This window comes from Coenobita brevimanus, chromosome 55 (assembly GCF_032717465.1).
Source record: "Coenobita brevimanus isolate Jiangsu-jjx chromosome 55, ASM3271746v2, whole genome shotgun sequence".
Taxonomy (NCBI): Eukaryota; Metazoa; Arthropoda; class Malacostraca; order Decapoda; family Coenobitidae; genus Coenobita; species Coenobita brevimanus.
Genome location: NC_137008.1, coordinates 62,888,780 through 63,016,239, shown reverse-complemented (window position 1 = coordinate 63,016,239; position 127,460 = coordinate 62,888,780). Strand labels below are relative to the sequence as shown.

The 127,460-nt window shown below is 40.2% G+C and overlaps 1 protein-coding gene across 1 annotated transcript; it reads right to left on the bottom strand.

Annotated features, from left to right (window-relative positions):
• Window positions 1-10,355: 10,355 nt before the first annotated feature.
• Window positions 10,356-83,349, bottom strand: fab1 (1-phosphatidylinositol 3-phosphate 5-kinase fab1). The gene is made up of 33 exons (XM_080273757.1): window positions 83,232-83,349; window positions 81,060-81,199; window positions 79,212-79,373; window positions 78,433-78,622; window positions 76,663-76,927; window positions 75,165-75,404; window positions 74,157-74,380; window positions 73,698-73,857; window positions 71,288-71,471; window positions 69,244-69,347; window positions 67,446-67,607; window positions 65,949-66,150; window positions 64,135-64,239; window positions 60,157-61,339; window positions 58,932-59,112; window positions 56,283-56,529; window positions 55,845-56,020; window positions 53,266-53,380; window positions 51,898-52,044; window positions 49,453-49,608; window positions 48,504-48,663; window positions 47,089-47,230; window positions 45,653-45,723; window positions 36,512-36,637; window positions 26,722-26,859; window positions 25,771-25,979; window positions 24,246-24,427; window positions 20,687-20,861; window positions 19,000-19,141; window positions 17,810-17,941; window positions 15,413-15,570; window positions 11,632-11,833; window positions 10,356-10,617 (listed from the first exon to the last, which is right to left on the bottom strand). The coding sequence occupies exons 1-33, from the start codon at window positions 83,347-83,349 to the stop codon at window positions 10,421-10,423; spliced, it is 6,495 nt and encodes a 2,164-aa protein (XP_080129883.1). The 3' UTR covers window positions 10,356-10,420.
• Between the last annotated feature and the right edge of the window lie 44,111 nt (window positions 83,350-127,460).

Sequence of the window (127,460 nt, the reverse complement as noted above, 5' to 3'; positions counted from 1 at the left end):
AAGGCAGCACTGCTCATCTGAGATGAATGGTACTTTGTCCTGTTTTTGATATTTTTCAGCACAGCGCTGCAGCAGGCAGCAGATCAGTTACATACTAGTATATTGTTTGGCTACCAGAGTAGGTCAGGACGGAATGAAGGGAGTTCACTATATCGTATTGCTTACTAAAGATCCCTTAACAGCTTATGTTGGGTTACATCTCCTTATGTGGGATGTAATAATTTTATTTTCAAGCATTATAGCTGATAACCAGGGTAATATGAAGATAGAGGAAATTAACCTACATACAGCATTGCTGAAAAGTGGTAGAAGCTTACAGTGATGAATATAACTGAAAGAGTATAAAACCTGCTCTGAGAGAACCATGAGTTACAGGATTAATATGTATGTAGTTGTTGGATTTAGAATTCACTTGTTTTCAAACTGATTCAAGCCAAAGATTTTGTTGATTTTTTCAATACTGTATTTGTGACTCTGTTATGCTTTGTTGTTACAACTCAATGGATTTCTGTGATTATTGTTATGGATACATTGTCTATTGATTTGAGCTTGTAGGCTGTTTAATTATGGTCATGGTCTACTGAGTGTACTTAACTTTCTGACCTCTGTAACACTTGGAACGTTAAGTTATGTGCGTGACTCTTTACTTAAGTCTTCTAAGTCTTGTCAAATGGTTGTAGACTTGGCCTTCTAGTCAGAACTGCTGCCAAAGTATTAATATTTAAATTATTGAAATAGATGCCTGGCACTGTTGTGATCAGTACTATACTGAGCAGAAGTCTTTGGTGCTATCTTGCATAAATATCCACTATACTGTACTGATTATACTGTAAATTAATGATTTCACGGATATTTTACACAGATGATATTAAATATTCATGGAGTCAATCTGAATCAAAATTCTTCAGTCATAGTAGCATACCAGGTTTCAAGTAACTCAGTGAGATAATAAATATGCTCAACAGGTATTGTGCCTATCAAAAGAAGTTTGTTATACCCTACGCTGTAAATAACTGATTGTGAGATGAGGAATTAAGGTTTCTTTTTATAACACAGCTCAGGATTGTAGTTGTGAATGATTACCTAAGCAAAGCAAACTCAACAAAGGATGATGTTTTAATAATCTTTATCAAGATCATACAATAAGTTATTAAAATTTACTTAATACAGTAATGTAAATAAACATCGTCGTTTGTTAGGCTGGGGATATTAAGCATCCTAGTTTTTTTCCTATGAAAGAATCTAGCAATGCTGAAATAGTACCTGGTGACAGTTTTAGACTTTTAAGATTTGGCAGATTTCACAGAAGAAATGAATTGCAGATTAAGGTACTTTTCTATCACTAATGTTTAAATATCCTACAGTATAACCTTTGATGAAAGCCTGTTAGGTGCAGTAAAGGTCCTTTTATCTAACCTTATATTTTTCAGTTACTACAGTTATCTATGATTTGCTCAAAGAAGTTTTAGTTATATTTTATCCATATAACCGTTTAATAAATACTCAGAGAGAATCATCTGTAAAGGTGATAAAATAAATTCCTGAACCCTCATCCAAGCTCTTGTTCAAATCCTTCATCTAGTTCCAGTTTACTTTCCTGTATATACTGAATGTGATTCCCTCACTTCATTCATAATCTGCCTCTTATTTTCATACCACTGAACTTTTAATCATGCATCCATGAGCCAATCTTCTATAGTTGTGAATCCATTCATCCAATCACTGCTATAATATAATTTTGCTATTCATGCTAGCACCATATTGCTTCATTCAGTTAAGAGGAGACGTCTTATGGTGAACGGGTTAATGGAGTTGGTTCTAACATCATCACCTGACATCTCCCTTTGGCTAAATAAATAAATTAGTCTAGCAATGACAACAGTATTCAAAGAAGAAAAAAAAAAAAGAAAATGTAGTCACCTTCAGTTTTTCCATAGTCAGACATAACATTAGATGGGAATGATATGGTATTAACTTTTTATAATGACCGCTAATTCCAGTGCCCTGCTGGTTGGTTAGAAGGACTTTTATTGTATCTGACCTATGAAAATATGGGGGGGAGGGGGATGTTTAAAATTGTTTGTCTTCCCAGTTTTTCACCTTTTGTGAATGAAGCCGCTACCAAAATAAATTAGTACTGTAAGGTTTTGCTCATAACTGTCTGATATTTAACATATAATCAAGATGCAGTACAGTGTAAAAACAGTCCTGAAACAACTCTTGCCCCTCTTGAATGTATTGGTTATCATACACTAATATTCATTCTATTACTGCAAATTAAATTCAGTTTCTTCAAGATTACAGGGACAGCCCTCTTACAAAGTATCTTATGAGCCAGCAAAAGCCTTCAATTTTTTTTTCTTCTTCTTAATTTAATCTTTATTCTTTTTTTCTGTTCATTAATTTACTTCATACAGATAAATAAAACTTATATTAAAGATAAAATAAGTAAATGCAAATGAACCAACTGAATTTTGCTGAAAGATGAGAAATATATCATGGCCTGCATTCATCAGGACTTTTACTGTCAATTGTTTTATATTTTACTGCACTGCCATATCTATGGTAACAGTTTGGTCTCATCACTTAGTGGTCAGATTAACCCTTTCTGTCTGATGCTAACTTTCAGTTTTATTTTTACTACCTCCAGACACTTTAATTCAACTTCTGTTTTAAAAATGAAGGTGTTTGAGTTCCATCTACCCCTTCACTACAGATGTTCTCCCCAAAGCTGAATAAGACTGTCATGAAGTAGCAGGAATAAATCAGTAAAACATGTCACCAGAACTGAAGGGGTTAAGCATTTTATTTTACTTACTTTACTGAAAATTAACTTGTCATTGGAGCAGTTTAACTTCAGATACACGTGCATAATGCTGATTACATAAAGTACAAGTAAACTTTCCTTTGGCTTACTTTACCCTTGTTTAATCAGTTATCTGGTCTTAATTTATCACTGGTCAGATCTGCCCATGTGACAAAGCCAGAATTATTGTACTTTATCTTTTATTTACATTTGAAACGTTTGAGCCAAGCTTTATCTACTGTCTCTGGAATTCAAAACAAAATTTAGGAATTAATGTTCTGAGGCTATGCTAACTACTCATTCGTAATTTTCTTTTATATTAATGTCAAAGAATTCCAGAGATGACACAAGAAAAAGCTTACATTTTATGGCAACCTCTTTCTATTTTAACATGTTTACACCAACCATTCCCTTAATGCCTTCAATTACCTCCTACTATTATGTACTTTTTCATACCAATAAATAATGTAATTGTGTTATCTTTTATTATCCACATACAGTACACTTCTAATGCTAAATAAATGTATGCATTATTAATCATGCTACATATACAGATATTAAGTGCTTTGGTACAGCTTATCACAGCAAACTAAAATATAATACAGTATACAGCTTAACTCTACTTACCCATACAAATATCTTTCAAAGATTCTGAGATAGCTTGAACTCTGATTAAAAGAAAAAAAAAAAAAAATCAACATTGTTTTTGTTTCTTTTATGGCCTGGTTCATCCTGCCTTTTGGTCAGAATTAGTAACATGAATGCCAGAAAAAAAAATTTATACATCAACTCTCATCACTAGTCTAATGTGCTGTACAAACAAACACATAGTTAAGTTACCTGAAACAAACTGGGGGCAAATGGTGACAGATGGGTACTGTTATGTCAACAATCAGAGTTCTATTCCAAACTGATCCCTTAATTGATGTGGGGACATAAGACATTCTTCAAGACAACCAATCAAATACTGTATCATGTATGAGTCTACGAGATTACCTTACTACAGTATATCATTACGAGATTAACTTATTATACCTAACATCTGGCCTGCTCTAGAGAATAGAAGAAAAAACTTTAAAGCCTTGGATTGGTAAAGGTGTTGGTAATACTGTTGCAAGAGGCAGTACCAAAAAAACCTGGGAAGAGGTCACAGAGTGCAACCTCAGGAAAAAGGAACTGAATAGGGAGACTGCCAGAGACAGCCACCACCAGGTGGCCAAGGCCAATGCATGCAAGCATGGTGGAGCCTTTATAAACGATATCAATGAAAGTGAACAAATCAGTAATGACTACAAAAGGTATGAAATTATTACTAACACATGGTGTGTGGGATTATATAGTCTGTTCGAGTATATAAAGACATCATCATCGTCATCGAACCTCCTTTCCCACCCTAGGGCAGGTGAGGAGATGCAACATCCAGACAGTTTGCACAGTCCAATGGGCCATGCTTCGATTCACTCATCATTCAAGTCCCCGGAATCCTGGCTCTATCTGATATGTCAAAAACATTCACCACATTTTGTAGCTTCACATAAATGTATCTGATAGAGTCAGTCCGGATGCTGTCATGTTAAAATGGGATGCCAAATCACTGATCATGCACTTTTTCTCACAACATTCATCCAGCTAGCTCGATCTCGTCAGTCCCCTAGCCTCACCGACTTCTATATCTCTCTTCTCACACACTCATTCACAATATCCTTCCACTTTCTCCTTGGCCTACCTCGCCTCCTCCCTCCTTCAAATTCGCTCTGATATATCTTTTTCACCACTCTATTATTATCCATTCTCTCCACATGACCATACCATCGCAGTTCACTCTCTTCGATTCTGGTGTCCACAGACTTCCTCACTCCACATCTTTCATGACTCACATTATTTCATATCCTATCCACTCTCTGTACTCCACATATATAATGACATCCCTAATAAATAACCTGTTATTATAAATCAGTCATGCATACAAACATCCTACAGGCAGTATATCATTATCTTCTTAATCCAACAACATATGCCCACAAAGGACTTTTTAAAAAAATCATGTGCTGTATATCAGTAGTGCAAAAACCTGGCATGAAAAAAAAAAAAATCTATAATGGCAGCTACATACAGTACTGTATACTTGGAGCTAGAAAACAAGATTATACATATACAGTACTGTAAGTAGCCAAACTAGAGAGTAAGTAATCCTGTACATCAGAAACTGGTGTACTGTATTTCTGAAAACATATGTATCCATGCCATTTTTACATATTCCACAAAGAACTGAAATAAGAGTATACAGTATTTTATCACCAACTTAAACTCCAAGATTCTTCTCCCTGGGATCTGTTCAGCAGAATGGCTGACAATCACCTCCAGGCATCTTTAACATTACATGCTTCTCTCACTTTCTCAGGTATCCATCCTCCTTTCCATTCTCTCTCTCTCTCTCTCTCTAATATAGTATTTCTCTTTTCACATCACATCTAACCTTCCTCCCCTAACAATTTCACAGCCTTTCTTTGGCATTATGTAAATTCTCTGAACAAATTCACATCAGGTGAATGTATCTTTCTTCATTCACTCAGCAATACCACAGTTGACTCCTATGGCCTTTTCTTCCACTTTAAAGTTCTAACAAATTTCACTACTGCCTAACCCATCTAAGCTGCCTATGCCTACAGTTAATTAGAGGAAACACATCCACAGCCTGAGACCAAGAAGTTCCCATCCCCTCAAAACCTAGGTTTCACTTCCATATGAGTGATGACAGCAGCACATATTCATGAAAAGATCTTTTCACATCTACTTGCTATGCTTCCCTCCAAAATACTGTACTGCCAAATTCACCAACCACTTTTCTACCCAGAGGTGGTTGCTGTTTTACCTCACACTTCATTTTACTATGTTTGGGGGAGTGGGGGGGCAGGAAGTTCCCATGTACATAAAACTAACACATGTTCTGTATCTCCCTAAGCATTTCAACTCTTAGCTGAACTCTGCAACTCATTCTGTTTTCTCACTCCAACTGCTTCTAAGTGCAATCTTACAGGCATCATGCAATGCCATAAGCAATGTGGGGGTATAGGCAAGACTATTCAGTCCATACACATTAGGCAAAAATGGCCAATCACTAACCCCAGAGCAACATTAGACGAGTAGCAAACCTCAACCATCCCTTGCATTTAAACTTTTACAGGCCATATCTGGTTGAAGTGACAACCAACTAGGCCACCAGAAATCCATTTGTTGGTTATATGATTACTGTCTATGGCAGAAAAATTTTATCACATTCTTTTAAGTATCACATTCTTTTAAATAACACTATTAATACTTTTACTTGCACTCACTTTCAATTTCCTTACTGTCCATACCCTTAACTTTCAATCAGATTTTTCATTTCCTGCAAGCAACATTACATTACTAACACAGGCAATTTCATGTTCACATGCTCTCTTAAATTCTAGATTAGCTCCTATGTCCATTGTCCTCATTTGTGACTCCTCAACTGTTTCAACTATATTCCAACTAAACAACCACGCAAACATATATCATCCATCTAATTTTTTTCTCTTTATGCAAGAAAGAAGGAACCAAACCCCAGAAGCCTGCAAAATTGTTCCCTCCAAGAAAATACAAAAATAATACAACAGAGCCAAATTCAAGATCCGTTCATTTCGAGATGCCTGGACGCACTGCACTTGAAGGGCTGGAGATCATAGGCAGTAGGAAATACTTTACAGACAGAGGGAGACAGTTCCAGAGTTGACGTGCTTAATACATGAAGGACTGGGAGTAACTGTTAGCTCTTGCATTAGAGAGTTGGACAGAAAAGAGATGAGAGTTTGTTGCTAGACGGGTGCTATGCGCCCGCCGTAGGGATGCAAGCAGACAGTTCAGAGGAGCAATGACCTCTGAAATAGCAATAAAAAAGAGATAAAGGTGCAACAGTGCAACAAAGTGACACAGGTTGAAGGGGGCCAGTAAGAGGAAGGGAGGTAATGAGACGAAAAGCCTTTGATGCCACCTTGTTGAGACGAACTGTATGTGAGGAGCCTCCCCACACATGAGAGTTGTACTCTACATTGGGGCAAATAAAACCCGTGTATAAAGTCTACACCTATGCATGAGTAAAGAAGACACAGAGTCGGATTAGTACAACTAATCTCTTTGAAGAACATTTTATAAGAGAGGTAATATGATCTTTCCCTAAATAAATCCAGAGACAGAAACCCAGACTATGTTTACGTGTCTTGTTAAACTGCTCCACCTTCATGAAAACATTATTATCCTCATAAAATTATTTAATTGTGCCCAACATCCTTCCTACACACTGAAAATAAAAAAATGAAACATTTATGCTACACTGAATTTTTGTTGCTGAACAAAAATTAGTCTACAGTACAGTCTTGGAGATGCTAAACAGCCAGCAACAATTAATCAGAAGTTTTGCTTCAGTATATGGTAACTGCACAACACAACAAATGTCATCCATGTGGGAATTAACTTTCTGATTCCTCCACGTATCTTACCATTATATATCTCTTGTTCCATGCATTATTTAAAATCTGCAGTGGTTTCAACTCTGTAAAATTTTTAACAGAAGCCTGGAACATTAGTCATTACATAAGACACATTTCTAATAAGATATTTATACACCATCCAGCTGTAATACAGCCATAATATTTTTTTAAAATTGAAAGGCAGTATTCTCTGTATATATATATATAGATCAGACCTATTCACTTCATGGTCATTACACCCAATACTGGAGCAGCTTCCCCTGGACACTACCCAAGGGTTCTATCCCAGCAACAATACAAGGCCAAGCCACTACCAGGCAACTTGCAGACAAATTTTACAGTAATTTTTCTTAATAAAACAAGTTCTCATTATATGCCAGGGACATAGCTTTTTTTTCTTTTAAAATAAATAGATAATGTTTTGAAGAGATGGGTACCAGGTAAATCAAATTTATACACAGCAATGGAAAGTTAATGGGCAACCTTTTTGTACTATAATTTACTGTGGACTTAATTACAAAAGAGCATGAAAGAAAAGCCTCAGCTGTGCAATAATAACTGCACCATAATAGTGGGCATCTCAGCTTGGATTCTGATTGTACAGTAAAAGCTCACTATAATGGACTAATTGGGGCTCAAGCCATTCTCAAACAAGCAAAATTCTGGGAAAAGCGGCATCCGGACTTCCCCCTGCTAACTCAGACTTTTTCCAATATATCAGACATTAGTCCAGATCGCACCAATGGTTTTTAAACTGTTTTCACTACCACTCCAGCACTGTACTGTATTATACATTTACTACAATAACCAAATGGTAAAATATATGGTAATACTGTACTGTACTGTACACTAATAAACATGTCTTTTATTTACCTTATTGTTGTGAACATATCTGAAGTGGTCTGGCAGTCCAGACTGCATCTGGCTTTATCAGACTTTTTCAGAAGAATTTAGTCTGGTAGCTCCTCGATTCCGATAAAAGCGAATTCCGGTCTACTGAAGTCCATTATATCGAGATTTTACTGTGTTTACTTGTAGCTGAGTTGCCTTATAGTGACAACAGTATAATTAGTCTTATTTAGCTTGCAGCTAAACAATCTTTTGGTTATATCTCATCTCATGTACTGGCACAGTATATCAAAAGTGCAAACCACCTGAATAACTGATCAGCATTTCTGTACACTACAGTACAATCACCTCTTGGATCAATGTATGTCAAATGGCATTTGGACTTACTGACAACACATCAGTAATACTAAAAGTAATTAAAATATACCAGTACCTGTAACTTACACACACAACTTTCCAGTACAGCAAAAAAAAAAAATAATAATTAAAAAAAAAAAAAAAAAAAAATCTACTGTACACCACCAACAATCTGAGGAAATGCAATGTATTTCTCAACTATAATGCAGCATATGGAAAAAATGCTAAGATCTGTACAGCAGCATAATAAAAATTCTTTAAAAACTTACCATATATGCAGCACTATTTCCATGCACGTACACATTACTTTCTTTCAAAGTAACCAGTAAGTAAAAATGCTAATTTCTGAGAGCTAAAGTTTGGTGGATATCGCTGTATCACCACAGTACCAAACAAAACAAAGACTATACTATTAGCAACACTTCCCAAACTACATATTTCTCCATTCTCCAGTAACAGTAAAGGCAATGCTGTTAATGCTTTCACTACTGACATTACTACGAAGGCACCAACCCTACACTGATGGGAATGTTTAAGAATATGGTGGAAAGGTGAAATAGAAAAGCCTTGTAAGAAAAGCACACACAGACTTCCTTGCCATGAGAGTAGATGGAATAATGGATGAAAACTGAATAGGTAGGCTACATGCTGAGGAATATTTTAGTTGCATGAAGACAAGAATAGTGACCTTACATCACAGACAACACTCTGAGCTGAATTACAAGATAAAACATTCAATACATTATTTGTACCACAACATTCCTAGATGTGTTCAACTGTACGACATACTAGCATACATAGTAATGCACCCTATGGTTATGAACTATTTTACATATGAATAATTATGCTTTCAGAGTTATGCTTCATTGATGTTATACAGTACCATTTCTCCTGAGAGAAAAACTAAAATTCACTTCATATCACGTTCACATCTAAAATCCAATCCTATGTTGCCCCATGAGGAGTGTAAGAGCCATGGGCTAGGCAAGTTGGTCCTGACGTTTACGATGAGAGTGACCAGTCTCACTCATCCCTGAGTGGCATTACGTGAGCAATAAACTCCAACCACCCCTTGGATATAAACTTGCACCAGCTCAATCCGACTGGAGCGCCTTAATTACTCACTAAACCACCAGGCGCCATAATCTGGTTATATGGTTACCACCTAGCAAAGTAAATGGTTTCCTGGTGTACAGGAAACCAATTGGCTTGTTACTCAGTGTAGAGTCACCCATTGGCAAAACAAAGAGGAAAGAACGAAGGAAAAATATCTAAAAACAACTATTAAAAACTCTGAATACTGTACATCATTATGCAGGCTGTTTCAGCTCTGCAAACTCAGCTCATCAATCTGTATCAGAAGTTATGGTGATGGAATGAAGCTAATGATGGACAAAATAATGATATAGATGTTCCTAACTAAGTGCCTTGTGATGTTATGAGAGAGCATCAAATGTAATAAAAGAGCACTGTATTTACTGTACATATGCTGGACTTCTCCATTATTATTTTTCTCAGCTGAAAAGTTAAAGAAAGTGAGTAAATATCAGACATTATGCAGACAAGATGAGATCAAAGAACCTGGATTTATCATACAGAGCATTACAAGTAAACTATAGTAATAAGTACATTTTCCTTTTCATTATCTTATTTATATAAGAAATACTGAGTTTGTGCAAAATTCAATATCAATATCTTAGCTTCAAAAACTCTCAAAACAGTTGTGCAATAAACTAAAATACACTATTATAATAAAAAGCATACCCACATGGACCCTAAGGAAGAAAATCTACCCCTCGCATTAATAATATCTGACATTTCCACACCAGACATCTAAACTAATATACCATGTATCACAAATGGAACCTGAATTGCTTCTACTGATCCATACCTGTTATTTCTATGGATCAACCCCCAGTCCAAGACCAGTCCATCTGTCTGGGGTAAGGAGGAAGTAGCGATCCATGGCATGACAGAAACGGGTGCGATACACCTCCGGGGACACTACTGTGGGCAGTTTCCCAGCACCACCACCCAACACACTCCCTTTGATGATTGTTTCCAGTTTCTTGTCCCAAGTGAAGGTCCGAATGTAGTCTGTAAGGGATATATCAGTATTATCCTAAATTACACTGTACAACCACAATACATGTTACATTTATGAAGCACACTTTATTTCATACATACATTCTGAAAGGTGGTATTCCATGCCTGCATGAGTCATGTTTTTCAACCAGCCTTCAAAGCTAACCTTGGGTTCACTTCTCAGGACATCATCCTACATATTCCTTGGTCTATCCACAGGGGCTCTTCCTTTCATGTTTATGCCTATACTTCACTATAGTAGTCCCATACATTTTCCCCACATCTCTAAACTACCACAGCCTACCCAAGTGCATCACCTCATGAACATTCTCAATGCCTAAGCATCCACTTAAAATCTTCACATGCTTTCTGTTCACTGTAGTTTACAAATTTGTCTCACCACTTTAATTTTAGGATCTTCAAATTTAAAAACAATTCCCACTTAAAGTGCATGTTTCACTAATATACAGTATCACAGTTTGCATACATAAAGCAGGTAGGGTTCCCTTTTACAAAGAGTTAGAGTCCCTTCATAGCCATTATGGAACAGCACTTCAGCATGCACTTCTAACTCTTGTAAGTGAGCTAGCCTTTATATCGAACCCTGTGCTAAGAGGTGGTTTGTAAGTGATAAAGCAGCAGCCCTGCACTCTGAATGATTTTGCACTGGACAGTGAAGATAATAATGTAAATGCACATTATAAAATCATCTTAGCAATATCTACTGCGCTCTCTACATACTGGGTGGAGAAAACCTAAGGAACAGTTTCTAAGCTCGGAGGAATCAAAGAACAAAGTTTCATTTACAATCTCTCCATTCACCCTATTAGCAGAGCTACCCAAATTCTTGCAATTCATGTGTGTGCTGTGTCATGACGTTACTTTTTTCTCCCTATTTTACATGAACCACCCCCAGGAAGAGAAAACATTAATAATTAGAAAATTCATTATATATATATATATATATATATAATGAAGACCATAAAAAAAAAATTACAACTAGCTAACCAGCCACACAATACTCACCGATTATTCCAATCACTAATTCATTAGCTGCACTGTCAATGCCAACGAGAAGAGAGTAGTCCATGATGAACTGCTGGGAAAGGAAGACTGTATCAGCGGCAATGGCCCGATTAAGCACAGTCTTGCTGTGGGGACGCACATACAGTGGTGATGAGCATGCCATACGCAGCAGGTTCTCATCCAGAAGTACCAAGTCAGATTCCTAGAATGGTGAGAGATCACATTAATTATTGAACCACACTACCACAGCAGCATACTGACATGTCTATTTAGTCTCCTTACACAATGATGTGAATTTATTACTTTTTTACCTCTTATAATTTAGATATTCTCATATGCAACAAAGAAAAACAACCTGAAATTACACTTACAGAAGGTAAAGAATTCCCAGCCATAAAACAACAACCAGTCACAACAGGTCTATCAGTAAATGACTATAGTATTCTAAATTACAACACCACTGCATATCCCGTCCTTTCATTACTCCACTAGCAATGACCTAAATAGTAATGAAATAATGAGGTATTCTGCACTTGCGTGTTTATCTCCTTATTGCTGAACTTGTATCTCAAAAAAGTATATGAAATGGAAATATCAAAGTTAAAAACCACTTAGCAAACAGAAGAATCACTTTAATCTGGCATCTGATATTTTGGAATTTTCTCTATTTCACTTACATTTTACTGAACCATTATAATGAAAAGAAATGTTTGACCTCTGATGCTGAATCACGCAGAGGAAAAAAAAAAGAAGTAAGAATTACTTTTCAGACGACGAAAACAAGGCTTTTCCGGGAATGGAAAAAGGGTGGTAACAAAGAGGAATACTTGGCTGCCAAGCATAGGGCTAGAAATGAGGTTTAAAGGCAAAGTCTGAGTCTCACAGACTTTTACTTGAAAACCTAAATAGTGTGAAAAGGAAGAATATGATATTTAAGGTTGCACATCAGATAAAGAAGGAAAATATGAATATCATACATAGGCAGTTTGTGAAGAATTACTAAGGAAGGTAGTGGTAAATAATGGGGATATTAAAGATGCATGGAGAGAGCATTACAACTGCTTGTTGAGTGAGGAGTTTGACTGGGACAGGGAAGGTTTGGAGCCAGCATATCCAGTGTTTGGCCCTTGGCCTTTGACTGACGCTGATACTGTGAGCAGGGCAGTAGGCAGGATGCAGGTGGGGAAGGCAGCAGCTGTGCCTGAGCTGACTGCTGAAATGATGAAAGCCTCAGGAGACACAGGAGAGGGGTTGGTCACTGATGAGATAAATGCGATTATATATGAAAGTGTTGTCCCAGATGACAGGCTGAAGAGTGTAACTGTAAATGTATACAAGGAAAAGGGTGATGCCCCGGGAAGAGGAAATTACGAAGGCATAAATCTTTAGTGGTAAGTGGGGACACCCATCATCCACTCACTCAGTGTAGTGCCGCTCTTGGGTGTCTGCCCTTTCCTCTCTTCCTTCTTCCTTCCTTCCTTGTCTGGTTTTACTCCCTTCATTCTTTTCTCTTCCTTCTGCCTATGGGTGACTTTACACTCTCTCTTCTTTGTTTTGTTCATTCTTTCCTCTTCCTTCTGCTTAGGGATTAATCTACACTGAGTGACAAGCCAAATGGTTTCCTGTACACCAGGAAACCATTTACTATGCTAGGTGGTAACCATATAACCAAATTATGGCACCTGGTGGTTTAGTGGGCAATTAAAGCACTCCAATTGAATTGAGCCTATGCAGGTTTATATCCAAGGGATGGTTGGGGTTTGCTGCTCATTTGATGCCATTCGGGGATAAGTGTGGCTGGTCACTCTCATCTTAAATGTCAGGAGCAACATGCCTAGCCCCGGACTCCTATGCTCCTCATGGGGCAACACAGGATTAGATGATGGATGGATGGATGAATAAAGCTTTTGGACCAGATAATAAAGGTTAAGGAGTGAGTTCTAGAAGGTGTGATTAGAGAAAGAGTAAATATTGAATGGATGCAGTTTGGGTTTATACCAAGCAAAGGGACCACTGATGCCATATTCATTGTTCAACAGCTTCAGGAAAAACATATAGGAAAGAAAATGGAACTGTTCTTTGTTTTTGTTGATTTGGAGAAGGCCTCTGACAGAGTCCCTAGAGAGGTGGTGAAGTGGACAATGAGAAACCTTGGCATCGAGGAGTGGCTGGTTAGGGTGGTTATGGCTATGTATGTGGGTGCCTGCACCCAGGTAAGGATGAATGGAGATTTCAGTGATGAGTCTGGTGTGTATCAGGGGTAGGTCTTGAGCCCCTTGTTGTTATCAAGGTACTGGAGGCCCTCTCACATGACTTCAGAAATGGGCTCCCATGGGAGATGATGTAGGCTGATGATTTGCTGTTGATTGCAGAGAATGAAAGGGAGGCTGAGGAAAGATTTATGAAGTGGAGAAATGGTATGGGGCACAAGGGCTTGAGACTGCATGCAGATAAAGCAAAAGTGATGGTCTCTAGGGCTGTTGGCAGTACTGTCAAAGAAGAGGGAGAGTGGCCATGTGCAATCTGCCACAAGGGGGTGGGAAGTACTTACATCTTGTGCAGTGTTTGTGATACGTGGCTGCATAAGAGATGTAGTGGTATTAAAGGTAGACTGCGAGATGATGCTGATTTCATGTGTGCAGTGTGTGAGGGAGGGCAGGTGGAGACTGTCGGGCATGAAAGGACTGAACTTGCTGGTGAGTCTCTTGAGTGTGTGGAAGAGTTTTGTTATCTGGGAGACATGTTATGTGCTGGAGGCGGGGCTGGAGACAGCTCTGTGGCTAGAGTGAGTGGTTGGAAGTTCAGGGAGTTGTTGCCTCTCCTGATATTGAGAGGGTTCTCCCTCCATGCTAAGGCATCTTTGTATGAAACATGTGTTAGGAGTGTAATGTTATATGGTGGTGAGACCTGGGCAGTAAAGGATGAGGATATTTGTAGGCTCAAACAAACAGAAATGACAGCGATTAGGTGGCTGTGCAGTGTGTCCCTGAGTACGAGGCCTGGGGGGGCTAGGTAGGATGGGACTGGAGAGAATGGGTGTTGTGATAAGAGGTAGACTGAGGTGGTTTGGACATGTAGAGAGGATGGGGGATGATAATTGGGTGCAGAAAGAGAGAAGTATTAATGTTAGGGGTAGGGTTGTGAGAGGCAGATCTAAAAAGACCTGGGATGAGGTCATTATGTGTGACCTCAAGGATAATGGACTAAATAGGGAGGTTGCTAGTGATCAAGCAGCATGGACAGCCCCCATGAGGTGACCAAGGCCAATGCATGCAGGCATGCTGGAGCCTTCAAAAACAAAACAAAATGAAACAAGGAGGGGAAAAAAAAGTAAGCACTGCTTTTCAGAAGGGCTTAATTATAATCAAACATGATACCATTCAGTGAATTGACAAATAAGAAAATAACAGACAATGGAACATCCTTCATGGAAATACATGACTTTAGGCTGATTTAACTGGTGAGGAACTGCTTAAAGTGCTGATGCAATGATACTGTCTTCAGACAAGAGTACACTGTAAGGCTTAGCACAAAGCTGATATTCCATTAAATCCTATTTAGCTCTGAACAAACATCTGAACCACTTGTACAAAAATAAAAGGTGGGTTAAGTACGCTTGTGACTTTAGCATTTCCTGCATATTCATTATGCAGATTTTACAAGGAAGATTCTGAATATCAGATAATTCTGCCACTATTTATTTTGGAAAAAACGCTACAATCATGCAGAATTACTGAAGCTCAATTGTACTGAATTTCATCTTTATGTCCATAGACTATACCTCTTTTCCTGATGTATTCACAAGTCTGTTTCTAATTGATCCCTTCAGGTCAAACTTGTGAGTGATGTTTCGTTGGTAAAACAAATTCTCCATGACCAAAACATCCATACGCTGTGCCTTATTGGTTGTGGTATTCTTGTATCCTATTCTGTAAACACCTGTAAAAAAAATACAACCGTAATAATATTTACCTTCAAGGAACATATTATTGCTACATAACATCTTGAGTAGCTTACAGTGCATATAATATTAGCCTTCTAGTATGTTACACATTTAAGGCTAAAGCAATGAAATCTGATCATTGATAATAAAATATCATATTACAGTACTGTACTATTAAAATAATAATTTAGCTCCTTCACTCTGATAATCCGTTTATATTTTATTCTTGCTACTTTCAGATGAATATACAGCTGACCCTCAAATTTGCAGACTAATAGGGGGAAGACCAATTCATTTCTGAAAAAAGTGTGTTCCTGTAAAATATATACGCACTTTAACAAAAATAGCACCCACTCACCTTGAAAGTTGATTAACTACGGTATGTACGACAGTGATGTGGTATTTCTAGATTTCCTATCGGAATGAAGCGCTGACAGGATCCTTTATTGTTTTCTATTGATTAGCGAATATAGTTTATTTATTTTTTTTATGTTTTAAAAATGTTGGTAAAATACTGTAGGAAGTTCCATTATTGTACGTAATACTGCGTATCATATTTTAAGGAATGTGAAGTGGCAATTTAATTGCCGAGTGATAATTTACTAACTTGTATCATAATTTAATGGATGTCTCCTGTGTGATTTATATAAAGATTTGTTATAAGATCGCACCTACCTTCACTATCGCATGGTCATGTGACGACTGGGCCATGATTAATGAACGCTCAACGAACGACACTGTTTTGATGCAAAATTTACATCCATCCATCCATCCATCATCCAATCCTACGTTGCCCCACGAGAAGCATAGGATCCCAGGGCTAGGCAAGTTGGTCCTGACATTAAAGATGAGAGTGACCAGCCTCACTCATCCCTGAGTGGCATTATGTAAGCAATAAACCCCAATCACCCCTTAGACATAAACCTTCACCAGCTCAATCCGACTGGAGCGCCATAATTACCCACTAAACCATCAGGGGCCATAATTTGGTTATATGGGTACCACCCAGGATAGTAAATGGTTTCCTAGTGTACAGGAAACCATTCAGCCTGTCACTCAAAGTAGAGTCACCCACAGGCAGAAGGAAGAGGAAAGTATGAAGGAAAGAAAGACAGAAGAGGGAGCGTAAAGTCACCCTTAGGCTGAGGGATGAGGAAAGAATGAAGTAAAGAAAGACAGAAAAGGAAGGAAGGAATAGAGGGAGGAGAGGAAAGGGCAAACACCTGAGAGCAGCACTACATCGAATGAGTTGATTGTGTGTGCCCCCACTTACCACAAATTTACTTAAGCACATTTTACTTTGCACGCTGTTGGGCAGAATGTAATCATTACGGAGTCTGAGGGATGAAGCCCCCCAGTTAGGTTTCAGTTCTTCTAGTAGGCTTCCATTGCTCTATGGTTTTAAACTGTAAATATGTGAGTTTGTTTTGGTGTACTGATGTCACGTCCAGTCAGTGGGATTGGCAGCAAACACATTATCAGGAACATTCAGGCGACTTTCTGTAATATCGCTAAGTAGGTATACTGTATTTTGCTTGCTCTCCAATATTTTTTGACTGAAAATCAAATGTTAATCACCAGAGATGTATCTGGTACTAAAACTATTTTCCTTGAGAAAGTAAAGTAAGTCTGTAAGAAAACAGCTTGAATCCCTGCATCATTGTCATTTTTATTTACTCTCCATACTCCTCACATACATGCCACTGATGAGCCATTTTTGAGTTTGTGAATCAGCACCAACTTCTGAGTTACACTGAGGTTCACCTTTTTTTGTGTGTGTTTTTCAGGTTTGGGAGGCATGGTGACACGAACTGTCGATCTGGTACTGATGAGCCAGAAAAAGTGACTGGCAGCACGCTAATGGCCACACAGCGGATGCTTTGCAAAGCAGCATACACTCTTGCCATATTGTCTGTTGGTCCACAGGGGTAATGGACCTACGGACGATGTCTGTTAAATCTGAAGTCCATTGTTTTGGGGTCCACAAAGTTTAGGGTCATCTGTATTTAGCTTATGAGAGATTTTCAAACAGAAGATATTAGATATAGCCCACTTGAACTCCTTCACTATCAGAAGTCTTTCCTCATTTGCGTAAGATCATCTGAAGGTAACATGAATAAAACAATAAACTAAGTCACCAGGTTCTAGGGTATAATAACCTATACTGCAGGAAAACAGAGTAATTGTATTACTAATAAGAAATCTCTGAGCACTGCAGTTATCACAGTAACTTACCCACAATTCTGGTCAAGACAGTTGGCTGCTGTTCCTTTTCACAGTTCATGATATATTGAACATAGGCTGGGCCAAAATCCAGAAAAGAACTCATTTCAAAGCGGGACATCTCTTTCAAGATAAAACGATCATCTGAAAAGTTCAGTTCCGAGTATTATGTATATATCTGCATCTTCAAATATACTGTATATTACAACCTACATTTCAATTTTCAAGTTTACTCTGTTTCATTCATTCATCATTCAATCCTTTACTGGCCCAACAAGATCCTAATCATAGGAGTCCAAAGCTATGATGATCAATCTGGCTACATGCAGCAAATGACATATGAGCACCATTATGTGAGCAGTACTGTAAGTTCCAACCACTTCTTGGACTGAAAACCTACTGGGCTACATACAGCTGGAGCACTTAATCCAATAGACCAACATAAGTTTCTTGTTGCTGTGATCTCGAAACTCCCTCAAACTGACCAAATGTAGAAATTGCCCTATTTTATGACCTTCTACATATTGTTTCCCCCAGCTCCTGAATTCCTGTAGAAAAACTACCCTACCTTCATCAACATTATCAAAAATCTATTTCCTACAGAAAAATAGTAAAACCTCAATATAATGGACTTCAATAGACCAGAATTCACTTTTAACGGAATCGAGGAGCTACTGGACTAAATTCCTATACTGTACTGTATATCGGAAAAAGTCCGATAAAGCAAGAAACAGTCCGGACTGCCTGACCACTTCAGCTATGTTCATCACAATAAGGTAAATAAAAGACATGTTTATCGGTGTACAGTACAGTATTATTATATACAGATATTAGACCATTTGATTAATGTAGTGATGTACAGTAGTACAGTACCACAATGGTAGTCAAAACAGTTTAAAAACCGTTCGTGTGATCCGGACTAATGTCTGATATATTAGAAAAAGTCCGGGTTAGCACAGGAAAGTCAGGATGTTGCTTTTATTGGAATTTTGCATTTTCTGGAATGGCTTGGGCCTCAATTAGTCCGTTATAGTGAGGTCTTACTGTATAAGTAAAATTCAGAAACAGGAAAAGGCATACATACAGGCAAATGTACTAGCAACTGTATGTTACTAAATCAGTCATGTATCCATTCACTCACCATTCATAATCTGAATTATCTGATATGAAAACTGATATCACATTATGCATTAAATACTCACCACGTGATTTACAAAATACAGATCCAGACTTCCCACCCCGAGCCTCCCACAGAATACAACGTGACAGAGAACGTATGTACATTTCTTCTCCATAAGGAAATATCATCTTCCGCAGCTGTCGAAAGTGTTCAGCAAAAAATATCTGGAAACAGTTCATAAAAATTCTTAGACACAAAAATATGAAAAATGACTGCAAATTAAAGGTCAGCACTAAATATATCATCACCATCTAATCCTGTGTTGCCTCATGAGGAGCATAGAAGCCCAGGGCTAGGCAAGTCGGTCCAGACATTTATGATGACAGTGACCAGCCTCACTCATCCCTGAGTGGCATTACGTGTGCAACGCTAACCACCCCACGGATATAAACCTGTACAGGCTCAATTCAACTGAAGAGCCTCAGTCACCCACTAAACCACCAAGCGCCATAATCTCGTTATATGGTTACCACTCAGCGTAGTACAAATGGTTTCCTGGTGTACGGGAAACCATTTGGCTTGTCACTCAGTGTAAAGCCACCCTCTTCTTTCTGCCTATGGGTGATACCAGGAAACCATTTACAATGCTGGGTGGTAACCATATAACCAGATAATGGTAAAAAAAAAAAAAAAAAGTGAATGGGGATGATGTATCATTCATATCTGCAAAGAATACTGAAAGCAGAGTGATACTGCATATGCCAAAGAATTAGTGTTTTTGTGATGGGGGATCTGAATAGAAGAGTGGTACTGGTTCTATAAACAACATACATGTACTATGCAGAGCAAAAGTTCACCAACAATCACCTGCCAGCATTGTGTCCTGTTTTCCATTTTCTCATTACCCCCTGAACACTGGCAAGTATCTTTCTTTTGCACAATTTTGTTTTGCGCTTCATATATCATAAAAAATTTCCATATAGCAACTTTAAAACCCACATCCAAAAGGAAAGTGTCTGTGAACTCTTAATTGTGAGTGTACCAGTAATGGATTTTCCTGAAGTGCCAGGGAAACTAATAACAGACTGAGAGAAATACACTGAGGGAAAGTTATGGATGTACGTCATGTGTTTGATGCACTTTATGAGATACTGAATTGTGGTTGTTGCTACTGATCAACCCCAGCCTATCAGGAAAAGCAGATCTATCAATTGCAGGCAAGCTACTGCCCCTCCAGTGATTCAATGTGGAAAAGTGGAGAACTGGTTCCTCAATGGACACCTCATATGTGTTTCTCTACCCAAATAAAAGGGGCACAATAGCAGGATCCACTTCACCCCGTAATTTGGTTATATGGTTACCATTTAGTCTTGTAAATGATTTTCTGGGTTACAGGAACAGGAAACCACTAGGCTTGTCACACAGGGGAGAGCCACCGGAAGTGGAAAGAAGAGTAGTAAAATGTGACAGAGACGAAAGGGAGAAGTAGGAAGTGAGGAAGACAAACACAGAGACAGAATAAGAAAGAGGAAGGAAAAAATTGGCTGCAAATACATCACGTGAGAGAAGGATGATAGCTGCCACTACCTACCATCCTGTGACACTGAGTGTACAGACAGAGAGGAAGGAATAATTCATGGAGTGATGAAGATGGCTGAGTTGTGTGGTTGGGTATGTCTGAAAGAGGAGTGCAGGATAATAAGGTAGGGAGAAGGAAGGTGTTGCTCTTTTGCCACCTGAAAAAATCATATAAAAACGGTAACACTTACCTTGCAGTAAAATTTTGCATGTTGGTCATTCCACTGCAGTTCTATATGTACATCTTTGACCAACTTGTTTTTCTCTGAATCAGCAGCAGCTGTTGAGATGTGAAAATCTGAATCTTCAGAAACTGAACTCTCATGACTTCCTTCAGATGGTGGCTGAGATTCTTTATCCCCAGATCTGGGAACATGAATGAATTATTTATAGCATATATGACATTTTTGTGCAGCTACTACATGTATTAATTCAATATGTATACATTTCCTTACGTTAGTCAAATACCTGGGTTTATACTATGTTGAAAAAAAAATAGTTATACTCACTTCTCATATATACATACAGTATAAGTACTATATACTGTATGTATATATATATATATATATATATATATATATATATATATATATACAGGTACCCCTTAATTCACGCGAACTTTTTTCACGAGATTTCGGTTATCCACGTATTTTTCGAACAATAATTAAAACATAAAATTATAGTATTCAAATAAATAATATTAATATACAAGAGACATAAATAAAATATAAAAATGCCTACCTGCTGCCTCTGTGCATACATTGTGTGTGTGTGTGTGTGTGTGTGTGTGTGTGTGGAAGGTCGGTCTGACCACATAGTCAGTTTGAATCCGATGGTCGAACCATGCGTGACTCGCGAATCGTTATTTGTGGCTTATTTTTCTGCCTTCCAGTGATTGCTTGCCTTGTCTGCCAACCTGGGGCCTAAGCCTAGTGCTAGTGATGCATGTGGTAACACACCAAATCGGACTTGTAAAGTGATGTTGCTGACAGAGAAAGTTAAAGTGTTGGACAAACTTAAGGGAGGAATGTCGGCGACAATTCCCCGTCATTTATTTACATACCAGTTTATTTAGCAAGTACAGTACACTAGTTTTTTACTTATATGAGATATAAAATCTACCTGAAAATTAGTTATTAAAGTATTAATTAATCAGTACGTGTCAAGTGGGTTTGGTGGAGGATTAGTGCGCCTCCCTGTAAAACAATTAACTCTAAGCCCTTGGCCACCCCGTTTGGGATACATGGCGTCTGGCAATGAATGAATGAAAAAAAAGTATAATTATAGAATGACGGAATTGTCCATGTTTTGATGGTGAATTGACTTTATGGTGAATTGTCTCTGAACCGTGTGTTTGGGGTGAGTCAACTGTTCCTACAATAAAGAAGACAGAACGTAGCATACGGGAGGCAGTGAGGGCTAGTACACCAGACTGTGCTAAAGTGTCTTCACCTACACCTGTGAACTGGCTTGGAACCGGATGTTTGGGGTGAATGAGTCAACTGTTTGGACAATAAAGAAGGCAGAATGTAGCATATGGGAGGCAGTGAGAGTTTGTGCACTAGACTGCTGAAGTGTTTCCACCTACGCTTGTGCTTGTCAGGTTTCAGTGTTAAATTTCTTACATTTTTTTTGTTTTTCATACTTTATGCTAGTTTATAAGGTGTATGTAATGCATAAACAGTATTATTCAGATGTAATATACTTAGTAGACATGCATAATTATGTGCACACAAGGGCAGAATGTATTCGCGAATTTACCACATACGTGAAGGGTCTGGGAACGTAACCCTTGCGTGAATTAAGGGCTTACCTGTGAAGGGCAAGTTCGAAGGTTATTAATTTTAAATCAGCCTGCATAACATATTACAAAGTACTGTCAGCAATAATAAAGACAGGCCAGATACATTCAATCTTTGTTGTGTGCTTTAGAAATTTTTGTCAAATTCTGAATAATCTGCCTTCTTTTCAATACAGTATAAGCTTTCTACACACAGCAGTATGGGAATCAATCTGACACGCCCAAAATTACACGAATGAGGTGCTGCAGCTCAGCTGTGTTTGTAAAAAGATCTTTATTTCTCCTTACCAGTAAGTTTCTGAAATTGCTCGGTCAATATACAACATAATAACTAAATTATAACATATGAGAGTAGCCAACAAAATGAGACACCTTGAACTGCACTCATGATTCAGAACATAACACATGGCACAATAATTCAAACATGGTCCAAGAGAGAACTTAGTAGTAAATAGCTGCTAAACAGAAAAAAAAAAGTATAATAAAGATAAAAACAGTGCCACTAAGGGGAAAAACACACAATTATGTTGTCTGTTTATAAAGCACTAAACTGGCTCACTTGTAAATGTACAAAGTACATTTGCCCTTAGTGTAAAGCATGGGAAAACACAAGGAATGATATGTAAGCCACACAGTGAGTGTCAGTGGCAAGCCAGGCCATACAAACAGTAAATACTGCACAGCACATGATTCAAATCACTTCAGCTAAACTCTTGAAACTAACCATGCATTGTTGAAACTTTTGAAAATGTTCTCAGCAATATTAACAAATGAGCTACTGCATCCTCCTCCTCATCTTTTGGCTGTGTCATGACGAATCCTTCACTTTCATTGCACATGTGTACAGTATTGGACATAGAAGCAATGGTCACCTTCTGTATAATCCCCCTTGACTTTTGGCAAAGAAACATTGGGTTTTGAACTAAAAATCTTCTATGAAAAATCAATACCAATGTCATAGCTCCTAACTAGTGGAGTCTGTTAATGCATCAACATAAGAAAAGTTCTGAGTAGTGAAAAATACGAAAATTTTCAAATAAGGTGTGTTCCATGATGAAATAAGAGAATATAAAAATTATAAATCATTACAAAACTCTGTATAAGGGTGTACTGTATAAAAATACTGAAACAGAATAAAAACTGGCAAAATACTATGAAATGCAAACAAATATAAAACAATATATAGTACAGTACAATGCTTGCAGTGACAAAACAACATGCATGCCACATGTCCAGAATGGAAACAAGGAATAAATGCATGAAAAAACACAAAACTGTACTACTATGCATTGTGGAACAAGATTCTATAATGTGTTCAATGGTACAATAATGAACAGGCTTATATAATGATGGGTGAATGGAAGTAAGAAAATATTCAGGCAAAAGTACTGAAAAGAAACCCGCCAGTCTGTCTGAACCCATCCATACGTCTCTTCTTGAGATCAGACACATGTTAGAAGTTTTGATGTATGCATGCATATATCATGCTTCATAATAATAATAATAATGGCTTTACACTCCCTCTTCTGTCTTTCTTTCCTTCATTCTTTCCCTTTCCTTCGGCCTATGGGTGACTCTACACTGAGTGACAAGCAAAATGGTTTCCTGTACACCAGGAAACCATTTACTATGCTGGGTGGTAACCATATAACCAAATTATGGTGCCTGGAGGTTTAGCAGGTAATTAAGGAGTTCCGATCGGATTGAGCCTCTGTACATTTATACCCATTGGGTAGATGGGGTTTACTGCTCACGTAATGCCACTCAGGGATGAGTGAAGCTGGTCATTCTCATATTAAATGTCAGGATCAATTTGCCTAACCCTGGGCTCCTCTGCTCCTCATGAGGCAACACAGGATTGGATGTTAGAAGGACTGGATAATAATAATAATGATGATAATAAAAATAATAATAATAATATAAAAACTAAATATGTTAAGACTACTAACCTCTGAAAGGCTCCCTCTTTTTGTACATCCTTAAGTCTCTTCTTAAGAGCTGCCAGCTCCCTCTGATAGTCCTGTGAGGAGAGGGTATGGGCAATGATAGATGATGGTTCCTCCCCATACACCACCACTGGTACACTAACTTCAGGTAACAGCAGATAGTGTTCATTCCCACCAAATGGAGACTGATGGAAAATAAAATACATGTTAGAAAATATTATTCGTCACTATGCCAGTATAAGATATATGAATAAAAAATACAATTCAATACAATATTTCTACAGTTCATAAACTATGGAGGTGCAGCATACCAATTTAGACTTTCTATGACTATGTGTGACATCCCCATGGTTGTTCAATATATACTGTATATATATATATATATATATATATATATGGACATGGTGATGAGAGAAATAAAAACACGAGTAATGGAGAAAGGGATGGCATTGGTAATAAATGATGGTGGATGGAATATCTCAAATTTCTTGAATGCTGATGATGCAGTGCTACTTGCAAATACCAGACAAGACCTTGGTAGACTAGTGCAGAACTCTGTTGAAGTCTGTGAGCATCATGACTTGAGAGTAACAACAGAAGAGAGCAAAGTGATGGTTATGGAGGAAGAAGGTGGCTCCCATTAAGGAAAATGTGCAAAAGAAATGGAAAGCAGAGTGACACAAGGAAGGAGAGTAGCTGGTGCTATGAAGGCCTTGATACAAAACAGAGGTGTGAGTGTTGCATTTGCACGAGGCTTGAAGGAGTGTTAATGCCAACTTTAAAATACGGATGTGAGACTACAGTGTGGAATGAAAATGAAAAGTCAAGAATGAGGGTAGTGGAGATGGGACTGCTGAGGAATGTATATGGAGTGCAGTGAGTGGATGGGATATGAAATAATGTGATTTGAGAAAGATTTGGAGTGAGGAAGTCTGTGGACACCAGAATCGAAGACAGTGTACTGAGATGGTATGGTCATGTGGGGAGAATGGATAACAATAGTGTGGTGAAAAATGTATATCTGAAAGAATTTGAAGGAGGGAGGAGGCGAGGCAGGCCAAGGAGAAGGTGGAGGGATATGGTGAATGAGTGTGTGAGGAAGAGAGGTATGGAAGTCAGTGAGGCTACGGGACTGACATGAGATCAAGCTAGCGGGAGAATGCTGTGAGAAGAAGCGCATGATCAGGGATTTGGCACCCCTTTTAATATGACAGCATTCGGATTGTCTCTATCGGATACATTTATGTGAAGCTACAGAATGTGGTGACAGTTTTTGGCATATCAGATAGAGCCAGGGTTCTGGGGGCTTGAATGATGGGTGAATGGAAGAATGGCCCATTGAACTAGGCAAACTTGGGCTGTCTGGATGTTGCTACTCCTCACCCTGCCCTAAGGTGGGCCTGGAGGGCTGGATGATGATGATGATGATGATAACTATGCGATATTTTGTCACTCTCTGTTCACAGTAACTGGGTAGCTATTATCAAACCAACTTATGGTCTACACTCAGAATCTGCACATCACAAACCTCAACAAGTAAATTGGCAGAAGAAGACCAAAACGTAGAAATGATGCTCTTGACAGAAGTGGTGGCCAGTCGGCGTTCTGCAATGCGGTCAACATTATCCCGTGGGGAGCTTGTCTGTCCACCATCTGAGAGTGACCTTTCGTGGCTACGTCCAGGTGACTCCATGACTGGGGAGTGACCACCAACCAGCACCTCACATGAATCTGAGGCTGAAATGTAAAATTGCTGAATAGAGTATCTTCTAGTCAAACATTCTTTGTAACTACAACATGTACAGGCAAGAATAATGGTGTGTCTACTCTTCCACTGCATTTACTTCATACTTAAGGCATGTCCATCACATTTCTCCTTGATGCTTCATATCAAAGAGCATCACCTATGGACACAGAAACATACCAACCTATCCCATCTTAGGAATTTTAGCCAGCAGTGGGAAATGAGAAGCTGAAGAGGTGAAACATTAGGTGAACTTTAGTCCAAGAATTTACAGTACACTTTCAATATATTCACAAGTATCCTGGTCTGTATTCTGTTTATGTCTATGGTGAACTATTTGGAGATAATCTGATCTCGGACTGTCTTATCACAATATACCCAGGCTGGGTTACACATTCCTATATATGTGGAAGCAAAGATAATGAAGTGGAGGTGTAACACTGCACCCATTTTCACTTACAGTTGCTCAGGATTCATTCTAACACTGCTTTGAGTCAGATTTTTTTTTCATACATACATATATATATATATATATATAACCCACTCATCATAAGCTATAAGCAGTTGCACCACTTGAAAATATTTCCCTTAAATACCCAGTAGCACTGTGCTTGCACATATCCTACACATTAAGCAAGGATTGCCATTAATGAATTATTACATAAGAATACTACAACAAACAAAAATTTCAAAGACAATCCCCTACCATAATCATGAACCCTTTTCATGGTGTACCTTGACGACGGTGACTTGCTGCAATCTCTGACAACTGTGGTGTCATGACTGCTTGTAGCCCTCCACCCACATCAACCTCCTGGTCTGAGCCTGGCACCATTTCACTGGATGCTGATGACAGTGACACAACACTTGTTCCTACATGTTAAAAACCGAAAATTAAAATCACTGACACAATTGCAAACATATAAATTCATTTTTAATCTGAACTTTAAGATAAGCCCTAAAAGCACTTCATATATACAATATCATCTTACTATATTTAACCTAGTAAAGATGATTATGATAAATACAGCTACATTTACTTGTGTGGATAAAAGGACTTTAAACAAGTATTAACAATCCTATCTCAGAGTCAACAGCAATGACTAGTGGTAATATCACACCACTCCATAACCTCTGTCTCCTAACTTGGTGTTGGTACTGGTAATTCAACTATTATTCTAGATGATCACCAATTATATCCCTAATGAGCATTTACAAGAGTTTACATACAGTACTACAGATGTTATACTTATGGGTTAATAATTACCAATTAAATTATGGTTTCCTTTTTTAAATACGGTGTAAACATTTCCTAATTACCAATATTCTGGGACTACAGTTTCACACAGCAATACATTATGGAACTATAGAAGTGGTTAGATGTTTTGTTATTAAAAACTGTTTAAGAATTCTAGGGTACAACTAGTCAGGTCTGAAGCTCTTCTTGTTCATCTTACTCAAGTGTTTAATCATTTTGTTTTCTAAGACACTAAGGCCAGGAAGCTGATCATGACAATTAATGGGGCAATGGTGCTATCTTTGATTTTCCAATGTAAAAACTGAGTTGAAGAAAGTAATGTACTCAAAGATGAAACTATTTTGTTATCAGCAGATGTTTACTTTCACTTCCTCTGGTCATGAGTCTATTCTCACCTTTTCAGTCTTCTACTGATTTTATAAACAGAATATTTAGAGTTCTTGAAGCTTTCTTGTGTTATGATGACTTCAGTCTTGATCACTGTACTGTATTACTGAAATTTCTTGTCTTGCCACTCCGGACTCCAAGTGGGATTGAATATGGACTTTTTATTTCTTTCACTACCAGATGTAGTTCAATTACCTGTAGTCTTACTGGTCATGTTAATATAGTCCTTAGGTGAACAGGCAGTCAATAACCAGTCACTCACGTAAACCTAAATGGTCAAGTCACCCTGACCCAAGGATTTAGCCACTACCTTGGCACTTTCATAAAAACTCAAGGATTGATGTTCCTCCTGAGGGGCATGATTCAATTATATGCTTTTGCTTTGACTTTTAATATGAACAACTGGAAGTGCAAGTGAAACAAGATACTCTAGATTGGATTCAGTGGAGTTACTGTTGCCAGCCACCATCCTTTTTTAAGGAGCAGGTCAGATATGACTATGTGTGACCATCTTGAAGTACTGGCAGGGTGAGATTATGCATACCTGAAAGGCCGAGAATCAGTCTCTTCTTAGTATATTTTTATTGTCTTCTGGGTGGAGGATGGAGATGACAACATGCCCATCTAAGGTGGTTTCCATCAAAACATCCCTCCTGCTTTTTTTCTTTTTTTTTTCTTCAAAGGAGGGGGTAAAGAGCAAAGTAACTACTAAGGATCTTCCATGACCCAGCTTCTGATGCCATGACCAGTGCTGTCTTTTTTTTTTTTTTTTAAATCAGTTTATAATCCCACTTGTCTTATTTTCACCACATGCCATCCCTTCATCTGTCATACGATGCAGACATTTTGATGACTGAAAGCCTTGGTGTTATTGTTTTCTATGGCATTTGAGATCACCTTCCTTCTGGGTACCTATCACCTTGTACTTTGAAGTATGGCTCAGTGAGGATGAGCTAGTGCGTACCAGATCCCCTGAAAGTACTACAGCCAATATGGCTGCTAGGTGTTTATCCCTTTAGAAGAAAAATCATGTATCCTTAAGGAGGAAACCTTATCCACCTCACCACTGAGTCTTCCACGCACACACGAAGCATCCTGCCAGTCAGATAACATAGTATCCCAGCTAGGTTAAGGCGATCCCTCCCCTGTCTCCGCCTACTGTGCTGTGTCCCTGCCTTGCTTCTTAGGACACCCCTCTAAATTCAGCAAAGTCTTAGGGAAGGGCATGTCTTTCACTTCTACAGAACCAGCTCTACTGGACGTATGTGCTCAGCCTGAACATCAGTGAGGTGGCTCCATTTATGATAAGCTTGAGAGTTAATGATGTCACTACCGCCATGAACAACAAGCTCTCCATACCCTCCATCTTGGTTTTCCGAGGATATGGACACTGGGTTTCCTGTGATGCTTTATACACTCTGACTCATTCACACACAGGTCATCAAATCAGTTACCATCCTCACCTCGTAAGACAGAAAGACCAAGCATTCCCAACTCCCCTAAACTCCACAGATAACCACCAAATATCCCTGCCGGAAGGTTCCCATCACAAGGCTTCCTCGGAATCAGGAACATAACTCTTCTAAGACAGCCAAGACCTACAGGCCCTAAGGAAAGTCCCAACCACATGTGCACTAAGGCACTCTGGGTTAACAACTTCACAGCATGATACTTGCTCTCTGCTTAAAGTTTATTATGGGACAAGCTAAAATACCTCAATGAATACCATACTTTCAACCATGTTACATATACCATACAATGCTATACATGTCATTTATTTTGTAAAGTTGAGGTCATCTACTAGAAAAACTGTTGCCTTTTCAAAGCAGACAGACACATGGGACACATTAACAGCTACATAGATTTTGCTATAAAATGATTTCTTGGTTGATATCCTCTTTCTATGGACAACTACAGCCTCTCCATTTACTTGCAGATGCAACATAAGACAGATCAGTGCAACAAGTACAGAGATCTACAACAGCCAATATCAAACAAACAAATACAAAAGATAAACCTAACCCCTCGAATCTAGTGACATAATATAATACTGATTTATTCTTCCTACTTTTAGATGATTTCTTTACATTAGGAAAGACCATATATAGAGAAAGGGTCAACAGATGCTGTACCTAACCCTTTAGCTTGAAAAGCCCCCCCCCCCATTAAAATTAATGACAGCCTGTAGGTGGCAACAATAAAAAATATATCATGGGATGAAAGGGTGTAGACAAATCTTGCACTGATACAGATTTCTATGATTTCTTTCAAGAAGCAATCAAGACACATATATACCTAACATGTATATCCAGTTCTTTCAAATAAAGTACATGCCTAAAAGAAATAACCACAGTACTAAGCCTATATCATACTTAAGGTGGAATTTTACTGGCATTGGCAAGCAACTGGGATCCATTTAGTAAAAGCTGTGCATGTTCATAAAATAATACCTACCAATACTATAGTGCATCCATGAAATACTGTAATATAGTGCATCTCCAAACCAACAGTTTAGTGCAAATGAACCCATATTACAGTGCGTATGAACGTATATCAGAGTGACCTGAGCACATATTACACTGCATTTCTGACTCAATTATGATGTATCTTTGAACTTATACTTGAGTGCATCTTTGAATCAATATTAAAATGATATTTAAAGCATGCACTTTCAATATAGAACTCCACGGATGCACGTATCATGAAAAAAGCTCCTTACATTTTCATTTGAATCTATGAAATCAGTTCATCAACATGTGTAAGGATACAGACCCAAGACTCAATCTGGAAGGCTTAAAAAAACACCTTTATCAAAACTCACTCCCATCATTCCAAGCCCCTCTCCTTCAAACACTCCTCTAATCCATCTTTCCACCTCATTAATAGTCTTGTCCTTATCATTCTCTAACAAGATTAATTTCTGTAAACTCTCACCATACAATAAGACGTTCATTAAGGTACTTTCTTCTCAATGAAACTATACAACCAACTAGCAGAAAGGACAAAATATATCATCATCATCTCTGTCACTTTGCTTCCTCCTGGGAACAACCCTGACAAGAGATGGTCATGACAGAACTGCCTCTTAGATATACTAACAAAAAAGCATTACAGGTTACACAGTTGTGAATGAGGCCTTCAACACTTTTGATGCAATATGTTTCTCACACAATAATCAGATGGAATAATGTGTAATAAACTTTTGGTCAATACATTAATCATGATGACTTAATTACATGTATTATGAAGTGCTGGGTTTCTCTAGAGGTGAATAAAATCATCAGACATGCTGGAATAATATGCTGAAAGGTAAGTTTACTGCTGTCAATGGCTTAAAATATGGTTTGTTGTTTTTTATCAAACCCAGTCTGTCTGGCTGAGCAGACCCATCAAATACAGGCAAGCAACCACACATTCAGGGCTGTCCCATGCAATGGAATGATGTTCTTTTGTGGTTGACAGCACCTCATCAGAGGTGCTCTCTCTCTCTCTCTGTATATATATATATATATACACTGTATACAGTATCTCTCTCTCTCTCTCTAAAACAGCAACATCAGGCACAGATTTAAAAGACCATTCTGTAGCCCAGTCATCCTCTGTGCCATATTCCTTTACATATCATTCTGGCACTAATACCCACCATCCATACTGACTACATGCTACAACTGTCTCATTCAAGAGTATAGTTATCATACAGAACATGTTAGTGGAGAGGAGTTTTTAGGACATATCAATGGGTTTTGTGGCAGAGTAATGTCCATTTCTTTTTAATTCACAAAATCAAACTAGTTTTTGTATCTGTTTGGGACATCCTCTGAGCAACAGATCACTTCTACAACCACCTGACTATATCATGAATCTATCAAGATATATAAGGAATTCAGTAAGTGTACACTCAGCAAAGTAGAACTAGACATAATATATGCTGATATAAGGTAGGTATTTGAGGTAGTTTAGGCACATGGAATACTTGGAGACTGGGAAGCTGAAAATGACTGTTTACAGAAGTGGAGGTGAGGGAAAATGAACACACCAAAAATGTGCTGGAAGATGAAGCTGAGGGGTAACAGAGGAAGCAACATGAGAGAGGAGTGATGAATGGCAACAAGGAGGCTTGGAAGCATTTTAAACCTCTCATGGCCAGGAAAACTCTAGCAGTCTATTCCAAGTGGCGCCTAATGACTTCGTTAAGCTTAAAGTGAGTAGCACGAGCCTAAATGCATTCCTACTCCTAGCATTAACTCCTTCATGGTCAGGACAACTCTAGTATTCTATTCCAGCTAATGCCAAATGGTTTTATTCAGCTTAGAGTGAGTCACAGGCATCTGTGTGCTCACCACAACCCCTTTACAACGAACTCTGCAACTGAGCACTGGATGGATGGACAGATACAAATTGCTGTTAATGCTTTGTGGCCCCAAGTTCATCTGGGTATGAACCTAGTGAACTATATGCTGAAGCTACCTTTCTCCTGCAGTCCAGCCCCTTTAACCCCTGCCAGGCTGATTCTTTGTAAGGCATTTACCTCCCCAAAGGCACTGCTTTATAACCAATGTATATTGTACCTCATATGAGGCTTGCAGACTGACCTGTTGAGACCTTCATTGAGCATCAAATGAGGTCTGCAGCTCAGTAAGGGTTATAGGGATAGGTAGGAGGCTGATGAATGTTTGTATGACCAGGCTGGAGCTAACCGATTATATCGGTGCCAATGTGTAAAGGCAACCCTCTCCAGCAAGCATTACATGTTCTGTATGGTGTACCATCTCACCTAACCAGACATCCAGTAACTAGTTTCTTAATTATTAACAGCCACTTCCATTCATTATTTGTTGCTATTTGTTATTGCTGTAAAAAAAAAAAAAAAAAAAAAAAAAAAAAAAAAAAAAAATCTGGGAACATCAGACACTTCCATTACAATGTCCACAGCTCCAGAGGTTGAAAGCTAAAAATTATAATAACAGTATGACTGATTTGTGACACTAATTATATGTACCTTGTTGTACATAACTTTTTTTTTTTTTTCAACATCATTGTGGTTTTTGTAACTTCTGTATACCTCTATACAATAGTAAACCTGATATGAATCCTGTAAATAATCTTCCTGCATACCAAACAAGCATCTTTGCTCTGGGAATACTGCAAACCAACAAGCACACTTTCCTGATTCCAAACCACTCTGTATCTATCCTGCTTGAAGCCTTTTGTTAAGGAGAATAACCCTTTAGCCTTCACTGGATGCATGAAGCTGAATTACTCACAATACTACAGGGCAATTTTGTTCACTTGAAGGAAATTTTAGTTGTCAAAGAGCTGAAAAATGCATTAATTAATCTTTGGAATCCATAAATTTTCCTTACTTAACTCAAACGGTCTGGTTTTAGCCTGAATAACATACCCAATACATCCATGATACATAATGGGTTAACAGTCTTCTCACAACTCGAGTCTAGCCATGCAGCCAATCCCTTCACCCTCTCTTTTTTGTTGTTGTTTTTGTTTTTGACCAACCCTACTCAGTCTGACCAAGCAGATCCATCAACCACAGGCATGCAACTGCCACTGCACGGCCATCCTGTGTAGTGGACTGATGATCCCTTGCAGATGACAGTATTTCACAGCAAGGCATTGGGGAAACTGTGGAAATCTGGTTCCTGGATGGATGTTACATTTGTCTTTCCACCCAGTTAACAGGGGCACCACAGCTGGCTCCACAACACCCCAAGATCTGGCTATATGGTTACCACTAAGTGTTGTAAATGGTTCCCTGGGCTACAGGAAACCTTAGACTATTAGACTTGCCACTCACTGTTGAGCAACTTGAAACAGAAAGAAGAGTCATAAAGAGGGTCAGAAAGGAAAGGGAAAAGAAGTAGGAAGACAGGAAGGCAAACAAAGATGCAGGATGATAAAGGTGAAGGAAGAATGCACTACATCCAGTGTGTGGATGGTGGTTGCCACCACCTACCACTACCCTGCCCTTGGTAAAAAGGGAAAGCAAACTGCTCCCAAGCACACTGTTACAAAGATGGCAAAAAGAATGTCATTATCATCATTATCATTATCAATTTCATCACTCATCACTGTCACCATAATCATTACCATCACCAACACCACTATCACAATCATCATCATCATCATCATCTCATCCCCTGGCAACCCCCCACAGAGGATGGCCAAGACAGATCTATCGCCCAGCTACATTCTCTTTCCATGCTTTGGTCATTCTCTGTCTCATCCTTTTCCTCTTCCTTCTCTTTCATCGGTGTACTGTTCCACTCTGTTCTTCACCACAACCCCTATTTTACATTACAGCCAATCACTGCTAAACACATCCTTTTATTCCATGTATAACTGCATCCTATAACTGAAAGTGTTAAACATTTGTTTGTACTTAAATTTTGGGGAGCCTCATTTTTTTTTTTTTTCTGAAATACAAATCATATTCTATGTAAAACATGACTTAACAATAAAAGCATCTTGATACTGTCCGTATGAAAGCCACATAAAACAGTCAAACATCATCATGGAGTATGTTAAAATCAAAATTCCACAGCAACTTATCATAGCTGTCACTCAACCACAGAAACTACAGTAAAAGAGCCTAAGTTACTTTAAAGTGTATGACTTTAAACAATGTGGAAGTTATTGCTTTAAATATAGAAAGAGAATATTAATTAACCACTGAGGCATTAGATATCATTTATTTCACTCATCACCTAATCCTATGTTGCCCCATGAGGAGCGTAAAAGCCCGGGGCTAGGTAAGGTGAGAGCAACCAGCCTACTCATCTCTGAGTGCCATTACGTGAGCAATAAACCCCAACCACCCCTTGGATATAAACCTGCACCAGCTCAATCTGATTGGAGCTCCTTTATTACGTAGTAAAACACAAAATCATTTAAACTGATCAGCCTAAGACATTAACAGAAAGTTAAAGAATACTGGGTAGTTATCTTTTTTCATTTTCAAAATAAGCAAGGGCTATTTATGCAAACTTACTATTGCACAGCAATTATTTTTATCATTATCACTATTTTATAAGAAAACAGAATATCACTAGAAAAAATATTTAAGAGTAGAAAGCATTAAACTGTAAACACAGTACACCCTTGATATAACGTAATAATTAGTACCAAACCCTTGACATTACAGCAGGTAGTTCATTAAAGCTGAACACCATGCTGTTCGATAATTTCCCAGGTGTTGTGGCTTTTCCCAAACAAAGATCATCAAATACAGAGCATCGATCAGTCGTACAGTCGTACACAGTAACATACAACTTGGTCTAAATGGCTCTTTCTCTCAACAAATGCTCTGTTTATGGCTCCTCTCATGATGCTGGTCACCCAAAGACTGATGCAGCATTCTGTGGCACGCGGAGGGGCGTGGGTGTGGGTGGGTGTGTGCTCATGTGTGTGTGTGTGCAGCGATGCCACACTGGTCAATTTTTCCCGCTTGTCCATTCTTTTGCTCAACAAAATTCGCTAAATGAACATAACGCTCAGCCAGCTCAAGGTAGTCGTTAAAAGTGAAATTCATTAAAAGACGGTTCCATATATCGAGGGTTTACTGTGTAACAGATAATGATTCTGAGCATTACTACTTAGCTATAACTAAGTTTGATCTTCTAGAAGCATCAGGAATACTGTGAACGGTACAAAGATTTAACTGCATGAACTTATACAGTTACAAAAGGTTTGTGTCACAAAAACTGAACAAGAAACTATACCAACCTCTGTCCAGTATTGTGCAGTAATTGTATCATACTCAAGGAGTCTAAGAATAACTAATAAACTATAATTATACACCAGCTGTTCTAGAAATACCAGGAATATATGGTACTATACTGTAATATCTTTATCATTCAATTATCTCATTAATGCAAAAATCACTTAACTATATGTACTGTATCTTAACCTTTATATACTCTATGGATGCTCCGTTATTTTACTCTGGCTACCACAAGACAAAGTTCTTCAACTGAATGGAATTCTACTAGTCAAATGATGAAAAACTATCTCAGTTAACTACTGACTTATCAGACATTCCATCAGAAAAATAAATTGGTCTTGCTTCAGCTAAAGTAAAATATCAAAGAGCACAGCCATGGCAGCGAAAAAAAAAAAAAAAAACGGGAAACAAACACTACAGACAATGACACTAGCTTCTGCATACCAGGCACATTCCAAACTACAAACATGTGAAAATGATACATAAATACAAAAATAAATAATGATAATGAAACCAACTTCACTAAAACCCATCTAATAATCCGAGTGTTAGATTTTAGCAATTGACAAGTAACCCCTGCAATAGTAAGAGGTTTCTTTACATTATAATCTTGATAATATCACTATTACTGTACTGTACAGTATTTAGCTTTGATGATATCTCATACAAAATGGATTACAAATAATCTCTATCAACCCTTTCAGTGCAATGGTTTCTCTTTCTATAATATTCTTATTACAGTACCATCAGACTACAGAGACCTCTCACAATGAAGGGGTTTAAGAGAAAGTGGGTTGAGATTTGTAATCAAAGCAAAGAGCAAGTGTTAGTAAAGTAGTTATCACTCTCATGGTTGCATCTCCTCTATTAATTTACTCCAGTTAAAGTCAGATTTTACTCAGCTGAGTATGTCACACAATACCAAAAGTGTTAAAACTGTTACTATTAAGCCTCTCATAGTTGGGACAACTCTAGTATTCTCTTTCCACAGATGATGTGCATCAGTTGACAGTGAGTCACACGATCCTGAGAGTGTCAACTGATAAATGGTGCAGATGGTAAGTATGTGGTGAGAAGATGTGAGCTATGAGGTGAAGGGCTCAGTTAAGGGTAAAGCAAGAAGCAAATAGGGAGAAGTATACCTGGGTTGGGTAGAAGGTGTGTGGTGGCTGTGAGGGCGGCCAGTGACTGTAGTAAGCGGTCCCTCTCCTCCACTAGGCACTCAGTAGTTGGCGTCACATACTCTATTCCTAGCTTCTTTTGTGCATCTAGGAAAAATGCAATGGCTGAAATATCCTGCCTCCTCATTCAGTGCACTGGAAGCTGCTGCCCACAACGTGAGACTCTCAATCATTTACATTGTTTCATACAATGTACCCATTAACAGAATAACAAAAAAGAGAGGACTGTACCAAGCTACAACTGAATCAAGAAGTAAGTAACACGTACAGTATGGTGCAAGCAAGGTACTGTATAGCAGGACAAATCTCAATAACAAAAAAAATCTGTTCCACACAAAAATTAATAAAAATAAAAGCTATGATGTTTAAATTCTTGTAAGCTACACTACTAACACACATAACCAAAAGCATTTATCTGTGAGAATAAAGACCTTAATACAAAAGCAGTGTTGAAAAGCAAATCCCTTGCATGCTGCAATGCATACCCATGCCATACAGAGGATTAAAAAATGCACCTCAAAAATTATTCTGACAAAATACTGTAGTTCATGCACTGTGTGTGCATATGTTGTGCATGTGTGTTTGAGCCTAATTCTATAAAGGAAAGAATAGTATACAGCAATTTCTAAGCAGTACTTCATACCTGACTGAATTCTAATATGGCAGATGCTTTCCTTCAGAAATTTAATGGCATGATCTCATTATTCCATCTGCTTATTATCATATATACTACAGGTATCCTGTCTCTATGACAAAGACCCTGAAAGTCTGCAAAATTGTTGTACATATAGGTACCGTAAAACATACTGTATCTTTGTAATTATGACAATCTTCAAGCTGAAAGTAAGTCAGCTCATCTTCAAGCCAATAAATACAATGAAATTCAACAGTACAACACCCTCATGAACTGCTCTAGCTGAACAAACCTGTAGCAGAGAAACCATAGACTGATTCCACTGGGATGAGAAACTGTAGACTGATTCCCTGGGATGAAACACAGGCCAGCACATGTTGTGAAGTCTCAGTTGTGTGAATGCCAGATAATGGGACAAAATGTACTATGTAGTGTGACGCATAGATTTATATTGTAGCGTACATATAAATGTGTTTACTGTGTTACGAAATCAGTCTACATGAGTATAAGAACGCGTATTGTACACAGCATAGTCTACGGCCAAATAAGTTATGTCTAAACCTTCTGCTGGCTGTCAAGTTTTATATTTATATACAAAAGAAAAAACATACAAGAGGATGGGCAACAATTATCACATGCAACTCCATTCATACTTCATCCACCAATTCTATTCATCTGCTACTTCTACTTACATTTCCCACATTCTCACACATTCACTTACGATATCAAATGAACTTGGTCTTCCACATCTCTTTCCACTCTTAAATTCTTTCAAATATGCCCTTTTCTCCACTGCTGTAATGGGGGAATCATGTAGCCACTACGTATTCTTACTTTATCATATCAGCCACACTATCAGACCAAGAAAATATACCTGGCAATATGTATGCATTCTGTTTATGGAACTTCTTTTTAATATGCTTCATATTACTTTAATTGTATTTACTGTCAAACTGGCATAAGACTGCACCTCAGTGCCGAACATTACATTAAACTATTCCAGTTATTCATCTTCATCATCCAATCCTACGTTGCCCCACGAGAAGTGTAGGAGCCCGGGGCTTGGCAAGTTGGTCCTGACATTTAAGACGAGAGTGACCAGCCTCACTCATCCCTGACTGACATTAAGTGAGCAATAAACCCCAACCACCCCTTGGATGTAAACCTTCACCGGCTCAATCAGACTGGAGCGCCATAATTACCCAATAAACCACCAGGCGCCAAAATTTGGTTGTATGGTTGCCATCCAGCATAGTAAATGGTTTCCTGGTGTACAGGAAACCATTTGGCTGGTCACTCAGTATTAGTCACCCACAGGCAGAAGGAAGAGGAGAGCATGAAGGAAAGAAAGACAGAAGAGGGAGTGTAAAGTCACCCGTAGGCAGAAGGACGAGGAAAGAATGAAGGAAAGAAAGACAGAAGAGGATGGAAGGAAAGAAGGACGGAGGAGAGGAAAGAGCAGACACCCAAGAGCAGCACTACATCGAGTGAGTGGATGGTGGGCCAACAACCATATTACAAATTGTATATACACTGGTCCCTTGCATAGTGTGGGTAACTCATGCTGCCAGGTTAGCATGTTACTAAAAAATGTACAAATGAATTATTGGAAAACCATTATAAAAGTCTAACTGCTTCTGGCCACTCTGCCATCACCTTTTTTTTCCCTTCTACCTCTTTTTTTTTTTTTTTTTTTTTTTTTTTTTAATGCAAGGAAGAAGAAACCAAATGCCAGGAGCTTGCAAACTGTTCCTTCCAAGAAAAAAACATAAACAATTCAAAAGTGGGCCAATTTCATAATCCGTTCATTTCGAGATGCCCGGACACACTGCGTTGGAAAGACTAGAGATCATAGGAAGTAGGAAATAAAGACAGAGGGAAACAGTTCCAGGGTTGACCTGTTGCATAAATGAAGGACTGGGAGTAATGGTTAACTCTTGTATTCGAGAGCTGGACAGGAGAGGGATGAGAGTTTGTTGCCAGACAGGAGCTACGCGTCCATCGTAGAGGTGGAGAGATGCAAGTAGACAGTTCAGAGAAGCAATGACTATTGAAAAAGTGATAGAAAAGAGATAAAGATGCAACAGTGCGGCGAAGAGACAGAGGATGAAGGGAGCCTGTAAGAGGAGGAGAATTAATGAGATGAAAAGCCTTTGACTCCACCCTACTGAGGGGACTAAAAGGTACCCTAAACACCTTACCAACACTGTATATATTAAACAATGTACTGCACTGTCCCCCCCCTCACACACACATGCATGCATGCACGCACGCACGTACACATGCACGCATGCACTCAAACACGCACGCATGATGCACGCATGCACACACACACACACACAAACACACACACACCTGCTTGTCTGCTTTGCTTCAGTGCATGTCCTAGTTCCCAACATGTGTTGTTCCAACATACATATTTTGACATAAAACCTCTCTCTCTCTCTCTCTCTCTCTCTCTCTCTCTCTCTCACACACACACACACACACACACACACACACACACACATAAAACAAAAACACACACAAAAATCTATAATATATAGTACATTCATAAAGAACAAACACAAAATACACACAAAGCATACACAACAATCATACCATATACAAAACACACAGGAGAAGAATACATCTACCTAGACTGACATCATGCTTGGCTCAAACCACGCTACTCACAATTAGACTATAATTCACAAGAGGGTCACAGTTTTACTTCCTGTGGTACTGGAATCCACACTACAAAATTATGCATTACATGAGTGACTTGGGTAGTATGACAGCTGTTTATATGATTTCCAACCAACACATACTATACACTGTTAAACAGTGCCTGATCTTCACCACAACGTGAATTATAAGCACTGCACTACTCCCTTCACACATTGTACAGTAATATTGCAATAAGCACAGGGCTGATATTTGTAACCTAGCTTATATTCTGGAACCAATTTACATTACCTACAAAGGCTATATTACTTTCACACAAACACATAAAAGCAAAGACAAAGCCCTCATTGCAATGCTGTTTCGCACAACACTACCCCCACAAGTCCCACACTTATCTTATGCACTTTGTTTTCAGACCACAACCACCACAGGGAATCCTTGGACATAACTTCAACAATGGATTTCTGGAAATGCCTGGCTGACTGACCAGATTACTGCAGTTCTCATGTTCCTGTCTGAATGAACAAGGGACAACAACAACAAAATGGACAATTAGGGACAATAGCTGGACTACTATTCAACTGCATCTAATTCAGATTTAGGACATGTTTGTCACCGCCTTCCCTGATGTATATCAAAGAGCATCATCTGTGGGCAGAGATACATACCAGGCCTCTCTTAGTTTAGAAATGCTGGCTAGCAGAGGAAAGTGTGGAGCAGAGGAGGTAGTATCCTAAGCAAATTTTAGTCTCCAACTCTACCTTGAGCTATTACAATACCTGATGACACAAAATAATTCTTTCCTCCTCTTCATTCCTCAACATTCCTTCCATGAGTGATCACAGTTGACCAATTATCTACTTTACATTGCCATTTTTACCTCACACAGTGCATCCCTTTATATCCTTCCCTCTTAAATACATACAAGATTTCTTTTTCCTTTGCTATTCATGCATGTTCCATATTCTATACAACTATATAAGGCTCCTAGCTCTACAGAAGCCAAGTTCTGAACCTTCTGAATCCATTTTTCAGTACCCTAAGGAAGTTTAAATCTCAAACACACAACTCCTCTCCTTGTACCATAATTTATATAATTTTTTGTAACCTTCTAGGACATATGAAACACTAAGAAGAAGTGTTCTTTCTCCATACTGTCAGTGATAAATTAAAACTTACTTTTTCTCATCCTTTGTAGCTAAAACCTGTGTTCCCATCTGCCAATACCAAACTGCATTTCAAAGTAGGAGTAATGATAATAATAAAAATAATAATAATAATAATAATAATAATAATAATAATCCATCTATCCATCCATCATCCAATCCTATGTTGCCCTATGAGGAACGTAAGAGCCCAGGGCTAGGCAAGTTGGTCCTGACATTTAAGATGAGGATGACCAGCCTCACTCATCCCTGAGTGGCATTACATGAGCAATAACCCAACCACCTCTTGGATATCCATCCATCCATCCATCATCCAATCCTGCATTGCCCCATGAGGAGCGTAGGAGCCTGGGGCTAGGCAGCTGGTCCTGACATTTAAGATAAGAGTGAACCCTTTGGATAAAAACAATAATAATAATAATTATTTATTATTATTATTATTATATAAATAACTGTTACCTCACATCACATTACTAAAAGAGGTGGGTATGCTCTGCAATCAGGATAATTTTACAGCAAAAGGAGGAAAAACATTAATACAGTTCCTTGTGATATGGGTGACCCATTTCTTCACTCATTTCTGAAACTTTCTATATTCTGAGGGCTTACCTCCACAAAATGCAACTTGAAAATATTAACTGAACTAGAATGCAAATCTAAAATAAGCCAAACCTTAATAATATACAGTATATATACTATGCACAATAGCTCAAGAGAATTACAGGCACAATACACTATACTGTTGTAAAAAATGGCTGGTAATATGTATTATCATTATGGGTTTGCTGATCCATCCAACCATCCATCATCCAATCTCATGTCACCTCATGAGAAGCGTAGAAACCCGGGGCTAGGCAAGTTGGTCCTGACATTTAAGATGAGAGTGACCAGCCTCACTCATCCCTGAGTGGCATTAAGTGAGCAATAAATCCCAACCACCCCTTGGATATAAACCTACACAGGCTCAATCTGATTCAAGCGCCTTAACCCATTAACTGCGCATGGTGGTTTTTTGGAGGTGTCCGTGGTGCACAGACATAAGGGTAAAAATGAAATTTCCCAAAGGCCAAATTTTGTCTTGGGATGTGAGAGAACACATGCCAAAGTATATAGTAACGAAATATTAGCTCAATATTTACCTTGGTAAAGCCATGGATGAACATCAAAGTGTCTGATTCCCTGTTGGAATACAGTTTTCGTTTTCTTTTTCTTTTTCGGTTTCGGTTTTGAAGGCTCAAACATGCTTCCATGGGTCGGCCTTGGTCACCATGGCACTATATTCGAAATTCATCTGCGCAGCCAGGGCTGTATTGAGCAATCGCACTCGGAGCAGCCCAGGCTGTACAGAGCAGTTAACGGGTTAATTACCCACTAAACCATCAAGTGCCATAAATGGTTACATGGTTACCAGCCAGCATAGTAAATGGTTTCCTGGTGTACAGGAAACCATTTGGCTTGTCACTCTGTGTAGAATCACCCATAGGCAGAAAGAAGAGGAAAGAATGAATGAAAGAAATACAGAAGAAGGAGTGCAAAGTCACCTGTGGGCAGAACGATGAGGAATGAATGAAGGAAAGACAGAAGGGGAAGGAAGGAAGACAGGAAAGGGTAGATACGAAGGAAAGACAGAAGGGGAAGGAAGGAAGACAGGAAAGGGTAGATACCCAAAGCAGCACTACATCAAATGAGTGGATGGTGCGCACCCCCACCTACCACTGATAAGTAAAATAGGTTGATTTCAGTCATAAAATATAATGTAAATCTCCATATGTCAACTTCAGACAAGCCACAATTCTAATGCTGAATAACACTGAACAAATAATCAGCTCTTTTTGTTTACCCTCTTTTCTAAATGTCAGTAAATGCTAGCAAATGCTTATCATCATCATCATCATCATCATCATCCGAACCTCCTCTCCCACCCAAGGGCAACTGGGGAAATAATCTCAGAACAATACTGCAGGGCTTCAAAAAATTAATTATATCAGTAATAAAATTAACATGAATGTGGTCACTAACACAAGCAATGGTTTATGATTAAATGCTGCTGAACATTCCCATAACTCTGAATTAAAGCCCAAATTAACTAAATTAATCAAATTTTATGAATATGCTACAAACAGTACTGCAGTGGTTATCCAACTACCACAGACAAACAAGTACACCAGCACTAATATCAGGTGAGCATGTACTTATCAAGACAGCTTAAAATAAAAAAGCAGGCTAGGTATTTAAATACTATGTAACTACAGCACAGTACTGTACATGCTCATTTCACTAATATTACTTGCATGTTACAGCATACTACTATTTCCTGATTACTGTATAGCAGTGAATCTCTGGCTTACTACTCTTACCAATAACAATACTTCTAATGCATTTATAAAAATCTACAGGGCCAAATGCTGCATTCAAATGAATAGTAAAGCCTACACTGTACTATTTATCTATGATAAGATATGAAATGGCTTGTACAGTAAAATTCATTCATACAGTTTCACTGAATATGTTCATCACTAATCCGGCATAGGGAGGAAAAATCCAGGCCTGTACACTCACCAATTAAAGAGGCTCCCAAGCATGTCTTTCTGATCAGTCTATTTCTGCATATGGCACGTTAATGTTTTACTGCATGATAATTAAACAACTTATGTCAATATTACAAAAATACAGACAGGAAGAAAATATAAAACTGTAAAATGATTGTATATTGCTAAGGAAGGGGTACCAGGAAGCCTTCAAATCCCAGGAGAATACTGCTCCCACAACATACCATGGTGATCTCACTGGTGATATGAATCAAAGGAATCAAAGGAAAGGATGCCTCTCACTGTGGATATGAGTCAGGAGACAAAGAAAGCCTCTCAATGGGAGCATCAGTAGGACAGCAGGAAGCCTTTAGTAAGGATATGAGTAAGGAGGAAGGAATCCTCACACTGGGAATATAAAACTATGTAGGAAGCCTCTTAGTAGGGACATGAGCCAGAGGAGAAATTCCTGTTAAAATCCTACCTCCCCAACTCCCCATCCATCTCAAGTACAAAATATATAGCTTCCTTTTATGAAGTACAAGAAGTAGCTATATGAGTAGTTTTGTTTCAGCCATATCCCCAGGGATAGTTAAAGTATCTATCAATGTACATATAATACTATTAAGTGACCACTGTCAACACATGTAAGCATGTTGCAGCCTTTCTAAACAAACAAAGTTTAAACACCATTCATCAACCTAACATTACCCCCTCCCCTTTCAAGGAGAGGGTAAGGCTGGTCCAGGAAACAAGGAAAGAGAGAGTAGTAAACAATGATAATTACAAAAAGCACTCTCAGTGAAATGGGTCAGATACTCATTCACGCAAAATTCAAGCCCCCAAGAATTCTGGCTCCACCTCAGAGGCCTTTGATAAATCCCAATTAAGTTGGAATTTGATAAGCTTCCCAAAGATTATATCCAACCACTGGGCAGCTATCCTCTGACAAGGAACAATTACTAAAGTGTTACCAAAGTGCTGTAACTATCTTGACACCAGCTTAATACAGTATACATGGTATAGGTTTATTTAAAGAAAAAAAAAAAAACTATTCATTAGATATTTACAAATCATCAGCTGTTCTTTCTAAAGGATTCTGAACTTTATAATCCATCCATCCATCCATCATCCAATCCTACATTGCCCCATGAGGAGCACAGGAGCCTGGGGATAGGCAGTTGGTCCCGACATTAAAGATGAGAGTGTACAAACATCAAATCAATTCCTATAATCTGTAATGCATTTAGTACATATGATTTAAAAGACAATATTGTATGATGAAAAAATATTTTAAAAATTATGAAGCGAACAACCAGCTTACATATACAGACTTTCAATGGGTCAGCCTGGTGGTGCCCAATTAAAGCCTAAAATGAAATATGAACCAAAGTCTGTACACACACAACTTCTATATAGTACAGCTGTTAACCCCACCTGGCACACACATGCTTTTTCCAGAGTGTGCCATAAGAAAGAAAATCCCCCCCAAAAAAGGGTGAAAATTCCACAACAAACTGTACCAGAGATGAAAGCATCTGAAGCCTACATCCACAATGCATACATGACTCTCTAGCATGAAAGTTTGAGGCCAAAAGTAACAAAATACCTGAAGGATTTAATTATCTCTCTAACTCTTTCAATACAGTGTCATTATTTTAACTTTGTTCTTCCTACCTGCAGATGATTTTACTCAATGTAGTAGAGACCATTTGTTGTGAAAGTTTCAAAATAACCCCCATTAACTCCTTTACTATGAGAAATGTTTCTTAAGATAAATAAAATCATCTGATAGTAGGAAGAATTAAATACTGCAGAATGAATGCCACCAGACTGATGAAGTTAACCTGAGATGTATCATGGCCTAAAGATATGGACTTCAGAAAAACGTTATGATATGGGTAATATCTTCAAATTAACTTTAACGGGTATTAGGAGGGTAAGCAGGATGAAATAAATTGAGCAACCTAGTGTTGTTATGTGTTAAATGTCACTGCTGATACCATCAGGCAAACTACAGTGAGGCAGCTTGAGAAATAATATGAACAGGAGATAAATGATTTGTGTCTAGTTAAATATAATCTTGTGAGATGATGATGGTACTTACCGTGTGACTGGGGTGATGACGTTGCTTCTGGTCCTTCATCCATCACATCTTCTCCTCCCTCTGTTCCCACACTACCAGCATCAAATATTTCAATGTTATTCCCATTATGATTTCTTTCTCTCGTATGTCACTCTGGGCAAGGACATAACAGTCCATTCCCTGAAGCCCAGCAGTCTTCATATATGTCACAAACCTTCATATGTCACCTTATTGGCACTAATACTCAGTACTAAGAACAATGTATAGATGCTATGCAGCCAGGTATTCTTTATTTTCTTTAACTATGACAACAGATATCTAATTAAAGCCAGTTAATGATAAACCTATTTAATACTGTAAGTTCAGGAACAGCCTCTTCACTAATCCATTCAGAATTATATTGATTCATCATATGCTATCAAAGCCTACTTTCAGCCTGTACCTGTTCAGTTCAGCTCATACTTTTTTGCGGTACCTTGCAGCTCAACTAAACAATGACATCAGCCAACAAAGGACCAGTCAGTCACCCACCACTCTATTATTCCCTTAGTATCCCAATTTAATATCTTAAATATCCAATATGTATCTAGCAAACAACTTTGGAAAAACTGTCTCCTTAATTACTGATATTTTTTGTCAATACTAATTTTATTTATTAATTTATCTTTTTAGTAACAGTGAAATCTATATACTATATATGTTTTCCAATGCTTTTACATAACCTTCTCCAACATCTTTTTGTCAAACTACTCTCCTCATTGCCGCAACTTAATCTTATTAAATATTTTTCATAATCAATAATTAATTTGAATAGACAAATATCAAACTGGCATTTTTTTCTGTTTTTCACCAGCATTTTTTTTCTTATGGATATTATGATCGAATGAAATTTACAATCTAGAAAGACTTTATTTTTAACTTTTTATATGGGGAAATGAATTCCCCAAGCTAGACCCTGACAGATAATACAGCCCCACTTGGTGATGGAAGAGTGCTACCTCTCCCAGCAGGGCAGCTAGCCCAACCATGCAGGGCGCAAGCTCTCAACCCTTCAATCTCTAGTTAGGCACTATACCAATGAGCCACCCTGCCCCCAATGCAATAAGAAAACAAACAAATATTACAATAAGAGACAAAAATTTACCAACTACTCTACTGCAGATATTTCAGAAATAATGTATGACCTTCACCTCCTCTTTGACACATAATATACAGGAGAAACATCTATGGGTAGAGAAAAATACCTATCCTCTCTTTCATCATGAATATAAGCATGCAGAGGAGAGGTGAGGAGAGGAGAGGAGAGGACAGAGAGAGAGAGAGAGAGAGAGAGAGAATGAAATACTAGATGAACTATTAATCCTGACTATACAACTGAATTGTAGTGTGCAGTGACAATTTACTGTAAAGTAGCATTATAAATATTATACAGGTAGTTAATAATGCATAATACTTACACTCTGGGTTGTTCCTGCCCAGGCAGCTCACTAGATGATGCAGAGAGACTAAGAGACTCATTTGAGACTCCAGTTAAAGCTGCAGAGGAGGCTACTGATGCTGTATCACCACCTTGTTTCTGTGACTGGGCAGTGAACAACTCTGGAATATGATATAACAATCACAGTAAAGTTTCATGCATTTTACCAACACTCTGCAATTGCTGAATACACGAAAGTTCTGGTGAAGATTGGCAATTGGTGCTAAGGACTGCAGGAAAAGAAACATTCACAAAGTATGGACAAAGCAGTAGAATTCAGGAAAGGAGTGACAAACTGCAGTCATCCACCAGTTCATTTATTTTAATTATGATTACTACTGTTGTTATTATTATCATCTTGTCTCTATTTCCCACCTGTAGAGGGGGTGAGGTAGGGTAAAGAAAGTCCAAGAAAAATGAAAAAGTACAATAGTGGTAAAATTCATTAATATGCCCAATCAAATGAGTAACACACACATTCATTCACCATTCAAGCCCCCAGAATCTTGGCTCCACTCATCACTCATGTGATAAAATTCTTGATTGCATCCCCATAAGATGCTTCTTCCATGCCGCATGGTTTACTTAATTATGTCACTCTCTCAAAATTTATGGGGCAAATACACTTTCCATTTACTGCCATGCTAAGCCCTTCAATTCTTAGGCATACATACTGTATTAGTTTGTTTTTGTGTTCTCCAGACTTTTATTTTTTATTTCTTTAGCTCAAAACAGAGTTTTTCAAATGAAGAAGTTAGATACAACATTCATTAACCCCTTTAGTATGAGATACTTTTTTTATGTTTGTTAAAATCAACTGAAAATATCAAGAGTAAACTTTAAAACAAGTCACCAAATTCAAAAGGTTAAAAAAGGGGTGCAACACTTGTCACATGCACCTCCAAACATAACTCCTCTTTCCATTCCATCTTGTTTTCTCTTGCATCCTTTTACCACAGCAAACCATTTTCCTTCCCATTTTATAATTATAGTCAAGTTTTCTATACTTCAGCAGAATTAGGTTCCTACTCTACTACAGTCGCAGCGCACGAGTCTGAAGGTGTCATTATCATGCCCTGGCAACCTACTTGTCAACTGTGCGTCCAATTTCATGTACAATATGATACGCATGTGATTCATGTATAATCTATTCATGTATAATAATATTCGAGTATAACATATTCATGTATGATAGTACAATTTGTGTTTAATGTGATACGAAATCAGACACACTGTTGACTGGTAGGTTGCCAGGGTATGATAATAACACCTTCAGACTCACGTGCCATGACTATAGTGCACAATACCCAGAACTGTTCACACTTGCATACTGAACTCACTTAAACATTTCAAATGATACCTTTATGCTTTCAGATAACCATTAAAATTACAAACCTCCTGTGGAACTGGTGGCATGGGCTGAAGCTGCAGATGAAGTCGATATAGAAGTGCTTGTTGACTGACGGGGAAGTGCGCTTCCTCCACCAGTAGTAGCCAAAGCTTTTGCCTTTTCCAATTTTTCTTCTTTTTTACGAAGCTGCACAAGGTCTTGAACCTGTCCAATGAAGAGGATATTTAGATCACTGTAATTACACTGAGTACTAAACTCTTGAACACCATTATGTTTACATAAGAACCATACTTCCCTACCTTTTAATGCCCTCTCCTTACTTTTTATGTCAGCTGCCTATACTCTGAACTTATTAAAAAAAAAATCAAGGCAGAAGAGATATTATCATCATCCATTCTCATCATCCATCATCATCATCATTTTTGACATTAATGAACTGGTGAGATATGATCAAGAAACTTTCTTATCCTGTTATCAACAGACTTCCTGAATTAACCCTTTTCATGAACCAAATTATTTCATCTCTAATACACTCTACACACAACACTCACATCCCTCAATAATCCCAGATCCATAACTCTTTAACTTTCTGTGCTAATGCCACATCAAACTCACACCTATTACGTTCATATGGGCACTAAAACACCTTCATGCAATCCTCTTGCAGTCTACACACTCAGACCTCTGTTTAGTATCTTCATAGCACCAGCTACCTTTCTCCCTTGTTTTATTTTTATTTTCCACTTCTTTTGAACATTCACAGTACCTCTCTTCTATATTACTGAGCCAAGGTGCTTAAAGTCATTCACCAATTAGTCTCTCTTCAGTCACTAGAACATCACAATGAGAGTCACCTTCTCTCAATAACCATCACATTACTCTTTTCCACATTTACTTTCAAAGATATTATTCAGACATTCACAAAGCTCTGAACCAGTCTCCATGCAAAGATCCAGTTCACTATTAGCAAGCAGCAGGGCATTATCTGCATACCTTTGCATTCCAATCTGTGACCACCTGAGCAATAAGCCTCTTGATTATGGTAACCTGGTCTGTAATGGCAAGCATGGTGGAGGTAAGTTCCTGGGTGGTTCCTGGGGTTGGAGGATGCAGCCGCCGTGCTTCCAGGGTGGGTGATGTCAACTGAAGCTGCGTTGGTATGGGAGGAAAGTTTGTCAAAATCATCACACCTACTATTCACTAACCTTCACAGAATACTTTTGCATTTTTTCTCCACTATTTACCCACCTCACTAATTAACCCTTTCATGCACGGACTCCAATCGAATCATTAAATACCATCCTATACAACACAGCATGATGCACATCGTGTCAAACAAAGGAGGACACAAGTTTCCGGCTGATGTGTCATATATTTTTTTTTTTTACCCGATTCGTGTCATGGTGCACTTTACAGGTTGTTAAACAATCTGACAACTCAAACCACCTGCGCCTGAGAGGGTTAATATATTCAGGCCATAATGTGATGCTGGAAAGGGACACCTTCAAGCAGTGACATCAGTTTAACTAGATCAGTTCTACATATGCTAATCTCCTCCCTCCCTATCCTTTGAAATGAGAATGGTGGGGCTATAGAAGGGAAACTTCGGCCTGCAGTCCATTAGTTTCATGTCTACCTGTGAATGGGGCTACAATGAGCCATAATGTATTGTACTGCATTTTATTGGAACAAAGCATGACTCACTCTGATCTCAATTACATATTAGTGCTAATTACTGAAAATTCACATTCTTCGACATTATCTACTCTTCACTATTACCGGGTATCACACTATAGTAAACCTAACTGGATTTCATTTCACACATGAACACATCAATACCGCAGTATCCGTCAATATCCCACATAATCATACATCTCTCAGTCACACAGAATCATACAATACACACACTCCCACCATTTTACACCACACACACACACACACACACACACACACACACACACACACACACACAGTATAATACATCTACCCACCAAACTGCATCTTATTTATTCATTATATTGCACCAAACTCATTCATTTTAATACGGTACACATCTTGCACTAACCCAAACACTTATCCCCAGCACTCCACTAAATACTTGCAAGTCACATTACTGTATATCAAACCTGCTCCCAACATTTTAATACATTTCAAAATTTTTATTCAAGACCACAAAGCCAAAAAATTAAACACAACTTTCATAATCTGAACACATAACTTTGAACAGTTAACCTATATGGTGCTTGAAGGAGGGCAAATATAGTATAGTAGTTGTTGCTGCTGCTGCTGGTGATCAACCCAAGTCTCTCTAGCCAAGCAAATCCATCAACCACTGGCAAGCAACTGCTCCTGCAGGGCTGTCTTGTGCAGTGAACCGATGTTCCCATGTGGCTGACAGTGCACTGCCACAGTGAGTCGCAAGGAATTGTGTGTAGGTTTGGTTTCTGGATGGATACCACATTTGTGTCCCTTCACCCAGTTAACAGAGGCATCATAGCAGACTCCACTTCACCCCACAATTTGGTTATATAGTTACCACCCAATATTGTAAATGGTTTCCTGGGTTACAGGAGACTATTAGCTATATCACTCAGTGTAGAGTCATCTGAAGTGGAATGAGGAGTAATAAAAAGTAATGGGAAGAAAATGGAGAAATTAGGAAGAGACAAGGTCAGACACAGTCACAATAAGAAAAGGGAAGGAAGAAAGCAGCAGCACTACATTAAGTGAGTGGATGATGGTCATCACCACCTACAAGTATAGCAGTAAAATGACTAAAAATGGAATACATATATACAATACCTCCAGTTCATGAAAAATAAACCAGTGAAATGTAGGTACCATACAGACATCCTCTTATGCATTTCTAATGTTTAATACAATTCCAAAATTTGTAAGAAGCTTAAAGTAACCAATTAATACAGTCAGGCCTTGCTATATGTTTGTTCGCTGAGTGATAAATTGATATAACAATGAACTAAAAGTTAGACCCAGTGTCGTGACAACTATTGTGAAATGATTGTGAAATTGGCTAGAATGATAATTGTGATAGCCATGTATGACAATCCTGTCTGTGCATGCTGCCTAGTGTGCATGGTGACAGTCAGGTGTTTGAACCAAATGGCCACCCAGTGTTTACATTCACTGTGACTGTCTACTTTTTGTTCCATTTTGAGCATGCAAGGCCACTGAAACACCACTGCTATTGCTAAATGACAGTGCACATGTGTTACAAACAGTGCATTGTGTGAAATTAAGTGATAATTTTTTGTGTATGAAATACTGAAACTTGCACAGTGAAATAATTAAAAGGGAATATTCTTTTCAAATATCAAATATTTCAAGACACTGGATGATCCAGTTACATGGATGGACACCAATGACTTCTTAATATCTCACATAACTTAGGCTATTATATGATTTTAAAAAATATATTACCTGGATGCTCTCAATCATACCCCTGAAGACAGAACGCTGCTTGTTCTGGTGCTCGCTAATTTCCACAATCAAAGGTTCCCAACGACTTCCACACTCTGACAGCAAAGTTGTCACTTTCTCAAGAATTGTAGAAAATACTGAGTATCCCTGAAAAGAATCAGGATTTGCAAAATGCTGCTTTCTTTATGTATCATCATCCTAACACAAATCTCACAGTTATATACATGTATGAGGTTGGGAGATCCAAAGCATGGATCCCTGATCTCAATTTTGCCAGCATCCATCAAACATCCAGTAACACAAAGGAGAGGGACTATATCTGAGGCTCACTTCTTCCAAGTCATTCTCCCAATGCGCTGTGCTCTGGTTCTCCACAACCCACATGCTGTACCTAACACATGGCATGCAACTTGGTCCATTTGAGTAAACTCACGGGGCATGCGACCTACCTCATATGAGTGGGATTTTTAATAATTCAACACGAAGTTGCTAAAAAGGGCAGCATCAGGCAGTTCTTATGGGATATTAGGCTTCTCTCATCTCTCACCCCCAACCCTTTGATTGATCCCCCAAAGTAATAGTAGCCGCTATGAACAAAATTTAAGCGTTTTCTGATCCAGTTGCCATGGTGTCAACCCCAAAGAAAGACTCAAACCTGTCCCTTAAAAAATAGTTTTTGACTATAAAATAGTATGCAAGGCCAATGGCTATGGGAATAGAAGGAAAGACTGAATAAATTATTGAAAGTAGCATGTCACACTCAAGTTATGGCTTATTGGACTAACTGGAAACTCAATGAGGATTCGGCAGGAGTGAATCCCACTCACACAGTTGCTGGTTTCCCACCAACTAGGAAATTTCTCATCAAAATAACTCCAAAACCATGGTGAATTGAGCAAAAATATTTCAGGGGTACGTGTGTAATACCATTTCCAATACGATGATGTACATCTGAAGTCATTTTGCAATGGTCACTAAATTAGCAATACTGCCACACCACAGAGCCTGTTTTGCAAGCTCCTGTTGCAGTCAACAAGTTCAATGTGGGAGATGGCTAGAATGACAAAGGTAATAATTCTCTTTATAGCTAATATATAAGTGAGCTTTGTTACTTTATGGCAAACATTTATTATAACATGGCACAATTTCACAGTAAAACTGGCAATGACAGGCAATTAATATCTGATATTTATATAAACTTCAAGACTTATTATACCACACCAGAATCTAACAGCTTTACTTCTACTGCTTCATTTTCCATTTGACTAATGTTTTCTATGATCATAACTGCCAAGCTTAAGTGACAAATTGCCTAGCATTTCAAAATGGCATCACTAACAATACAAAAAAAGGAACAGAGAACAGTACCTGCATAGCCACTCCCTTGATAAGTTCTACCACTGAGGTCTGAGTTACTGGGGGTAAACACAACTTCATTTCAGATGGGGGTAGAGCCACCTCTCGCAGTGTGATACTGTAGTATCTGAAAATCAGGGATGCTCGGTAGTATCCTTCCATTAGGCAGACCAAAAACTGAGTAATATTATGTAAGGGTAATATACTATTTAAGATTTTTTCATACAATACCAGTAGCAATGCCACTGATATATTCTTGCCAACTATATTCATTCATTCTGTACTAATAAACTCAAGTCATATTCACCACTGTTCTTCTCTTGTCATTCTCATTCAATAGATTTTCAAAATTACATTTTCCAACTTCCCCTTTACTTCTCTCTCATCTGTGAGCATAATTTCACACTCATCCTTCCTACTTTACTTTCTCCCATGGTCATCTCTGCATTTCAAAACCACTTTCTACAAGTTTATTGTTTTAAGAAAAACTTGCAATAAATAACCTCCTAAACTACAATATAAAAAGCCTTTCTTTCACTCTGACTTACAGTATATACTTCTTACTCTCAGATCATAAACTATATTTAATCCAAACTCCTCTCTTGCATCCACCCCACCTATCCATTCTGTACGTCCTCCACTCCTCTTACAATTTTTGTTTACTGTTCATCTCACGTTATGACATTCTTCCAACAGCATAAACATATTCACTAATCTTAAAGAAATACTCCTTGTGTACTTTCCAAAATTTTCTAAACCTATTTGTTCCTCAGTCAATAATTACTATAATTTTCATGATCAAGATCATAATCCCACAGAATATGGACTCTGTTCAACTGCTGTCTTGGGAGCAATGAGTTTAGTCTGTTGATTAACCAGGCTGTGAAGAAAATATATCTATATTATAACTGTCTGATTTCTGTATATTCGTTGGTCTGTTTGTTACTTTAACAAAGCAAAAATGGTGCAACATGGCACAATTTTTGTTAAAGCAAGGTACCATTAAAATGCTCTAACTTGAAGAATAAAACAATTTTCAGTCCAATCAGGCCATTTGTTCTCAAGTTATGACTCATTTCTGGCCCTTTGACATAAAGGCAGCCTTTAAGCAAGTTACTATAATTACAATAAAAAATGGAAGTTTGATTAACAGAATAATGAACAGTTTGATAAAAAATTCTTGAAGCTGATTAATAACTGATCACAATTTATCCTTTCAATCCGAGATTACTTTTTATATTATATTCTTGCTATCTACTGATGATTTTGTTGAAACAAGTACAGTAATCACTCACGTATCTGAACCAGCATTATATGAACCTCGACACTTTCCGAACCTCCATATTGAATAATTAACAAAATTACTAAATAATAACAGGTACATGAAAGAATGATATCTTAATTTCGCCCACGTGGCGAAACATGTGCAGTGGCTGGTAGCTGGTAAGGCGAATCATAACAATAACAAACACCCACACCACGTTGCTGTTATTCACGTCTCATACGTTTTCCTCTTTTAACTCTTTCGGGTGGCAAATAGGTATGTATGTCCAGTCTGAAAAATTGCATTTTTGACCAAAAAAAAAAAAAAATTAAGGCTTGTAAATTTAGAAAAAAATATAATATTCATGCATAAGGAAATAATGCACATCTCTCTACAAAATATTAAGGCTCCACTTCCTATACAAGAGCTGTAATAACAATGGGAAGTTGCATAGCAAGTGGTGTCTGGTGTCACAAATAAATGCATTTCTGTATACAAAATGATAGAGAAACACTCCTACTAAGCTAAAATCATAAACCTGCATTTATTTCTTCTCAACTGGAATGTCCAATATCCAGGAAATCAGTATATGTTGAGAGAAATACTGATAACATTCACCAGCTTCCCACCCCAGGTTTGAGATGGGAGCAAATAGGCGAGCCACGATCGTAGCCAGGATACCTGTACCGATAAAGCCACGATCATGGCCAGGAGACCTGAAAGGGTTAATCAGCGCTCAATTAATTATGTGTCATGCCTCCCACTGATGAAGCAAGAAGTGATGATGATGACAAACTTGCTGCCCCTATGCCTAAGGCTGGGAAAGTCAGGAGTGCCTTTGAGACCCTCACTGATTACTGTGAGCACCCAAATGCTAAACCACGCTTCCAAAAGGCCTCAAGCTCCCTCCGAGACCTTCGTGGCCTGTTCATCAGAAGTCAGAGCAAATGGGCATTCAAGCAAACAATACTCGACACCTTCAAGCCGACCACTCCTGTATCATCGTCTACACCATCAGGCAGCCAACCACCATCCATCTCAACAGCACCTCTTCCAGCCACAATAAAAATAAATGACAATGACAGTGAGAAAGAGATTGAGGAGGAAGGCTTGTAAATTTGTGAATAATGTAATGAACCTATACTGTACAGACAATTGTATGCCTAAAATACTATATTTGTCATTATCTGAATTTTTTGCATAATCTAACCCTCCTTAGGCCCAATTAGTTCAGACAGGCAAACAACTACTGTATAAGTTTTCTGAACAGGAATGGTTAGATACTGCCTTCATTAACCCCTCCACTGGTATGACAATTGAGGCTTACTTGAAAACTGCAACTTGATTCTTTAATCCGAAGTACTGGAAGTGGTCATGATGCAAGGAGTGTTGACAGGTAGGGGCACCACGCCGGGTTAAACTTCCACCGTAGAATCTCAATTCCAGGTACTTGGCAAAAGACAAAGACCAGGTTTCCAAGGACATTGACCGAACAGGTGTGACCTTAAAGACGGAAGAAGATGGGAGGATAACATACAAAAAATCATTACTGTATATCTATTCCTATTTTCCTTCATCCTTTATTGCCCAGGCAAGGGCATCTGGGCACGGGGCTAAGCTATCCACTCCAGACAGATAAGGTACGGGCACCCAGTCGCTTGACTCTGATGTTATATGGGCCATAAACACACACCAACCCTCGGATTTAAACCTTTATGGGTCGTATAATCTCATTTTCGTCATCATGAAATTTTACTATTCTTACCTGCTGGCACACTCTACACCAACTCCACATGAGAATGGAGCCGGAGTTGGGGTCATCAAGGGGTGTGTCTAAACGTCTCAAAAGGACATCAACACACCCAGTGTCATGCACAAACTTCCTGATGTGATCCACCACTGCTACAGAACACTGACTGGACGGACAGGTGTAAGTGGGGCTAAAGCAGTACCGTTCTAGGAAGGCCCCTAAAGGAATGTCATTTCTTCCATAGAAATCCATTGTTAGAACCCTGAAAAAGAAAAATATACATCATCATCATCGTAATTATTATTTCCCTCTAACAAATGGGGTGAGAAAAAAAAAAAAAAATGCATTTCTGTTTGACCACAATCCCATTTTCCCCTCCAAGTGAGAGATGGAGATAACCACCAGACCCTTGACCATGATCAATGCCAATATTTTAATGGTCAGACTCAATGTAGCCCTACGAAGAGTAGCTGTGGCCCAGATGTTCACAGCCATGCTAAATGGTTTATGGAGGGAGAAATAATTCCCAAAGATTTTAAATAAATGATCGTGCAGTGCACAGTACTTGACCAGCTTACAGTGCATGGACAGTTCCTGCCATTGGGCAACAAAACTACTGAGGGTTACGGTACTGTAATTATATATAGTACACATATAGTTTTTTCTTTTATGTAAGTAAAGTAAGGCCACAATGTCTATACTAAAAATCAGTTTTTTCCAATTAAAAAAAAAAAAAGTCATATTCAAGATCTGTTCATTTCAAGATGCCTGGAAACACTGAGGAAGACAGTTTCAGAGTTGACCTGTTGCGCACATGAAGGACTGGGAATACTGGTTAACTCCTGCATTAGAGAGTTGGATAGAAAAGGGGTGAGATTTTTCGGCCAGGTGGGTGTTCCACATCCATCATGACTGAAGGGATGCAAGTGGTGAGTTCAGAAAATCAATGGCCAATAAAACTGCAGTAGTAAAATGTAAAAGATGCAGTGAACAGAGGATGATGGGCATCAGTAAGAAGGGAGTTTGAGACAAAAATCCTTTAACTCCAATCCCCTTAAAGCTGTGTATGGGAAGCTCCCTTATTCATGGAAGTTATAATCTACAGAGGAGCACACAAGACAGCTGCACAAACTCAGCAACATGGAACTGGTTTAACACACTTAATGTCCTGGAAGGAGCTTTTGTACGTGAGGTAATACGATTTTCCATGATAGGCTCCGAGAGAAACTCCAAGGACAATAGGAGTTGCCTATTGTAACATTCATTACTGTTTATAAAGGCTCCAATATGATTGCATATGTTAGCCTTGGTCACATAATGGCAGTTCTCTATGCTACTTGATCTCTGGCAGTATCCCTATTCAGTTCCTTATCTCTGAGTTTCACACATTCTGACCTTGCCCCAGATCTTTTTCAATCTCCCTCTTGCAACCCTACCCTCGATATCCACACTTCTCACTTTTGCACCCATTTGTCATCCTCCATTCTCTAAACATGCCCAAACCATTTCAATCTACCCCTTCTCACCACCACAACAACACATTAAATTCTCACCCTTCCCCTCAACTCTTCAACCTCAATCCTAGTCCCTAAGAGCTATTATTTTGAATGCCTTTTTTCTCAAAGAAGGCACAAGGAGGATGGACTATTATTCTATAGGCTGAGCACTGCATGTCTCTATCTCTTGGTATAATAGAAAATTGGGTTTTTGGCCCACATTAATTTACAGCCATACATTATACACATCACAATGATAAAAGTATAAAAACAATTACAGATGAGATTAGAGGAAATACCGAGCACAGCAAAGCTGGTACAAAACTGGGGTCAAGAGCTTTTACCTATTAACTATAGTAGGTGACCAGAATATACATTTGATAGTATGTAATAGCACCAAACAAGAGAAAGCAGAGTATAACAATGGGAGTAACACTGCTCTAAGTGTGACAGTAACTGGTTGAAATAGTGTACAGACCAGAATGGAAGGGTATATTGGACAAGAGCCATCAAGTAGGGATTAAAGAAAAACAAGGCCCTATGTAAACATGGAACACAGATTTACAATAGTATGAAACTGTACATAATATATGAAATGCTGACAGTTCAACTGTTGTGCTCTCCCATTCCTATATCTGAATCCCACTCCACCCATTTATTACGAGGAGTGGGAAATCCAAGCGGAATGATGACAATAATGAGCTATGAATCCACCAAGTAATGTAATAACAATGCCAAGCAACTGCCAGAATGTGGTTTGGGGCACCTTATCCCTATCTTCCTAACATCTGAAAGCAGAACTGCAGTTTTTAATTATTAAGTACAAGGTACACAACCACTACCTGCCTAAAAGTCACGTGAAACTGTCTATTGAAAGGATATAGCAAACGCGAATGACAATATGTCTTTGCAACTCTAAACCTATGAGCAGCCCGCCAACTGCCATTCAAATAAAACTGATCAAAAGTAAGAAGCCAATATACTGAAATTTCTTTGAAACAAAAATAACTCAGTAACGTACAATGACTATACCCAGTACTGTTCTTACCTATTACAGTATACAGTGTACCTCTCTCTGTAGACTTTCTTGGAATTAAAGTAGCTTTCTTACAATTACAGGAGTTCCACTGCAACTACATCACCCAAAATCAAAGCAAACTTTACTTACCAAGGATTAACACAGAAAACAGGTGACTCTGACTCCTGAGAGTAGCTGGAGAAGAGGACAGAAAGACGCTGGTGGTTGAAGGGATGGAGGGCATCATAACGGCCATCAGGGGTCAGCATCATGCCACTCTGCCCACTCCACAAGTTGCTTTCATTGATCTGTTTGCTCCCACTGCTTGATCCTGCCATATGATAAAAGATGAAAATAATCAATTCATTATAATCACAATCATCCTTCAAATCCAATTTCCCACATTAACATGGAGTGGGAAGATCTACAGCATGGTTCTACCAATGAATCTTAATACAGCACTCTAATGATTCAGGGTTAATGTGGAATTATCTGTTACTATTTTATCATTACCATTCTGAAGGCAACATAAATGGTATCATACAACCCTATACTGGTAATTTCCCTTGTGAGGTTACAACCCCCGGCTAGGCTACTGAAGTCCTGTATTTTAATGGTAGCTAACTGAATGGTCTAGTTACCCAGCTTATCCTCCCAAGTGACATATATACCAGTACATTCATTCATTATCTAATCCAGTGTTCCACATACTTACATAATTATATATATATACTGGAGAGAGAGAGAGAGAGAGAGAGAGAGAGTATTCATCCTCCACCCTCTCAACATACCCAAACCAGCTCAATCTACACCTCCTCATCACAACACTGATACATTCAAGTCCTATCCTCTCTTTCATCTCTTCATTCATAGTCCTAGGCCCCCTAAGCCTAGCATTCCAGGAGGTATTACACATCCATACAGCATTACACTTCTAACGTATGCTACATACAAAGATCCCTTGGTATGGAGGAAGAGCCCTCTCAGTTTGAGAAGCAACAGTTCCCTGAACTTCCTCCAACTACTCCTTACCCTAGCCATAGAGCAAGCTCCAGCCCCACCTCCAGCAAATAAAATTTCCATCAAATAACAAAAATCCTCTACACACTCAACAGACTCTACAGCATGATCAATTCTTTCATGCCTGACAATCTCTACATGCTCTCCCCAACATACCACACATATGAAATTAGCATCATTTCACAGTCTACCATTCTATACATCATTATCATATCACTCTAATCAAACTTCTCAACATGTGAACAGGTGGGTTGGGACTGGAAACATCAAGACAAAGGTACAAGAAACTATATACAATGAAATGAGCAAAACATCCATGCACTCATCAGAATGTCCTAGAAGGAATGCTTCTCACCTGCCAAATCCATGGGAAGTCCCTCAACAACTGCCTGGCCAGAGGAATTTCCTTTATCCTTAGCCTTTAATGGGGATTTCTCACACTTGCAAATGTTTCTCATCTGTCCTCCACGAGCCCTGAAGTCAGCCAGCATTGCTTGGAAGTCCTTATCATCCACTTCTTTTGTTAATTTTAACTTTGTGAATTTATGAGGAGCTTTAATCTCTACATTCTGGTTTTCATCTTTTACTTCTTTAGTTTCCATCTCAGAGAAACGTGGGCGTCTCCTGAAATGATCTTTCTCAAGCTGGACCGAAAAATACAAATCCTTTTGGAAATAGCGGCGCAGAATACAGTTTTTTCCTAATTCTGATTCAAGGTATGGAACACTGTATTTCAAGTACGGAGAACATGAAAGAATAGTTTCATCAAGAACTTTCCTAAAACAACTTGAGCTGGAAACTTCAGCAACAGGAAGACAACTCTGGGACAGTTCTAATGGCCCCTCTTGAGGAGACACACCAGACTTGAGGTATGAATGAAGAGGGTCACTGAAGTCACTTATTGTTTGATACACCTTTTCCTTGGTTGGTACGTCCATTTCACTACTTGTACTTCCTATATTTCTCTCAGATCCCTCAGACTCTGGCAATTTTGGAACTGGTGTACCTCCATACTGGGAGCTACTTCCACACTCCTTATTCTCATCAGTTTCACCACAAATAACATGATGATCAGTAGAGTCTCTGATTGTGGGATATTCTTCTGATACTCCTTCAGCTGTCTTAGTTCTGGTGTTATCACCATCAAACACAGGTTCTTCAAGGTCAAAGCTCTCAGATGGAAGTGGTGCTATCAATGTGAATTCATCCAGCAAAAATGCTCTTTCAAGCTTCCAATTATAAACCGCATATATCATAAAGTACATAATTCTCTTGACCCGTTTCAGCTCTGAGTTAGTGGCCCCTCGAAGGATAACAGTACAGCCAAGGTGTGTGGCACAACCATCAAAAAACATAAGTGTCTTAGTCTTGGGCTGTCCTTGCACGCTGTATGATCGTATGTAGAAGTTGTGACACATGCCTAGAGTGGGTCGTGTTAGCTGAGCATCTACGGAAGAAACCAACTCTGCCTGTGCACATCTTGCCACACGCTCCATTACTGAAGGCTTGACATTCATCACCAAAGTGATTCCATGAGCCTAGAGAGAAAATGGTGAAATGCAGGACAACACTGCAAATTATAAAATACTGATTATGATTATGATGATATAGTTACACTGTAGAATAATCTCTAGAACAAAGAGCTTTACAGAAAAAAAAAGTAGTAACTTTTACAAATTACAGCAAGAAACTGTTATACATATCTAATTACTGATACAGAAAAGAAATTATAAGACAATTTCATGACCTTTTTTATTATTATTAACTATCGTGCACTGACAATACTGGGAAAGAAACTGGCTTATCATCATCATAAATGGGATTGATGATGGTGATTACAAATTTCCTTTCTAATATTCTCTTTGCATGAAAAAACTAAATGAACACTCAATATAAAACTCATATCATCTGCTTTATTCTCAAAAAGCACAATCTAAAGAAAGCTTCAGCCAGTCCTTCCAAACTGTAAATACTGCATTTTCATTCTTTTTTAATGCAAGGATGAAGCAACCAAAGGCCAGGAGTCTGCAAATTCTTCCTTACAGGAAAAAAAAAAAAACAAGATAACAGAGCCAAATTCAAGATCCATTCATTTCAAGATCCCTGGACACAATGCATCTGAATGACTGGAGATCATAGGCAGTAGGAAATACAGACAGAAGGAGACAGTTCCAGAGCTGACCTGTTGCATACATGAAAGATTGAGAGTAATGGTTAACTCTTGCATTAGAGAATTGTACAGAAAAGGGATGAGAGTTGGTTGCTGGGTGGGTGCTACGTGCCTGATGTGGTGGTGGAGGGATGCATGCAGACAGATCAGAGGAGCAAGGATTACTGAAGTAGTAAAAGTGAGGCGAAGAGACAGAAGTTGAAGGGAGCCAGTAGGAGGAGAAGAGTTAATGAGAAAAAAGCCTTTGACTCCAACTTATTGAGAGGAACTTTATATATGGAGCCTCCCCACATGTAAGAGTTGTACTCCACACAGCGACGAATAAAACCTGTGTATAAAATCAACAACTGTGCAGGGGTAAAGAAGGCATGGAGTTAGCTTAGCATTCTAGTCTCTTGGATGCAGATTTTTCAAGAGAGGTGATATGAATTTTCCAAGATAAATCCCAAGAGAATGAAACCCCAAGTATGAGTAAAGATAATGCAGGCTTGAGCTGCATATTGTCCAGAAATAGAGGGTACTCCTGCAGAAGATACTGTCAGGGTGATAGATGGAAGAATGGAGTTTTTGATACATTGAAAACAACAGGATTATTTTTACCCTAATCAGAGATATGAAATAAGTCAGCCATTAGGTGTGCCATAGCCTCATCCTTTGTTGTCTGAAGTAACTGCTGAGGTGGATGCTGCAGGAAGAGAAAGGAAAGGTGAAGGGTGGAGTCAGCAGCATATGAGTGGATAGGGTTACATGTACAGCTTAGAAGGTCACTGATGAATAAAAGGAGGAGAGTTGGTGATAGGACAGAGCCCTGAGGAACACTGCTATTGATACTTCTAGGAGAAGAATGGTGGCTTTCTACAACAGCAGCTATAAAATGACAAGAAAGGAAGCTAAGGAGGAAGGCAAAGATAGAAGGATAGAAACTGTAAGAGGGCAGTTTGGAAATTAAAGATTTATGCCAGACTCAATCGAAAGCCTTTGAGATGTCACGTGCAATGGCAAAGGCTTTCGCCAAAGTCCCAAAATGGGGATGACCAGGAGTCTGAAAGGTAGGTGAGCAGATCACAAGTGGAGCATCCCTGGCAGAACCCATAATGACGATCACAATGAAAAATGCTATAAAACTTTTTCGTTAAGAATAGACCAGAAAACTTTTGAAACACAGGATGATGAAGCAACTGGGTGATAGTTGGAATGGTCCCCTTTCTTTGGGAAAGGCCAGTATGAAGGAAAGGTACAAGTTGACAGACAAAGACGAAAGAGTTTACCCATGCAATGTAAGCACAGTTCTTGAGGACAACAGGAGGGACCCCATCAGGCCCATATGCCTTGTTAGTGTTGATGCCAATGATGGCGGAAAATACATCAACTGAAGAAATTTTAATGTAGCCATGAGGAAGTCAGAGTGGAAAAGCAATGGAGGAAAAGCACCGGAATTGTCTAAGGTGGAACTGGAGGAGAAAGTCTGAGGAAAGAGTCCTGCTTTATCTGTAGAAGAAATAGCTACAGAGCAATCAGTATGGATAAGAGGAGGGAAGGATGATGAGGTAAAGTTGTTAGAAAGGTTTTGACAAGGTGCCTGAAGGAGCAGGAAGAATTATGAGCTGAAGAGTTCAGAGCATTTGATACAAATGAAATTATTTTTAGCAGAATGATGCAAAATTTAGAACGATTCCATGCAGAAACATAAAAGAGATGAGATTCACGGGTGGGTTGGCTTCGGTTCCTTTTTTAGGCCTTCTCCATTTTGTGGACAGGATAAGAACAAGTGCAATTAAACTAAATTTTTTTTTTTCATTATTCATAGGATATGAGAATGGAATGAATATAAGGAAATAGTTAACACCGTGTTGTAAATGCAACTGGGCGATGTTCTGTTTAAAAAAATTATACTTTTACTGTGCTGGAACCATACATGTATCATGTATTTATTGCAGTAAACAGACCACATAAACCTGTAAACCATTAATTGCACATTTCATTCCTCAATTTAACTGATGAAATGTTTGATCTAAATTTCCATATACTGTACTATCAAATGAGTGTCAATTAAAACATTTCTTAGTTGCAAGGCTGGTTCTCAGCAGAAGGAAAGAGGTATACAGGAAAAAATTTAACTATTTGCTCCCATCCTATAAAAGCTGAGAGATAAAAAATACTCACCTGCAAATACTTTCTTGCTAAGAAAGCTATGCTCTTTTCAACCAGGATAATATCTGGCTTGTAAGAGACAATCTTTGCTACAACATTCTGTAGATAGTTTGCTTCCTGTAAATAAAGAAAAATACAGTGACTTTCATTTGCTTTCTCTATAAACTTTCCCCAATTTCAACATCTATTTTCTCCAAGTAGCAATATAAAAGATTTTTTCTTATTGCAACTAGCTCAAAATCAACTGTTTGGGGTGATATATCAATATACTGGTAATACTGGGGTGATATATCAATATACTGGTAATACTGCACTATAATTAAGAAGTTCCAAGATGTTATCTTGTAACTCCTTAGTTGTGGCACTACTCCCACATGCAAAACCTAATCTCTTTCCCCACAATTATTTCCAACTGCTCAATACCAAGAATTTTCATGGTTTCCAATATTGTGTAAAAGCAGTAGGACTACTTCAACCATCTTTAACTACTGCTATGAGCTTCTCTCAAGCTGTAAATGCTATCTATTCCCAAATGGCTTCATTCTCCCTATGTACATATAAATAAGTTGGTCAAATGGGCAATATATAAATGCAATTCCAATTTTGTTAACAAAGTGCTGACAACAACTCAATAAAAAAAGTAAACTTATTTTGCATGGCCAAAAATAGGTTTTTGGTTCACTGGAGGTCATGAAGGTACCTTATCGAGGAATCGCAGATCTGCTGCGATGTGTGCAAGTCACACTGTTATTTTACAGTATTTTGGACCATCTATTTTACATTCTTTTCCACGATTAATTTATTTCATGACTGTCAGACAGCAATGAAAACAACAGCACCAAATAAAATACCTACCCAATCTAAATTAGAAGATGACAAAACACTTAGCAATGTAAAAGTGAAAGAGGTGGCCCTTCTAACTGAAATGACTTTTTGTTAGTTCTCTTACTATCATTTTTTTTTTTTTTTTTTTTTTTTTTTTCGAGCCTAGCTAACCCAATTCTCAAGTGGGAAAACAGATTTGGATGATGAAATATATGTTCGTGACCTCAGGAATATGGGACTGAATAGGGACGTTGACTGAGATTGAGCAGCATGTAGAGCTGCCATTATGTGACCAAGGCTAACACATGCATGCATATGGAGCCATTATAAATGATACAATATAAAGAGAAATACCTGGGTGTATATATATATATATATATATATATATATATATATATTACAGACAGAGATAAGCAGGTGGATAAACAGATAGATAGATTGACAGATAGATAGATATACACAGATATAAAGATACAGCAGACCCTTGCTATAACAGGCTAATTATGGTGAAGTCTGATCTGACAAACCCAATAATACATTACATCCAATGGTGTCCACCTGAGGTGGGATTTCATGTACATGTTTATAAACAGATGAGTACTATAGTATATTCTAATACTAAAAATGAAAATTATACCTTTACAATAACTTGGTCCATAAAATCGCCTTTTTGTAGCTTATTTCAAATCTTTTTTCACTGCACTTCTTCATGAACAGTACTGTACATTACTATACAGTAGTCTGTTACTACAACTCAGCAATCACAATGGGGAGAGGGCAATTTTAGGCCACGCCAGAGTAAAATAGGTGGGAAACACATGTGCTGTGACCCATTTAATGGACACTGTTCGTTATATGCGACAGAAACTCAGTGACCTTTGTAGTGAATATTAAATCCAAAATCAAGCCTACTAAGGTCCATTAAATCAAGGGTCTACTATATACAGATAGTTAAATAAAGGCATCTAATGGGCAATAACAAAATACAACATCCAACAAACCTGTAGCAACAGATTATCAAGTGCAAGGAGCTTGTTGTCGGTACCCCGCTGGTAGTCTATAGTGGATGCTATTAGCAAAATTTGAGGATCAGTCAGCCGAACAGCCATGGATTTATCTGCCACATTTTTGGTGCAGACTGCACCATTTACTATTTGGCATTCACTACGGCTACCTCCAGGCACCTTCTTAAACTGGACGTATCTGGAGGAAACAACAGAAATTTTGCATACTGCTTTTTAAAATACAGCACATTAGTATCTAAGACATTATTAAAAAAATCTTGGTACAGCATAAGACACTACTACTTATTACAGCTGGGGCACCTTAACTTCACACAGTTTATCAAAGACACACCTTATGGGCAAAGACAGGTTTATCCATGCTGAAATTATGTGAACAATGGCAGCAACATCATTACTCACAATGCAATAATCTTATCTGCAGTGTGCAAACCAAAGTCAGCTACAGGAGGCAAAAAGCTGTGATATCCAAGATCCTTAGTTACCAAGAACTGCAGTGCTGTGCTGATTTTGTGTTCTAAGTGACTCCGATTTAACCTGGATGTAAGCTTTTGTGATTCTGAAATGTCAGGTTCTCCATACAACCATATCACCTAGACCAAGGGCGGGCAACCTACGGCCCGCGGGCCAGATCTGGCCCACGAAAGTCTAGCATCCGACCCACCAACCTGCTCGGCACGAGCATAGCAATCCAGCCCGCGAAAGCCCAGCCAAAACAAATAAAATTCTGACAAATAGCATCTGCTGCCAGCAAATGCTGTTTGGCAACTCGGCGCTCCCCTCACCCCGTGCGATACAATCTAATCACCATCCTGCCAAACGCCAGTGTCCGTAGGACTTCTGCATTGAGAGGAGGTATATGTCACTCTTAAGGTAGGTACACACTTGTTGCATATCGATGTATGTATGAAGTACTTTTCAAGTTCATGGATATTTTGAGATCTTAACCCGCGAGCTCAAATATGTTCCATCCCTTCAAGTGTGGAAGTACAGTACTATCTTTCACATTCAAAACTGAAATATAAAAAACTACAGTAGTTGAAAATAACCTCAATAAAACATATGCATAAAAAATATACAAGTGAATATAAGAGATGCTGAAGTGACTGGTGGGCCATAGAGAGAGAGGCCTCTACACTTGTTACTACAATGTACAGTACTAAAATCTGTCCACTTTAACCTGGCGTAATTTACCAGCTTATCTTGAATGCTGAGCTGTAACAATATGTCAACAACAGAACAAGGTGCTGGTCAAGAAAGAGTACTATGCAAAGAATGCAGAGCAATCACACTGTCTTCCACTGCTAATGAACTATTGGGAATACCGTAAGCTACAAAATTATGAAAATCTGTCGGGTTAAGGTGGACAAACTTGAGATGTGATGCTTCAGCACTAAGGAATGGGTGATGTTAGGACAAAACCAACTGCTAAGAAAATATTTTCTTCTGATAGCGCAAAATATAGATAATACTTACTGTCTAATGTCCATGTCATCACTGTCATTTTTCACATCTGGACGAATTATGTCTGTGACTGTGTGAACAATTGGGAGGATGATTTCTGCCCATGATGATGACAAGCCACCTGAATCCAGAAGTTGGCATAACAGGGCAGTCTCATGAGAGCCCCACATATCACTGAAAAAAGTATATATAATCAATGAATCCCAACTTTTTCCTGCTTGAGGATTATTACACAAAGTGACAGTAAGATAATCATATCTTAAAAGTTACTTCACCCTTATACACACCTCTATTTCTCCTTAAGTTTTTCCTTCCTTTCAAATGTCCATGAGCATTAACTAACTACTCCAGCATCCTTCACAGTGACTCTTTATCCTTCCAAGATATTCATAACATCTAAACAAACATCTCTCCACCCACTCAAAAAGATCAAATCATACTTTAACTCCTAAAAGACAGGTATCCACATATGCTGTCCAAGGGTACTAGGGCCAAAAAGACATGTGTCCGCATACGCGGTCACTCCCTTTTTCACACTAGCGTGGGCATTGAGGTAGCATCCCATGTTCTGTGGAGGAGCAGGATGACAATAACAAACCCCCACCACCATCCCCACATCATATCGCACCTGCATACACCGTGACTCACTTTGTCTTTGTCCGGCATTGTGACAGAGCAGCTGTCACACTCTCGCTCGATCTCCTCCTGCCACTTGGCCCCTAATGATTCACGTGGAGCTGGCCCATCCACATCCACACCAATCAAGATCATTCCTAAGGGCTGTACAAAGCAGCTTGGTAATGAACCTACTGACCCTATGAATCTATACATCCTTGCTGGAGGGAGTACCACACTCTGAAGAATTACTGACTGTGACAGTAGTGTACAGTGATGTGACAGTGACATGAAATAGTGTAATAATAATACTGTATATTTATAAATGTACATATACACTGGAAACATATAACTCTCCCTAAGTACCTCTGTGTAACAGATACATTGTGGTAGCAGTGATATGACAGTAAAGTGATAGTGACGTGATATTATCATCATTTATTATTATAATATGGAGTGCCCAGTTTACTGGAAATGTGTTATAAAATGGTTTTGCAAATGTATTTCACTGCAAGTGTGTGGTATGAGTAGTACAGTGAAATATAACTACTGATCACACAGTGAATGTTTAACGTATGCAATGTTTAATAAAAATTATAATGTGAGAATCTGAGTGTGGTAAGCTCCAGGTAGTGGTCATGGGAGTGAAAAACAGTGATTTTAGTACACCTCCTTCTAAGACCCCTGCCCATCCAGTGACAGTTCACACAGTCTTCAACGCCACCTCATGTAAAACCTGTAGGTATGTGCTTTCCAATGGCACCTCATTTTTTATTCTAGCATCACTCACTATGTTTTTTTAAAAGTTTAAAGTTTTATGTACATTTGGCCGATTATGCCCATCACGAGCATATGGCATGCCATTCCGATGCCTGTTTTTAAGAGGTTAATACAGAGAACTCCTTAACATAAATTCACTGCTATCCTCCTAACATTAATTCCCATTACCTTATCCTTCTACCATTTACATATCATAAAATTCATCTCTAAAGCCAGAATATGAACTACTTCAGATGATTCCCTCACTCCAATGACACTTCCTACACGAAGATTGCACAAGGTTTTGAACCAGGCTCTTGTGAGACTGCATGGTATGGCCTTGCAGGCGTGGTTACTTGCCTGCAGTTGATGGGTCTGCTCAGCCAGACAGAGCATGGTTGATCAATAACAATAACTAATGACCCCTCTGACTCACTTTAGTCTCTGTTTGATAAGTGATTCCTCATTTGCAAGTGTCAATGTTCCTTCCTCCTGCCCAGACCTTGCTTGTGGTTGACTTGCATCATGGCCTCGTAGAGCCTGAGGATATAAAATCATGGTATTTAACTATGTGCGTGTGTGTGTGTGTGTGTGTGTGTGTGTGTGTGTGTGTGTGTGTGTGTGTGTGTGTATGTATATGTATACCATACAGTATGTTATATATAGCTAGGTGGATAGACAGATAAATTTTATTTCTGGGCAAACACTAGGTACACAGTTTAATGTGATTCTATGGATTCTGAGGAGAAAACTTTCCTATACCATTCCCTCTGGAAAGTAATAATAACTGAGCTGCATTAATAAGGCTACACGAGGGTGGGGTTAGGTTAGGTTCAATCTGGTTTGGTTACATGAGATTAGATTAATGCTTAATATCACAAGTTTAAATGTTCTGTTTTCTTTATGTGTGGTCTGGTTCAGTATAATAAAGTTAGATTAACATTTTGTGGGTCTAGGGAGGAAAGCCCCTTTATTAAGATAAATTTGGTCAGGTATGGATTTTTATGATTCACTTGAATTTCACCATCATCTGCTAATGGAAACATTTCCTTCCCTTCATTCACCTCACCCATAACTCCACATTCCCATGAGTCCACTCTCAATAGTGAGGTCGAGTGGGGAGGAAAAACAGGGCAACAAGACTCTTCTGGAAGAAATGAGGGTAAAAATAAAATTAATCATAAAAATCAGAAAAATCTTTCATCTACAAAATTTGTGCTTGCCTTGAAGTAAAAATTTACTGTGAAATCTCGTGCACTGCAGGTACACTCACACTGAAAAGTTCTCAAACTCCTTGGCACGATGGATGTGGGAATGAGCGGAATGGGGCTTGTCTTTTCTGAACATCTAATATGTTTGACCGCAAGTGACCCAACTGTATGTCACTACATTCGTGTATAATGGCGAACAGTTACTGCTGAAACATAATACTATGTTACAGTACAGCAGAAGGAGCTGTTTTCAGATTCTTTGTCCATTTTACCGGATTGCATAGCGCTTACAGCGTTCGAGAACTTCTTGGTGAGAGTGTACATCTCATTCAGTAGTATCAGAGTCTACTCTAGCATTTATTCTGTCCCTACTCCCACAGCCATACCCATGTCTACACCAGTAAACTCAGCTATCCCCACAGCATATAAGACACCACCAGTTACATCCGTTGTGGAGTGCTATTTACAGACAGTATACAGATCTCTCTCAAACAAGATCAACAACCTCTTTCTCATTACCATTAGGGACAAAAGTTCACCTATAACTTGGGCATGTCTGTCACTTTCCTGGTGCATCACACCAAAGAGCATCATCTATGGGGAAAGAAGCATACCAGGTACCAAGTCACTCACCTTAGGATAAGGTGACCAGATTTATTAGAGCTAAAAGTGGGATGCGCGCGCGTGTGCATGTGTGTGTGTGTGTGTATGTGTGTCTGTGTGTCAGTGTGTGTGTGTGTGTCTATATATAGAGAGAGAGACAGATAGATAGATAGACAGATAGATACAGATAGATAGATATAGGTATATAGACAGACAGATACTGACTAAAGTGACTGCGACCGCTGCTGCGCTACACTTCAAACTGAGGCTGCTAATCAAACACTAACGTTTCCTACGAACTCCGAACATGCCGTACGGTACAGTGAATGGGTCGACCAAAGTTACCAGCTAGTGAGCATTACAGATTTTATATTAATAATTCGGTATTTCATTTGGTTAGGATTATGTATAATTTTTCTAATTCATCCTAATTTCATAAAAGAAGGTCGTTACATCTAATGCAACAGTAAGTTTCTAAAAGCGGGACAATTAAGATAACTTGCTCAAAAAGCGGGACTGTCCCGCCCAAAACCGGGACTCTGGTCACCTTACCTTAGGAGCATTAGTCGGATGCAAGCAGTACAGGAGGTGAAATATTAGGTGGACTTCTGTCCCTTATTACAAAGTTTCTTGAAACCCAACATGCAAAAACAATGGATGCCTCACCTGCAGAACCTCATCAGCCATCCCTAGGTATGGGCCTGACACTATTTCCCCTGAGTGATGATGCAGCTGGGCAGAAGCACTTAGGGCTGCAGAGACAGTGGTGGTGTAAGGAGCATCCCCACCAGATGTGTCAATCCCATATATTTTACTGTCTACAGCATCACCTTCAATGCTACTTCGTTTGCTGGGAACCAGAAATTAAGGGAGAAACAGTTAAATTCGCATATAACTTTCATAATAACTGTGCTTTTTACAATTTATTCCTGCTGTCACCAGACAATATTATATGGCTTAACCAGAGGGAAGTGCACCTCTCCAACAAGGGCAATGTAAGTTCCAAACCACTCTTCAAAATAGATTAGGTTTTTTCATCAATGATTAGGGTTTCACAAAAAATATTTTCCGGATCCAGAATCTGTAATATGATCTGGATTGGTCCCAAAAGTTAACTGATTGCTCTCTGGGACATGGGCTATCTACCCACCAAATTTGGTCCAAATCTCTTTTTTAGCTTTTGAGTAATCATGCTAACACACAAACAAACAAACAAACGGATGAAAACATACTCTCCTTGTCAGAGAAAATAAAGCTAGAAAGCACTCAAAGAGCGCATACCTCCGCCAATCCCGCTGCCATTAAAAAGGATCCGAACAAGTCCCCAAATTTAATCAATTCCTTCTTGGACCTCGGCTCATCTCTTTAAAAAATTTCACTGAAATTCATTGAGAACTTCTGGAGGTATTGTGCTGGATACTCCAGATCTGGATGCAGATCTGCCCCCAAAATAATCATTTCTGCCTTAGCCCATGGCCCACCTCTTCCACGAAATTTCATCAAAGTCCGTTCATAACTTTCTGCGTAATCCCAGATCCGGATCTGTGGATATTGAATCCAGATCTGGACCTGAATCCACCCCATAAATTAATAAATTCTTTCTTGGTGAGTCTTTTGAGTGTGTGGAAGAGTTTGTTGTTCGGGAGACATGTTATGTGCTGGAGGTGGGGCTGGAGCTAGCTCTGGGGCCAGAGTAAGGAGTGGTTGGAAGAAGTTCAGGGAGCTGTTGCCTCTCCTGACATTGAGAGGGTTCTCCCTCCGTGCTAAGTGATCTTTGTGGCATGTGTTAGGAGTGTGCTGCTGTATGGTAGTGAGACCTGGACAGTAAAGGAAGAGGATATTCGCAGGCTCAAACATACAGAAATGGCAATGATTATGTGGATGTGCAGTGCTCCCTGAGTGCGAGGCCTACGGGGGCTAGGTTTATGATGGAAGAGTTGAGATGTAGGATGGGACCGAAGTGTACTTGTGATGTGTTAAGGAGGGGTAGATTGAGATGGTTTGGGCATGTGGAGAGGATGGGGGATGATAATTGGGTGCGGAAAGTGAGAAGTGTTAATTTGGGGGTGCAGTAGCAAGAGGCAGATCAAAAAAGACCTGGGACGAGGTCAATGAGTGTGACCTCAGGATTAAGGGACAAATAGGGAAGTTGATAGAGATCGACCAGCATGCAGAGCTGCCATTAGGTAACCAAGGCTGATGCATGCAAGCATGTTGGAACCTTCAAAACGAAAAAAAAAATAATAAAATGATTACTGAGGGCAAGAGACTAGCAACCCTCATTTTTATAACTTTTACAACCAGTAACTCAGTTTGGGGAGCATGAAAAAAATCCCATTACTGGAAGTCTATTCCTCAAAAAGACAAAATCCCAAGAACACAACCTATGACGTCAATTACATCCTCACTGTAATGCAGCCTCTCGCACCACAAATTACTCAATCAATGCACCTCGCTCTCAAAACACAGATAATTCTTTTGCATAAGTTTATCAAAAAAATATCTAGGAGTACCCAGCTGAAGTGGTCAGTTTCCTGCAGTCAACATCACAACAGCAACACCCCTTCTTTACTTTTACATTCTTCATTTACACTTCTAGCATTCCACACAGTCACATGAGCCTGCCTGATTTTCCTGAGCCCTGGAAGGGAACAGAGCACAGACCCCCTAAATTGCTATCACGTAATTGTTTCAAGCATTAGGGGATTCTCTGTCGACACAAACCCCTCCTTTTAGCTGACTCAGTATGCAGGGAATATGTGGGCCCTGCTTGTTCAAATAACCAAAAGAAAAGAGGTCAGAAATCTTTATAAGGGCCTGTACATCAGAATTCCAGCTTGAACTTTGATTCTGTGCATTTGTAGCTTTACATCAGAATTTCAGCTCAAACTCTGATTCTGTGCAGTTGTAGCTGAAGTATCTGCCTAACAGTGAACAGCTGTGCAGCAAGCGGTTAAGCCTGTAGTTGCACTTCACTCTAACTCTCATTGTTGGCAGTTATCATTCACTTGTTATCTCTAAGGCCTCCATGTAAATAAATAACATAGCTGAAGTCCTGTGAATAATCAGGACCTACCTGGTTGAACTATATGGCTTTTTGATGGAAACAACATTGTCTTGAAGGTTTAGGTCCAGACAATAGTTTGATGATGAGGATGTGATGGAAGTAGGTGTGTCTACACTGTAGTTGGGCTCCTGGTATCCAATTCCACTGCTAGGTGACTCTGGTACACTACCTGTTAAGTACAAACAAACAAAAAATGGCAAATTTTCTCCCTAAGTTCATGTATGCCCTGAATTTAAATTCAAAGGGACACCTGCAATATTAATAATGTTTTGCATTTTAATTTAAACCATTGAGAAATTCAGAGTGACAGCAATCATTAGCTGAACAATAATCTGAAAACCCTTCTATTGTGGATACCCTTACAAGGAGATTTCCAGGTGGATACACAGACAATAATGATGATAATCAGTTTCAAGCTAATATTTCCACATTGGAGTAATGTCTTTCAGTGCTCCCAGTGATTCTTACCATTATCTTCTGCCATGGAAGATAATTGCTTGACCCACAGAGGTTCCTGACCACCCTCTTGTAAGGTAGCCAGGCCTTCCTGTACTATTCTTTCGGAGCTCCCGGTTCCTTGCCTCAAAGGACGGTAAAGAACATAGTCATCAACAAACACTTGCTCTAGCTGAGAAATACACAGGATATACCCTGCTTCCAACAGGGCTTGTCCAATGGCAACAGCTGATGCACTGGAAAAAAACATTCCTCAGTTAATATAGTACTACCAAACATTTCATCATATAAGCTAATTCTCTGTTGTCCCTTCAGAAGTATAAAAAATCTGGGGCTATTCAACTTGGTCCAGACATTTCAAGTTCAGGTGAACAGTCATTAATCCCGGAGTGACATTAGGTGAGCAATAAGCCCCAACCATCCCTCAGACATAACCACTATGGGCAACATCTGGTTAGGAAGCCTTAACCCAACAGAACACCAGGGACCCATCTGTTGGGATAATGTTTACTAACCAACATAATAAAGCTTCCTAGGTTATGGCAAAACAATTAACTTGCCACTGCATGCAGAGTCATATGAAGGTCACACTATATCAGAAAGTATTCACATGAGAAACTGTATAAGATAATGACAATTTCTCTGACAGTATACATATCTGGAGTTTAATATCACACACACAAAATTTTCGTGACTGACAATGCCAGACAAAGCAACTGTGAGTAAAAAAAAAAAATGATAACTTCATTTAATTTCAAGACAGAAGAAATGCATCAACATCAACCTAAACTACTTTTCTCACCTAAGGTTAAGGTGAGGCAGAATGCAAAAACAGAGTATGATAAATTAGGAAAGAGAGAGAACTAGCAACAGTATGCCCAGTGATATGGGCCAAACACTCAATCACGAATCATTCAAACCCAGCGTATCCTAGCTCCATTTCACAGGCCTAACCATCTGCACATTAAGAATGTCTCAGTATTTCTGTACACAAACACTACACTGCAACAACTGCCTTACCGACTGGAAGCCTTATCGTTTGTTAGAAGCCATTGCACCAAGTCTCTGCCAATGAAACAGTTATTAAAAGACTTCAGACGATGGCGGTGGGAGGCAAGGGGGAGGCCACCAGATGCTCCAGTCATCTGTGACCACAGTGAATGCAGCTGGTGGGAGTCACGCAGCAGCAACTGTCGTTCAGCTGTCATCTGATCACCATCCCGAGGACCCCCAAATGCTTGGAGATCTCCACTAGCATATCTGAAGCAAGATGATGAATAGGTATACAAGTAATCCCCATTGGATATTCTAGATGTGATACTGGAAAACCAACAGACAGAATATACCCTAAGTTGGAGATGTGTCTGAGAGGTTAATCCAAGACCATCCTGTGAGCAGTTTATCCCCTTTAACGTTGGGTCTGGTTAGTACTTGGATGGGTGACCGCCTGGGAACACCAGATGCTGTTGGCATCCCTACGTCAAGTGGGGTTGGTGGAGGATTAGTGCCCCTCCCTGTAAAACAACTAACTTTAAGCCCTTGGCCACCCTGTCTGGGATACATGGCGTCTGGCAATGAATGAATGAATGAAAAAAATTACAATTTTGATAAAAAATGAACCATAGCATCATTATACTAAAGTATTTGAAGACATGTAAGTTCACTGAAATTACACAAACACTTTAGGCAGTACAGGGTTCACGCTTCCTCTTGCCAGGTACTTACAGTAAGTCTTATTTTAGAGCAACAAAAGCATCTATACATAAAAGGGCATAGTTGTTGCTGATCATTCCAAGTTTGTCTGGCTGAGCAGACCAATCAATCACAGGCAAGCAACTGCCCCAGCAGGGCCGTCCTGTGTAGTCAACTGATGTTCCTTTGTGATCGACAGCTCATTGCCACAGCGAAGCGTGGGGAAAAAGTGTAGGACTCTGGTTCCTGGGTGGACTTTGCATCTCTCCACCCAGTTAACAGGGACACCATAGTAGGCTTCACTTCACCCTGTGATCAGGTTATACGGGTACCACTCAGCATCATTAATGGTTTCCTGGGTTACAGGAACACCATTAGCCTTATCACTCAGTGTAGGGCCACCTGATATGGAAAGAATAATAATAAAAAGTGACAGGAAGGAAAGGAGAAGCCAGGAAAAGAGGTCAGACACAGAAACAGAATAATAATGGTGAAGGAAGAGGCAGGCAGCACTACATCAAGCATGGGGATGATGATTGCCACCCTCTTCCCCCCAAAAAAGTAGAGTAGCTATCACCATAACACCATCATCGTTATCATCATCATCATTCGGACCCCTTCTCCCATCCTAGGGCACGGTGAGGAGTTGCAATGTCCAGACAGCCCAAGTTTGCCCAATCTGAAGGGTCATGCCTCCATTCACTCATCATTCAAGCCTGGGCCACACTTCCATTCACTCATCATTCAAGCCCTCAGAATCCTGGCTCTATCTGATATACCAAAAATCTTAACTTTATGTTACAATGTGAAGTAACACAACACTGACCTGGTTCTTGTAGCGTATTTCTCTTCTTGAAAGCCTAGAGAGGCTCTGCGGCGGAGAGTGCCTCTGGGAGTAGCCAGAGGTGTATTAGGTCCAGAGGAAGTGTAGGTAGGGTCCTGGCCCCCACTGCTTGCTGGCTGGGACAGCAAAGGTGGGAGCAGCTCATCCTGGAGAGCTCGCAAGTCAGCCACCACATCAGCAGCCAAATTGCTTGACTGAAGATATGACAACACCACCTTACAGCAGTATGTGCACACTCGCAGCTCTCCTAAAATTACAAAAAATGTGAAAATAAATAAATAAATAAACTGTATACTGTATAAAATGAATACCAGGTATACATATACTGTACAGGTAAACAACCGACTGTCCAGGACCCTTGGTTCCACAGCCTTGCCAGATTAACTGTTTTGCTGGATTAATGGAGCTCAAATATGTTGCATATAATAATTCATCCATCATCCAATCCAACATTGCACCATGAGGAGCAGGGCTAGGCAAGTCGGTCCTGACGTTTATGATGAAAGTGACCAGTCTCACTCATCCCTGAGTAGCATTATGTTTGCAGTAAACCCCAGCAACCCCTTGGATATAAACCTGCACTGGCTCAATACGACTGGAGCCCCTTAACTGCCCACTGAACCACCAGGTGCCATAATTTGGTCATATGGTTACCACCCAGCATTGCAAATGGTTTCCTGGTGTACAGGAAACCATTTGGCATGTCACTCAGTGTAGAGTCATCCGCAGACAGAAGGAAGAGGAGAGAATGAAGGAGGAAATGACAGAGGAGAAAGGATGGAAAGAAGGAAGGAAGAGAGGAAAGGACAGGCACCCGAGAGCAGCACAACACTGAATGAGTGGATGGTGAGCCCCCACCAACCACTTACACTGGCTTTCAAAGTTAGGTTATGTATGAATGGGGGCCAGGGGAGAAGTCCACTATCCGGACAGAGCCACTACCTGGACATGCATTTGGCTCTATTACGTTGGATAATCGAGGGAATATCGTATGTGTGTATATATATTATAATACAATATATATATATATATATATATATATATATATATATAAAATCATCATGAACATTACTATCTCAACCTATATTCCTACCCCAAAAATAGGGAGAGGCAGGATTCAGCAAAAGAAAGCAAAAACTAAAAATAATCAACAGCATCTACAGTGAAATGGGCTACACAAACACTTACATATCATTAACACATTTGATATTCTGCCTTCATTTCACAAGCATAACCATACATACTTTTAAAATATCCACATCCTTCTTTAAAACAAACCTTACACTTATCTAATGGAAACTGAGGTATTTCGTTAACTAGTTATCAAGTTGAAGAAAAAAGGGAGGGGTGCCAAATCCTTACAACATCTTTCCTTTGTTGATTCCTTAACTAAAAAAAAAAAAAAAACTCACTTTTTCACATTCATATAACATACCCTTCTTAGTTTGTCATATCCCCTCCCAACTTCAAATTCACTCACATAACCCATCTTACCATCCTATCTATATCATTTCTCTGAATATGATTATCTAAATAACATAAGCACATTCTTTTGTAAATACTCTTCCTTACTCCCCCATATTTAACATATCATGAGTTAGCCAACTTATATGTGGGAAAGCAGAAGCCATAAGAAAGAAGCATGGATGATAGAACACGAGAGATTTGTATACAGCAGACTTGTGATCAGCCACTGGCATGCACTATGAAGGACTTTCTAGGATGGAACAGTGTTTAATATTTCCTCCCTACCTGTGTATCCAATGATTTTCCCTGGAATCATGCTATTGCAACATCGGGAACAAAAGATTTGGCCACAAACTCTGCAGTGGTGCCGGCGACGAAAGGTAGTAAACTTCTCTTCACATTCATAACACTCCCGACTCACACTGTCTGGCAGCCAATACTGTTTGAAATCAGAATCCTTGTACTGCTGAGGTGTCTGTTGTCAAGGGAGAAAAAAAAAAGTGAATGAAAAACATTTTCAACACTAAGATAACTTGACATAAATCATTACATAACTCTGCTGAGGCACTTGCATTAATGATTTGAACCGAAACTACACTTTTATATGTCTAGCTTTTATCCAGCAACATTAATCATTCAACTGATTACATGCTATGCCTCTCAAAACAGATAAGACCACATGCAAATGAAGCTTAAATCTAAAACTGAATTCTTAGGGTAAACATGATGAATCAGAAATTTCAAGTACATATTACATCAAACCTTAAAATAAGTAACACTGTATAGCTAGCTATGTTACACTTTCAAGTGATAATCTTTATGTACAGACTACTGAAACTGGCTTTCAGCCCTCCCTCGCTGATAAACAATGGTCTCCCCATCAAGTCCTATTATTAATAATGTAGTGAAATTACATAAAAAATCAGTAGCTAATTCTGGGTACAAGAGGCCTGCCTCAGCTGAATTTACAATACTTGCATTATTCAAAATAAAATCCTTTAATGAGTACACAGAGGATCACAATCAAGCACCAGAATTCACAATAAACACAGCAGCATACTCACTGATCCACGGTTGTCTAAAATGTTTCTTATCCTGGTGAGAACATTTGGCAGTGTACGATCATGGCCAGAGGACGGTACAGGTCCTGTCTTGCTGAAGAGTGAAGATGATGAGGATGTGATGGAGGATGTCTCTGACCCGCCATTCCCTGGATCACTCATGCCCTACAAAAAAAGGACCCTGTGTGAAAGTGAACTACTGCCAACATATGTATGGGAATGATATCTGTGAAGTATCATAACTTATTATTTCAGAACAGCTGCAAGCAAAAGCAGAATGAGTGATGTTAAGTAATACGAGGAATGTACAAGTACAATGTATTTTCGAATGGATGAGGGGCACCAGGAAGGAATATGGAATTATTTAATGCATACAGCAAAATACATTAAGACAGTACAGAGGAATGGAAGAAAGGGCAGCAGAAGTGAATATATAATTACCGAATACATACAGAAAAATACATTAGGACAATACAGATACAGTATAGTCAATGAATTCACACATATAAAGTACCACAGAAAGTCTACAGAAAGAGATTTTAGGTACTGTTGGTAGACGAAGAGCAGATGCACAATGGAATAATTGAATGGAGGATTACACAGGCAAGAGAGAAAGAAGAGGAATATCTTAGTGAGTAAAAAGAGGTATGTGATGACAAAGCGTTTTGGATTTCCTGCTGGGGAGTTCCTCAGAGGAAGCATGATGTACAGATAAATAGTGGTGATGATGTTTATACATACATACATACATTCATCATCTAATCCCATGTTACCCCAAGAGGAATGTAGACGCTCGGGACTTGGCAAGTCAGTCATGATATTTAAGATGAGAGTGACCAGCCTCACTCATCCCTGAGTGGAATTACATGAGCAATAAACCCAAAGCACCCCTTGCATATAAACCTACACAGGTTCAATCTGACTGGAGTGCCCTAATTACTCACTAAACCACCAGGTGCCATAAGATGGTTATATATATATATATATATATATATATATATCCTCGTCCTTCTGCCTACGGGTGATATTTACACTCCCTCTTCTGTCTTTCTTTCCTTCAGTCTTTCCTCTTCTTTCTGCCTATGGGTGACTCAACACTGAGTGACAAGTCAAATGGTTTTCTGTACACCAAGAAACCATTTACTAAGCTGGGTGGGAACCATATAACCAAATTATGGCACCTGATGGTTAGTGGGTAATTAAGGCACTGCAATTGGGCTAAGCCCCTGCAGGTTTATATCCAAGGGATGGTTGGGGCTTATTGCTCACATGAAGGCACTCACGGATAAGTGAGGCTGGTCACTCTCATCTTAAATGTCAAGACCAACTTGCCTAGCCCCAGGCTCCTATGCTCCTCATGGGGCAACATAAGACCGGATAATGAATGATGAAATATACGTATACAGTATACATAAAAAAATAATAAATATAAATAAATATATATATATATATATATATAGACAGACAGATATATAGATATAGTTATATATATATATATATATATACTGTATATATATATATACACACACACAAGGGTCACTAAGGCAGATGATCAATCCTCCCCTAGAATACAAACAACCCGTAACAGTCGATGTTATATCCAGGTCACCAATTGTACTGCTAGGTGCAAGGGGACGAGGAAAAAACATCTGACCAAGACTGACCAGCCTGAAAACCGACCTCAGGTTCTTCTACATGGGAGCTAGATGTGCTACCTCATGCACAACCAGCTCCCCTAGGGTCTGAGAAGGAACAGAATATAATGCAAGAGAAACAGGTATAAAATGACTGATGCATTACTGCCAATCCATACTTCCCAGGTTCTATTGCAATGTACGGCATCATACAAACCTTTTCTAGCCAACTTGAACTCCCATCACTGCGGGAGTCTGAGGATACCACTGATTTTTTATCTGAATCTTTACTGCTCCCACTCCCAGACTGATCAGGCTGATCAATTGAGTTACTGGGCTTAGAGCTTCCTGTTGCTCCTGAAATAATAAAAAAACAAAAATATATGCTCTATGGACAAAATGATAGGTATAGAGTAAAACATTCCTCAATACAGGACAATTATTTTCACTAAAAATGTTCATGAAGAAACATGTTCATGAACATCAATCCCTAACCACTGTACCTAGGTCTTACAGCCCAGTTGTGTCTGGAATTGGCCAAAATAAAAAATATGTCCTTGTGCTGAATGGGTTATTGAGACTGTTTCTACCCTTTACAGTCTATGGACATCTTAACAAAGCTGTGCACCTCCACTGCTTTATATTAGTGAATCCCAGGACGTCTTTTGTATTTTATTCTTGATATCTTCTGGCCTGTTTATTCATCTCAGAATAAACTTTTTGAACTGGAGATATTAGACACATCATCAACTGGTAAATAACATGCAAAATACGGTAGGCTCGCATAATGTGCGAGAGATTGGGCATTCCACGACCTCGCGCACTGGGAATTCGTACACTGAGAATACATAATCTTATGGGAAAAATTACATATGGGCGGTAACCCCTAATACCTGGACATTTTTTAGCCCTTAGAGACATAAAAATGGTCAAATTTTTCAGACATTGTACTACAGATATAGCTGCAATACCATAACAATAATATGGGCAGACACCTTAACAACAGTAGACAACAGGTCTGATGGATTTAAACAACAAGTGTTCTGAGGCACGGCAACGCACTTACAGTGCCCATGCCACCACCCCTGCCGCACCACGTTTGTTTAATGGTTGCCAATGTTGTATTATTCCAGGCTTTGACGAAGAAATTTATGGCCTGTTGAATGTTACATTTCTTCCAGAATTAAGCAACAGTCATTATGGTGGGGGCTGCAGGTATCCCAGGTGAAGCAGGTGAGTCAGGTGGGGCTGTGAAGGTGGAGAGGGAGCCGGCTGGTGAGTCAGGTGGGGCAGTGGAGGACGGCGGTGGGCAAGTCTGGGGAGGTGGTGAGGGGAGGATCCTCCCTCTCCTCCTCGCTACTGCTCACATTTTCGGCAATTTCCTTCATCTCTTCTTGCTTGTTTGTTTCATTCCTCATCTTGTTATGGATGTATTGACAGTATAACAACTTCGTATTCACGAAATAAACATCATTATTATAGAAACTGGGTATCTATTCTAACTTACTGTTATTGCCGAAAACGTTATTATTGAAGCTGTTATTGGCAATATCTTATTGTAGACTCCTCTTGAGCACCTTCCCCATGAGCCTCTAGGTCACTATTGGCACGTTGTGTGTGTGTGTGGGGGGGTCGCGTACTGATGGAAAATGGCATTTTTTAGCCACTTCTTGCCTCTACCTCGTGTTTTGTGGGGTAAACTCGCGCATTCAAGGTTTTTCATTATGATTTTTGGTCACTTGCGCACAATGGGATTCGCGCACTGTGATGACATGCACTGGGTGAGCCTACTGTAGTTATTTTTACTTATCTTTACTCTTCACTGGTCCAGCCAATACTGACTAGAAAGACAGAAGAGCCACCATTTAGCCTACAGTACAGTTGAAGAAAACTGGAGAGAAAAAATGGGGGGAAAAACATGTTGCAAGATGTACCTCACCATATGAGTAAAAAACAAAAATAAATAAAAATAAATATGAGAGGCCTTTCCTAAGAATACAATTGTCTGGTAATAGCATAAATAAACTTAAATGGACATCACCCAAATTCAAGGAGTTAACCCTTTAGAAAACCCTGGAATATCTTTTAAATTTCATTCTTGGTATTTCCAAATTAAAATACGGTAATACATTAACATTAGGATAGACCTCTACTGGTGACAGGGTTAATGAAAGCTATATATAATCTTCCAGACTGAAAATGAAGTCTCTCATAACTGGAACAAAACCACCTGGTATTAGCAAGAATACAGCATAGTACTGTATAAAGCACCAAAACTTAACAGGTTAATTATATAACAAATGAGAAATATTAGTTTTTGGTTAGGTCCAAAAATTTACTTTCATCACTCCCAGATGATCAAAGAATACAGTACGGTACTTGTGCTTACCTCGTACTGCCCTCTGGAAGAGCTTTGAAAGAGAAAATCCATATCCTTGTGGTTTTTCATCTGGAGTCAAAGGGCCAAACTCAGTTAAACCAGTTGGAGAGTCACTGATATGACTCATCTTACAGAACTGTTAGTAAAACCACAGGCTCTCCAAACATTCTGAAGCAACTGCAGTATGATCCTGAAAAGAAAATTAAAAAATGGTTAGCAGATACTCCAGAAACTATGAGTACCATACAACCCATGTCATTTCATAAACAGCAGCTAATGCTGCAGTTTTGTGTTGAATTTTAATACCTGTACATCAAATTTTTTTTTCACCTACAACCTAATCATGTAATAATGTTGAGATAAAAAGGCTCCTCAAGGTACAATACCTTCACAGAACACTCCTGAGAATAAAAGGATGCATACGAACTTGTGCATTTCACCAACTGTGCTGTGTGGTAGATAGGGGCATCCATTATCCACTCACTTGATGTAGCACTGCCTACTTCTTCCTTCATGTCTATCATTCTTTTTCTGTGTCTGTCCTCCTCTTTTCCTATTTTCCCATCCTTCCTATCACTATTTACAATGTTACTCTTCTTTCCACTTCCTGTGGCTCTACACCGTGGCAAGCCAAATGGTTTCCTGAGCTACAGGAAACCATTTACAGCCCTGGGTGGTAACCATATAGCAAGATAATGGGGTGACATGAAGCCTACTGTGGTGTCCCCGGGAACTGGCCGCAGATGTAAATGTAGCACTGACGCAGGAACAACACTTCCACACTGATCCCCTCACCTCGGTATGGCAAAGCGCTATCAGCTGCATGGGAAGTTGGGAACATCAATTCACTGCATGGGATGACCCTGCATAAGTAGCTGATTGCCTGCAGCTGATGGGTCTGTTCAGTCAGACAGACTGGGACAGCACAACAACAACAACTGTGCTGAGCTGCACAAGAAGTAAAATGTACAAATTTCATGAAGTAAACTATAACACTGTATGAGCCTACGGTACATGTTTTCATGGTGGTGGGAAGGGACACCTTATGTGGTGACACCAATACAACCGAGCTGCTAACTGTCTGGTTGTGTACCATATACAAACATCTCTCAACTACAGTAGCCTACTGTACTGCACTTCCTTATCCCCAGGAAGAAGGGCACAGGACAATAGAAGGGCAACATCAGCCTGCAGTCCAACGGGTTCACATATCTTATGATCCTCAGGCAACAACAACATGTTATTATATGGAAAAGGTTGTTTATAAAATTTGGAACACCTTCCTGACATGCAGTAAGGATTGTACGTACAATATAAATTTTGGGTGATATGAGTCAGTTTTAGTATGTCACTGCTGTTACACCTCAGAAACAAACACAGGTCAGGAAAGCAAAATACAGTACTGTATATATGGATATAATCAACAGCAAAACAAAACTAACAAAATAATTAACCAGCAAAAAAATGATTGGAAAAATATAGAAAACATCCAGGAAGAAAACCGGGTACTGTAAATTGGTAAGGCATTTTGGCTCCATAAAGTAAGATGTTACTCTACCTACATACCGGTACTTATCGAAAAATAGGACCAATCCCTCTTTCTGAAAATGTTCTGTGACATTATGAATTTTCCAAAAAAAGCATAAATTTACTACTCTGAAAGAAAATCCCTCTTTATCTTTCGAACTCAGTGACATTCTAGGTGTATTTATTTTTGCTATTCAACTTGGGAAGGGCTTTTTATACTGAAGTCCTGTCCTGTCTTGTAGATTTGCAGGGCGCATCAGTCATGGGGTGATGATTTCTGCTCCACCACCGCAGAAGCAGGTTGTCAGATGAGAGCTCAGATATTGGGTATGAGACCCGAAGACTGAAGAAAATGGCAGAGGGGTTTGAAAACCCATACCTGCACAGGTGCATCCAGATCCAAACTGCCAAAGAGAGTTCCAGGGTGAACTGCCTCACTTCCAGGGAGTCCAGTTTATTCCTCAACATACACCTCTCCATATAATTGTGGGGACAGACCAGTAAACATGGGCAATGGTTTCTTCTTGTCCATACCAGGCACATGCGGGGCTGTCCATCAAATTCAACCCCCTTCAGTCTCTTTACCCCTTAATAGGGTATAGTGGGGTAGTTCCTACCCCAGGTTATGATAATTCCTGTTTCATCATGAACGTGGGCTGGTAGCAGCATGGCAGTCCTTGACTCTGTCAGTGCCAGTGAGTCATCAGGTGTGGTGGTGAGATCAGGTCACTTCCTGCTCTGTGTTGGTAGCAGTGAATAACTGAAGTGCAAAGTGAGGTAGCCTACCAAGAGGATATACCTCCTTTACCTATAAGTGTCCTGTACAGTGGGGTTGGGTAAGTACAGGTATAAAAACACCAACCAGTAACACTGATATTACAATAATACAGTATAAAAATACCATAAAACCAAACATAATACAGTATATCAATATAATAATAATGTATACAGTAATAGTTCGTTCGTTTTTTAAGGCTCCACCACGTTTGCATGCATCAGCCTTGGTCACCTAATGGTAGCTCTCCGTGCTGATCAATCTCTGACAGCTTCCCTATTCAGTCCCTTATCCCTGACCTCGTCCCAGTTTTTTTTCAGTCTACCTTTCGCATCCGTACTCCTAACATTAACATTTCTCACTTTCTGCACCCAATTATCATCCCCCATCCTCTCCACATGCCTAAACCACCTCAATCTACCTCTCCTCATCACAACAACAATACACTACAATGACATCCTACCTCTCAACTTTCATCGTAAACCTAGCCCCTCCAGGCCTCACTCTCAGGGATGCCCTGCACATCCACATGATCGCTGCCATTTCTGTACGACTGAGCCTGCGAACATCCTCTTCCATTACTGCCCAACTATCACTACCATGCAGCATTACACTCCTAACACATGCTGCATACAAAGATCCCTTAGCACATAGGGAGAGCCCTCTGCATGTCAGCAGAGGCACCAGCTCCCTGAACTTCTTCCAAACACCCCTCACTCAAGCCACAGAGCTAGCTCCAGTTCCACCTCCAGCACATAACATGTCTCCCAAATAACAAAACTCTTCCACATAGGCAAGAGAATCACCAGCGAGGTCAATCCTTTCATGCCTGACAATCTCCACCTGCTCTTCCCGACACAATGCACACGTGAAATCAGTATTATCTCACAGTCTACTTCTAATACCCCTAAATCCCTTATGCACCCACTTATCACAAACACTGCACAAGATAGAATTACATTACTTCCCACACCCTTGTGACAAACTGCACATGGCCACATTCCCTATTCTTTGACAGTACAGCAACCAGCCATTGATACCATCACTTTAACTGGTACCTACATTTACTCTTAAGCCCTTATGCCCCATAACATCTCTCCACCTCCTAAATCTTTCTTCCATCTCCCTTTCACTCTCTGCAATCAACATCAAATCATCAGCACACAACATCTCCTACATGAGTACATAAAATAATCATACGGTATATAATGTAAAAATGTAGTGTGATGAGTAAGGATGGAAGGTCAGAGGGTGAAGTGCTTGAAAGAGTACAAGGAAGAAAGGTTGCTGGTTCTTTGAAAGCAGTGATAAGGAACAGGGAAGTGAGCATGGAAGTGAAAAAGTTACTGCATGACAGTATTGTGATACCAACTCTAACATACTGAAGGTTGGACCCTGCTGGAGGGACACAAGTCAAGAGTGAGAGCAGTGGGAATGAGTTACTGGTATTTGAGATGAGCATGTGGAGTCACATGGAGAGACAGACTGACAAATGAGGAAGTGAAGGAGCATTGTGGTGTGGATGTGATAGGAAGCATTAGCAGAAACACACTGAGGTGGTTTGGCCATGAGTAGAGGACGGAAAGTGAGAGAATGACGAGGAGAGTGTATGTGAGTGAGATGGAGGGAGGAAGAGGAAGCGGGAAGCCAAGGATGAGATGGAGGGATGAAGTGAAGAGGTATATGAGAGAGGGGGGTGTGAGCTGGGAGCAGGGCAATGACATGGTGGGGGACAGTGCAACATGGAGACGATTTGTTTGTGGCCACCCCTTACAGGATTAAGGCATCTAGTGGTAGATGGTTAGACAGTAAAAATTATCTATTTGTTCAAAGTACTTATTTTCTTTTGAAGGGAAAGTAAGGAATTATCATCACTTAAATTTTTGTTTCATGTTAAACACACATAGCCTATACAATGCTAAAGAGTAGCCCTGTGTTTTTTGTTTAATAAAAATTAAATTTGGCAATTTTTTACAAATTTTTTTCCTCCTGGGGTAGCATGTACCCCCTATACCTGCAACGTTACAGATTTACCTTAGCTATACCTATTAAGGGTTAAGTGAAAGGCAAGGGCATTGTGTCCAATATGTAGGCAAGTCAGCGTCACAACAATTCAACATCCCTTAGCCTGTATCTAGTTCAAAGGTGAGGGAAGGAATCAAGACGATATTGGCCTAGTGTTGCATACGGAAGATACATGCCGAGTTCCCTGTCCCACAGTGCCCTGCTTCCACATCTGATCCAATCCATCATGGACAAAACTTTGTATTGAAGAGGCTAAAAGGTTCTATATGGTAGAACCTAACTCTTCCAGCTCAAAGTCTCTCCTAAACTGATTAAAAGCTGAAAGCTGGAGGAGTGATACCAACTCAATACAAGCCATCTGACTGATGGGAGGAATGATACCACAATCAAAAGGAAAAAAAAAAAAAGACTGACTCATTAGTCACTGTAACCAGCATGAAATGGTGTCAGATAAGGATGGACGGAAGGAATAATGATGAAATAGCACCAAGCCATAATATAGTTATATGGCACTGTAGGAGTGGAGGAAAATTAAAGGCCAGAATACAAAAATATCAAGGCGAGGCAGGGCGGCAGTGCAGAGGGCAGCAAGGAAAGACTAGACAAAATGGTCTCATTTAGTCACCTCTTACAACATAGGATACTGAGGAAGTGTTCTTCTTCCCCCCCCCTCCCCGACCTCCCCAGGGTGGTGGTGTCAGATATGTGACTCACCTGTAACGCTATTAATAATTAATAATTTTAGCAGGAGTCGTTCTGCAGGCAGTGGAAGAAATGGTCTCAATATTCCAATTTCACATCAGAGAACTTCAAAATTCTTCTATACATTCACACCATCACATTCGACTTTGGGTGGCATAATGGTTTATTTTTATTTTTAAAAAATACAGCAAACAATACCCAACGATCATGTGATGCGATGCTTAGGGCGTTAGGCTCCTTTTCAGTGTCATCTTTTCTTGTACACTTTCATTTAATCACTGTTTTTAATTTAGCATGTGTTTGGTTATGCCGTCACTGTTTGTTCACTAAATCCCTACTTGGTCATTTAACCGCTACTTGGTCATTTAAATCAGTACTTGGACATTTAATCACTATTATTTAATCAACTCAGCTGACAGATCTGTTGTCGCCCCCTGTCTGGTATCTTACTCGGCCCTGCAAGACAACTTGATGGCAGATGCTGCAGCTATCGGGTCTATCCGGCCTCAGAGTCAATCCGCCCCAATACCTGCTGTATAACTATTACAAAGTGACCTAGCTGAACTTAATCTGACCTAATATAGATGATTTAATCGATCTTAATATATCTTATATTAATCCATTCTAACGTAATTGAAACGACTTACGGGTTTCGGAGCCGTATCGATCTGGACCCCAGAGTCGTAAGTTTTGCATACGAATGTTTGTGTTTACTTGCAAATTACAGCTACTAAATCACAAATAAATTACGATGAACTGACTTCCAACAATTAGCTTCTAATACGACCTGTATATGACAAGGCTTGGTTAAGACACCGATATAAATAGAGGAAGTGGTTTGGATTACGGACGAGTTTCCGGCTGGATAAACATGGCAGGCGCGCTCTGCCATGTACTTGGAAACTTTACGGTATACTGTATGTATCTTTTATTATACTTTATCAGTTGCGCTGATCAAGACGTGATAACTTTAATTCTTTGCGGCTGGAGGGAAGCAGCCGCCATATTGGCGATGACGGCAGTATTCATTATGCAGACGACGCTCCATTCCATCACATGACTTCAGCATCAGCGATAATAGCTGTCAAAATATTTACTAACATGGGCACCGTAGATCCAAACTACCCTCTTCAGGTATGTTGTGCAGGAATACTTTTCGTTATGTGACTGGGTCCGACATGGCCACCGTTGATCCAATCTACCCTCTTCAGTGTGTTTTGGAGAAATACTTTTCATGGTGTAAATGGATGGTACGTACCTATTAGGTAAGTAAATTGCAGTGAAATCAAGAAGAAGTAGCTAACAGCCACCATTGTTCACACCATTCCCGAGCTGCGCTTGTATAAGTGGAAAATGTTTAATGAATGGCGTACAGTATTAGTTGTACGAGTTTATATTGGCATTATGTTCATGAATGCTTAATATTTGACCTCTTCATTATTAGTTTTCTGAAAGAACAGTTTCAGTGGATGCTCTGAACTTGAATGATATAGAACTATCTTTAGAAAGGTGCAACGAAAAATCGATTTATTTTTTTTTTTTTTATGTGACCGACTCTGAGCATAGGCTTCACAGCCTGATTTCAAGGCCCAGTAGTCCTCCTACGTACCACACACCTCTATATGTCACCACTTCGGCGCTAACACCCACCGTCCATACTGAGTACATGCTAGGGCTGTCTCATACAGGACTGGTGTATTGGTATTAGCGGGGGTATTTTTACGACATGTCGGCGGGTCTTCTGGTAGATCAGTAAAGTCTGATTTTTATTAAATTCAAATCCTTAAGCTGTTCCCTGCCCCAGCGGGATTTGAACCCGGGTCCGTTAGGACTGCAGGCCAACTCTCTACCGATTGAGCCACCGGAATGAGTGGTCATGTACCGAAACGGCACTTTTAATTAGAAATTATCATAGTTTTTATCACCATATAGGTTTATACACACCTAATGAACTGAAATCCGGTCAGTTTTTTGTTCACTTTAGCTGTTCATTAAAAAAAGAAAAAAATCATGATTCCTAATGAACAAACTTTCCCCATGGTCAAGTTAAAGAAAAAAAAATCTGTGTGGTCGAGAGGTAGCATATTTGTTTCGGAAAATCAGATAATAATACAAAGCTGAATAAAATCGTCTGTGAGCAGCTTTAGCTAGAGTTATTTTATTTACTACAGGAGAGACACTGTAGTAAAGGTAGGCTATCAGGTAACCCCCTCACTAATGTAACTAATAAATATAAGCAATGTCACTCTTTTTTTCGTTCTGGCTATACCTCCTGATTGCTTAATTCAACTTATGACAAACTTTTCGAACTTGAAGTGCAAGATGCAGCCTTCATTAATTCCTGTCAGTACGAGGTTTTCACGAAGCTGAATGTAGTCATCAGGAAATGGCAAGAAAAATAAAAATTCCGTCCTCAGGCTAAAGGGGTGAAGTAACGACATGATGAAATGGGGTAGATAGATAGATATTACTTGGCCTAAAATTGCCATCTCTTCTTGAATACGTAGTTGTAACAGATGATAAACACTTAAAATACCGTGCTGATTACAAAACAGTCATGAAAAGTATATAAAGCCGTTATACTGTGTTCATTAGCTACTGAACTACGTGAATTAAGCTGCAAAAGGAAGAAAACCTGGACCAAGTTAAGGTAAAAGAACTACAGCAGTGAAAATTTTGGCCACTATCAGCCGCAAACAGTGCAGTGCAAAACGAAATTCGCCCGGTCATATTCTCACTCACCAACTTACTCACCCGGCTTTCACGTCGTGGTTCATTTTCCTACCGGTAATCACTACCTTCATACACACTGTCTCATAATTTCACACCGACACTAACATACAGTCACACTCATTCACTCTCCCTGTCTCGCACTGTTACACACACATTTTCTCGCACATACTGTACACTCGGACACCATACCTGTCACACGTTCTCCAACACTCACTGAATCTCTCTCTCTCTCTCTCTCTCTCTCTCTCTCTCTCTCTGCTTTAGCATATTTGACACCAAAAGCGCGTAATTTTAAGTGGATAGCAAACTCTCAGAATGCAAAGATTTCAAAGTTTTCCAAGATTTTATTAAGAAAATCCGTATCTCAAAGATCACTAAGCTAAAGCGTTTTTAACTAAGCTATCCAAACTATTATGAAGTTCATTTTCTATGAGGCATGTATAAGAAAACGAGTTGCGCACCTTTAGAAAAGTGCTTGAAAGGGAGACAATGCAAACGTTTTGCTGTGTAGGCAGTAATAAAGAAAGAAAAAAAAAAGAGTTGCCCACATCATTAGAAGGGAGGTGATACAAACAGTAGCTCATTGTGTCACCTCTTCCAGCAAACACAATAGTCTGTTCGACCTAGTCATGGGTCTCCAACCAACAGATCGCAGGTAGTTTCTCTGATTTAATTTTATTTAGTTATTTATTGATGCTGGCAATGGTTTATCAGAAATAAACAATGGCGCAAACTTAATTACAGCTATGATGAGACGCTTCTTTTTTTATCCTTTTACACGTTGATTAGATATTTAAAATTACCTTTATTATTATTATTATTTACAGATAACTTTGTTTGGGACAGGGAAGTAACAGTATACCTACATGTCGTGCGTTATCAGCGTCTTCACTTACACACCTGGTTTCATGTTCACTAGTTATGAGTGCAGTAATATCATGGGAAAACATAGAGCTTAAAGGGTTTCATAACGCTGGGAAGGGTCACCTTACCTGAAAGCAGCGCTTGCCCGTCAAAGTTTGGGGGACTGACTAATAGTCTTTCCATCGTAAAATGTATGCAAATACCATTAGCTCCTTTTCCATCCCGATATTGAGCCCGCAATGACCAATTCTGACCAAAAATTGAAAAAATGATTTTCGTCTATTTTCGCGAGTCGCAGTTTCCGACAATTTCGCGCACGCGTCGCACCGAACGCCAAAATTTTTGCTTGGTATTTTTCTTACACTTCCTGGACTTGCTCAGGCCCAATGCATAGAGAAATCGGTCTATATCTATTACCGTTCTCGTGAAAGTAACGAACAAACTTACAGACAGACACGCACATAAACAGCTTGACTTAATTATTTAGATAACTTAGGATGAATCCCCACTGGACCATAAAGATGTGATGATATTCCAAGGTCATCATTTTGTGTATATATATATTGGATGGCTCGTTGTATCTTTCGAATCCTATGTGGGAACTGTTACTAGCAAAATAATGGATCTAATGCTATTGTGGGGTTATCTGTTTAAAATCCTTTTGGCTAGTCTGTAATTGTGTTTAAAATCTCCTTGGTTAGTCTGTTTAAAATCCTTTTGGCTAGTCTGTAATTGTGTTCAAAATCCCCTTGGCTGGTCTATTTAAAATCCCCTTGGCTAGTCTTTAAAATCCCCTTGGCTAGTCAGTTAATCTGTCTTTGTCTTAGTATCGTTCTGCCTTGGTATCATTTGCTATCCTGTCAATTTACTGGGAGCGTAAGTTAAACCCCTTCAGTATTCGATGACTTTATAAATATTTTTTCTTAATTTTGTAATTACTTGACAGTTCCCCCTGGCTTAGAACTTCCTCATATGAAATGGGCCAGTAAGGTTATTCTTTTATCTCACCCCCTCATGTTTGAAAAGTTTCTCCTAACCAACATATGTAATAAAAATGACCACCGTTCTGAAGGAGTCCATCCATCCTTCAAGTACATTAATTACTTATGTACTCTTCTGACGAAGTTGCTATGTCACTTTGAACACACACACACACACACACACACACACACACACATACACGTACCCATGCATACACATTCCTACATATGCACATATCGGGCACCCCCCCCCCCACAAACACACTTCCGTAACGCTTTCTTCTCTCCACTCACATTTCTTTTGCAGGAAGTAGATCTGCCAAGGGCACTATCCATTTTAAACTCTTGCACCTACACTTGAAAAGAAAAAGGAAATAATTACGAATTAGTTGACTCATACGCTCAGCATTATTTAAGGTCTAGTTTTTACTTTTAATAACGTCCATGTGCAAAGAGAAGATGACGTAGGAAAATACCTTGATCACATGCATGAGTTGGATTAGCAACTCACATTTATACTCTACTAAAGCAGTATCAATAAAAAAATAGAGAAACACGGATACTGTTTCAGTCATTTTTGGAAGTCAAACTCGTTGGGTATCTGAGGCGAGGTGCCGGGAAGCTGGTCAGGTTAACTCAACAGAAAACGGAAGGTGGCAACCATGAGCCAGCGGGCTTATATAAAGGAGAGGAATCATGTGCGGCCACAGTGGGAAGAACTCTGTGACCACATAAAGCACTGGGGTGAGGGACACTTTTCTTCCTGCTGATCAAGGTAACAGGCAGCAGTTACTGAGGTGACAGCTGCGCCTCAGGTTGTGGTAGAATCCGCCGCGGCGAGGAGTGACTGTGCACGAACAGTCACTAGGAATTCAGCCAGGCCACTTCTTGTCGCCTTTATCTTTTCACTGTTGATCTAGGAACTGTATCGCTATACCTCATATAACGTAAGTTGTTTACCAAAGAACCAAAATAGATTATTAGTGTGCAGTCAATAGTATATAAGGAAAGCCACTTTTGTAATGCTTGGGGAACTACATTTTACCTCAGAGCAAGCGAGAGATGCATAAGATTTCCACTGAAATCAACTGTGATACACGAACAGAACTCAAGTCAGTAGGTAAATAGTAGCAAAAGTGGTAAAAGAAAAAAGAGGAAACAGCATCACCCCCCCACTCAGCTGCGCAAGTGACAAGAAGAGCGACTGGGAAACATCCAAAGAGGCGGGAACGAACGAGGGGCGAGGTGAGTACAAGTTCCGGGAGCGGCACAGGTGGAGCGACAACAAGAGGCACCAGACTGTCACAAGCAGCATTAACAAGTCGCACCTATTCCTTTCCCTCTTTAAAGCAGTGTAGGACAATGTATATATTTGCAAATTAAACCACAGCAACTCTAAAGAATAAAAAGGGACGAAACGAGTGATAGTGAGACGAGACGTGAGGTGAGGTATTGAAGTTTCCTCGCGTTGCGCCGTAGAAATCGCACGCCCACCTCCCCATCTTTGACGCAACGCAGGACGTCTGGAAACTCGCAAATTAAGCCAGTGAAGAATCTAAATTTGCCATAAGCAAAGAGAGACGTGGCGAGTGGTAAAGAGACGAAACGAGTGAGGAGTGCCGAAGTTTCCTCCTGTCACGCCGTTGTTCGGGTCTCGTGGTCAAGGGAGAAAAGTGGGACGGGCACGCCCCCTTCCCTCCATCCGCTTTCCCTGCCCTGCTGGTGAGTATGCCACCTAAATAATTCCTCTAGTTATTTTTCTAGTCATCTGGCTGGTGTCTGACTTGCATGGCATGTATATGTGAAGTGCATCAATGAAGGGGAAATAATGTGTGGCTTTTGGATAAAACTTGGAATTCGAGGGCTTTAATGATGTGCGAATGAGTGTCAGGCTCATTTCACTGGGCATGCCGTTTATAATCCTTCTACTTTTGCCATTTTCCTTGTTTTGTGGATTCACCCATTCTTGGGTGGGAAGAAAATGTCAGAATGATTAATTTCAAGGAGGTACTGTGTTCATTGTATGACTTATTAAACAATGCAATGATTTAATCTACCACTTATTGTAAGATGTAATTGTTTTTGTTTTCTGTAATAGGTAAGATACAAGTTCAGCACATTCTACGGCCTGGGCCTTGGCTCAATTTGGCCCAAAATTCATTCAGGCGATCAGAAGGTCATAGCTCATCATCCCTGTAATTTTAGTCAAAATCACACCAGTAATTTTCGCTTAAAGTTGTTAACAGACAGACAAACAGACAGACAAACCGAGTGAAAACAATATCCGTCCCAGAGCCCCTTCGGGGCGAGGATGGGTAATAATGTTCCCATCAACCCTCACGGTCGGGACAACTCTAATATTCTAGTTCAGGTAATGCCAGGCGATTTTAAGAAACTGAGAGTGAGTCGAAGGAGCCTGAGATTGTTAACCTTCTCGTGCAAGCTAACCATGCAATACTGTGCATCAGAATCCTTGGCATTAGCGAGTGCAACCTTGACTGACACACTTTCAGAACCTCCATATTGTTCTCAGTCTGTCTTACATCAAGTGGGCCTCTCCCTTCAGCTGAATTTGAAATATGTTATTGTTCTGAGGAGATGGATGGAGAGTGCTGTCTAACCCGTTCGCTTCAAGAGGTCTCCTCTTAGCTGAATAAAATAATCTGACTACACCTTTCACAAGATTAAAAACATGTTGTACGGAGGAAATTAATGGTGACACTTTCTGTCCCCATTATTGTGAAGTGACTCACTTAAACTGAACAGAATCGTCTGACTAACAAGAATATGAGGTAAGGAATGTAACCATACTGAAGAAGTTAATGGAGATTGTTTTTATATCATTCACAACGGTAATCTTCCCGTTGAGTCGTCTGGCAACAGCAATATTTAAAAAAGGGCGTCACCGGGCTGAAGAGGTTACGTTTCATGGTGTTCGCTTCCGTGACGATAATTTTACGAAGCTCCAGTTTCCTTACTCCGATTCCTCTGAGGATAACTCTCTACTTCCTCTTGCTGTGGCCGCGTTTCCTCATTCTCAGCTTTCTTCCGGATGCGAGATGCTTCAGATGAGGTTCCCGTCCCTCCACACTCTCTCCCACCAACCAGTCTGTACAACTTTCCTACCAACCTGTTACACTGTTTCACTGCCCCCCCCCCTGCCACCGCCCCCTCCCTCTGTTCCATTACCCACGCCGTCTTTCCCACCACCCTGTCCCTCTGTCCCACCACCCTGTCCCTCTGTCCCATCACCCTGTCCCTCTGTCCCATCACCCTCTCCCTCTGTCCTACCACCCTCTCCCCTAATCCTGCCATCCTCTTCCTCTATCCCACCGCTTCACTACTCCGCCACACTGTCTGAACATTGCGTCACGCCAGCCCGTCACCCTCTCCCATCGTCCCACCATCCTCTCCTATTGTTCCCCTATCCCACTACCCTGTCCTTACCTCTTTTTTCACTATTCTCTCCCACCATTCCACTGCCCTCTTCCACCCTGCCTTACCCTCCTGTTCCACAGTCTCATCATCCTCTCCCACCATTCCATTGCCCCACCATCCTCTCCATATTCCACTGTTCCACTGCTTTGTCCCACTTTCCTGTCCCGGCGCTTCACTTTGTCCTTCTATCCTCTCTCTCTGTCTTTCTCATTGTCCCGCTACTCCGTCACATTGTCCCGTCCTTCCGTCCCACCTTCCTCATAAACTGTCACACCGCTTCGCTCCTGTCCCAATCACTCTCACTTCCCTACTACCTTACCTCACTGTCCCACCATCCTCTCCCCCTGTTCCACCGTCCCAGAGTTATAGTGACTTAAAACCCCGTCACACGTCGCCACTACCTTCTACCGTCACAGTAACCCATCGTACTTCTTTATCTTACTTCTCCAACAAGCCGTCACCCCGTCACACCGCCGGCGCTGATCATCCTGTAATTGCTAATCCCGTCACATCTCCAACTTCCCGTCACAGTATCACCCCACCAATACACCACATCCATTCGTCTTTCTGTGGACTGCCTTTCACTTTTTCCTCCCCACCTTACTGCAGATCTCGCCACATCACCTGTTACTCCGTCGCATCGCATGTTCCCGCCACCACCATCTCTTTCAGACGTCACACAAAATCCTTACAACTCAAACACCCCGTCACCTCACCTCCTTACGATGTCACACCTCCCTACCATCGTCACACCACCACCGACAGCACTACCACATCACTTCGTAACCTCATTACATCATCCCCACCACCTCACATGCACCCCTTCACCTCACATGCACTCTTTCACACCACCTTTAAACACCCTGTCACACTCCGAGACCCAGGTTGCCTTACCTTCTCACCCCGTCAGATTTATAAATCTCCGTCACCCCATTCCGCCCCGTCACACTACCTTCTCACACCGCCACATTTCCCACTCACGCCTCCAGCTCCCCCTCACACCTCCATCACCCCATCTCCTCACCCCGCCACCTCCCCCACTAGAGTCTGCCCTCCCTTCCACACTTTCCCTCCCTCCTGCATCCGCATCGCTCGAAATGGCAAGAATGTGTGTGTGTGTGTGTGTGTGTGTGTGTGTGTGTGTGTGTGTGTGTGTGTGTGAGAGAGAGAGAGAGAGAGTTACCATATTTGCTGGAGGTGTTATAAATCTGTAACTAGCTGGGGTGAGCCGTTCAAGTTTATGACTTATTAGCATTTTTCTCCTAAGGTGCACGAGTATACTCAGCTAGTGCAAAAAAATTAGTAAATCAGCCAGAATACATACATAAATATCATCATCATCATCATCATCATCATCACCATCTTGACCTTTTTTTCCACCTAAGACAGACAAAACATTGTAATCCTGACCTCTTTTTCCTCGACATATCGGCCAATATATATACCCAGTGACTGTTCAGGCAGACCGGTGTATATCTGTTGCACTGATTTGTACCACTTAGCATGGCAGCCACTGAGACGAGCCCGTTACACGAGGAACGGGCTCCCTCCGACGTGCTCAGAGTTCAAAGCTTTTCCCCACGTCGTCAGAAGCACAGATAACATCGTCAGGGAAGACTTAGAGTCGAGGTGTGAGTTTTCATTAGCCTCCTGTTAAGCAGATATGGTTGAAGGTGAGGGTGAAACTCCAAAGGTTAGTTTATTTTCCATTTCATTTCGGTTTTATTTTTATATTATCTGATTTTTTTTTGTATTTTATTCTGAAACATCGCCACATTCACTGTTCACAAAATAAGTTATGATCATTTTCCATTCATTACTCGGAGTGTACAAAAGGAGCGAGATATAGGAGAAATTTCAGCACTCTCTTTTCTATGTTCATCCTGCAAATATGCAAATCGTGGTTACGCCTGGATCACTGTCTGCTAAATCGACCTTCTGGGGTGAAATGAGGCGCTGCCAGAATGTGGGCTGAATGCTTTACGTTACATAATCCCTTTCTTTTTCTATCATTACTTGAACTTTTGGGTTGCAGTCGGAGTCATGTGAGCAGTAGATACTCTCTGCGTGTTTTTTTTTTTTTCTTTTGAGGGGGGGAGGGGGAATGATGACACAGGGAACAGAATGCCCGATTATTGCAATTTACTAGTGCTTCTTAAGGGATAGGAACTGTCTGTTTCTCCTTCATTGTGCCACGAAAGACGATAAATGTGAGTGAAAGGATGGCACAGGGAACAGAAGCCCGATTATCGTTATTTACTACTGCGTCTTGGAGGGCGGGAAAAGCTGAGTCACACGGGCGTCCATGATTCTCTCTTGTTTATGGGGCAAAAAGAGATGGTGTTTGCGGATGAATACAAGGAAATTGGGCCACTTGTTTTTCCTTTCTTTTCCTACTTTACTTGCATTTTTGTTTTCCTTTTTCCACACGTATTTATTTATTTATTCTTATTTGTTTGTTTAGTTTAGTCCTGTTTTGGCTTGATCTGGTTCGTGGTGCATGCATGAAATACACACTTTCCTCCTCTGTCTGTCTGTCTGTCTGTCTCTCTGTCTCTCTGTCTCTCTGTCTGTCTGTCTCTGTCTCTGTCTGTCTGTCTGTCTCTGTCTGTCTCTGTCTCTCTCTCTCTCTCTCTCTTTGGTGGATGAGAGCGTCACTGACCTAACCAACAATCCTGCTTTAATATACACTTTGCAACTTTGCACTTGTTCCTATGTATTTAAAACTAGACTCATAAATCCAATATAAATAATTAAATGTACAGCTTCATAACAGAGGCACCAGATTCCAGTATATCATAAGTATAGAACGTGATGCCATTTTGTCTACGTTGCTGCATGTCAACATAGGTCAGAGTTGAAAGGTACCGTATGTGAAAAAAAGAAAGTCTCAGCATCCCTGTGAGAGAGAGAGAGAGAGAGAGAGAGAGAGAGAGAGAGAGAGAAACGTATGGGGCCGAGGAACCCACTAAATCATTTCAGCAGCGCCAAGCAAGAAAATCGCAGAACAAGCCTGGCCCCCTGGGGAACCCCCGCCCGCCACGCCGCTCAGACAGGGACGGTGATACTGCGGCCCACGCCCACACGCACGCACACGTGCACATACACATACATGATACACGCAAATACATGCACATGCGCTCACACATACACATATATATGCACACATAATACACAGAAGTAATCTCTCTCTCTTTCTCTCTCTCTCTCTCTCTCTCTCTCGCTCTCTCTCTTTTTCACACACACACACACACACACACACACACACACACACACACACACACACACAATCATTGATACCCCTTTATTTTGACACTCCGAGCGTCTTTCGAGGCGGAAAAATGAACTCGTCCTGATGACGCCTTTTGCTGTACATTCTTACCGTATCAGAAAATATTCAGTTCGGGAAAGATAGCTCGTAATGTAGGGGTTAATGAACACAGCCCGATGATGTTATTAGAGGAGTTTGATCCCATTCTCTTTATTGTCTATATAGCTCCATTATTAGAAGTGGTATCCCCTAAGATAAGAAAAATCGTTCGGCGGGATCAACAGGTTATATGTAGCTAAATAAATATATAGATAGAAACAAGAAAGAAAGATGTAATCCAAAGACGAACAATCGTAAACGTTTACATCAGGAGAGGAATTTAATTCGTGTGCCAGAACCTTGTAGGCACTGTGGTACAAGTGTTCCCCCGAAAGCTGAATAAAATCCGCCGGCATTAGTATGAATAAAATAAGTAAAAGAGAGAGAATCCAAAAACAGGACAAATTGTGAGGTTGGAAGAGGAGAGAAATTTAATCATACTTCCTTTCCATAGCCCTTTCATTACGAGAGAAATCCCTTCAGCAAGTACAATCGTTCGGGGTGGCAAGAACAGTGCATCTCATGCGGAGGAGTTGTCGTGTATGATTAATGAACGCGGCAGGTAAAGTGAGGTGGGACCCAGAAAGACGACACTCCCTGCTGTTACGAAGAAGAAGAGGAATCTGGTCAGCATTTCCTATCCATAGATATTTAAGGACGTGACTCCATTGCACCGAGGAAGGCAGGGCTTCAAGGTGTGTTGCCACCCTTCCACCCTTCCCTCATGCAGATCATATTTCTCTAGCTCGCAAGCCCGTACACCACCATGAAGTCACTGTTGTTACCTGCGTCGCGAATCCCCAGGTAAATGAAAGCAACGCGAACTTATCTTGACGTTGTTGGCATTGTTGGAGAAAAGTTGGAAATAGACCTTCACACGCAAATCATTAATCCTACAACAACCATTTTCACAGGTCATACTCTCATGGCCTGTCTCCATCCCTCCTAAATAATTTCAGCTCTTTGCACTCATATCCATGTCCTCCATTCCCATTTCTTTACCTATTTCCCATTCGATGTTTAAGTCTTAATCTTAGAGAATATTTTGAAACAAACCATCATGACTTTCAAACCTCAAATCCTACAACACCCGTTTTGGCAGGGTTTACTCTCCTGCCCGAGACCCATCGCCCTCCATATTATCAGCCCATTCCACCCATCCCTTTGCTCAGTACATCCACTTCTTTGTCCCCTCCCTCTTTTGACATTTTCAAGCGCAACACAAGTCATACGGTCGATGAACATGCTTGTTTTGTTCTTCCCATCACCAGTTGATTTTATTCGGCTTAGGGCTGACCTCACGTAGACTAAGGGAAGTGCCTAAATTATTCCTTCACCGTCGATCCACTTGGTTATTGTATTCCGTGTGACACCTGATGAGAATTCTGATTTTTCCTAAAGTTAAAACCAAAATATTGTTCAGGAAAGTGTTAAGTTTGGCTCTGGTCACACTTCTTTTATTTTCCTGCCAGTATTGTGAATAGCCTGTTTGATGAAGCTGCAAAATATTTTAACATTCTCCATTTCATATAAATCTAAACAAATGTAGAAATGTTCTAATGGACTCAACGTAGAAAATGTATATAATCATAGTCTGGAAATTCAAGCTTTTAGTGGCAGCATCCACCCACATATCCCTCATCAGTTCTTGCATTGTGCCATCAGGAGGGTAGATATCCGGTCCTAAGCTGTTTAGTGTGAACATATAAGGTAAGCGTAACCAGTAACTGGCTTCTGAGTGGCATTATGTGAGCAGTTAACCCTCACCTTTGGATTTGAACATTTACAATTACCACATCCGGTTGGAGAGCTTTGACCCACTAGTCAACCAGGCGTCCATCTACTCGTACTAGTTATACAAACACTACCCAACGTAACAAATGGCGTTCTGGAGTACAGTACCGTGAAGCTGTGATGGGTGAGTGAAAGGGTGTCAGAGGAAGGTGGAATGAGTGGGTGAAGAGATGTGGGGTGGACAGATGTAGGGGTATAGGATGGATAAGTGAGTGTGTGTCAATAGGAACTGGTGTAATTGCGGAGGGGTGTAAGGGTGTGGTAGCAGATAGATGTGGGTGGTTCAGAGAAGTTGGGGTAGGTAAGTGAGGGGGGGGTATAGGGTGGATAGGTGGGGGGGTGTTAGAGGAAGGTGTGGTTTGTAGTTTAGTGTTTGGGTGGGATTGGTAAGGGATGTACTGCATGTATATCAGTAGAAGGTGGGGTGGGTAGGTGAAAGAAGTGTGGGTATGCCCTAGGGATTGTGTGGCGGGTGGACGAGTGTGGGAATGAGCTGGATACATTCGTGGAATATGGGATGGTTAGGTGAGGGGATGAGGCGGTGTTAGTGGGATGGGTTGTTGAGGGATTGTGGGAGTGTGATAAGGGGTAAGTGGGGTTGGGTAAGTAGGTTTATGTGGGGTGGATAGGTCGGGGGCTTGTTGTCAGTGCAAGGTCGAGGGGGCGTCATTGGTAGAGGGGATAGGTCGGTGAGGGGATAGTGGGGAAAGAGGGATGAGTGGGGTGAATGTGGAGTGGTAGGGGTGGAGTCTTACCTTCTAAAATTGCTTTCTTTGTTGGCTCGGCGGGTCATGCATGTGCTTTCCTTGCTTGCTTGCTTGCTTGGGGCGGGGCAGGCAAGGCTGACTTTGAACTTGTTGTGGCTTACGTCATTCGGGGAGCGGCGGACAAACACACGTACACACACACACACACACACACACACACACACACACACACACACACACACACACAAAGTAAAGATGTAATAACAATCATACAGTAGGTCTGCACATAGTGTTGGTATATGTTTACAAAAATGTATGCGCACACACACACACACACACACACACACACACACACACACACACACACACACACACACACACACACACACACACACACACATAACAGCTGCAGACACAGACACCGACCGGCTACTGTTAATTATGCTTCACCCTCCCTTAAATGCTACCTGCTGAAGAATGCTGCAGGTGTAGCTTTAAATGGCAGCATGTAAGATTGGTTTTATGTCACTATCAATGTATCTGTCATTCTGTCTATCTGTCTATATGTATCTGCCTATCTATCTGTCTATCTGTCTATTTATCTATCTATCTGTCTGTCTATGAGTATGAACGCACGCCATTCAGTGTGTTAGTTTAATGAAGCTGTCAAACTTTCATTTTTAGTTCTCCAAGCTCCATCGCTTACCTATCAATCTGTGAGAGAAGCTTGGAAGAGGGAGCCTAATCTTGCCATCATAGAATCATAACCAAGGAGATAAGGGCTTTAATTTTTCCGCCTATCAAGGCCAGTAGCCTATATTCTGCACACCCCATCTCTTCTATTAAGACAGCCTCACCGCCTCCGTTATCACCGTACCAAACTGTGAGAGGCGTTAGCAAAGAGGTCGGGTTTATTTGCATCTTCTTATTATCGCAAGTAGACGTTCAGAATATAGGCTTTCATTACTCTAGTAATGCAGTTCTGTTGCCCCGCTATCAGCTAGTAAAACTGAGAGAGAACTTAGCAGAGGGAAAGTAGTCCTGCCTTCACAGAATCATAAGAAAAGTGATTAAAGAAAAGAATGAAAATAAAGTCTATCATATCTACTGAGGCAGCTATCTCAGCTCCTTTATCAGCTGTTCAGATCAAGAGTTTAGCAGAGTGAGTTTATTGGATGCGGTTTTATTTAGAAGGGGTGATAAGTTCTGCGCCTGGTCCTGATGGGGGGATCCTGCTATGCTGAATTTTTAATGGTTTGATATCTATTTCATTTCCACTAAGCTCTGTAAATTTTCATTATTTGTATTTGACGTTTGTATTGTCAGATCCAAGTCAGCATGGATACTGAAAATCTAAACATCAAGCATCGGGTCGTCTTTGAATTTCTAACACTAGAGAAAAATGATCGCATGGTCAGCGTGTATCAGAATTAGTGATCTTCGTACTCCACATTCAAGAGGTTGGCTGTAGGATTCCGTCGTGGCTGGAAGTTTCTCAAAGACAACCCCAGATCCAGCCGGCCATCAACATCGAGAACGCAAGCAAACGTTGTAACTGTGAAGTGAAGGGGGATGGGAGAGTGGCAGTGTGTTAGATAACACGCACTGTAGGAATTAGTTGAGTCCTAACTAATCCCCAAAGTGGTGAAAGGGAGGGTTAAGGCGGGCTGTGGGCGGTGCAAGGAGAACGAACAGTTGGCATCACATCTTCTAACCCCGTATGTCTGAGAAGTATCTAAAACAAAAGATGATGGTGACAAAATTAAACAAAGACAAAAATACCGGAGTCCACTCCGGTAATCAAAAACTTCAATTACACCGCAGATCACTATATTTAAGCTCCATTTTCTCCAACGGAATTCGAAGGCAACAGGATCCGTTCGAAAGGTGAAGTGTATGATTAAGGATAAATGTCAGAGGAACAGCGTATGAGTCACATTATTATAGCTTAGCCTGGTAACTCGGATTCACCTTTAACCTACAATATTATGATCTGGTCACTGACTCGGAAATATATACCTTAAAAATTGGAGGGTGGAGGAAGGGGACAGTACACTACCACGTTCACCCGAGGACGTAAGTTTCATCTCATATTTATTGTGTTAACCTGAAGTGCAGTCAAGGGATAAATAGGTAGATATACAGATAGATAGATAGACAGACAGACGGACAGACATAGATGGATAGATAAATAGATAAATAAATAAATAAACCGAAATTCCCACACTCCTATGCAATTTGAAATGCTGTCTCTTTCTCATCTAATCCTTGGGTAGGAAAAAGGTAAGGCTGATTTGTCTCTGTCTGTATCAGTCCATATTAGGTTCACTGCAGGACCACACCTTCTCCTCGGAGGCAGAGTGAGGGCCAGAATTAACCCTTCTCCATGCTGACAAAGTACTGATTAGCATGAGGTGCTTTAGGAAGGGTGATGCTTGTTGAGGTGAAAGTGTTTTATTGGCTGTCTTTGTGTCATAGTCTACGTATGTCATCGGCAAAACCAACAAGATGTGAATATAAGCAAGCATATGGAGGGACATACTATCAGCTTCTTTTAATTTTTACAATGGCATGGGCTCAGAGCTGAGACGCGGAGCACACGTATCACGAGATGTAATTCTACCATCGAGCCGCTATGCTGTGCCTGTTTCAGTAACCGTATACTATATCACATTAAACTAACACAGTTTGATGTAAACCGGAAGTTATAATAATTACGAAATACCATATAAACTTAAACATACAATAGAGCAAAATATTGTTCAGGTACAATTAATTCCAAGGAGGTCTCCGTGTTTCTTATCTTGACTGTATTCAGAACATAATTGTCGTGACACTTTTTGTATGAGACTGTGTTGCATAAGCCAAAAGGTTAAATTCTTGCGACAGTGAGGATAAGAATAGGAAAAAAAGGAACTGGGTTTGGTGGTGGGTGGAGTTGGTGGTGAGGTGTGATGCTTGTGCAGTAGGGTGTGGTGGCAGCGTGGTGGTGAGGTGGTAATGTTGTGTGGTATCTTCGTGGAGAGGTGTAGTGTATGTGTGGTAGGGTGTGGTGGTTGTGAAGTAAGAGATGGTAAAGTGTGGTGGTTAAAGGTTGATGTGCGGTAGGCCTACTTGTGTGGTGAGATGTAATGCTTGTGTGGTGACGAAGTGCGGTGATAGTGTGGTTGGTGACAGCGAGATGTGGTCTAGGCGTGACTGTGAAAGTGAGGCAGCAGTGTGGTGGTAAAGTGTGGTAATGGTGTGGTCGTGGTGTGGAAGAGAGGTGGTAGTGTGGTGGTGAGGTGTGCACTTATGCAGTGCCGAGGAAGGGTAGCGAGGCAGTTGTGTGGTGGTAAGATGTGGTAATAGTGTGGTGATGGGGTGACAGTGTGTGGTAGTGAGGTGGTGAGATGTGGTGTGGTGTGGTGCTTGTGTGGCGAGAGAACCGGCTCCGGGTTACATCAGGCCACCACCACACCACCACACCAACTGGTCTGTCGGCGTCTGCGCACTGAGCCGTGGAAGCACCCCGCGAAAGTACAGTCACGCTTAATAGTCCCTTTACACGTCTGGCATCCCGAGCTGAAAGGGAAATTCCAACACAGATTATTATTATTGATTATATTGCGATTTAGAGAAGGGAAATTTCAACTCAGATGTTCATTATGGATTATTTTAACTCCTTCATAACTAGAGGACTCCCCTTGCTAAATAAAGTCGTTTGGTGGAAGCAGGAATAAAAAAATAAAAAAAAGACGCCACTATTGTATGGGTTCATGAAAACTGTCTTCAACTGTATCCTTGCGAGATATCCCCCCGTAAACTGAATAAAGTTGTAGAAACACACACACACACACACACACACACACACACACACACACACACACCGCTCGCTGGTGCAGTGGTAACGTTCCCGCTTGCCAACTGGTGGACGGGAGTTCGCGCCTCGCTCAGGTTGCGAAAAGTTTCACTGACGAAGTGGGTGGTTACTGTCCCCTTTGAGCAAGGGGACGGGTGTGTGCGTGTGTGAAGGTCACAGCCTTGCCCTTAGATCGGACTATATGAGCTCTCAGCTCCCTTCCGGGAGGGTAAAAGCTGACCATCACGACCATCAAGTGATCCTGACCGACCCGGTGAATTACACATTTTACTGAAAGTGCTAATTTCTTTACGTGCTTCAGTATGATCTTTTTTTTCGGCTCTCGCGGAGGGGGAGGGTGCAAATTCAGTGTGTGTCCCTAACCGTGTCACACACTCACGGAGACACTGTACTGTTTTGAAGGATGACATCTGACAAGTTGCGACCGTAGAGTGTTATGCGCATCAACACTCACTTCCATCAATATTTACTGCACCCCCAGGAGCGTGTCTAGGGTGTGTTTGAGGTGTGTGTGTAGTGAATATTCGGGATGTGTCAGAAGTGTGTGTAATGTGTGTCTGGGGTGTGTCTGAGGGGTATGGAATGTGTGTCTGAGGTGCGTCTGGGGTGTGTGTGATGGATGTGTCCAACGACAAAAGACTTTTTGCGACGTGTTTGGGTGGTGGATACTGTTGGAGTTAATGCGGCTATCAGAAATGGCATTTGACTTGTATTTTTTTTTTTTTTTTAGCATCACCAGATTATTTTAATTAGCTTATATGAGTCCCTCCGTAGTGCAGTGGTTAGAAATGTTCTCCAGTTGTCCTTCAGGCAGTTAACTTTTCTCTCTCTCTCTCTCTCTTTTTTTTTTTTAGTAAGGACATGGGAATAACATGCTAGAAAATATGCAGGTGTAATAGGCAGAATAAATGTATAAAGGAAATGTCCTTCGAAATTCCATGCACCAATGAGAGTGTGATTCATCCGAGGGACATCTTACACGAATGTACGAAATCATCATCATTCTGACTCAAACTGCAACTTTTTCATTCTGATGGTAGAAGTCTAGATATGGCAAAGAGAATGCAGAAAAGTTAGAGAAGCGAAAACTGAGACCGTCAACAAAATTCTTTAAAAGTGTAATATATACGGCACGGAAGATAGCGAGCGGTTGCGTTTTCATCAGTAACATGGATTTGTGTACCCCGTATTATAAAAAAAAGAAAACAAAGAAAAATAAATCAAATCAGAAGAAAAAAGAATGATGTAAAGCCATAAAGAATCAACACAAAAAAAAGTGAAAATATATTAAGAAAGAACATGAATTATCACAAGCGCAAGTACAGGAGCATGAACCATAAATTAAAAAGAGAAGAAGCCGACTGAATGCTGATCTCTGACCCCCCCAGCACTACCGTCATCAAGGGTGGCTGATCCCGCGATAACGTTGCATAACTCCACCCTCGCCCCTGATCTTATCCTTGAGGGGATGGAGCTGGAGGGTTACCTATATGATTCAGCGATTTTAAATGGGGGATAAAAACACAGGTGCGGACTTGTACTAGGGACCTGTGGCTAATTCTGCTCAGAGGCCCTTTTATTTACATACATACCGAAGTACTCGTACATACATACATACGTACATACATACACACATACATACATAGATGCACTCACATATACATATATACAGTACATACATGCATACATTCATGCAAACATAATGCACATGCATACATACATACATACATACATACATGCATACATGGTAGTGCCACGTCACAAAACAAAAAAGAAAACGTTGCCACTATAATTTCCATTTATTAAAACTTAATATATCAAAACTTATCGTCACTGTATAATTTACTGGGCCTCCACAGTCTTGAGGCCTGAGGTTTCAGCATTATTAATCTCCTGTAAGTCTACCCCTGGTACTCAACATATTCATTAGCACGTCCGAAAACAAAGTACGATGCTATTTTTCAGTGTCTGACTTTAGCTTGTACAGAAAAATAGGGAATTTTGCATAAAGAATTAAGTAAAAAAAAAAAAAAGGTGAATTATCATTAATGACATGAACAGGTCTTGATTAACACGAGTACTCGACGCACATATAAACATGTCTGTCGAAGAAAAACACTTCATTATGGTCAAGTTTTCAGTGTTTGAACTTTAGCTTGTACAATGAATTTCGGATTTTTCACAAAAAGTTGAGTAAAAAATAGTAAGATCATTAATGACATGAACGGGTCTTGATTTTTGGCCCCTCTGTTGTCTAGTCTTTTCTGAAAAGGAGACCTTTTTGCCGTCTTCCATTCTTTGGTTGTTACCTTTTCAAAAATGTTTGCATAACAAAAATAATCCTTGTTCAGATAAAAGTGTAATATTGAACATGTTTACAGTTACAGTGTCAAATGTCTTTGCAGTCTTGTCGCTGAAACCTGACCACTTATAAATCTCTTATATTCATTGACGCCTGTTTTAGATTTTTCTTGCCTCATCCAGACTATTTACTCAGCCTAGGAAAGACTCCTCACGTTGAACGGGTTCATTAAGGCTACATCTAACCCCTCCAGTTCGAAAAGTCTATCTCAGACCACAAAAGAATCGCCAGGAGAAGGTAAAAACAAAATGAAGAAGACGATCCTTTGCCTAAACAGGAGCCAACTGATATAAAAGGTCTTCACTCCCCATCTCACAGTGTATGTATTCGGCTTTGGGCACTCACAGGGGACGCACTAAACCCAGTGAACTTGGTGATGTGTTTTCATGTTTTAATTTGGCTGTAATATTGATTATTTAATTTAGCTCATGTAAGCGCCACCGTACTGACGGGGTTAATGAAGGCCATATCTAACATCTTCTGTTCGAAAGTTCTATCGTTAGGTGAATAATGGTCTTGCAGATTCAAAGAATAAATAAATAGAGAAATAAGACGTCCCCGGGCTGAAAGGGTCGAGCGAGGTTTGTCCTAATCCGGCTGTAAATACTGAGAACAAGGAATTAGATAAGAGTGATAAGGACACTAAAAGTCCTAGGCGGTCAGACGAAATTATTCACCTTCAAAATATTTGACACCCAGTTCCTAAAATATTCAGTAATCCGGACTTATATCCTAGACCATTACAAGAACTAGATGTTGACAACGATGAGTTTTTTAAAATTTTCTTTTAATTTATTATTATTTATTTATTGGCGTGTATGTGAGAAAAGCAGAACCTTTTAAGTTGCTTGTGGAAACACTGTCCTCAGATTCAATATATCGTCCCATTCTATAATGTCAAGGGAAGAATGAGCTCTAGGTGGTACGCGATCGACAAATACGCTGCCTCTCCCGTCATAATGTGTGTGGGGGGGGGGGCAAGGGGGGAGAAAGAGGAGAAGGCAATATAGGAAAAGGGGAAGCAAATTATGATGATTCGTGCATTGAGTATTTTTTTTTTTTTTTCCAGTGTGTGAGAGTGGAATTGGAGGGTGGGGGGGAGGCCATGGGGAGGGGCAGACTGAGGATGAGATGGAGGGATCGGGTGAAGGTATGCTTGCTTGAGGGAGGGGCAGCCTGCCGGAGGAGACAGGGTGACATGAAGGCTATTCATTTGTGGCCACCTTTCCGGAAGTGAGGCATCTTGCTATAATTGGATAGACAGACACAGATAGATAGATAGGTAGACAGATTGATTGATAGATGGACAGATAGACAGACAGAAGATAGATAGGCAGATAGAGTGAGAAACAGACGTACAGACAGACAGACAGATTTAGTGATCACATGCGTATTCTTGAGTTCGACTGAGCAGATTTTACGATCATTTACAATATATATTAGCTAATTTATTTATTAATATGCTATTGTTTGACGATTTTATTCAGACTGGAAGAGAACCGACGTGGTGAAGAGGTTAATAAATCTGCATCCAACCCCTCCAGGTCAACAAGTTATTTTTTCTAAACAAAAAAATCGTCTGAAATGAAGCGATAATTAACGTCCAGCGGTTGAAGGGGTTTATCTGTGTTGAATTTCTATAGGCTGAATGAAATCGTCTGTCGTAAGTTGAAATTAAACACGAAACTGTTTTATTCCCAGCCAAAACCTTATTCGTGGTGGTTTTCAACACATTTGGCGCCTTATGTTTTCTTGAGCCTAGTAAAATCGCTTGACGTGAGCCGAAATCAAATGCAAAGTAGGTAATTCGTAGATATATCGTTAAGTTTGATAAGTTCCTGGCTAGACATGGTGCTTGATTCACAGACAGATAAGAGACATGCACATTTCTGCGCTCACCATTCCACGTTCTTCCTGTAGTAGTAGTAGTAGCATCAGCACAAGTAATAGTAGTAGTTGTAGTAGTTGTTGCAATCCTAGGCTCACCTGTATGTGAAACCTGTTAACTGCTGACTTGAGTACCTCTTCTTCAGTCTTCCTCTTCTGCAGTCCGCCATCTTTGCTCCAGGGGACAGGGAAGTAATTGAGAGACGATTGAATAATCAGGTAGTCGCGTCCCCTGGTTATATCAGTGCCACCACATGAAGGCTTCCCTCTCCAGCATCTGTCCTCCCTGTAAAAGTTACAAGTTGCTCATGATAATTTTCCTCGTAACTAAGACTTAGAGAGAGAGAGAGAGAGAGAGAGAGAGAGAGAGAGAGAGAGAGAGAGAGAGAGATTCTGCATAAACACTTTTTATTCCACAGCACAAGCATTTTTATGACATGGGAAGCGATATCGTAAGTCTCTCTGTGAATCCGGGCAGAGACATGCAACTGAACCTCTCTCTGTTGGCGAGATTATGCAATTCGTATAAAAAGGTGAAAAGAAAAAGCCATCCTTATATGTTTTCACCTCCCGGATGTTGAGGGCCAGGCGCCACCCATACCGGACCTGGTGTTAGGTAGCTGGGGAAGCCACTCCTTAGGGAAATGATGGGGAGGGGGAAGGTCTGGGGGAGGGGCGGCTAATGAAAAGGCAAAAATGATGAAGGGAAAAAATGGAAAATAGTGGGGAGACAACAGCAATCTATGAAATGCCTTAATTACCCTCGTACAAGGGATGTGCAGGGATGGTGATTATGTCGAAGGAAACAGTAAAACAATAGAAAAAACTGGCGAAGAGAGAAGACGGACTAAAGAAATGGTGGTTTTTGTCGAAGGAGAATACTGAAGCGATGGAAGGACAATAACCTCAGAAGAGGGGATGGGGGTAAAAAAATGGTGTGTGTTTGTCGAAGGAAAATACGGAAACCCTGGGAAGACAATAAACTCAAAGGGTTGGGGAATGAGGGGGTAAAAGAAAACTTGAAATGGTCGAAGAAAAACGTTGAAAAACGTGGTGACTCAGCATCCTATTATTCCTTATTGGACAAAGAAATATGGTGGTACACAGGAGGAAGAATTGCAGTAAATGGTACATATAGTATTTTGCATTAGACAAAGAAGAACTGAAGTAAAACAGTGGAAAATAAACAACAGTCGACATGAAATTCCATAGGTAATCTGATTAGGCAAAGGAGTAAAAAAAAAAAAATGAAATGAGAGAAAAAAAGTGGTGATACACTGGAGTATAAACAATGACAGATTAGACAGAGTACACAGAACGTTATTTTTCTTTAGGAAACGAAAGGCTTATTGAGAACAGTTTGGGCAACGATGGTCACCCTCTCGAGGCGCTTCACGCGTCACCGAAACTGCTTGGAAGAAACTTTTCGTCTGCCCCAGTAGGATTTACAGTTGAGTCTGTTCGTGAGGTGGAACCAGGATTCTGGGGCTTGAATAATTTATAAATGAGTAGCTGACCCAATTTACTGGGTATGCTCTTGACACTTTTCTCACGTCCGTACTTTTCCTGTGTTTTCCGGATTATACCTGGCCCAATCCTCAGTTGAAAAAAAAAAATAATGATGATGATGATGATGATGATAATGAGGAGGAGGAGGAGGAGATCTAACATGTGCCTCCACCTCTGTTTTGCCTCTCTGATTCTAACCAGTAAATGTGAGGGTGAGGTGGTAATAACGAAGATGATATTCGTTCTCGCCTTTGGACGCCGGAAAAAGAAGAGGAATTAGGCTTAAGATTACTGCCTAGAGACTACATGATGGTCACTGAGGCAGACAAACTTGCTAGGTCTCAACTTCCTTAGAATACGATCTACAATAGTTAATGTTATATCCAGGTCCCCATTTGTGATGCTGGGTGAACAACTACAAGAGGCAATAAAACTCTAAAAGATTCTAGCCGTCCGAAAATCGAACTATTTTTTTTTTTTTTTTTCATTTGCGAGCTAGAAGTGCTGACCCATGCACCATCAGTTCCCCCCCTCCCCACACCAGGAAAAAGGTCAAGAAGAACAAAGAAATATATAAGGATATCGAACAATGGAGAGCACCAAGCAAAAACTCTATATTGTGTATTGTTTCACAGTGGTATGATTAGGGGACATAGTGGAACCGATTCCAGAAATTTATGCTGCTTTTCATACCAATATCTGTCCGACGCTTCCTAGAACAGTGACGACAAGAAAAGCCAAAAAGAGATCTATATGAACGCAGGAAAAAGACACAGTGGATAGCAAAATACAATATGGTTCTTTAGCTTTTCTCTTAGTTTCTGTTTATCATCCGTTGTCATACTTTCACTCCTTGGGATAATTTCTGGACACTGATTTGACACAGAAATCATATTATATTTTCAGGGTTTATATTTATGTTTTTATTATGAGGATACAGATTTGGTACTCATATTGAAACGAATGAATATACCTGACGAAATATATGTGTGAAGCCATTACTGAGACGTTAGCTGATTGCACTTAATTGGAAGTTCGTGAGGGAGGAATGGACGGGGTGGGGGGCTCCTTCAGATGAGGACAAGCGAAGTAATTTTCATTTTCATTTTTTCTTTTTTCTTTTTTTAAGGGGCATCGTCACAGAGCCTTAAGTCGTTGTTGCAGATTGACTATTTCATCCCATGATGTATTTTGTATTCTATTTTTAAGCCGATTAAATTTAGCACAGAAGACACATGGAGAACTGGACGGGTTGCTTACAGCCTTCATTAATCTCTTCAGCACAACAGATCTCTCCTGAACTGAATACAAATGTCTGGAGGAAGTAAAATATATAGAGAGATTCACTTCACAAGACTGAAGGAGCTAGTTTAAAAGTCGAGTGATGATTATGTCTTTTTTCTGTGCTTTAAATGATATTGGAGATTTCGTACCACTTTTTCCTAAGCGATTTATATATTTTAGGACGCCTTCAACTTCTATTGCATGCCATTTCTGTCTTTCCAATAAGCACATATTTTGCGTCAGTATCGTACGGGTGAATGCTAAAGGTGTAACAGGTAAAATAACTCGCCTAGGAAGAGGTGCTGCGAAAAAGAGAACGAGAATATACAATTATGTGGAGGTGTGAGTGTGGGCGGAAGGTGAGCAGCGACAGAGGCTAAGTAGGTAGGCTCGCTTGAGGAAGTGCATTACTGTCAGCTTCGTTTCATTTACTCTGTGGGGAAGCTTGAGATCTGTATTTGTATCTGGAGTGGGAGAAAACACATACACACACACACACACTCACACACACACACACACACACACACACACACACACACACACACACACACACACACACACACACACACACACACACACACACACACACACACACACACACACACACACACACACACACACACACACACACACACACACACACACACACACACACACACATCTACTAATAATGTACCGTTTAAATATTAGCTATTCCATTCTTTAACGATGGCTGACGACTTGCTTTTTTGTGCTCAGACTAACACTATGTGGTTTTGCTCGCCTCTGGGAAAGCTGATCTCCTCTATGGTACACTAAATTGTAGGTTTATTTGTACTTTGCCCAGTCCAGCATAACCCAACTTAGCTTAATGGGGACTGCTGCTGACTCTTTAACGCAAGTAGGCTTCTTGTAAGGGAAGTAAAACCGATTGAGAGAGAGAGAGAGAGAGAGAGAGAGAGAGAGAGAGAGAGAATCATCGTCCAGCATACAGGTTATGAACGTGATTTACCAGACCGAATCTCAGTACCAATAATTATAGTGCGAGCTCTTTCTTCACGTCAGGGTTTTTTCATTACCCCGGAAGCCCTTCATTTGCGCAGGATCAGGAAGTAGTTGCAAGCTTCCCGGTGTTGCAAGGAAGAGAGGAAGCAAAGTGCGGGGAGGGAGAGAGAGGGACGGAGGGAGAAATGAAGGGAAGGAGGGAGAGAGGGTGTGATTAATGAAGAGAAAATGGGAGGGGGAGAGGAAGTGTGTTTGGAGATCCAGGAAGGTCCTTTGAAATCACGGCTGTTTGTTGCAAGCCTAAGGGGAGAATAAACTTGGACAGGCGTAGTTAAGCACGTGAGGAAACCCATTTAGCGTTAGGGAAGATAAAATAAGGAAGAAGCTATTGCTCTAAAGGTGTATTACTGACTGCTGTAACCTTTACTCAAGGGGGGTCACTCTGAGCTGAAGGATGCAATTTCTCAACAGCAGGAGTAAAGAAGGTCCTCACCGTGCTGAAGGGGTTAAGCTTCTCTATTAGTCTTGGGTAGATCACTGGAAGCAGACGAAGAAAAACAAAAAGGAAAAAAAAGATGAATAATATTATTACCACTGCTACTACTACTACTACTGCTACCACTGTTATTATTATTATTATTATTATTATTATTCAGCGAGTTTCCATGTCCTTAAGCGAGGAAAAAAGATGATGATGATGATGATGATGATGATGATGATGATTTCCCTTTCACTTCTCAAATACCTGAGTGAGAATTGGCAGGTGTTTACGGGGTGGAAGGGGTTACGAGAAGGTGAAAGGAAATACCTGAGGAAATTCCCTGTATATCTTGGGGTGGGAAGATTGCAAGGATGGGAAGGCAATGATAGGGGGGAAAGCGGATGTGCGAGAAAGGTGAGAGAGAGAGAGAGAGAGAGAGAGAGAGAGAGGATTTGGGCGTTTACAGTGTGTGTGCAGTAGGCTATAGTAAAGTGTGTGTGTGTGTGTGTGTGTGTGTGTGTGTGTGTGTGTGTGTGTGATAGATTTGCGCCATAAATCACCCTCCTTGAACTCTCTCTCTCTCTCTCTCTCTCTCTCTCTCTTTCTGTATATTAACACTCTCGGGCTCCTATGGCTCCCAATCATGAGAGGGGTGACGGTGGCAGTATCAACATCCTTCAGTCCATCGCAGCTCCCTCTCGGCTGAATAAAATCGTCTGGCGTCCGCTGGAATAAAATACTAAAAAAAATCTTGGCCACGAGAGGGTTTACGAGCGAATACAATGCAGAGATCCCGCTTTTATTTATTTATTTATTTATTTATTTATTGTCTAGGGCGGTTTGAGTGAGCCATTTTTACTTAATGTTTAATGCTGGTAAGAGACGCCTTCATGTGGTGGCACCGGTGTAGCTGGGCGGCTCCACTGCCCAGTTATAAGAACATCCGTCAGCCCCTTCCCTATCACCAAAAGGAGGATGGTGTACTATCGGAAGCGGGCAGTTTCAGCCTGCAGTTCACCGGGTTCACATTTCAGATAAAGCTGGGTCTACAACTGCTATTACTCTTACTAATACTGTTGCCATTACTACTACTATTACTATTACTATTACTGTTACTACTACCAATGTTGCGCAGCCTAGGAGATATTTTTTCGACCTTTAGGGGTTAGAATGCAATGTTTATTAACCCCTTCACTTCTAGGTTACTCTTCTAGGCCGTATAAAATCGTCCAGTAAGAACAAAATTAAATAAATAAATCAATCAAGAAGACCATCGCACTGAAGGGATTAACGACGGAAAACACTTAGCAAGGTTTCAGATTCGTAACTTCTGGGATGACTCGTGGAATTGGGACGAGCCGGAAAATCAAGTTCGTAAATGACTACACAGTTTTGCCTGCCTTTTTATGCTTATGCACGAAGAAATTAGATGGAGGCTATTTAACGTGTATATTACTGGCCTCTGGACTTGCAGGGAGGAATATTTACCAAGTCATTGTTTGTTACGATAACTGTCTTCATGACTGTAAAGAAGAGGAAGAGGAAGAAGAATCAGGTGGATGACGATGACAACGACGACAATGATGTTAATAGTAGTAGTAGTAGTAGTAGTAGTAATAATAATAATAATAATAATAATAATAATAATAAAAATAATAATAATAATAATAATAATAAGGCTTATATTAATTCCAGTCAGTTATACGGGGGTCATTTAGACGGACAGTCATTTTCTGCTGAGTTCCAGTCTTCCCCTAAAATAGGAGGAGGAACAGTTGATGTAATAGCCAGGTCCCCATTTGTGCAGCTGAGTGAACAGGGACAAGGGGGAAGCAAACTATATCCAAGAGCCTGACCGTCGCGAGAATGAATACAATTGTTATGAAAAAAGACATCTGAAAATAGGTGACACTGATGTAGGCAGCTGTTTGTGTGGGTGGGTGGGTGGGTGGGTGTGTTGAGTGAGGGTGAGTGTATGAGTGCGGGTGTGTCTTTCCAAAACTCCGCCGCTTTTTCCTTTGTCATTTCGACTTGCACATTGTCTGGTATATCTTTGTCAATAAGCCAGAGTTCTGAGAAATTATTGTCCACTAGCACTCAGGAAAATTGATAGTCGTGGCCATATTCGCCTCGTAATGAGCATAAAACATCACGTGGGGAATTTTTGAGAAAGAATGATTCGCAGAGGTGCAGAGAGCGGCAAAAGTTCGCCTAATATTCCACCGAGTTAATTTTCCACTTGGCCACATTCACCTCCTAAAGAGCATAAAATGAGTACGTAGGGATTTTTTTTTTTTTTTTTTTTTTTCATGATTCGCAAAAGTACAGTCGGGAAAAAAGCTTGTCTAATATTCCACTCAGTTTGCTCCACACTTTGGCTATGTCTGTCTCGTTCCTCCTTGACGCATCATATAAAAGAGAATCATCTGTAGGGAGAGAAACATAACAGGCCTCCCTCAACTTAGGAATATTAGCCTGAAGAGGAAATTCGGAGGTAGATGAGGTGAGAGTATCATTGGAAGTTATGTTTCCGATGATACATTGATGATGATATAGAGGTGGTACGCCTATGGTACAGAGGGGGTATACACGGAATGGGAGACGCATCCGTGACTATCCCCACAAGGAACCTCTTTTTTTTATTGTGAAGCGGATCTGCACGCTCACCGTTCCTTCTCCCTCCCCCTTGTCTTTTTGTTCTCCCTATCTCCCTACCCTTCTCCCCCTCCTGACCTTCCCTCCTTTCTTATCTGCTTCTTTTTCTAAACTCCCTCATTCCTCAGTCTTTGCATCATCCCTGCCGCCCTAATACTTTCCCTTTCTTTCCCACTTCTACCCCCTCTGTCTTTATCCCCTTAAGCTCCCCATATCTTTCGCTCCACCCCCACTCTTTTCATCCACCATCTTTTTTCCCTTTCTCTCCAGTCTTTCTGTTTTCCCCAATCTTGTCTCTCTCATTATCTCCCCCTTCCCTTCAGCCTTCGTCTATTATCTTATTTCCCTCTCTTCTTTATCTTTCCTTTCTTAACTCCCTCCTCCCTCTCTCCTTGCCTATCTCCCCGATCTTGTTTCTATCCTTAGCTCTCAGTTTACCTCCCCATCCTGTCTCTTACGTTAACTTCCTCTCGCCCTTTTCTTCGTCTCCTATTTCATTTTCCTTTCTTCTCCCTCTCCCTGACACCATCATCCCTCCCCATGCTCGTATCTTTTCCCCTTCCCCTCTCCTGGTCTCCCTCCTTCCCTCCACAGCCTCCGACTCTTATCTCCTTTTCCCTTCTTTCTTTTCCAGCCCCCTGACATCATCCTCTCTCACGGCTTTTCAGCTTCCGTTAATTTTTCTTATATTCGCCGGCAGCTCCTTCACCTCGACTCCTGGCTGCTATTACCTTTTTTCCCCCCTCCTTTCAGAACCTCCCCCTCACCGGTTCTGCGTCCCTTATCAGATGTAAATATACTTAATTCCTGGTTTCAGTCACACCTTTGTTTTCAAGAAGAATTTTTCTTTCACACGCCGCCTCTCTCTCTCTCTCTCTCTCTCTCTCTCTCTCTCTCTCTCTCTCTCTCACCTACAAATATACAGCCTTTTTGCACACATCGCGTCTGCCATGTGAAAGCAATGTGTTCGGGCATCACGAAATGCTCGAACCCTAAATAGACATTTCTGTATTTGAACGTCTTTGGAAGGGAGATTTTGCCACCTATTTTTTCTTTAGTTCTTTTAATTCAAGTGATGTATTTAACTGCTTTATTTTTGCTACCTTCAGACGATTTTATTCATCCTATGGGATACCTTTCGTACCAAGAGTGTCAATGAAGGTTATATTCAGCAGTCCCAGAGGTCGGAAAATCTCTCCTAAGCTGAATAATATCGTCTGGGTGTAGCAAGAATGAAGAAAAGAATACGTCACCAGATTCAAGCGGCTAAAAGGAGCGAAATCTCTACAGCCATTATTCCAGCCAGCTTTGAACGTGCATAGTAGAACATCTTGCCTACATCACACGAGCAGACCGACCGCTAAAATACATACAGTACTAATACAAACATACATACATACACGCATCCATCCATCCATCCATACATCCAGATATACACACAACGCACACATACATACATTCCAAGCTTCCTGTCCCTCTGACGGGAAGATATGCTCCTGTGACTCTAGATAACGGCACTCCCTTTCTTCCCTGGCTCGTCTGGCTGGGAGGCTCGGACCAGCGGCCTCGTAAACGTATCGGTAATATCGAAGTCACGCACGTCTGAGCTCACCACGAGAAGCCCCTGTCCGTGGAGCTGAGATGGGCGGGAGAGAGGAGGAACCAGGATACCCTCTCATCACGCCATTTAGTACAATGTAGAGCTGGTTAAGAGGAGGATGGAACCAAAGGGAATGAAATCTACTGGAGATCTGAAAAAAACTGAGGATGAAAATAGAGGGAATATAACCTGTGAAGGGTAGAGAGAAATGCCATACAACGCAGTGTGCAATCGAGTACAATTTCTCAAGAGCAGGAAGCAAAAGGAGTCAATATTTTCTGGATGAAAGGAATATTGATGTCTATACAAACACATCCACAACAACATCCAGAGCAGTTATAAAGCGGTTGAAAATACAGGTCAATAGTTTTTTGGAAGAAAGGTAATATTGTCGACAGTATCGAACTAATTCCTGAACCATATCGAGGGAAGTGAAGAAAGGATTTTTTTTTTTTTAGAAAATATATCCAACGTAAAAGAACCAGTTCCACAACCACATGGATGGCGGTAAAAGACAAAAATAAAAGGTGGAAGTAAAAGGAGTAACTAATTACAGAAGCAATTCCACGGCCACACGACGGTGGCCATAAGAGGAGAGTGGAAATAAAGGATTTTTTTTTTTTCTTTTTTTTGAGGAGAACAATATTTACGATATTGTAGAAGCATTTATGGAACGTAATCCAGGATGGTAGGAAAAAATAGGGAAAATAAAAGGTTTAAACGTTTTGGATGAGATTAAGAGGCAATTCCGGAACCACATCGAGGCCAGTGAGAAAAAACGGATTGAAATAAAACGATTTTTTTAAAACAAAAGAAAAAAAAAAAACGTCCGTGATGAAAGAGAGGTGTGGAGGAGGAGTAAAGAGTGGGAGAGAGGTGTGGTGGAGGAGGGGGGAGGGAGAGTGGTATGGAAGAGAAGGAAGAGTAGGGGAGAGGCAGAGGAGTGGAGAAAGAGGAGGAGAGGGATAGGGTATGGAGTAGGGGGGAGGGAGAGAGGCGTGGAGGAGGAACAGGAGGGCAGGCTGTCGTGGTCATTCCCTGTTGATGGACGGTCGAGTCACTTTTCAAGCCATGTTTGCTGAGTCACGCGAGAATACTATCCATCACGAGTTGTCGCTGCAGACGAGGGATTACCAGCCAATCTTCTAGGGGAACTGTTGTGGGAGCCTCGTCATGCCTGTACAGTATATTGAATTTGTCAGTGTGGTAGATCTGTAGATAAATTTTTGCCGCAGAGGAAGGATTATCAGTCAATCTTCTAGGAGCGCTATTGTGGGAGCTTCGTCATGCCTGCATATTGAGTTTGTCAGCCTGGTGGTGTGGAAGGTTCAAGTGAGGTGCAATGTTTTTCACCAAATTTGTGTCTTGAGTTGTCGCTGCAGAGGAAGGATTAAAAGTCACGGGAGTTATTGCTGGGGCTTCGTCATGCTTGTAGCGATGTGGAAGGTTCGGGATAAATCTTATAAGCGAAGTGGATTGGACGTAGTAAGTACACCTATGAAAATTTTTGTCGGAATAGGAAAACAAGAATCGGCATGATTTAGAAGTTGCCCTACCAAATTTATGCACTGTACCTTTATTGTAGGTTTATATCTATACGTTGATGTCTGCTTAGCTAATAATGGTGACTTTAAGTGGAAGAGTACATATCGAAACGTCTGAAATACAGGTGAAGATGGTGTTCATAACGACCCTGGCTATTCTCCTCCTGTCATTTATCGCCGTTATTACAGACACTGCCAATTATATTTGCTTCATTCCAGGCTGAAGGCTTTTCCCGACCTGTCCTGTCCCACTTAATGATGGTGACTGGGATCCTGTTCCATTTCACCCTGGAAAATTGACTGTGACCTCCACTGAAGTTTGCTCTCTGGCGCATCCTTTACAGCTCCTCAAGGCTGACATTTAAATAGTTTTGTCATTTTTGTTACTCTTTGAAAAAAAAAAAAATCATCGCTTTACCGCTGAACCTTCATAGATGCCTTCGCAATTAATATACGTACAACACTCTGAGGTTATTGTTTTGTAGTGTAAAAATTATTCTTATAGTCTACTGAACTCGAACATTTTGACTGTTCCGCTGAAGTATTACCAGCAGGTCATTGGGAGATTTAAGTACACTGGTATGATAAACACTAAAATTTAGCCTTCTCCTTCAGTAGCATTGTTGGTCACTGTGCGAGTATCGTTTTATTTGATTTTTTTTTTTTTTTAGACGTAATCACCCCTTTTTTTTGGTTATCAGAAATCCAAAGTGACTAGAAATAGAAATTAAAAGGTTGCTGGTGGTGGAGGCGTGGGTAGGGAGAGAGCATGCGCGAGGCAAGGCAGGGGGGAGTGACAGGTAAACACTGCGCTCATCACCTGCAATTACTCACCCCTGCCAACCACCTGCCTGATGGGAATGGTCTCTCTACCACCCTTTTAATTGCCCTATTACTCTTATGAAAACTCTTTATCTGGATTAACACCGTATATTTTGATTTTCAGTTAAGGGAAATTAATCTTAGGAGTCCACAGGTTGAGACATTAACCCCTTCAGTTTCTGACATGACGGGAAAGTAATGTGCTGGAGGAAGTAAGAAATATATTTAGACACTGGACGGATTTTTTTATTTTTTTATTTATTTATTTTATTTTTATTTATTCATTTATTTATTTTTTTTTTTTGAGAGAGAGAGAGAGGGAGAGAGAAAGCGAGAGAGAGAGACTGTATAGCCAAGGCAGGCAGTAAAAAATAAAGCACAGTCTCTCTCTCTCTCTTTGTATGATGAAACTGTTCTGTCTGGTGTTGATTAATATTTCTCGATAGACTAAAAAAAAAAAAAAATCATATTTGCGTTTCGGTAGCTCATTAAACCCCTTGAATTTGGTACGTCATTTTTAGCATATTTTTTTCTACCCCCAGACGATTTTATGCAGCTTAGGGGAGACAATTATTTAACTGAAGGGGTTGGGTACAGGCTTAGCATCTTTGATAACTGAGTTTTAAGAAAATGTAATTGCATGGAAATGATCTGTTCGTAGCGTGGTTCAGATGAAAGAGAAACAGTAGAAATAAATGGGAAAAATACGCGACTTCTTGTGTCCTGCATTAAAAGAGAAATATCGCCGTCGCAGTGAACGGAGTAAGTGCGTTTGACCGTTAATTATTATCGACTTCAGCCAGACGGTTGAAAAAACGGAAATAACAAGCATAACTGACTGACGTTACCAGGAGGTAGTTGTGTGTGTGTGTGTGTGTGTGTGTGTGAGAGAGAGAGAGAGAGAGAGAGTGAGTCGCAGCAATCCCAGCCGTTTCAGCCTAAACGTAAGCAAAACAGGATGAAAATGGGAAAAGAAAGACACACCTTTCGTCTCCTGTGCAGTACACCATGCGTAAAAAACGCGTAGTACTCATAAAAATTCCACGAGTTTCAGCCTAAGTGTCAGTAAACAGGATAAACACAGGAATGCATAAACACTTCTGCCCACCATCTGCTTTACAGGCAGTACATTATGCATACAAACGGTAATGAAACGCGCCTATCTGATACATCCGGGAGGGTGAGCTGCGTTTCACTGCTTCCCGTCCTCCTCCTCCTTGTCCCAAGGTGTATAGTCCTTGCCTTGTCCTACCACTGGACACAGGAACATGTTAGCGTGTGCATAAAGGATCTTGGCAGTTTTTTTTTTAACGCTTTCTATATAGCAAGGAGATATTGTTATGTATCATTTCGCTGTCATATCTTTCCACGCTATAATTCAGTCTACGTTGGCTTTGGAATGTTTGGTAGCTATATGGTTGAGGATAAAAAAACATAGACAAGCTAGATCACGCCCAACTTGAGCTAAGGAAAGTTTATGGATACAGCTCATGTTCTTTGCATCCCACCACTGCCACCCGCTTGGTTTCATTGTGGTGTTTGTGGCTGTTTTGTTTCCTTTTCCTCTGGGTGTATGAGATGCTTGCCTCTTGTGCGTGAGTTAGAGCGTAAAATATGGGCGAACTAAAACAAAAACCCATGATATTAAAACTAATACCGCCAAGGTGTGTAGAGGACTCAAATCTGGGGAAATAAATCCGAAAGATATGATGATAGAATGTGTCAGATTTTGCTTTATTTTTCAGACTACACTGTAATGTGGGTGCAGGGTGATCACATCTAACAGTTACAGATGTTCCATAAATGACCGCAAAAAAATCAGGGTCTTGCTTACGTCCTCGTGCACTCAGTTTGATAGTACGATCATAAATCTCTTGTAAGTTACCTGTAGTCTGTGCTGTTGTCGCCCTTTCCATACTTTGGCGGATGCGGTCAGTCTGATGGGAGGTTAAGGTTTACTGCTCATGCGATACTGCTTGAGGTAAAAGGAACTGGTTATTCTTGTTTTAAATGTCCTGACTAATTACCTTACCCCCAGTCCTGTACACTACTGATGGGCTGATGGGGCAATAAGAAATGGATGATGAAGATGATGATTAACACCCATTAGATTTCTTCAGCCGCAGGAATCCTTTAAAGGTTTGGGAATTTTTGATGGATGCTGAGAAGTCTGAATTGTGGTCATTCTCCAGTAGCGCGTTGTTTTTTGTAACCCGATAAAGATCACTAACCCCTTTCAGCTTAGATAGTGACCAAGTGTAGTAAGATTAGGGGTTTGATTTGACTAGTAACCAAGGCGATTCATTCCTACCTCATAAATAAGGCTCATCACATTCTCTGCAACCACAATTTGGTATTCAAACTGCAGGAGTAGCCCAGTTCAGTTAGGTGTTATAAATCCGTTATAATATTATGTTTTGTGATAGAGAACATGAAAAGTATACTTTGTTGTAGTGGACGTGTGTAGCTTGTTGAGGAAGGGGGTGGGGGAAAGCGATAAATAGATAGACGGATAAAGTTAGCGATAGGTAAACAGGATGGGGTAACCGTAATTGTTTAGGTGTGGTCGTGATATGACAGGTGTGGAAAGTTGTGGCCTTGTAATGTTGGGAGAGTGATGAATGGTATGGTTTGGTAGCAGTATCGTGGTAGTGTGGTTGGGAGAGATATGTATGTTGGATGTAGTGGTAGTATGGTGGTAGAGGGGGTGTTAGGGATGCAGGGGTAGGGGGGGGGTACAGGATAGGTGGCCGTGACTGTACACAACGTCACTCTGACCGCACGCCGCACCTCCCTCCCTCCCGGATGTCAGGTCGCACACGCCACTGGGTAAACACTGACCACCACACCACCACCACCACATTTACCACACTTCCACCGCACCTACCACCACCATATCTCTCTCGCTTGTCACACCCTCACCACCACTACCCCTCTGCCACACACACACACACACACACACACACACACACACACACACACACACACACACACACACACACACACACACACACACACACACACACACACACACCATCGCCACCACCACCACCACCACACTTAGCACACCATACCAGCTCCACCACACTTAGCACACGTTTCCACTACACTTACTACACCAGCACACCACACCACCACACCACACCACCCCACACCACACCGTATCACCTTCACCACACTTAACACACCACACAACCACCAAAAATGTAACTCACAGAAAAACTTTACAATCAAAATGCACCGATTGTTTCCATATTACCGGAATTATAAACGATTGCAGATCTTGATTACATAAGCCTCTCTCTCTCTCTCTCTCTCTCTCTCTGAAGGTTGCGGCTATTTATCCAGTTCAAAAGTCCCTCCAAGGCTGAAAAAAATCGCGTAGTGGTAACAAGAACAATAGAAGGAAAAATATGCGTTCTTGAAGTGTCTGGGTTAATATCAACAAAGCCTTCTTAGATAATATAAAAGGACATATTAACGTGCCACTTATAAAACAAACTAAGAAGGAATAGGCGCTAGGGGGCCTTCTGAGAGGGCGAGAGTACGGGTGTAAATCTCATGGGTTGCCTGAAAGTCGTCTTAATGGCTTCGGAAATTTCGTAACACTTCCTCCATAGCGATTTATTCAGAACATTACTCAAACTGTGTCAGTATCAAGATGACTAAAGCATAGACTACATGAATAAGGTGTAATATAAAAAATAAATCGCTGAGGAAGAGGGTACTGTGATGACTTAGAGAAGGGGTCAATGATGAACTATGTCTGCAGAAGGATTTGGGAGGGTATTGTGCATTTTTATAGTGTTTTCCATTATTATAACACTGCATTTTTTACCGGCCAGCTTTCATGAATTATTACCCCATCAATCACTCGAACATGCCTCCATCATGGCCATTTTGCGGATTTAAACTTTGTCGGCCAATCATAGCGCAGATGCAGCCGTGACGTCATCAGGGTGGCAAGTGTGACTGACGGACATTAATTACCACCATCAACCACTTAAAAACCATGACGTACATTTTTATTTTTATGTCTTGCTATCAGAAAATGGTATTATTTGATTTTTGGGGAAGACGGTTCATGGCTAGCCCTTTCAATATGGCTATTTATAATTCTAATAAGGCTACCGATAGATGAATTTATAATATTTAGGAAAGATATATAGTCCTTAGGGAGAAAATTAAGGTTATATAAGTAAGAATCCCTCCTCTGTCAAATGAAAACCTTTTGGGGACAGAAAGAACAGATTACAAATGACGTCACGGGATACAAAGAGTTGAGAGGTAAAGGTAGGCCACATCTGACCATCTTAGTTCGAAAAATCTGTTTAAAGCTGAATATCATTGTAAATTAATTGTTTACGTCATTGGACTGAAAGGGTTAATTACTTCAGCCAAAGGATTTATTTATTTATGTCTTCTGATAGGTCTGTTCAGCCTAAGATTAATTTTTCGAACAGAGTGAGTTAGACATAGCCACAGTCAGCGCCTTTGTTAACAGAGGTCAATTTCTTAGATGAATAAAATCGTTTGGAGATAGCAAGAAAGAATGGAAAAACACGTCATTGGATTAACTGGATAAGATGCTTTTTTTTTTTTTTTTTTAATAGCTTGCAACCTTCCTACGTCTTCCATCTCTCCATTTCCTACGCTCCTCCCAGCTTCATATTTCTCCTCTTCCTCACCCACTTCCTTCTCCCGCTTTGCTCACTTCCTTGGGCTTTTTATGGAACCCCCCCCCCTCTCTCTCTCTCTCTCTCCCATCTTCGTGCTTGGCCGGGCGTGTGGACTTCCTGGAATGAAAACGAAAGGAAGGAAAAAAGTTGGCGGAAAAAAAAAAAAAGGTAAGATCGTACCTGTTGATTTGCATATCCTTAAACACACACACACACACACACACACACACACACACACACACACACACACACACACACACTCTCTCTCTCTCTCTCTCTCTCTCGCTCTCCCTCAGCTTATGTAATACCCACTACCACGAGGACGACAACTATTTAACAAGGAGGTACGAAAGCGGATACATGACATGCAGTATCTTAAAATCGCCAAAAACGCAAGACATGCCACTCCGAAATATGCTTACGGAGCTCTACGCAGCGCAATTTTGCCATGCCAATTTGGGAGTTTGTGAGATGTCATTATTTTTATTATGAGAGAGGAAGGTAATGAGTGGTGGTGATGGCAAGGTGAAATGTGAGAGGTGTCTTTTTTACGAGAGAGGAAGGTAGTGAGCGATGGCGAACGGGAGGTGGAAGGGTCGACGTAGTAGGATGGGGAGTTGTTTCAGATGCTAATGATCGTCGATGAACACACACACACACACACACACACACACACACACACACACACACACACACACACACACACACACACACACACACACACACACACACCATGCACAGTAAGCGGAGAATCATGAGAAAAAACCAACAACCCCCAAGCCATTCTCGTGTCAAGTTTTATCAGATAATATTCTGATGAAATAGAAAAGACTTACCTTCCCTCTCTCTCTCTCTCTCTCTCTCTCTCTCTCTCTCTCTCTCTCTCTCTCAAGGTGCCGGAAGGTCAGCAGTAACACCTGGCCCATGGGTGGCGTAGTCTTTGGGGGTCATGGAAGTACCGGGTTCGTATCCTTGTTGTGGGAGAAATATCCGAAAATAAGCATATATTAGGAACTGAATTGCAAAATCACTCTCTCTTCTTCTTTTTCTTCTCTTTCCTCTCCTTCTTCAGTCTTATCATCTGTAGCCAAGCCGTTGTAGTATGGGAATTAACTCTACATTTCTCTTCGTCTCCTAGTGCGCTCTGAGGAACATCACGTACTGCATTTGTCTGTTAAACTGTTGCTTGAAGCCAAATCACATAGCTCATCCATGGTGGACAATACATAACTATTGCTAACATCTCCAAATCTCTCTTTCAACTTAGCCTTATTGTTCTCCGTATAATTCACTCATCTTTTCATTGTTTTGATGCCTGTCGTCTGAACTATTAAATAAGTTTCATTTACTGCAGCTGCCAAGAAGAAACCTTGTCCTTTAACGAATATATTTACGAGTATACTTGGGATGAATATAATGACTGAGTAGACATTTAATACCGTAGCAAATAAACAAACAAATAACCAGGAATAAATAAATGAAAATAAAAAATAAATGTGCAAAAACAGTAAGATGTTGGTTATATACAAAAAGAGGCACAGAATTTAACTCCACCGCTGGGAACTAGGTCAGACAATCAAAATAAAACATGTCTAGTTACAAGGCTGACACTCCTCCCCTTTTGCTTCCATAATCTTTAGGTAATCTTTCAACC

Coding starts and splice junctions, on each gene's coding strand:
- fab1 (XM_080273757.1), bottom strand. CDS start 83,349: ATGAGTCATATCAGTGACTCTCCAACTGGTTTAACTGAGTTTGGCCCT. Junction 56,021..56,282: donor GGTGTAGAGTGTGCCAGCAG/GTAAGAATAGTA, acceptor TCCGTCTTTAAG/GTCACACCTGTTCGGTCAAT. Junction 24,428..25,770: donor CTGCCAATTTACTTGTTGAG/GTTTGTGATGTG, acceptor ATTTTCCATCAG/TCTCCATTTGGTGGGAATGA.